Source organism: Xyrauchen texanus, chromosome 36 (assembly GCF_025860055.1).
Source record: "Xyrauchen texanus isolate HMW12.3.18 chromosome 36, RBS_HiC_50CHRs, whole genome shotgun sequence".
NCBI classification, from domain to species: Eukaryota; Metazoa; Chordata; class Actinopteri; order Cypriniformes; family Catostomidae; genus Xyrauchen; species Xyrauchen texanus.
The window spans coordinates 17,998,415-18,120,310 of NC_068311.1; the positions used below are offsets into that span (position 1 = coordinate 17,998,415).

At 37.9% G+C, this 121,896-nt stretch overlaps 2 protein-coding genes across 2 annotated transcripts; one reads left to right on the plus strand and one right to left on the minus strand.

Moving 5' to 3' along the window:
- The first annotated feature begins 7,780 nt into the window (after positions 1 to 7,780).
- LOC127629742 (cell surface glycoprotein MUC18-like) lies at positions 7,781 to 69,509 on the plus strand. Its single transcript, XM_052106958.1, has 16 exons — positions 7,781 to 7,946; positions 50,951 to 51,069; positions 52,502 to 52,751; positions 52,869 to 52,939; positions 53,042 to 53,129; positions 55,480 to 55,659; positions 56,120 to 56,247; positions 56,360 to 56,495; positions 56,579 to 56,697; positions 58,442 to 58,583; positions 60,140 to 60,267; positions 61,807 to 61,963; positions 62,153 to 62,191; positions 65,644 to 65,770; positions 67,960 to 68,075; positions 68,235 to 69,509. The coding sequence occupies exons 1-15, from the start codon at positions 7,889 to 7,891 to the stop codon at positions 68,069 to 68,071; spliced, it is 1,854 nt and encodes a 617-aa protein (XP_051962918.1). The 5' UTR covers positions 7,781 to 7,888; the 3' UTR covers positions 68,072 to 68,075; positions 68,235 to 69,509.
- A 991-nt stretch (positions 69,510 to 70,500) lies between these two features.
- On the minus strand, positions 70,501 to 121,079 carry LOC127629751 (E3 ubiquitin-protein ligase CBL-like). The gene is made up of 16 exons (XM_052106973.1): positions 120,403 to 121,079; positions 110,161 to 110,408; positions 89,150 to 89,296; positions 88,482 to 88,638; positions 83,322 to 83,443; positions 82,414 to 82,551; positions 81,774 to 81,861; positions 81,558 to 81,689; positions 80,883 to 81,107; positions 80,472 to 80,619; positions 79,711 to 80,081; positions 78,106 to 78,197; positions 77,841 to 77,990; positions 77,408 to 77,514; positions 77,120 to 77,317; positions 70,501 to 76,077 (listed from the first exon to the last, which is right to left on the minus strand). Exons 1-16 carry the CDS (start codon positions 120,547 to 120,549, stop codon positions 75,806 to 75,808), a joined length of 2,742 nt encoding a protein of 913 aa, XP_051962933.1. The 5' UTR covers positions 120,550 to 121,079; the 3' UTR covers positions 70,501 to 75,805.
- Positions 121,080 to 121,896: the final 817 nt, after the last annotated feature.

Below are 121,896 nucleotides of genomic sequence, written 5' to 3' on the forward strand. Positions count from 1 at the left end.
GTTGGTACCAGAGTCTCCTCCGGCAAGTCGGGGGCCAGGTTCTCAAGTTCTTGTGTCTCTGGACCCTTTTCCTTCACAGGTTAGGATGGTAGGGGTTGGCGAGGGGGCAATGGTATCTGGGGGCCTTGGGATTCCTGATTTTTTTATCGTGTGTACCATCAGGGCTGGTCATGTATAGATGGCACCCCCTTGCAGAGAACTGGGAGGGCCACCGCGGGCAAGATTAATGACTAATGCCTTTGAAGTATATCCTGGATTAACTGCAGAAGTTCATATAGACGCATTGTCCTTTGTTAGTTGGCTGATGAAGGCTTTTGTTGTCAATTTATGGATAGTCTAAGTATTCCATTTTAAGAATTGTAGTCCATTATTAGACTAAGGTGATCAGTGAGGTGCATTGCAGTTCAACCGGCTGGTAATTTCAGTGTGGTCTATCCTAAGTCCAATGTTCAGGCAGTGGCATATGAAGTATCCCATGTCTTATGGTTGCAGTTGGCATCAGTTCAACCTCTGAGGTCCATCGTAATAGACTGAAGTGATGTCTGGCTGGCACTGGGATAGGAGTTCCTGACATGGAAACTATATAAAATAATATTAGTGTAGATAATATTAGTGGAGATTTGAAATCGGTCCATAATTAGCCAATTCTCCTGGATCAAGTTGTGGCTTCTTAATAAGTGATTTGATAACTGCCATTTTAAAGTTTCTTGGAACATGTCCTTAGAATAGTGAGAAATTAATAATATTAAGAAGAGGGTTCTGAGATTACAGGGAATACCTCTTAAGAACTTAATTGGTATTGGATCTAACATACATGTTGTGGCTTTTGATAAGTTTTATTAGCTCTTCATGACCTATGACAGCGAAGGATTGAAGTTAAACATGAGGAAAATTATAAACTATAAAGTTAAAATTCTGATGTACTGTGACAGATAATTCCAAATTTCATTTCAGATTATTTAAATTTTATCAATAAAGAAATTCATGAAGTCATTGCTACTGTGCTGCGATGGAATATCTGGTTCAGTTGAGGCTTTATTTCTATCCAATTTAGCCACAGTACTGAATAAACACCTAGGATTGTTGTTATTTTCTATGAATCTTTCTAAAATATGCTGACCTGACAGCATTATTGCCTGTCTGTAGCTACAGACAATCTCCTTCCATGCACAGCAAAATACCTCTAATTTTATATTCTTCCACTTACACTCCATTTTCCGAGCTGCTCTCTTGAGAGCATGAGTGTGGTCATTGTACCATGGTGCAGGGCTTTCTTCTTTAATTTTCTTTAATCGAAGGGGGGCGACACTATCAAGAGTGTTGGAGAAGACTTTATTTATATGTTGATTTCTGTTATTTCATCAAGTTCTTCTAGACTTACTGAGTGTATGAGATAGATCTAGAAGATTATTAGTGAAGCTATCTTTAGTCCTCGAAAGAATTGTTGTACCTGAACGATAGCATTGTGTAGATTGATCATAATGATCTGAGATGCCATTGCTTTGCGGTCTTGGGTCTTGCGCTTTCTGTCCATATGACAGAATTAAATCTAGCATATGATTATGGTGATGAGTTGGTCTTGTAACATTTTTTCTGACTCCAAATGAGTTGAGAATATTGGTAAATGCTAATCCTAATGTGTCATTGTCATTATCTATGTGAATGTTGATGTCCCCAACAATTAAACCTCTATTTACAGTAACTACTAGATCTGACAGAAAATTTGCAAATTCACTGAATTCAGACCTCTGATTGAAATCAGAATAAGGCAGAGTGATCTATATATACTGTAGCAAGGGCAAAAGACAACAGAGTTCTTTTATTTATATAAAATCAAATCACTTTATTGTCACATGACCATATGCACAAGTGCAACATTGGGTGAAAGTCTTGTGTGCAGTTCCAAGCAACATAGCAGTCATGACAGTGACGAGACAAACAACATATTTACGCAACACAATTTACACATCTAATGTACACATAATTATGCAACACAATAATAATATACAATGTACAGTAAACAATACACACAATATAGAACACACATACACATAATATAGAATACAAATACAATAAAGAAAAAGTATCTGTTGGTGTCACGTTAAGCATTAATAGTTCAAAAGATTTAAACTTATATCCTGTCCTCTGATTAACACCAAAAACATCACTGTAAATTGTAGCAACACCTCCTCCTCGACCCTTCAGACGAGGCTCATTTTTATAACAATAACCTGGGGGAGTAGATTCATTTATATTCATCCAGTTTAAGCCAGGTTTCAGTCAAACAGAGCACATCCAAACTATGATCTGTAATATACAATTAGTGCTTTGGTTGAAAGAGATCTAATGTTTTGTATCTCTATATTTATATGATATTTATAGATTTTTTTCAATTACATGTTAATTTAATTCCGTTTTCTAAATTATTTAGTGAGGGGTTTGTGTTTGGTAGTTCGGGGAACAGACACTGTCTCTATATGATATCTAGGTGATACAGTCTCTATGTGTTGTAGTTTATGTGTGACGTCTCAAGGCTGCTAGCAGACGTTCAGATTAGCCAGTTTTTCTGCTTCCTGACCTGGGTCACAGTTAGTCAAATACTAGCACTATTAAGACTATGAACCAAATTACTAGAGAGGAGAGCAGCACCTTCCCTGGAGGGATGGAGTCCGTCTCTTTAGCAGGACAGGTCTACCCCAAAACTCTTCTTATTGTCTATAAATCCTATGCTATCCAGCCATTTAGTGACACTAATCTACTATAAACGTTGTCACCACGACCAGCAGAGAGGGGGCCAGAGCATATTACAGTGTCTGACATAGTTTTTGCAAGTTCACACACCTCTTTAACATTCTCTAGTGATCTCTGACTGGAGAAGCCGGACATCGTAAGTGCCGACATGAATAACAATTTTAGAAAATCTATGTTTAGCATTAGCCAGCACTTGTAAATTTGATCTGATGTCAGATGCTCTGGTACCAGAAATGAATTTAACGATTGTGGCTGATGTCTCTATTTCCTCGTTCCTTACAATAGAATCACCTGTGACCAAGGCTCTTTCAACATGATTCTCAGTGGGTGCATCACTGATTGGGGAGAATCGATCGGAAACCCTAACAGCAACGGTAGAGTGATATCGCTTTGCTGAGCGAGTATGCTGCCGTGATGTCACCCAAACGCCCTGCTGCGGGGGCTCTACAGCCGGAAGCAAAGTGTGTGTGTTGCTTGCTGTACTACCCGCATCTGAAACAGTATCTACCAGCTTCTCACTGACCTCCACTAGAGTTCAAAATAAGCAAAGGAATATGTAAACATTATACTTAATAGAGTTTGTGTCATCATGTGTTGTTGCATTGTCATGATAGCTTTACATAGATTAGATTAGTAAGCAATTTTAATACACTAAAATCATGCTGATACGTATAATGTTTACGTCTTGTTTGTATCATTTTGACACAGTTTATATTTTAATGTTTCTGTACTGGCCCCATTCTCTTCCATTCTAATTGCTTTACTGTAACCACAGTTTTTGCTTTTTTGTAAGAAAATGAAGGATGAATCGAAATGGTTCTTTGTGTTAATCAACACTATGCCACAATGTCAACTGAGCTTAATTTATATTGAACCCACAACATTCCTTTAAAATGTCCTATAATTGTAATTGAATATTAATAATTCCTATAATTGTCCCAATGAAGGGACAGTTCAACAAATAGCTATTTTCTATATGCTATGACACATTCTATTCTATTCTATTCTGTTCTATTCTATTGAGGTCATGACCCATGAAAAGGGTCAAACATGTCTTGAAGCAGGCCAGCATCAAAGTTTTACTTTGATAAAAATGGGTGATATAAAATGTGATCATCTGAATTTGCATCTCCTATATTTCAGTCAGTAGAATACTGCCATACTTGTGCTCTCCACCAGGTGAGTAAACATTATCTGAGGCATCGGCACAGCTGTCAACATCACACTCACAAACAACCATTGACCCACCTATGGGTGGTTAGGTGATGTTGCCGTGACTTGATAATACTGAGCCCTGGACCTAAAAATTAGCATCTCATATAAGGGATTTGACTGACTAATCATGTTAAGGAATAATGTCAAACTGATACTAGACTTTAGTCCCTCAGGAAATCTTCAGCCTATTTTGAAATACATATTACAAAATAGATTACAGGCTTTCTGAATCCACTTATGGTAGACAGCTAAAAAAAAGTCCTATTTAGAAAGCCAACTAAAAGCCTCATTATCAAGAACAATAGCATTTATAATGACCATTGATACAAATAGAAGCACTGGTTAGAAGACTTCAGGCTCCAATGCACTTGTGCATTCTCAAAATAAACATCGGGTCACATCACACACACGCTCTTAGATTATCTGTAAGTTAATTTCTGCCACTTCTACTTCTGGAGACATACACAGGCTGAGGCTCACATCACTCAGCTGTTACTAACCATAATAAACAGCAGTTGCTTAATATAATATGCATTATCGTAAGCAAACAGCCAAAATAAAGTTTTCCTTCCTTTGAAATACACTCACTTCACATTTTATTAGGAACACAACGGTCCTAATAAAGTGCACAACATGGTCTTTTGCTGTTGTATCCAATCTGCCTCAAGGTTCGACTTGTGCATTCGGAGATGCTATTCTGCTCACTACAATTGTACAGAGCGGTTATCTGAGTTACCATAGCTTTTCTGTCAGCTGAAAACAGTCTGGCCATTCTCCGTTGACCTCTCTCATTACGGCATTTCCATCCACAGAAGATTTTTCCAAGATCTGAGTTTAAAGTTATTTTGATGGTTTTTCTGGGGCTTAAAGTTAAAAATTATGGTGAAAGTAGTATAACTATACGGAGAGCTGAACTATTTGAAGTTGTTTGGAGTAATCTTATTTCTTAAGAAATAAGCTGTGAAAAGCTTTTGATTTCGAATATTTTTAAATTGTATTAATATTTGAAAAACATTTGTCTACGAAAGTCAGCTGGTGTAACCAACATATATGTAGACATTCTGATGACCCTATAACACAAAGAGGACCCCTTTAGATCCTCATGACTAAAGGCCCTTTCGAACCTACAGTCCTGGTACTTTTCCTTTGGTAAATTTCTAGATGAGAACTCGTACAAGGAACGGAACACCTGCAGAGCCTTTTTCCGTTGCATTCGCATACCCAAAAGTTACCACTGTAGTGACGTCATCTAGAATCGACCACTTTTCTTCTGATATCGTGGGAACGCACGATACAATAACAAAAACAACTAGATCAACATCACCTAAATCAACAACACCGACGGAGGACGTCGGGATCGGAGTTACACTTTTGTTAGGGCTGTTTTACATGAGTTTTGGCTACAACTGAAAATGTAGGCAGCTGACTAATCAGTTAATGGTTTACATGACAGCATTTTTGGATAAATTAAACTCTAAAGGAAACTAGTCTCTGAACAATTTTAAAAGCACCTTATTTCCTCCTTCCATATACAGCCCTGAAAGCAGCGAGAGGAGAGGGGAGGCGGTCAGACTACCACACAGCATGCTCTGAATTTAGTGGACAACATGTTGAAAATACACTATAAACCCATTTATCAACATAATCTTTTTACAGTAAAGGCTTTTATGACTCAACATAAATTATTGAACTGAAACACTCACTCATTGACTTAAAAAATATGTCTTGATGCAAGTTACCACACAGTAACAGGCATGCAATACTTTCCTTATGTAAACTAGATTTCATGATGGTTTAGTGTATAATACATTTCAATTACCCACTCTCGATAAACATCTGATTATTTATATCCATCATCCCAGGAAAAATGTAATGTAGTAATCCAGAAATCACTTTGTTTTCTGTAGTCACACAGTACAAACAGTACAGATGTGATGAAAACTCAAAGCGTGTCTCCCGATGACACACACACACCTCCCACAGTCTGCCACAGTCCCTATATGCCCCCAAAGTACCTACTACAGAGTAGGAGCTACAAATCCCCCTAAAATGGTTCTGAGGAACTATAGTTTCTTAGGTGTTAAAGCGAAGAAAAGTTCTAGTCCCAGGGAAAAGTACCTAAAACAGGCTTTAGTACTGCCAGTGGGAAAGGACCTTAAGTTTTAAGTTTCAAAAATATCAGAGATTGTGAAATTTGTATGAAAAGGCACATTTTGTTCAGATCAAATGGAGTAAAAAATATTTTGATATTAGTGACTAGGGATGGGCGGATCGATCCTAAAGGATCGATACTTCCAATACTGATGTTGTATCAAAAATATCGATCCTTACAAAAATATTGATTGTAAAAAAAAAAAAAAAAAATTAACTAAAGATATTATTATTTGGTTAACATGAACATGAACTATAATAATAAGCTTCAAAGTGAAATAAAAAGGATTAGGCTATATTAGCAAATACTTGTGCAGGATGGGAACTTTTTCTTCTTCCACTCATCTTAACATGAATACTGAAAGACACAAGCAGACAAGCGCTTGCACCGTCACAAGGCTCGTTGAAACAAGAGGGATCAGTACCTCGTTGAGGTAATGATAGAAAATCAGAGGAACAGCTTCTGTAGTAAATTCTCACTAAAATAGCAACATATCTAAAGGTGACATTTCTTATAATTGTGTGGAGTTTTTGATAATAAGTAATTAATAAAAATTGTTAACCATGGGTTTACTACTGAAATGATTTAGTAGTAACCAGGTTAAACTATAGTTCCATAAGGAAGACTTGCAGATTTCGGTAAAGTTTTAGATGACATTTATTTGATGAATATAAAACAGGAATGTAATGTCTCTCTTTGGCTTAAGCCCCGTCTGACAGTCTGAAGATGTTGTACTCGGAACCATCAGATCCTGCCGGAGATAGGAGGCAGGGGTGAGGAGCCTACCCCGTGCTGGACGGGACTCAACAGGTGGTGGTGGTGGGGTGGTGGAGGTTGCCGTGTTAGCACACTGAAACGGCAATGTGACAGATTGTGAGCAGACTTATAAAGCAATGACTTACATGTGATTGGCTAGGAGTTACCAAGCTAATGGTGCGATGATGTACAGCTGCTAGTCTTCCAACTAGAAAAATGCTGCACTTACATTTACTGTAGTGAAACCATGGTACATTTTTGTAAGGATAAACTAAACAGAAATAAAAAAAATGCTCTGTTTAGGCTCACAAATGAAAGTAATAATAATAATAATAATAATGAAGAATTATAAATAAAAATTATATTTAAAATTACCCATTTTATCCAAAAAAAAAAGTAGCCTATCGGTGTTGGTATCTGTATTGATGATATTGGACTTGAAATTATTGGTATCAGATTGAACAGAAAATAAGTGGTAGCCTATCACCCATCCGTATTAGTGACTTTAGTGTAGAGAAAAAAAGAACCCCTTGACAAATATGATTACATTTTTTTTTTTAATTAATGATTAAGTTGTGTACACTCATATGTGTTTTTAAGGTGCAATGAAAAGTATTTTAATACCTTTAACTTGATGGTATCACCACTTGACATTTTTAAAGTCGTCAAATCTTTTTTGTGGTAAATAAAAAAAGCTTTTAGGAAAGTATGTATTATAATACGTTTTAAAGTAGATTTTCAAAAGATTTCTCATTTATACCTCCTCGGACAACTCTATTTGACAATGACCCATATATAAGAAGTTCGTAGCCTATTGCTTTTATATTTCATATGCTTAACTCTTCAAAGTGCGGTATGTAGGGTGCAGCCCACTTGGTCCCTCCTACTAATCTCTTCTCACTTTCCGTGCGGTCTATGCAAACATCTGCCCTCTCTGGCGATCAATAGGAGACTGTGTTGCTTTCCAGCGCTCACTCTCCTCACATCATACGGCAGCTCCGAGCGCAGGGAGACATGGCCCTCCGACATATCGCTCTGCTGATCGCAGGACTTCACGTCCTCATTTGCAAAAGTAAGTCAAAGGTTTCATTGAGCATGAGGGAAAGTTTATGCATCGGTCTTGTAAGAAATAGTTTCACGTGGGTTGTGTCATTGATTCCTGGGTAATTCTACATAAAGTGCAATTCAGGGTTGGATAAGTTTGATTTTTTTTTATAATTTATTTTTACCTTTGTATTGCACTGTATCTGTAATTTATAAATTCACTATAGGTACACTGAAATCTTTTAATTAATTTTCACAAATATCCCTAATTTTAGACAGCATCCCTATTTTTGTCAATACTGAAACATAACAACAACAAAAAATTAAATAAAAAAACTGTTATAAATAGCAAACAACTAAGTATTCTTCATTTTTGTTGATTCAACATAAAATAATACATTTTAGTAAATCTTTTGGTGCCTATACTAATTTTGTATTTTCTATCAGTTCCCTATTATACTTTAATTTATGCAACTACTGTAAAAATCAATCACTTTTTTCTTTGCTAAATATAAAATATTGAAGATACCATGTTGATATTCATAGAATACATGTCCTGGACATCCTGGTAACATTTAAAAAATAAACCATATAACATTGGCTGTGACCTTGATGTTCTGGTAGTGACTTTATTTTCATGGAACACCCTTTACCTATTTGTTTTACACATCAAGTCACTCAATGACACTTTTAGCAAGTATGTTCAGGTTTCAGGTATGTTGTGGTCTGGTGTACGTTCACCTTCAATTGACGTACAAGGTGGAGTTGTTTCTATTCTGAACAACTATTTCTGCTCATTACAATTGTACAGAGACGTTATCTGAGTTACTGTAGCCTTTCTGTCAGCTCGAAACAGTCTGGCCATTCTCTGTTGACCTCTCTCATCAACAAGGTGTCTCCGTCCGCAGAACTGCCGCTCCCTGGATGTTTTTTGTTTTGTTTTTGCACCATTCTGAGTAAACTTGGTCAAACTTGGCCATGGTCAAAATCAATGAGATCACATTTTTTTCCCCATTCTGATTGTTGATATGAACATTAACTGATGCTCCCGACCCATATCTGCATGGTTTTATGCACTGCACTGCTGCCACACGATAGAATGATTAGATAATCATACATACACAAATAAGTAGGTGTACAGGTGTACCTATTAAAGTGCTCGGTGAGTGTATATATTATATGTATAAATTATGCCCCCCCAGTCAACAACTTTGGGGGCGTGTTGAAACGGGTTTCGCCCAGAGCGCCAAACAAGCTAGAAGTGTGTGGTTTAAGAACATGCTTATGCAATTGCACCGAGGACAATCTATGTTGCGTTTGTGTTAACAGTTTAATTATTAAATGATTGTTATATAAATTATTTAGTAAACAAATTATTTAGTTTAAAATCACACCAAAGAAGGATATCTACTAATTGTTCAGTGATTTTAAGCACACAAGATGTTAAGGTTTGTTAATAAGTGTCTTAAAGCCTAATGTTTGTTGAAATCTGGTTGAATCCTTTAAAGATCCAACCAGATTTCAACAAACATTACCAAAATATGCAAGATTAACTAGGCTGAAATAAAAGTAATAAAACAATTCTGCTTGCAAATAGCTGGTTAAGAGACCCAAGCATTGGTATTGATGATAGCCTATATTTTCAAAACAGTTGGAAAACAGTGACAGGTCTGTGTCATCCTCTTTATCGACCACAGGACTGTGGTTAGATGATGTTAGTGCGTTTAAGAATGTTTACAAGATGATCTTCTTTGTAATTATTCACTGGATCATAACTTGCAGAATCATTTTGTTAATTGCTTTGAAATTGCGTAGGAGTACAACTTTAGCACACTTTTTTGTATAGTTGAAAGAGGATGGACTGAGAAGAAACTGCATCCTCACAAATGGCATTTTCTTTGTTTCAAAGCATCTGTTGGCCTTAGTATGAGTTCATTACCCAACATTGTTTCCATTCACCTTTTTATCTCCCCATCTGTGCCGAACTTCCTCACTCTTTCTTCAGTTTTCCTTATTCTTTAGCGTAATCCCCTCTTCCGTTGACCACCATTCATGCTTTTCCTTATTGTACTGACCTCCTGTTTTAACATCCTACTTCCTTTCCTGCACACCTTTGGAATTCTGACCTAATCTCCAGTTTAGCTCACATCCTTCTGACATCTCATTAATGTTGCATATTTATATAGACACAGTTTATTCAGGATTGAGCCAGATAAAAAAAACTTCTGTGGTCATATCTGACTAGAGGCTTTAATTGACCACTTTTCCACTTGATCTTCCTTTACTGGAGAAACAATTGGCAACAATATAGATAAGAAGTTTACTTTGCGGATTTTGTCTGTTTCTGTGAATCAGATTTTTATCTGTGTACCATTATCCAGAACTGTCTCTAACTTGTGGCCAGTTATTCTAAATGCACAGCTCTTACTGCATTTAAACTGTGACTAGGCCATCATAACCTGATATTGATTGCTGTCTAGGAAATCCAGCCCATAGTTCAGACTGATCTCAATTAAATCGGTGACTGGAGGTTGAATATTTTTTCTTTTAATATCTGTCTATGCTTTCTGAATTTTCAAACTGCCCCCTAGTGGCCGAAGCAGGAACTTCTTAGAAAAAAGGATTCAAATATTGATTTGTTTCTTACCCACACCTATCCTATGACTTCTGAAGATATGAATTGAACCACTGGTGTCATATGTATTACTTTTATGCTGCCTTAATGTGCTTTTTGAACCTTTAAAGTTCTAGCCACCATTCACTTTTTTTGGACTTACAGAGCTAAGATATTCTTATAAAAATATTTGTTTGTGTTCTGTAGTAGAAAGAAAGTCACACATCTGGGATGGCATGAGGGTGAGTAAATGATGAGAGAATTAAAATCTTTGGGTGAACTATCCCTTTAAAAAGCCCAGTGTAGGCAATTTTTGGTGCATTAGCTTTCTCCACACGTTGTTGGCTCTTATATGGAATTCGGTACATTGGGTCTGAATTTAAGGATATTTTTTTTTAAACTAGCACTGATTTTCCTGTGTAATCATGTTGCATATTTAGAACCATTTTAGAGTTACTATTCCATGTTGTTTAAATGTATCATTGAGCACATATAATAATGTATGAGAGATATAATGATGATATTTAGTTGTTGTCCAATAGGCAACAATAAAAGTTAATCTGATGAATCTTCTCTGTTCATATTGGAGCTTTTGTGATTGTATTTTGCTCACAGATTGTTAGTTCTTAGTCATAGTCACTACTTGTGTGAACTTTTTCAATAGTAGCCACATGTGGAGTAGAATTTCCTAATGATTTGCTAGTCTTTTGCAGCTGTCTTGTTTGAATGTGTCAAATACTTTGGCCTTGAAAATGGCTTGTGTGAAGTTAACTCAATGAATGAAGCTGCTGTGAGCAGAGCCGCTATTATGTGCATGACACAATATAGGATGCCTCCCTTTTTGAGTCATCAAGAGACTTATAACTCTCGGTTCCCAACATTTTAACTGATAAAGAAACAAAGTGCCTTTCTCGACACCATCTCATTAAGGGTTAAAGGGCGTTCTCTTTCTCTGGAATTGGACTCAAAGATGGTATGTCTTATAGATTGTTTATGCGATTGCGTTTGCATGGAGATCTTACAGAGGCCTGTGGTGCAACAGTAAAAGTCATTGTACCTAATGGTACAAATCAGATATAAGGAGGTGATGTACTCTATGCATGCTAGTGGAAGTGCTAGAAGTGCTGAGGTCTTAAAAAGTATCTGAAAGGAATTGCAAAAGTTCAAAAACTCATTAATTCTAAGTATGCTTTACATTCGAGGAGTATGTAACTGCTAGAATGTTTAAAACGGCGTTTATTCTCTCCATCTTGTTTATGCTAGATCTCAGCTCTCGTAAGATTGATACTGATGTAATTGTTGAAATTTTAGTTATTTAGTAATACTAGTGAGAAATAAATCATATAGTGTTGCACTTATTGTACAAGGTGTGGTGGTGGTGTAGTGGTCTAAGCACATAACTGGTAATCTGGTAATCAGAAGGATGCTGGTTCGAGCCCCACAGCCACCACCATTGTGTCCTTGAGCAAGGCACTTAACTCCAGGTTAAGTGCCTTGTAATAAGGGCTCTGTAAGTTGCTTTGGATAAAAGCGTCTGCCAAATGCATAAATGTAAATGTAAGGTCATTGAATCTTAATCTGATTTTTGTGGACTAAATTCTGAAACTGTCAAATGGTATGAAAGACATTTTTTAAAGCATACATGCCAAGTTCGTAGAAATTTGATATTTGTGTCCAGTTTGGTTTTATATATTTTTTTAAACATTGATAGCATTTTCTTAAAAAAAAAAAAAAAAAGATTTCATGAATTTAAAAATTTTATGTGGTTTAACCACCAAGTAAAATGTATTTAAATACTTTCCTTGTAATTTTAATGCATATGAGGGTACACAACTTAATAAAATAGTTTTCAAACATATTTTCAAGGCACAACAATATTTTTATTTTACATTTTATATTTATTTTTGAGCCAAGACTATAACATTTTCTCAGTATTACTCCATATCAACTGATGAAAATGTGTCTTTTCATAAAGATGTTAAAATATCTGATTATCTATTTTTTATTAAACTTAATTATTTTATTACTTTGATTTGGTATACAAAAGGTATTTTAAAACAAATAGTTTCACTGTTTATTTAGTTAAATACATAATAATACTACTCATGACATTTTTTATTTTAAGCCCCATAAAATATGTTCATGTCATAGAACAACACGTCATTGAACCATGTATATTATATACAATGTAAAAGATATTTTCTTTCTGTTTTAAAAATGATACTCAGTTCCAAAACAAATATTTACAACTTATTCAAATATGATTTATATCTTTGGCGTGGTCCAAACATCATTTTGTAACTCCTTTTCAAGGCATCAAATGTAATTTGCATGTCCCAAACAGAACATTCACTTTGATGGGTGCTTAAACATCACAATTTTTTGAAGCGTACAGTGAAGTCACAAACTTCTGGAAGTCAGACCATGAAACAGCCCAGTACAATAAGAAACACATAGGAATTACAACTTCAGATTTGAACACACTCCCTGTCTTTGAGCTTTTTGTGTATGGATGCCTGGCTTAAAACTCAAGAACTCACTTGCCGGGGGCCTGGGTAGCACAGCGATTAAAGACGCTGACTACCACCCCTGGAGTAGCGAGTTCGAATCCAGGACATGCTGAGTGACTCCAGCCAGGTCTCCTAAGCAACCAAATTGGCCCGGTTGCTAGGGAGGGTAGAGTCACATGGGTTAACCTCCTCGTGGTTGCTATAATGTGGTTTGCTCTTGGTGGGGCGTGTGGTGAGTTTTGCGTGGATGCCACCGCAAAGAATAGCGTGAAGCCTCCACACATGCTACATCTCCGCGGTAATGCGCTCAACAAGCCACGTGATTAGATGTGCTGATTGAGGTCTCAGACACTGAGGCAACTGAGATTCGTCCTCCACTATGAGCACTTAGAGCGCGTTGGGAATTGGGCATTCCTAATTGGGGAGAAAAGGGGAGAAAAAAAAGAACTCACTTGCCATTTTCAGTCGACCCTTGTGCGGTGACCAATAAAAAGGATGTTTCAGAGAGGTTGAAGAAGCAAAGGCATACATTTCATTCTGCTTCTTGTTTGTACAGTGCATGGTACAATACATTGAATCTGCACTGCAGTGTTTGTTGTTGATGAGAGGCACTCTGAGTCTGAGCACAGATTTATTTAGTGATATATAGCAGCTGACCCTCCATTAGAGTGCAATCGCTGTGCACAACCGCGAACCATTTCCTCTTTATACTGCTCTCTGTCTTAGATCTAGAGGTTCTCCAATGTGGCCTCTTGCTACTCCGTTTCCAGGAATAATTTGTATGCTTATTGCTAGAAAATGTATTGCTTTTCCGTTTTATCCATATCCAGCCTCTGAATATCTGTCCCAGAAGAAAAAACCTGCTCCTGCGTATGACATTCAGTGGCTATCAGTGCAGTATAAATATGTGTCTGGATAATGCAATATTGTTAAGATTAGGCGGATACAATCCAGATATCTGCTCTAACGGAAGATGACCTGCACTCTTATTAAATATTTTTGTATAAACTGAATTGTTTTCAGGAAAATGTGTTATCACGTTGACAAAGTTTGTTTCAATTTTGATGTGGAGACACATTGATTAAAAAGATTAATATAAATTTTTCCTATTATATATACAGTATATATATATATCTATATCTATCTATATATATAAATATATATACTGTATATATATATATATATATATATGGAAGACAAAACCTGCAAAAATAATAAATAAATAAATAAATAAAGGAATAAATGTCTTGATAAAACAAATATAATTCATTTTTAATGAAAGTTATTCCTGAATTTATTTTTGTAGATTTTTTTTTCCTTTATTTATTATTTTCTCTTTTTATTTTTATTTTTTAAAACTTTTTTTATTCTTTAATTTTATTATTATTATTATTATTATTATTATTATTATTATTTCTTTATGCATTCATTTATTTTTATAATATATTTATTTATTCCCACCTGTATTTATTTCCATATTTAAATATTCTTATATATATTAATATTTGTATATTTATTCTTACATTTCAGTCTCTTGTATGATAATTATGTGTGCGGGTCCTGCTTACCATTGGTTTATCTTAGATTGAAGCATGTGCTCGATTACTCTTGACTTGTTTTGATGTGACCTTAGGTCATAGACATATCGGGTAAAAATATATGTATATATATATATATATATATATACATACATACATATACAGGGTTGGGGAGTAACAGAATATATATAATGGGAATACGTATGTAAAATACTAAATATAAGTAACTGTATTCCACTACAGTTACAATTTAAATAATTGGAAATTAGAATAGAGTTACATAGAATACAGTCAAAAAGCAGACAGAGAAGTAAGTTTGAAGTAAGTTTGGAGCAGAAGAAATAGAAATAAACCTTGTGTAAATTGTCAGCTTTATGCTAAGCTAAAATGCTATTTGTTGCCATTTTACATGCACATGTTACCAGGCATGATATACATTTTTTTTATCTGAGTAACCGCGCCACCACGAGGACCTACTAAGTAGTGGGAATTCAGCATTCCAAATTGCGTTTGGAAAGAGGATAAAAATTAAAAATTAAAAAAAAAAAAATTCTAGGAAGACTTGTGATATTAGGGCAAAAATCATATTCTTAATAATAATTTTTGTAATGTTTTCCTGTAAGAAAATATCTATAAATCCTTAAAACAAGATCAATTTGATTTATCTTGTTTTAGAAACAACACTGCATAAGATATTTAGGCTTTTTAGAGAATGTATTTTTAACATGTGAATTTTGTCTTACTGTACTGAAAGAGTTTTTATAGTCAAAACAAGTGAAAAAATCAACCAGTGCTGAAGAAGTAATTCAAAGTATGTAGAATATGTTGCTGACCTTGAGAAATCTAATGGAATACATTACAAATTACATTTTACAGCATGTATTCTGTAATCTGTAGTGGAATACATTTAAAAAGTAACCCTCCCAACCCTGTAGCAATCTGCTCACTCTGTACACAATTGTACAGAGTGGTTATCTGAGTTACCATAGCCTTTCTGTCAGTTTGAAGAAGTCTGGCAGTTCTCCATAGACCTCTCTCATCAACAAGGTGTTTCTGTCCACAGAACTGGATGTTTTTTGTTTTTGGCTTCATTCTGAGTATCAGCAGTTACAGAAATACTCAAACCAGCCCATCTGGCACCAACAATCATGCCATGGTTGAAATCACTGGGATCAAATGTTTTCTTTACTCTGATGGTTGATGTGAGCATTAACTGAAACCCCTGACTCTGCATGATTTTATGCAGTGCACTGCTGCCACACAATAGACTGATTAGATAATCACAATAATAAAGTGGTCGGTGAGTGTTTACTATATATACAGGTATATATATATATATATATATATATATATATATATATATATATATATATATATATATATATATAACCACTCTGTACAATTGTGTACAGAGTGAGCAGATTGCTACAGGGTTGGGAGGGTTATATATATATAATCTTTATATTCACTTTTTCTGTATTGGTTTAGTTGGTAGCTGATATGAGCTCTGTGTGGAAGGCTTTACAGAATTGAAAATTATTATTAGCTGTAATTCTAAGCTAGTCAGAACGCCAAGTGAAAGAAGCCACATTAGTTTAGAGAAAAAAGTCTGTATTTGTATCTCAGTTAATTCAGCTGTTAAACTTTTCTAACACATGCAAATATGACAGTCTGTTTGGAAATAACTGCCAGATGTCTGTTTGGAGGTTGGCCCATGCAGGGCTGTGTGTTCTATATTTATATTCAGTTCCCATTCACTGCATAGACTCATGCACAATGATATTTTGCATGTGCTTTTTATGCTTTATAAAGCAATTCATTGTATACCTCTTAGATATTTCATATGCAATCCATTTCATCATTCCATTGACTCTGAATTAGAATTATACAAGGATGCTGTGTTTGTAGACATACTTTTTGTTAGCCCTCTATATTATGTACTCTTTAAATTGCTGCTACATATTGTAGTCCAGCTTCTCTTTAGCTTAAGTTGTTTGATGTCACCAAAATGGACTTGGAATTTCTGGAAATGTTCCCATACTGCTTTCACTCATACTATACTGTTAGTGGGGTCCAGAGAACAGCTGCACACACCTGGTTCTCAAACAATCACAGAAGGCACTCAAGTTCAGGTTTCAGATAGCAAGTAGGCCTACACTCCACCCTCACAACACCTGCTGTGTTAGAGCAATGAGCCATATAAATGCATTAATTCACTGTCTCAGTAAATGAATCAAGCCTATATGTTTGTTTGATTCAGTAATTCTTCTGTCTGATACAAATACAGAGTCTGTCTGTAAATGGTTTTGATACTGGTCTCAGACATCAACAGTTTCCTTTTATGACCAGCATAACATGGCATACTTAGCGAGTTACTTTTGTCTGTTTGAAAAGTCATCGTTTGGGAATGTGGTTGTAAGTTTATGAGGGAAGAATGGTCAACCTCATCATTCTTTACCACACTGTATGAAACCATATCTAAATCATGCTGTGATGGATAGCATGACCTAAGACGTAATAGAGATTGTCAGTCATTGTGCCCGGTTTGCTTAGATAAGGCTCATAGACTCATTTACCTCACAAGTAGGGTGACCATATTCTGGTTTTCCAAAAAGAGGATACCTTTTTTTTCTCAGGGGGGATTGGGGTGGGGTGGAATACTAGGGTTCAAAACAGTGTTACTATGAATGCAAACTTTAATACAGTGAAAAAGACACTCTATTAGCATAACATAAATATATACAAATAAATAAATACACATTTCCAACATTCTTTTGTATGTCCATTGTTTTGTGTCAGTTGCTATTAAATGTGCAAGTGATTTAGAAGCACACATTAGCGCTGCGAAGCATAAAGGGTCAGCAAAAGGTGAAAGTTCATCAGGTAAATTAAAGGACTACTTTTTGCGACCAGGTAACATTGTTATCACATTGCTTCTTTTCCATGGCCAAAATAATAGTAATAGTAAATGAAGATACACATAATGTTAACTAATATAACTTTTGATTTAAAAAAGTATATGTAGAAATTTACATTTACATTAATAAATGTAGTAAATGTAATGTTCATTGTTAGTTCATGTTAACTAGTGTTGTTAACTAATATTAACAAATGGAACCTTATTTTAAAGTGTTTCCTATTTTTTTTATTCTATATTTTCTTTTATAAACATTGTGTCCCTTTTCATCATTTGCAATTCTTTGCAAACATTATAGTGAATGATGTTGAATAATTAATTTATAGATATACTGTCTCAGTTCTGTTCCACACACACAAACTTTAAATTATTGATAATGTGTATGACGACAGGTGGAAGACAGGCACCTTCTATAACTTAACCTATAACCATCTCTGAAACATCACAATAACCCTCAACTTCAGTCAAACACATACACCAACTTGAGAGTGAATGAGAGGAGGCAGCAAGATCTGAAGCCTGAAGTCACTCCAAAATGCAAATTATGTCACAGTTTACTCACCCTCATGTTGTTCCAAACCTGTATTTCTTTCTGTTTTCCGTGAAACACAAGAGGAAATGTATTTATTTGTATTTATTTTTTTCTTCTCCCCTTTTTCTCCACAATTTGGAATTCCCAATGCGCTCTAAGTCCTCATGGTGGCGTAGTGACTCGCCCCAATCTGGGTGGCTGAGGACGAATCTCAGAGAACCACATAATAGTGACCAGAAGGAGGTTAACCCAATGTGACACTACCCACCCTAGCAACTGGCTAATTGGTTGCTTAGGAAGCCTGACATAGCTGAGCTACCCAGGCCCCACAAGAGGAAAAATGTTAAAGAATATACTGCCCACTATTTTCCATATAATGAAAGTAAAAGGGGACCCAAGCCATCAAGCTGCAAAAAGACAAAACAAAGTACTGTACCACAAAAGCAGTTCATGCAACTCATGCGCTAAGTTACACAATAGCTTTGTGTGAAGAACTGACTGTAATTTATGTTATTTTCTGAAAATGTTGCATTTTTATGATTTGTCATGTCAAACACAAACCTATTGTGCCTTCAGAAGACTTGGAATATTTACATTTATGCATTTGGCAGACGCTTTTATCCAAAGCGACTTACAGTGCACTTATTACAGGGACAATCCCCCTGGAGCAACCTGGAGTAAAGTGCCTTGCTCAAGGGCCCAACAGTGGCATCTTGGTGGTGCTGGGGCTTGAACCCCCGACCTTCTCGTCAGTAACCCTGAGTCTCAACCACTGAGCCACCACTGCCCCATATAGCACATTAATATAGCACATTAATTGTATGAACTACTTTTTGCATACAATATGGTGCTTTATTGACATTTTGAGTTTGACAGCAAGAGACCCCATTCACTTTCTTTATATAGAAAAGAATGGCCAGTACATTCTTCAACATTTCGTTTTGTGTTCCATGGAAGAAATAAATAATGTAAGAGGGGTTTTGAAAGATATGATGACAGAATTTCCATTTCTGTCAGAATTCAATCCAACAATCATGGCTATTTGAATTCATCCACCTGAACATTTGCTTCAGTTTGGAGATGCAAGATGCATAGTGGTTAGAGGCAACAGTATTGTGGTCTGAAGCCAGAACTCTTCAATTTACAAAAGTCATTTGGACCCACAGGCTTGCCCGTAGGGAAGTCAGTAGGCCTGAATGCAGCTCTTGTTCTGGAGGTCTGGAGGCTGGATAGAGCCCTCAGAGGAACTGCTCTGTGCTCAGTTCTGGCCCTGTGCCACAGTCTAACTGCTTCTAGCATTCTGCAAACCCCAGCCTGCTTCATTGCAAAAAAAAACTAATCTTGCTGCTAAAGTACATTATAAATGTATACAGATGATGTAGTATGGTCCATAACACATAAAGGACCTGAATGCTTATGTGCTGTGAGACAAATCAGTTCACAAGTGTTTTTGTTAGACTTACTCCAGTGGTATGTTTTTGGGACACAACAAGTCTATTGAATTTGATATGACATGAGGGTGGATGGTAGTAATTTTCAATTGAAATCAATAATCAATCATTAAAAAATCAACATATTTTTTTTTTATTTGAAGTAGCATTTAAAATTCACTTGGTTCAAAAATGATGGGGTGCTTACGGTAGTTTGTATGGGCATGAATAACATGGCACTTTTGAATTCAGCAGGTCACAGTCCATTTGATTCTTCATATTACACAGCAGCTTGTCACGATTTATGGATGTGTTGCTATGTGGTGTTAATGGATCCTTTCACATCAATAATGTTTGCAGTCGTGTGATGGAATCAAACCCTTCACACCCCTTAGTTTGGTGGTTTGACACTTTGGGGTGTCATAGTAATAAAATGCATACAGCCAAGGCACGATACGCCAAATTACAGTTTACAATGAGCTGTCTTGAGTTTGTTCACTTTGACTTAATTCAGAATATTTTATAGGCGATTAATATTTTCAATTACATGTACATTTAAAAAAACAGACATTTCATGCACATGATGCATTAAATCAGTTTGTAAGCGTACTGATTCTTTTATGTTTTAAAGTCTTACTTTCTAGAATTTTGCTAATTTCTCATGCCATTGTTGACTCGCTGGGAGCATGAGCCAGATTTTATCAGCCTTGGTTTAATGCAAACTGCTTAGAGGCAGTTAAGCAAACTGGCATAGTGATTGGCCTTTTTTTTGTGGTCTTCAGAATCTATTTAGCAATTATGTGGTCTTAAAACAGAGCTTTGTGCAGGAGAACTGGATGGAAATTATGATTTGAAAGTTCAATTACAATAAATACAATGCAATGGATCCAACATTATGAGTGTTCTCAAACTGCATGATACTACTGAGCAAAAAAAAACCAAAAACATTGAAATCTAAGAGATAAAAAAACAAAAACATGCGTAATGCCTTTGAACATTACTTTCTTATTATATAGATTTCTGGAATCCTTGATATTGAATACTTTAGATTTTAGATTGGCCAATTGCTGCATTCAGTGGACACATATTTTTGTATAATGACAGTCAAACTGTATAATTGACAATTGTCCCAGGCAACAATTTCTTACTGCAGTTGTCTTTTATTTATTTCATATAACTCAGTGGTCTCTTCTCACAAACCGCTTCCGGGTGATACAAGACCACTCTGTTGTTGAGGTCCTGATAACCTTGTTTGTCTTACAATATAAACTGTCTGGGTACAATATCCCTTAAAGGGATAGTTCACCAAAAAATGAAAATTCTCTCAACGTTTACTCTCTTTCATGACATTTCAGATGTCTCAGATGACAACAAAGATCTTTAGAAAAATATCTCCGCTCTTTAGGTCCATACAATGCAAGTGAAAGGTGGCAGAAATTTGAAGGTCCAAAAAGCATATGGAGGTAACATTATAGTAGTCAATAAGACTCCAGTGGCTTAATCCATATCTTCAGAAGCAATATGATATGTGTGGGTGAGAAACTGGTCAATATTTAAATACTTTTTACTGCAAATCTCCACTTTCACTTCCACATTCACATTATCTGTGCATATCGCCACCTACTGGGTAGGGAGGAGAATTCATATTATAAGCACTTAAATATTTATCTGTTTCTTACCCACACCTATCATATCACTTCTGAAGACATTGATTAAACCACTGTAGTCTTATGGATTACTTTAATTCTGTCTATGTATGCATTTTGGAGCTCCAAAGTTCTGGCCACCATTCACTTGCATTGTTTGGACCTACAGAGCTGAGCTATTTAAAAAATCTTTGTGTTTATTTGAAGAAAGAAAGGCATACACATCTGGGATGTCATGAGGATGAGTAAATGATGAGATAACTATCCCTTTAAATATTTTATAATATATTGTAGGACTTCATATAAAGTATGTAGTAATTGTCTATAAAATGCAGTCAATAAAGGATCTAGTAATTGCATGTAAACATTGCTTTTTCTTACACTGCAGAGCAGCATGCTGTCTGTGAAGACAGAAAGCCCATTATGAGCCAAACTTTTTGAGTTTTCCTCATGTCACATGATGTTTGCTCTTTGAAGCCCATCTAAGTTATGTACTAATGACTATATCTGCTGAAAGAGTACATGCCATGAATATGTGTTACATTTTTTCTCCTCTGTTCCATTCCGTGATCAAAGCAGTTTCTTAATCTAATAAACTATTTACCATTGTCAAAACACTCAAATAAACAGAGTTTGTTTCAGACAATGTTTTTAAAGCACCACAGATCCACAGTTTTTACACTCTTCAGGGAAATGACCATACGAATGGCTCACTTATAGTCGTCTCTGAACAAACTGTGATTAGTATTTTAAAGGGGATGTGTGTTATTTTGAAATACTTTCTCTAATCCCAACAATATATGCAGGACATGAAAGAAAGCTCATAAACTTTAAGAGCATGGCCACAAGCCTCTTCAGCTGATCTGATTTTGGAAACAGGAGCATGGCTGTCTCTGACAGCAGCCATGGATGACAAAATTGTTTCAGTAAACATATATGCGGCCTGTTTTGCAGCAAGGTACAGTTCTACAAATGTCTTGTAGAAACGGCTAGATCTTTTCTATTTATATCTTTTTATATATATATATATATATATATATATATATATATATATATATATATATATATATATATATATATATATAAAAATGCTAAGCATCTTACAGATTCTTCAAGGGGTGTGTAAACTTATGAGCACAACTGTGCTATGTCTTGTTATTATAATGAGCAATACTGTTTTGCCTTTTACTTATATAGTCATTCAGAACACCATCTGTTTTACTGTAGGTGTAGATGGTGTAATTTATTGGTCTAATTGTTCAGTTTATGTAATTGCTTAAGACATCCTGTAGGATAGGTCATCTCTGTTGTCTTAAGCATAGTTTGATTTACGATGTTCCGAACCTCTTAACCTTTGCTGTATAGTTATATAGACCCCTCCGTGTTCTCAGTGTAGAATTCATGACTTGAGAAATAGTTTTGGTATTGTGGATACAAGGCTTCTCCTGCACATATCCTGATCTGGTGAAGGCATGCCTAATCTCTGTCGGATGGTGCCTCCTTTCCCACTTGCAAGTGAAATGGACACTTGTGAGGTTAGTGGCTGATGACAGAGCTTGAATTGTGGAGTATCTGTCTTGCGGGACAGAGGGGGCTCCATAATGGTCATCTTATCCCAGCCATCATGTTGGGCAGAGATGCCAGGCATTCCTTAGAAAACTCTTTCACTGCTTCTCTGCTCCCCCAACCAGACTGTCTTGTGTGTCCTCCACACAGTCTTTCGTTCTGGACCTTTGCCATATGATTAACTCTTCCTCAGTGTTACAAACCATCACAAATCCCTCTAAAGGGTTGTAGCGTTAGACATTTCTGCAGCAGTCTTTCGCGTCTCACAGTTACCAAAATGATTAACTTATTCACGGGAGAAAAATCAGATAGACCACCGTCTCTTTAGTCTGGGAACTCATCACAACAGATTTTGTTTATTTTTGCGCATGCTCATAACATATACAGTGCACGCAGGTACGCACGTTTTTAATAACTTTACTGCGTAGACTATTTAACATGACTTTGCCACTTATACTGTGAATTATGCTTAACACTCCCACTCAAAGACATGTTTATAGCTTTCTATAGTGGCAAAAAAAAAAACCGAAACAAACAAACAAACAAAAAAAATAACCCCCTTTTTTTTAATCTGCCAGTTCACATTATTCTCCAAACAAATACCCCTTGAAGTTCTCAAACTTAGCCTTTGTCACTGGCTTGGTAAGGACATCAGCTAACATGTTTGCAGTAGGGCAGTATTCTATTATTTTACCTTCTGTGTGTGCAGATCGTACAAAGTGATATTTTATATCTACGTGTTTACTTCTCTGTCTGCATACTGGGTTCTTAGACAAAGCTATCGCCCCCTGGTTGTCCTCAAATATCTTGACTGGTACATGCTGGTTATTACTATCAATTCCTTTAAGTAGTTGTACAAGATACATACGCTCTTGAGTAGTGGCAGCTAGTGCCATATACTCGGCTTCACAGGTGGACAATGCCACCGTTGGCTGTTTCCTACTCTTCCACGATATGACTGGACCATTCTCAGTTAAGCTGAAACAATATCCAGTTGTGCTCCTCCTATCATTTTTATCGGCTGCCCAATCAGCATCACTGTATCCCTCAAGCTGTAGGTTTTCCTCACATTCCTGGTAGTGTAGTTCGTGATCTATAGTACCCTTTAAGTACCTCAATAGGTGTTTTGCTGTAGCCCAATGCTGTTGCTTTGGTTCTGCTAGGTGTTGTGATAATTTACTAACAACCCAGCTCAGGTCAGGTCGAGTACATGTCATAATGTATATCAAGCTACCTACTATCTCTCTATATCCTGTTGAGTCAATAACTTCACCCTCACTGTCAAAGTTTAACTTTTGCTCACATGGGGTGGATCTCGGATTGCATTCGGACATTCCAAATTTTGCTAACATCTTCTCTATGTGTCTCTTTTGAGTCATTTTGATCTCTCCCTCACTCTGTATAAAATCAATACCCAGGAAGTGTTTAAGTGGACCCATATCTTTCATCTTAAACCTTCTCTTCAACATTTCTTTTACGTCACTGAGTAAGGTGTTGTTACTCGCTGCTATGATTAAGTCATCTACCCATACTAACAAAATCACTTTCTCGTTCTCAGATTTCCTGCTGTAGACACAATGATCAGCATCATTTTGTACAAAACCATTCTCTGTAAGGTGATCATGCAGTAACATGTTCCAGTTACGTCAGGACTGTTTTAAGCCATATAATGACTTATTGAGTTTACACACTAAGTGTTCTCCTGTTTTTGATTTGATCTCAAAACCTTCCGGTTGCTCCATATATACCTCACAGTCCATCGGAGCATGGAGGTAAGCAGTCTTTACATCCATTTGATGTAGGGTAAGATCCTCCTGTATAGCCACCTGCATTAATGCTCGGACAGAGGTCATGTTGGCTGTCGGTGAAAAGGTCTCTTTATAGTCAATCCCTTCCACTTGACCATATCCCTTTGCAACATATCTGGCTTTACAAGTCTCAGATCCATCTGGGCTCTCTTTCACTGTATATACCCAGCGACCTCCCACTGCTTGTTTGCCTCTTGGCAGTGGCGTCAGAGTGAAAGTCTCATTATCTGTCAAAGAGTTCATCTCCTCCATCATCGCATCAGTCCACATTTTTGACTTTTTAGAGTCCATAGCATCTCTAAATGTTTTAGGTGCATCATAAGCCACTCTGTAGAAATAATCTACATTTTCACTTTCATCATTATTACACTTAGCTTTACACTGGTACTCATTAAGGTATTCTGGAGCTTTTCTCTGTCTTGTAGGATACCTTCTTTCTCCCTGTTCACTCTGAGAACTATCAGTCTGGGCCGGACCTTCCTCAGTACTGGGCTTTTTACTGTCCTTAGGCTGTCCCTGACCTTGGTTGACTATCTTTGGTGATGTATCTCCATAACTCTCAATGTCGTCCCCCATGTCGCAATCTGTCTGAGTCTGGCTATCTGCGCTACATTTGGTGATGAATTTTACCAGCCTATGTTTTAGGATTTTTCCTGTCTCAGGATAATACAAATGATATGCTGGACTATATTTATCATAGCCTACAAAGATCCCCTTTTCACATCTAGAATCTAGCTTCTTCTTATCCTGCTTATATACGTAGCATTCAGAGCCAAATACCTTCATGTTTGATAGGTTAGGTGTTTTTCCTGTGAAAACACGGAAAGGTGTCTGCTCTAGCCGCCTACTGTAACACCGGTTGCGGATTTGAGCTGCTGTCTGTACAGCATATGTCCATAATTGCTTTGGGAGGTTACTCTCCAATAGCATGCATCGTGACATCTCAAATAAGGTTCTCCAACCTCTTTCGGCAGTTCTGTTCTGATGGGGTGAGTAGGGTGCACTGGTCTCGTGCCTTATCCCGTTACTCCTAATTAGGGACTGGAATTCCTGCCCGGTAAATTCTGTACCGTTATCAGATCTTATACACTTTATCTTTCCATATGGAGCTACGTCAGCTATAAATTTTTCTGTAGCTTTTGTCGTGTCACTCTTTACTTTGATAAAGTATGAAAAAATCATCCCACTGTAATCATCAGTAAATGCTATTGCATACCTGTATCCATTTTTATCTGCTGGTTCTATAGGGCCGCATAGGTCTGTGTGTACTAGCTCTAGTACGGTTGTAGCTTTAGCGTCTGCCTGTCTGTTTCTACTTTGTGTAAATTTGACCTGTGTGCATATTTCACAGTTTTGATTGGACTTGTCATGTTTCCATTTTATCGTCATCCCTTTAAATACCTTTTCTAATTTTGCAACATCATCAAAATTACAATGACCAAGTATCTTATGCCACGTTTGAATGTCATGACAACCATACACTTTATCAACATTTTCCTTTTCTACAGTGTTAAGGTAATACAGCCTACCATACACGTCCATTTTGAATTTGGTACCGTTCTCGTGGATCAGCCAGTTATCACCGTCCTTGAAGTGCATCTCGGCTCCGTTAGCTGTAGCTGATTTGACTGAAAAGATGTTTTGTGGAAATGATGGGATGTATAGCGCTTGTTTTAGCCTCGTTTTCACTTGTCGTCCCTTGCTGTCCAGCAAGTAGACTTTGGCGTCTCCCCTCATCTTCGCCATCCCGCTCACCTTGGTTCCGTCGGCAAGCTCGATCATGTGATCCTCGGGCCTGAAGCTCTTGTCAACTGTTTTGAACTTTGTGGCGTCGTTGATCATGTGTGTTGTGGCGCCGCAGTCGACCATGAGACCCTTCCTATTTCCTCTTTGAATAGGACAGTCATTCATTTTGAAGAAACAGAAAGATGTAGGCTCTGCCTCTGTCTCTCCGTCTGCTTTCTTCACGTGGTCACGGCCTCGTCCTTTACCGCGTCCCTTTCCTCGCTGTGGTGTGTCCCATTTTCGATGATCTCTTCTCGCCTGGGATTCGTCGGGACATGTCCTGGCCATATGTCCCTTTTTACCGCAGGTGTAACACTCCACATCAGTCATATCCATTTTCTTTCCTCTCCCTCTTCCGCGTGACCTTGTTGTCCCGCTAGTTTTCATCACGTTGTCTTCTTCTACATTCACGTCACTTTTCCCGTATTTTTCAGTACTCTCGTAACTTCGCAGTTTTGTTTTAAACTCGCCGAACGTTACAATGCCGTTAGTCTGGGTGATGTGCACGACAAATGGCTTGTATGAATCAGGTAGCCCTTTTACTACCATGGCTATCTGCAGTCCATCACTAATATGCTCGTCTGCTCTTCTCAATGACGTAAATATGGTCTCTGCTCGAATAATATAGTCAGTGACCGTTTCATTGCTAGCCTTATGGAGTGAGGAAAGTTCACAATACAAACTCACAACGCGGGGTTTGTCCTTTCCGGCGTAGTGCTCGCGAAGAATCTCCAGTGCTCTTCTTCCATCACGTTTCGCGTCCCTCATTATCAACGACAAACTCTTGTTATCTAGGCATTGTACTAGCTCTGCATATGCCTCTCCATTCTTCGCCTCACCTTCCGCGAGAGTTCCTTCGTCTTCCGCGTCTATCTGCGGGTCCTCCAAAATAACTTCTCTGAGGCCACGCAACTCCATGTGCGCGAGGAATCTCGTTTCCCAGAGTTCGGAATTTTTCTCATCACCGTCGAATAAAAGTCTGAACCACCTTTGACCTAAATGACTGGGCCCATAACCTGTAGCGTTAGACATTTCTGCAGCAGTCTTTCGCGTCTCACAGTCACCAAAATGATTAACTTATTCACGGGAGAAAAATCCGATAGACCACCATCGTCTCTTTAGTCTGGGAACTCATCACAACAGATTTTTTTATTTTTGCGCATGCTCATAACATATACAGTGCACGCAGGCACGCATGTTTTTAATAACGTTACTGCGTAGACTATTTAACATGACTTTGCCACTTATACTGTGAATTATGCTTCTTTCACTGACACCTTCTCACCTTTTCACTCCAAACTTTAAACCATTAACACGTTTGCTGAATTCCACAGTTGTCTTGAAGTCACCATGAAATTGCTTGTCGAGTGTAGTTTTCTCTCTTGTGTGGGTGTGTTCCACTTGAAACAGAAAGTTGGGTTGGGAAGTCCCTGTTTTAAAGTAAAATAGAAATTTAGCAATATCTTGAATATCGAAATTATTGTTATGTAGGGCTGGGTAAAAATATCTGTTTTCTGATGCATCGCGAGCTTCATTTGAACAATCTTGATATCTATTCTTAAATACCAAGATCGACCTTTTACTCTGTGCGAAACCACCTACTACAATGAGAGGAAATCGCTCACATTTGCAACCAAATTTCGCAACGAAAAATTTCTATAATTAGACACCGGCTAATTTTTAGATTTCACTCCCCAGTGATTGTGTAGTAAAGTGGTGCTGAAGTTCAGCACTGAGATCATTTCACTGTGTGTTGAGAGTAAAAGTTTGGTTTAACTCATTCCAATGAATGTCCAAAGACGAGATCTACTAAATCTATTTGTCATTGAATAATGGCTGAAATATTGACATCATCACCCACTTCCAAAAAAAGAGGTTGTTAAATCTACTTATCTTAAGTCCCCACTTGCCCCGCGGACGACGGCCTTTCCCCGCATCCGGGCGGTCGGGCTACTCCGTCCCCCGGCAGATGGCAGCGGCGCTCCCCAGGGTGGACGGCAGTGTCGAGGACTCTGCGACAGGCATCCCTCCTCCTTCCCGGGCTTCGGCACCAATGTAACACAGTTAAAGGATGGGCAAGGAGGAGGCGAGAACCGGCTTGTCAATATAAATCATCATTTAATGAAACTCAAAACCAAAAGCACAACCATAAACACACATATGACGGACATGCCCGTAATTCTCTCTCTCTCGAACCATCGTCACCGGCCACCTTTATCCCTCGCGCGCCTCATCAGGCCGATTGGGGACCGGGCGCGCGATATTCCGACCCAGCCCCGCCCCCCTCCGCTCCACACCATATTAATCAATATTGAATCAAATTAAGAACTTGTAAATCAGAATCGGATCAGTTCGGGAAATCTGTATCAAAATCCAGTCATATTATAATGCGTTAAGTTTCCTCAAGTTGTTAGATTAGTTTTGTGATCTCTCATGTGCTGCGATGAGTTTTAATGTTATATAGAGATGTTTTCATTGCAAAATAAAGTGTTACATCTGAGTTGCAGTGTCTGTTAAACATATTACATGTTAAAATAATAACTACAGAATAACAATGTGAATATATATATATATATATGCAGCATCACTTCATTTTGAAAGATCTTCTAATCATGAATATCAGATGGCAGTGCTAATGTTTAAACCTTGGTGTGTCAACACAATATGTATTTTATCTGTTCTTCCGTAACTCAAACATTACATTCAAGTCTGGTTTTGATTGTAGAATTCCTTCCTTGATGTTAGCTTAAGAAGAATTGCTTTTTTTTACAGCCTTGCAGGGGATCCATTTGAATCGTTAAAGCAACTCAGGTAGTAAACAGCCACTATAGCTCAAGCTTTGAACCTATAGCTTTTAGCTGGTGGATGGGGATAGATGTTCCTCAGGGAGTTGATGTTGATAAGCAGAAGTAGTGGCTTCTTCTGTCCCTTCATTTAAGCAGCTTAATAATTGATGGCCAATTGCTGCTGATCCCAAACATGTGTGACTGTGTGATCCACTGTGGTCCAACCCATATGGCTGTCTCCTCCTCTGACAGACACAGCAGCTCAAAGGTCTGAGCAAGCCAATGGTGAACAGGAATGTCTGTGGTGTTTGAATCAATGAACAGCTACAGCTTTATCTTGGCATAAAGGCTCCAATGAAGACAAACTTTAAATGTAATCATTGTCTGGTTCAGAGAATGATATCATTCACTCTAAAAGGAATAGTTCACTCAAAAATGAAAATTAATTCATTATTTACTCACCCTCATTTTTGTTCAGACCTGTATGATATTCTTCCTTCTGCAGAACATAAAAGGATTCATTTTGAACAATGTACTGGTCGCTGTTTTACATACATTTACAATAAATGAGGACTGCTGCTTTCAAGCTTCAATAAGAACAATAGCTTTGGTCTGTTTCAAAGGGGAATAGTTAAATAAAAGTAGCGACACCAATAACTTAACTAACTTTTTTAGTAACGTGACAGTAGCTCTGATATTTTCACTTTACGTGTAGTCCTTTTTATGCCCTTTTATGTGCTATCAGAGGTTTTTCTCTGATGTTTTCATTTCGAGATATTTATAAAGGTCTACTCACAATATAATGTGATCTAGAATGGCCTTCCATTGATTTATAATTTTCGAACATTATTCTTTTCTTCTGAGAAAAGCTGGGCAAGAGCTCATATCTCTTCTGATATTGCACCGTCAATTAATCCTTTAGTTTCCAGTAGTAAACTAAAGTATCTGTTCTAACACAAGGGTGGCCTACAGATAGATCATGCTGAGGACATACTTGGAAGCAAAAGATATTGCTGAAACAGTTTTATATTTATAGCAAAGTCCCTTTGTTTGTACAGTTTCCCAAGGGTCATAACAGGGATCATAGTTCCAAGTAGGCTGATTCTGATATGTTTTATAATGATAAGAATCTAATATGAAGAACTGGGGAGAACATTTCTGTGAGTTGTCTCTCGGGTAAACCAGTCCTGTTTATGATCTTCAGTTTAGATTTTTCTGGCCTTCACAACATGAGGCTTCCACGTTTTCTGTCATCACAACATTCCATTTCTAGATATATTTAACATACAAACGTTTTTCCCCTGTTTAATTGAGTGTCTTTGAAAGCTCTCCCACATAGTCACGTGTGTCACAGGGTGAATGAAAGTCCTTTGGCACCTTTAGAGGCTTGTGATGCAGTACCTTATATCATGCTTGCTTCTAGTGCACCAAAAAAGGAATGAGCCGCATTCTGGAGCTCCATCATGTTGTTGGCAGCAATTGCTTCCAGAGTTACTGGCTATCTTTAGAACTAAGATCTGCTCAACCAATGAGAGGTCTCCATCACTTGTCCCATGCTTTTCAGGGCAAGTCATGGAACTCTGTGACATCACAATCAATGCAATGTCCTGCTAGTTGTTCCCATACTCCAGAAATTGGCTGCTATTTTTGCTTTCCCCAAGCATTACGTGAGCCCATAGAGAAGATTTATTTCAGACGTGGGAAAAGAATGGAGGGGAAGTTGAGGATCATGTGAGGAGGCATGGGGGAACAGTCCACAGAGATCATTTTTGCAGAACACTACAGAGACGTAGGCCATTTGTTATTTGTAAGAGCACATTCCACATAAAGTCAAAAGCTTTTTAGTAAACCAATAATATATTCAACCAGTAAGACTGGCTCCTGGGTCTGTGACGCTCTTGTAAGTGCACTTCTTTACCCTAATAAATGTTGGAGGTTGTTTGGTGGAGGGAAACAGGCTGGCTGTTGGGCTTTAAGTCACTCTGGGAGTGTGTGAAAGGGTTTTACAGCTTCATCTGTCTGCATTATCTCTCCACTTGAGAAAAATAATAAAACACTATGTTAACCCAAACTCTCAACTGCTTGTGGTGGGATAAAAGTTACATTATGGGCCTTCAACGTCACAGACCCAGCGAAGTCATTGAAAGATTTCACGTTTATAAATAGTGATTATGCTCTCATTACTTTAACATTGATTATGTAACAGCTTAAGTGTGTATTTTCACCAAACGGAATTGTAAAAATATACGATGTTTTCAAACTGCTACCCTGAATCCTGTATTCATATGCCATTGTCAAAGAAGTGCTCATTTTGTGAAAGAGATACATATTTTGTCCAGGTAAGTAATTGTCTGGATTAAGAAATGTGTGTCGTCGACAAAATTATTTTTGTACTTTGGCAAATTTAGCAAATATTTTTGCTCCTCCTAAGTACCTACTTTCATCCATGAAAGGGGTTGTTTGGAACACAGCACTTTTTTGTAAATTCCCTTTCATGGACAAAAGGCATTTCGTGACATGCTGAATCATGTATTGGGATGAACAAAAATAATTTTGTGGACGACATGCATTTTGTGATCTAGACAACTCCTGTAGTGGACAAAATGCATTTTGTGATCCCTCAAATTCCTTTCATAGTCAGAATGCATTTTGTGACATGATGAATCACTAAATAAAATGTACAAAAATAATTTTGTGGACGATATGCATTTTATGATCCAGACAATTCCTTTTATGGACAAAATACATATTTGATTTACAGGTTAAGCATTTTGTTGCCGAATACATTGTATGACATACATTTAGTCCACGAAAGGTGTTTTCTGTCATTGTTAGAAATAACAACAACATTTAAACCTTATGTCCTTGAAATGGAAGGAACTAGTTTTTTGCACGAATTGAAGTTCTGACTTTACATTTTCGTAGACTAAATGCAAATGGCTTTTGTATTTCTGTGCACAAATGCATTTAGATGTAGTTGCATTTCATCATGAAATACTGCATTTCATGTCATGTAATTAATTTAGTCCACAAAATTAGTCATTTTTCACTTGGTGCCCCGTACAACTTCTGAGCAAATTCTGAGACACAGGTTTTGGGCCTGTGAAAACCAGAAAACAATCGCGTTTACATACTCAATGGTAAGCATGATTCAGTGTAGGATATATATGTACATATTGCGATATGTTAGGGCTTGTGATAACGGAATTATTGTAATACAATAACATTCAAAGCGATGCAGATAGCAGAGAATAGAGTAGGCACGTGATCGTCACTTGGTGTGTGTGCATACACTGTGCATAGGAGCCGATCCCTTGAGTGCTGCTCTGGGGCTCGAGATATTCCCCATTTATATTCTCCATTGTCATTTCAACCTTAACAGACTGGCCGATTACATGAGAGAACATTTCAGTAAGGTATACTGTATCTTTCATCATACCCTCAGTTGTTCATTCATTTTTACTTTGTTTTTTGTGCTATAACTTGTAGAAAGAGAGAGCGTTGTGAACTCCATTTGCATGGCCAGCTACCGCAATCTCTCACACACTCCATTAAAGAGCATGAATACAACATTTATTGTTTGAATTTCGAGATAAAAGTGACATAATTTGAAAGCTGAGACTAAATCATGTTTCTCCAAAAATCTATATCTGACTCAAATGATAGAGTCTCACAATTTGTGAATATGTAGCTGTAACCAGCATTGTCTTTTGCTTTCACTCTGGGTGCTTCTCTGTCGGAAGGCTGCAGCCTAGTTTGTGCTTTGTGTCTTCTAATTTGTTGTATTGTCAAAACTACTTGCCCTTTTTGTATTTCTACATATTATCATTGCAACAAATGCAAATAAAAACTTGAAGAGAGAAAAACAAAATTTAGTGCACATGGCTAGGCCATAAAGGTTTCTGCCTCCGTGGTCAAGCAACTCCTTTTCCACATTTAAAAAATAATAATTTGGGACATGTGTAAAGGATTGTGGGTGATTGAAGGCCATGATGGATCACCCATGTATCCTCCAAAATATGACAAACGAAGGCTGCAAAACAATGCTCCGCGGTACGGTCCCCCTTTCGGCGGACCCTCGTCTCCCTTGGGCAGAGCTCCCTCTGCCTCCCGGTCGCTGTGTTTGTAGAGCTCCTTCCCATCGAGGCAGGACCTACCACCGCACCATTTCCATGCATGGCTGGTAAACCCATGTGACATATTTGCCACATGTTAACCTCTCATGTTGGGCAAGATGTGATCTTCGAGGGGTCTAGGATTGGATTGGAAAAGAACACCTTCCCCGATGCATGTTATAGTGTTAGATACCCCCAGCCGCATCTAATGCTCCCAGGCTTGTTACGTCGCTTCCCTCCCTCACGGATGTGGGGAACTATATGAAGTCTCTTTGGGCATTGGGGAAGGTTACGTGCAGTCTGATGCACCTTCTATTTTTGCACGCAACAGCTTGCTTGCATCTGCGTCAGCAGTCCATGTAACATGTTCAGTGTTGTGCCGTTTTTAGATAGGGACCCCTAGTGTCACTACATCAACACAACGTCGAGTGAGTGACAGAAGGGGAACGTCTTGGTTACTGTCGTAACCTCCGTTCCCTGATGGAGGGAACGAGACGTTGTTTCCCTCTTGCCACAACACAGTACTAAGCCTCTGAATTGGCCAGAAACTTACTCTCGGCTCCTCAGCTCAAAACCGGTCTGAACAGAGGCACGCTTCCCTCATTATATACCCGTATGTCCGGGGGAGGGGCATGCAAATTCTGTTTGCCAATTCTCATTGGCCTTTTCCTCAAAGATAAGAGGTAACCAAGGCTCTCAACAATAACATTGACACAACGTCTTGTTCACTCCATCAGGGAACGGAGGTTACGACAGTAACCAAGACGTTATGAATTCAACAGAAAATGGAGGTCTGAACTTCTTAGATTTTACTAATTTTAATTATACATTTAAAATAAACTGGATCAACCAAAAAGGGAACATTATACCCCATTTAATCTTTTCTCAGGTTGGGGGTCTTCAGTTTCTGCTCTGCAACTACAGCATCACCAACTTCCATTGAAATTATCTAGCTTTCATAAACACATGCTTCTCTCGTGGTCTTTCATTTATAAACACAACATTTCCCCACATAGATGTTATATTTGGAATAATAAACATATTTTGTTTAAATCTAAGTCTCTTTTCATTTATAAATGGATCTTTAATAATATATTTTTAGTAAGTCAACTTTTGATCCATGAAGGGCTTTTATTGAATTATTCTGAATACTTATCAAAATGTAAAATTCCAATTACTCCAAAAGTATTTGCTGTAGATATGGATGCTATCCCTTCTGGGATTAAAATGCTTCTTAGAAATCATGTCATTTTTTCCACTTTCTTTACAGTCATTAGATCCTCTTCTTGCTTTAATAAGAGTAATAATAGATGTATTAGGGCCCTTTTTCAGAAAGAAATTGTTTCTAGTCCAGCTGTGTTAACCTTTTGGAATAGTCGAGTTGTTGGTCTTATTTGGAAGAAAATTTTGAATTTACCCCATAAGTATCTAATTACATGCTAAATGATTTATAAATATTATCCCTGTTACTATTATATAGAAAGTTAATTTAATTGTGATATTCTTGTGCATATGGGGACTGCATCCAGAAACAATTTTTCATTTATTTTGGAGTTGTCCTTACTTCGAGTTTTTTGTCCAACATCTGCTCATTTGTTAAAGAACATATTATGTCTAATTTCTAACTTTGTTTTGAAAACGTTTCGTTTGGTTTCTTTAATTATGATATGTCTCATGGAAAAGGATATAATTTGATTAATCTGTTATAAACCACTGTTTATAATCTTTAAAAAAGAAGTCCGACAATACCGGCTGTGAAATGTGTAGCATCTTTAATGTCTTTTCTTAATATATCCCCTGGCTGTATTACTTTTGGTTTTCTTAATTTTTTTTGGTTTTGTCTGTAAATGTTTTAGTTCTGTCATGTAGTTATTGGTTATATAGTAATAAATAAAAAAAATTAAATAAATAAATAGAGGCTGCAGTCTTCTAATTGAGAAGCACCCTCCTAAAGATCTGATGAGACTGCAGCCTGTATACAAACAAATGGCAAGCGCTTCTAGACTTCATTTTTCAAAATATAAATCCAAAAATAATTAAGAAATTAATACGAACATGAATTACAGTAAAAAAAAAAAAGAAAATATTTTATATCTGCTACAAAGCTAATGGTAAAACTATACATATTATATGCAGTCCAATAAACTACTGTTTATTTGGGTGGTAGGGGTTCTGATTTTCCATGCTCTCCGCTGACGTCATCATAGAATAATCGTATCACATATTGTATTTTCCAACATCTTATCGCATATAAAATTTTTCCTCCTCGTGAAGCCATAATTCAGTTGTTGCAATTTTGCTCTAAAATACAAATTTTACTCCACTGACTGTTAGGTTTGGGTAAGGAAGTAGGGTTAATAAAATATAGATTCCTGTTGATTATATTAAACCATTTACATCTAAAAATAAATGTAATCTCAGCAACACTATCAGCTTCAGCCACTGGAGGCAGTGGTTCAAATTTCGGTAAGCACAAATACATTTTAGCAGCAGAAATTTCAACCTCCTGTTGCCAAATTCACAGTGTGATCAGTGTCAACTCAGACCATCAGATGAGTTAATGTTGCTGTGTTTCTCTGGTTGTGATACTTACTAATACAGAGCAAAGTGCCACAGAGCCACAGTGTTTAAACTTTTCAAGGAAATAAACCTTCAAATGGTTTACTTATAGTTGTGTTCTGCGTGTTAAGATTTTTTAACACTGAAAAAATGACACACATAAGCTTTAAAGATCTTGCTCCTTTTCTTTCTTTTTTTTCTCCCCAATTTGGAATGCCCAATTCCCAATGCGCTCTAAGTCCTCATGGTGGCGTAGTGACTTGGCTCAATCTGGGTGGAGGAGGACGAATCTCAGTAGCCTCTGCATCTGAGACGGTCAATCCTTTCACGTGGCTTGTTGAGCTCGTTACCGTGGAGACGTAGCACATGTGGAGACCCGTGCTATTCTCCGTGGCATCCACGCACATCTCACCATGCGACCCACCGAGAGCGAGATCCACATTATAACGACCACTAGGACTTTACCCCATGTGACTCGACCCTCTCTATCAACCAGGCCAATTTGGTTGCTTAGGAGACCTGGCTGGAGTCACTCAGCACGCCCTGGATTCAAACTCTCGACTCCAAGGGTGGTAGTCAGCGTCAATACTCACTGAGCTACCCAAGCCCCCGATCTTGATCCTTTTCTGAGATAATATAAAAAGCTGAAGGCTTTCAGAATTGGCACATAGCTCAAACTATTCTTATTAAGGCTTTCCAACTGTCTGTCCATGTCATTCACTAGTCTAGGCTAAAGTACAAGAACTCACACAACACAAACCCATTAAAGCCTTTTAAAGAGAAACTATGAACCGCAGGTCAAGGCAATAATTAGTTGAATGCATAGAAGTGCCGGGCACTAGTGCTTTAATGGGGAGTCATACTCATCATCTAAGCACACCTGCTGTCTTTGCTCTGGTGTTTGACTTCTGTCCAGTGAACTGACAGCATGCTGATATGTTTAGATGAGTGTGTGTGTTACTGGAGGGGCTGTGTAGTGTAGATATGCCAACAGCCTGACTTTGATGTTCATTAAAAAAGAATGCTAGAATGCTTTCAAGGCTTGTCCTAAAGTAAAGCTCAGCATAGCTAGGCTAGCCCAAACGATGGACTCATGAGTATGTGTTATCTATGGCTGTCTCCAAGATTAGTGCATCCCAAATACTGTATTTAAAACAGTATGTATGTTTAGGTATGCCAAACTTTCTTGGATGGTATACAATTTCCATTGTTTCTCTTTTGCATTTACATGTATTTATTTAGCTAAATTGTTTTAATTTTTTTATCTTAAGCAACTTACACTATGGTTTATGTTTGGTTAGTGATAGATATATACAGCATCCAGGCCAAATAATCAGGTGATAATTGGCCACTTTAAGAATTTCAGCTGATAACTGTGATTTATTTTCTGATTAAAATGTGTAATTCTGCCAATAGTGCAAAATAAAAAACATAGACAAAAAAATATTTTCTGTTTTTGTGAGTTAATATTGCACCTAATGATTTTTGACCTCGGACCTCACCTTTATTTTCTATAATTTAATATGTTATTCGCAATTGCATTAGCTTTCGTTAGACTGGTCTTTTTTTAGTATTGCATGTAAACTTCTTTGGGCCATTGCATGTAACCTCACTGGCATTGTAACGCCAAACACACCTGATACAGTGCTGTTATTGTTAGATGTGATAAAGGATGACGTGTCAACAAACACTTGTATTGGATATTTGCCTACATGAAGTGCTCTACATGGAAACAGTCTCTTCTAAGGAAGCTTGCTGTAATATTTCTTCTATCTGTTGTTCCAAAACACAAACCATCTCCCTTGGCAGCAGAATCTTGAGTACAAGATACATATTATGTTGATCTGTGGGGCCAAATAAACATAGCTAATAAACAAAACATTTGCAGCATTAGGAATTAAACAAACATCTGTGTGATTTTGAAGATGGGGTCCAAAATTCATCAGAGGACGTGTTAGCTTATACTGCAGAGCTGCTGTAGGCCTCCACTGTTTGTTTATACTGTAATTCTGTGGAACATAGTACAAATAAAGCATATGACAGTGTCTGTACAGCTGTGGGAGTTTTTATATGCAATTCAGCTCTGAAGATAGAAAGCAAATGCATATGGAATACAAGTCATTCATAATGTTCCATTCAACATGAAACAATTGAAAATTAGATGCATCATCCATTGACAAAAGGTATTTGTAGGCCTCTATACTGGTACGATGAAACTAACCCTAACCCTAAGAATTGTATATTTTGGAAGAGAGCAACCCATTATTCCTCAAAGCTCTTGTGGCCCATGTGTGCTTAGCTGGTCTCACAAGGGATTTTTGTTTATTTTTTATTTTATTTTTATAAAATGCATTTGCAATGCCCACTACTTAGTAGGTCCTCGTGGTGGCGCAGTTACTCACCTCAATCTGGGTGGCAGAGGACAAGTCTCAGTTGCCTCCGCTTCTGAGACAGTCAATCCCTGCATCTTATCACGTGACTCGTTGTGCATGACACCGCGGAGACTCACAGCATGTGGAGGCTCATGCTACTCTCCGCAATCCACACACAATTTTCCACTTGCTCTACTGAGAGTGAGAACCAATAAGTACGACCACGAGGAGGTTACCCCATGTGACTCTACCCTCTCTAGCAACCGGGCCAATTTGGTTGCTTAGGAGACCTGGATGGAGTCACTTATCACACCCTGGATTTGTATTCGTGACTCCAGGTGAGGTAGTCGGCGTCAATACTCGCTGAGCCACCCAGGCCCCCCTAGCTGTTAGGGATTTTTATAAGACCATAGCCTAATGCTCAGGATGATCTATGGCATGCTGCTGTGTGCAAGTGTGCTTGTCATACCACACTGAGCTGTTGAAGGAGTTCATAGATTCCAATGGAGTGTTCTGGCACATTGACGCACAAGTAGATGTGTTACATTAAGACCATGCAAAGCTTGCTCCAGATGATTGAGTGTAAGTTTTTGAATTGGTAGGTAATATTAATTTAATGAAAACTATAACTATACCTCAAATTAATTATATTACTTAAACACTACAACTGTCATTTCCACCCAATTTATTGAAGAGATTTCAGAAAGCAGAAAAAAATAAATAAATAAATAAAAAATTTCAAGCAAAAAACGACTTATTAATTATACCAAGTTGTATGCAGCCTGCAAGGATGGGGGACTTGGTATCATTACTCTTTACCCTTGGCTTAATTATCTAAAACAACGCTGCTCCTAGACCAGTGGTTCTCAACCTTTTTTTGATGAGCACCCTCCTACTACATTCCCTTACATGTTTCTTGAATTCAAGCAGATGTTGGGCTATATCTGGGGCCTATAAAATGAAAATGCAAAGACAGAAATGAAAAATTTGCCTTAATAAATTTTTTTTATTTATTAATTTATTATAATTTTTTTATAGTTTTACCAGCAGCTGAAGCAGCTGGGATGAGGATTAGCACCTCTAAATCTGAGGCCATGGTTCTAGGGGTATTGGAGGTATTGCCCCAAGTGAAGGAGTTCAAGTACCTCGGGGTCTTGTTCACGAGTGAGGGGACAATGGAGCTGGAGGTTGGCCGGAGAATCGGGGCAGCGGGGGCGGTATTGCACTCGCTCTATCGCACCGTTGTCACGAAAAGAGAGCTGAGCCGAAAGGCAAAGCTCTCGATCTACCGGTCAATTTTTGTTCCTACCCTCACCTATGGTCATGAAGGCTGTGTCATGACCGAAAGAACTAGGTCGCGAGTACAAGCGGCCGAAATGGGCTTCAGAAGGGTGGCGGGCTTCTCCCTTAGAGATCTATCGTGCATCCGTGAGGAGCTCGGAGTAGAGCCACTGCTCCTTTGCGTCGAAAGGAGTCAGTTGAGGTGGATTGGGCATCTGATAAGGATGACCCCTGGCTGCCTCCCTAGGGAGGTGTTTCAGGCACATCCAGCTGGGAGGAGGCCTCGGGGAAGACCCAGGATTAGGTGGAGATATTACATCTCCCCACTTGCCTGGGAACGCCTCAGGGTCCCCCAGTCAGAGCTGGTTAATGTGGCTCGGGATAGGGAAGTTCGGTCGTGACCAGGACGCGTCGGGACACCTGCTGCAAGGTTACTCCTGCCCGCAGAAAGCAGAGGTCTGTCCAGGGTTTGAGTGTCTGGCGGCAGGTGGTGGTGATCATCACACGGTGCGTGCCGCGGCGCCATGCTCGTTTCGGGACTCGAGTCTGAAGCCAGTGCTGAAGTGGTCTCATATGCATCAACCCCAGCGGCGTAACCGCCACGGAGGATGCCATATACCCCAGGAGCCTTTGGAAAAGTTTTAAAGGGACCATAGTGCCTGGCTTGAAGGAAGCGAGACAATGTCAGCACGCTCGTTGGTGAGACATGCTGACATTGAGACTGAGTCTAACTCCATGCTGAGAAAAGAGATGCTCTGAACCGGGGCGAGCTTGCTCTTTTCCCAGTTGACCTGAACCCCAAACGGCTGAGGTGCCTGAGCACCTGGTCTCTGTGCGCGCATAGTAACTCTCGCGAGGGGGCCAGGATGAGCCAGTCATCGAGGTAGTTGAGTATGCAGATGCCGGCTTCTCGGAGCGGGGCAAGAGCTGCCTCTGCGACTTTCGTGAAGATGCGAGGGGACAGACCGAAGGAGGACTTTGTACTGATACGCCTGGCCGTCGAACGCAAACCGTAGGAAGGGTCGATGTCACTGCAGAATCGAGACATGAAAGTACGCGTCCTTCAGGTCTACCGCTGCGAACCAATCTAGATGCCGGACGCAAGTCAGAATCTGTTTCTGCGTGAGCATTTTGAACGGGAGTTTGAGCAGAGCCCGGTTGAAATCTCGCAGGTCCAAGATCGGTCGTAAGCCGCCGCCTTTCTTGGGTACAATGAAGTAAGGGCTGTAGAAACCCTTCTTCATTTCGGTTGGAGGGACAGGCTCTATCGCATCTTTGAGTAAAAGAGTGGCAATTTCCGTGCACAGGGAATTGGCATGTTTGCCGTGTACTGCGGAAAAACGGATGCCCGCGAAGGGGGGCGGGGGCCTGGCAAACTGAATTACATAACCGAGTCGAATGGTCCGGTGCAGCCAGCATGATGGGTTGGGCAGTGAAAGCCAATGCCTCTAAACTCCGTGCTAGGGGCACCAAAGGGATGAGTATTTTGGACGTACCCAGCGGGGCTTCGCAGCAGGGCGGAGCAGGTAGTGTGGCGTCGGGATGCAAGGGTGCGTCCCGAGGCTTTGGTGCTGAGAACAAATTCAAAGCACTTACCTTGCTCCGCACGCCCGGCAGGGGGCTGGTTCGTGACTGAGGAGGAGATCTGATGTTGGCGTCCTCTAGACTCGTCTGAACCAGCAGGCCGGGGAACAGTCGTGGGGCTGAGGGCGGAGGTACCGCGGGACTGTTGAGATCTGGAAGCAAAGTGCCGTGAGAATGGCATTTGCGGGCCAGGTGACCCAGAGACAAAGGAAACTTTTATTGAGAACGTGGGTACCACAACCACCGCAGCCCTATTTGTGCGGCAAATGAAAAAACACAAGATTCTCCTCCCAGCTCTCCACCGGGGAAGGAGCGGTCTTACCACCTCCGGAGCTAACGTCTTGGACTCTGGGTCGGATGTCTCAGGAGCACCTGGGAGCCTTCCGGGTCCTCGAGGGGGTCCATGAGACAGGGGGCGTGCGCCTCCTGTGGAGTGCTCGACGCTGGGGCTGAGAGCTGGGCCCGGGTTGAGGCAGAGCAGGGTGTTTCTTAGCTGCAGGGGGACTCCCTCGGCGAGCAGATGGGGCATGGCCCAGGGGCGGCAGGTTTGCGGTGGGGCATGATATGAGAAATGGCCTCCGTCTGCTTATTCACCACGGAGTACTGCTGGGCGATGTCCTCGATGGTGCGCCGAAGAGGCCGAACTGGGTGACAGGAACGTTCAGGAAGCGAGTCTTTTCGGTTTCACGCATCTTGACCAAGTTCAAACACAGATGACGTTCCTGGACCACGAGCGTGGCCATCGCCTGCCCGAGTGACTGCGCTGTGACCTTCATAGCTCTTAGGGCGAGGTGCTCTCCACGATGACGTCAGCTCATCGTGCACTTCCGGGAAAAACTGGACCGGGGGGGCTGTGAGCGGCGCCCGGACCCCAGGAACCAGTCATTCTGCCATGATGGCTGTGGGGAGGATGGAGGGTCGCTGCCCAGACACACGAGACAACGCCTGTGGCCGTCTGAAGCGGAGAGCACTCTACCGCATCCAGGAACAACACAGGGGCAGAAAGGCATCTTGAAAAAGATGCATCCTGAAAAGGACGCTCAACGCCGCTGTGTTTTGCTCTTTTAGAGGAATTTACTCTTTTGAATAAAATCACTCTTTTAAATAGAACTCTTTCGAGTTGTCTGCACAGTCGAAGCGCCCAGGGGCAACAATGCACAGCCATGCAAGGAAGGAGAAAGCCGCTGTTATGCGGCGTCAATCCAACAGCATGCAGAGCGTCAGAGGAATAACAGGAACTGGTGTGTGACTCGCAGCAGACTGCATGCACGACCATCGGCTCCGAAGAAATGTTCTGAATGAACTCCCATATTTGCCCGCTTAAATACCCGTATGTCCGGGGGCAGGGTATGCAAATACTGTCTGCCAACTTCTCATTGGCCTTTTTTCATAAGTCAGAGGCATATTTCGGCACTCAAGAGAGACCCCTAGTGTCGCTTCCCTGCCGAAGAGGCCGAACTGGGAGTCAGGAACGTTCAGGAAGCGAGTCTTGTCGGTTTTACGCATCTCGACCAAGTTCAACCACAGATGACGTTCCTGGACCACGAGCGTGGCCATCGCCTGCCCGAGTGACTGCGCTGTGACCTTCGTAGCTCTTAGGGCGAGGTGCTTTCCACGATGACGTCAGCTCACCGTGCACTTCCGGGAAAAACTGGACCGGGGGGCTGTGAGCGGCGCCCGGACCCCAGGAACCAGTCATCCTGCCATGATGGCTGTGGGGAGGATGGAGGGTCGCTGCCCAGACACACGAGACAACGCCTGTGGCCGCCTGAAGCGGAGAGCACTCTACCGCATCCAGGAACTACACAGGGGCAGAAAGGCATCTTGAAAAAGATGCATCCTGAAAAGGACGTTCAACGCCGCTGTGTTTTGCTCTTTTAGAGGACTTTACTCTTTTGAATAAAATCACTCTTTTCAATAGAACTCTTTCGAGTTGTCTGCACAGTCGAAGCGCCCAGGGGCAACAATGCACAGCCATGCAAGGAAGGAGAAAGCCGCTGTTATGCGGCGTCAATCTAACAGCATGCAGAGCGTCAGAGGAATAACAGGAACTGGTGTGTGACTCGCAGCAGACTGCATGCACGACCATCGGCTCCGAAGAAATGTTCTGAATGAACTCCCATATTTGCCCGCTTAAATACCCGTATGTCCGGGGGCGGGGTATGCAAATACTGTCTGCCAACTCCTCATTGGCCTTTTTTCATAAGTCAGAGGCATATTTTGGTGCTCAAGAGAGATCCCTAGTGTCGCTTCCCTGACACAACATTGAGAGAGTGACAGAAGGAGAACTATAAATACAAAATATAAATATTTATATAAGTTGTAACAAAAATGTATTATATTTCCTCACTCCCCTAATGTAGCCTATGACAAATTTAATAGAGCTGAAATAGTGATATGACATTTATTATCAATTTATTTCTGCCTTTACAATTAGTGTTACTATAGTAAATTGAAGGGTGGTGATGTAGAATTCTGTGCTGAATTCAAATGAATTCACTTCTCGCATCTTGCTTCTCACAGATTCTCGCAAAGCTGCAAGTTGAAGAGCTCAAGCTTTAAGAGCTCAAGCTTGCGCTGCTCTGTCCGTTGAGCCGTATCCATCTTCAGAGCCATACAGGTGCATTAGCCGAGATTGTGCCTCCGCCTGTGTATTTATCGCTATTTATCTCAACCCATATAATTGAGAACAAACTGATATACTCTATAGATAAATGTTTTAATGCAAAGAAGAACTTGACGATAGATTTGATTATTGACTGATGCCTCTCTACTAATTTGCTCTCAACACCACCCGGCATCCTTTGAACGCCCCCATTCAAAGGATGTCGGGGGAAAAAATGACATGCATAAGCTTTAAAGATCTAGCTCCTTTTCTTTTTTTTATTCTCCCCAATTTGGAATGCCCAATTCCTCATGGTGGCATAGTGACTCGCCTCAATCCGGGTGGTGGAGGATTAATCTCAGTTGCCTCTGCATCTGAAACGTCAATCTGTGCATCTTTTCATGTGGCATGTTGAGTACATTACCACGGAGACATAGCACATGTTGAGGTTTCACGCTACTCTCCACGGCATCCACGCACAACTGACCTCGCGCCCAACCGAGAGAGAACCCCATTATAGTGACCACAAGGTGGTTACCCCATGTGACTCTACCGTCCCTAGCAACCGGGCCAATTTGGAGACCTGGCTGGAGTCACTCAGCACGCCCTGGATTTGAACTCATGACTCCAGGCGTGGTTGTCAGCATCTTTACTTGCTGAGCTACCCAGGCCCCCAAAATTAGCTAGTTTTAAACCAACACGAACACACAGGAAATCAACTTGTTGCTTCTGAATGTTAATGTACCCTGAAATCGACCCCACTCTGCAAAATTACTGATAAGCACCATCCTCCTTTCCCTCAGACATTTTCTGCATCAATTTATACAGTGAATTTTCACCTTTCTCTCTGGCACTACAGACACAAGTTCTGGTCCCATTGAAACCAGAAAGTAATCATGTTCAAATGTACTGTACTGTACTACATCATTTACAACAAAACTTTTGCTCTTCTCTTGGAGATTTTATCCATAAACTGGAGCTCACATGTGCCCATATGTTCAGCAATATTTCTAGCTTCACCCAATGGGGCAGTGGTTTGATTTTTGGTAAGCACAGACCGATTTCAGCAACAGAACTACCGACCTACTGTTGCCGAATTTACAGTATGATCATTCTATTTTAAAAAATAAAATATCTGCTTGATGATCAACTTTGAGGTATTTCTTTACTATATCCAACAATTTAAATCATACAACAATGTCATAATTATGAAACATTGCATGAATTACGTCATATTTATTGCTAGAAAATAACAAAATCACACAAATCAGCTTTTTAAAACTGGATTTAAACATGAACCAATTGTTGGTAATAGAGTTGCAAAAATGGAAAACCTCATATAATATTAATAGCTAATAAAACAGCTCATGTCAAATTTGTTTGATTAGCTTTACGATCATTTTACACTCATTTCAAGGACCATTTTTTGAATGAAAAAAAGGACTTAATTTCAGACCTTAAGAGTGTGGAAATTGCCACCTATATTATAAATGGATAGAAAAAAATCCATCTGGAACAGTTATCTCGTCTTTTCAGTCTCCACACAATTTGTCAACAGTTTCTTACGAACACATTTTCCTTTTTTGGCCATTCAGTTTTATCTGAGAGCTTTTTCCACACGAAAAGTTATACAGCCTAACTTCTTGGAGTGTGTTCAAGTCTCTTAACTATAATAAAAGCTTGTTATGATGTTCAGCATGGTTACTGCTTTGGCATCTTGGCAGACCTTCACTTGTCTGTAGATCTTTTTTAGTGGTCAAGATATTTGAATACACTATTATTTTTGTCATTGTAAAGGGATCAATGGAAAGGAGGAGGCGAGAAACGGCTTGACAATATAAATAATAGTTTTAATGATAAACTTAAAAGACAAACACACACATGACGGACATGTCCGTAAACTATCTCTCTCTAGCACCACCGTCTGCCATCGGCCTTTATCCCTCTCGGAGGCTTAATTTGCCTGACAAGGGACCGGGTGTGTATGATCACGACCCGGCCCCGCCCCGCCCCGCCCCGCCCCGCCCTGCCCTGCCCTGCCACAGTCTTTTATCTGTTTCAGATCATCTTTGTAATCAGAAGAAATTTGCCAGGGTTTCATCAATGGTAATAACATCATGACGCCTAATTCTGGATGTTTATGCTTAGACTATTTTGTATTATTTCATAAATGACTCATAGCTTTTGAAAGGCAGACCTTAATAAATTGTGGAACTGTTATATGCAAGCCTCAGTTCAGCATTACCAGTCATGTTCCCCATATCTGACCTTAGTCATTAGATGCATATTTAATTCAGTTAGCCTGAAAAGGAGGGCATCATTTTGCTTCATCACCACACGAGTCCTCAGAATCTTTAGAATCAAGGTGTTACATTGTTTGTAGATAGCGAGATTTCTCCTTTTTGTCATCAATGAATAATTCGGAGGTCTGATGGCCACAACAAAGAACGTTAGTCTTGAGCTAATGTCGCTAATGCACAGCAAATGCCTTTGTTTGAGGAAACTAATCAGATTTGTGTAAAGTGAAAGCATCACTCATACTCAGTTATCCCCTAGAAGTCCCTGCAGGACCACTTAGAGGGCAGGAAGGCTGTTTGCAATAGATGTTAAGGGTTCTGAGGAGCATTGGCACAAAATCAATCGGAAATATGAGTCCAGATAATACTGTACACCTTTGCTGTAAAGTGTTAGCCAACAATTGTCCTCACAAAACAAACAGCATGACTAGCAGATTATACAGGCTGTATTTTGTTGCTTTTTATGATCCATGTCAGTGTGTGATGGACATTTTGGTTAAAATGCTATTACATTTTTATCATGGACATAATAAAACAGTACCCATATTCACAGAGTGAATCTTACCACTAGGAGTTCTCCAAAGAGTTCCTAGCTAGGAGATTTTGCTAATAACCTATTCACAAAACTGCTAAGAGCAAGGAAATCTTAAGATAAGAGTAAATTGGAGATTACCTTGTTGCTATGGATGACATCACGTTTTATTAAAGTACTCTTTTAAATCGCCCACAGTGATTGGTAGACAGGGAACTGCTATTTTCTCAGTGAAGACAGACAACTATATATACATAAATAAATAAATAAATACAAACATACAGACAGACAGATATACAGACAGATATATATTTTTTTGGTCCTCATCCTGTGATGTAATGAAATGAGCTTGCGTACCGTCAACAACATCAATACACCCGGTAGCCCCTTGATTGCTGTGATACCCCGTGAATGCCCCCATTTTTGTTCTCTGCAGCTCATATGATTTTTTGTGAATACGGGCCCTGACTTTTTCAACAATCTTACCAGAACGAATGTGTGATCAGTTCACACATCCACTCTGGTAATATTATTGAAAATGTCAGTTTTATTATGTGTCCGTCCAGTGTGTTATTTAATGAAGTCTCTTAAAAGCAGAAGATTTTTGGGTAGTTTTACTCACAATTTCTTTGAAATTATCGCCTGTGGTAAATTGTTGTTTTGCTTTGCTAGTCCAAATGCTAATGTGAGGTCTAGAGGTAGACTTATAAATCGCTTTTACAGATTAATCAGTGCCATTAGTTACTTTTTTGAAATATTGGTTATCGGCAAAAATCTAATAATCTAATCTAATAATTGTCAGTAGTTTTTTCATAATTTCAAAATAAGAGTCCCCAGTGTGTTTTTGGCTTGTTCATACTTAAAAAGTCCCACATAATGCACCAAATCTTCCTTTTTTCTGGGTATTATTGGGATTTTGGTTGAACAATAAACTGCATCTGGGATTTTATTCATTTTGGACTTATGTCTTTGCCTGATATAGTAAAGAAAGAACAAGATTTTGTTTTTACATTCTTATACATTTATATAAAAACACTATCAGCCGATTTAATGGTTATCAGCCTTTTCCACCACCTTAGGCATCGTATCGGTAAAATCCACTATTGGTTGACTTTTCATGTTACACTTTCTCTTAGCTGACGAAACCAGACATCAGCTTAACATGACCCGTTCTTGCCTCCATTGCTTTATTTGCAAACTGCCCCTTTTCAACAGAAAACATGCCATCTATTTTTACTCTCCTCTTGCATAACTTGTTATTATGGTCCCTTGCTGTTGTTGATTGTTGTTGATTAACCTTGTCTGACCACACCTTATCTACTATATAAACACATCATCTTACACAAAAACAGGAAACTCCTTCTCCCATGACAGATTAAAAGTGTGTTTTGCTGCCATTTTATTTGAAATTTCACAACTAGCTGGCTAGATCATCTCACTGGTCTCGCTTGATTGGAGCTTGACCTCTGAACCCTTAAGTGGCTTCCACATGACTCGCATCAGGGCATCAACGATGTGCTCAACGCCAGCGTCAAGCACTGGTTTGACCTTTACATGTCAAGTGTCACAGGAAGCGCCAAAAAGGTGCGATTTTACAAGTTTGCCTGTCAAGAAAGCAAGAGGTGTGCACACTAAACATTGGTTTACTAAACATTGAAAACATGTACTTGGACATGAAACAGAAAACTTCTGGCAATTGCTTTGCATATCAAGCTTGTATAGGAAGTATTTTAACACATAAAAAGTTACATACTCAGCTTTAAGATCTTAACATAATGAGTCCTCTTATTACTTTCTTCAATTAATGTATCATAGACAACTATATTTAAGCCATTCATAGGTTAATTTTCTCGAAAACTGTAAGCACTGTTTCTTAGGCACAATGAAAATTTTGTTTTGAGCAACCAACTTAGACCCACCCTGGGACTATATCTTTGTTTGACCAACGCAGATGGGGGGCGTATTTAGAAAGCTATCCTGTTTGCTGGCACTAGTGAAAACTATAGTAGAGGTCTTTTGAAAAAAGAAAAAATTTAATAAAAAAATCCAATAACCATTCTCAAAGTGGACATTTTTTCAAATATTTCTTGTTGCTTTGTACTCTAAAAGAAATCAACAGTGAGGTAAAAACATGTGAAAATCACAAATGTCAGACCCGGCTTTGCAAAGACAGACTTTGCATATATGCACATTTCCCGGTACTCATTGGCAGCCGCTTCGAAAGGTCAGCAGCAACAAAAGTCAAAGAGTCAAAGCTGAAGTTGTTTAAACATTGAGGGATGATTTACAACACTTTACTAGAGCACAAAGCGACTCTGGGGACAACATTGGCACTGCACTCAAAAAAATTATTGAACTTGATTCAATCGAGGTTTGTGGACAGTGGTTCCATGTGTTTGAAATTAGTTTTCTTAACTTAAAATTATTATGTAATCTCAACACAAACTCTGTGTATAAAGAAACCATTTGAATTGGGTAAACTGAACCAAATTAAATGTGTTAATATATCTCAAATATATTTTATTTTGATATACTAACTATTGAAAGTGAATGTTAGTAATGTATGCAGAATACATGCCAGTTGGAAGCACTATAAAGTGCAGTTTAGTAATTATGATATGGTTAGCACAAAATTGTCCAATAAAGGATTCAATCAATTTCATGTGCAATGTCTACAGTACGTGTACTTATTGTTAGCTAATGCTCCACTCTTCACAGTAATGGTAACCCTCAAAATTCTAACATAACAGAAACTCTTCTAAATCTCAACATAACAAAACATTAAACACTAATTAGTATCCCCGTTTTATATTGATCTTGCACAAAAACACATCAAATAACACTCAATTTTAAAATGTACTCTCCCTATCGAAAGCATGCTGGGAAATGGAAATCACCTGCCCAGTTTCATCAATGCTACAATAACACCACAAAAAGTATTCATGTAGTCCCAACTCAAATGGATAAAATAAAACTCTTTTAACAAATTTAAATGGATAGAACGCAATGAAATCAATTTGTGACAAAAGGTTCTAGAATTGTTTTACTTTTGTTCAATTAAATAAATTGAACAAGCAGCAAAAAACTTTTTGGAGTGTGACCCTTTCCTCCATAGAGTTCAATGTATATGTAAACTTCCACAGGTCATGTGGACACCTCTTTAGAATCTACACAGTATTGCACAACCTTAAAATTATCTCGCCGTCTACATTAAATGTAACTATTCAGATAGACTGCACTTCATCAGGCATTATAATTAGACATTTATATAATTTTTACTATATATATATATATATTCTCTCAATCCTAATAAGTTTTGCTACAGACATGTTTGTCCGTATAGGGCACATACATTCAGAGAGCTTTAAGATGCTTTAAGTGACAGAACAGCTCATTTCAGGCTGACTTTGCAAACAGTAGGTCACTATTCTTGAGATAAATTGAGTCTTTCTTCCTTGTGAGGCGTGACACGCAGGAATGTAACACATTAATCTGGACATGGGTGGGCTCACTGAATTCCACTCATAATATCTTCTGCCTCTAGTGCTCCCTTCAACTGTGCTCCCACTAGATCAGGCATCTGACAAGGGTCCAATCAGATGTGGTCATCCCCATGCCCTATTTCCTGTAAATAGCTCCTTTGCATTATTATAAACTCCTTCAAAGGATAAAAGGGAATATGGATCACAAAGTGGTTTGGTTTGGAACTCACTCACGGATAACCTAAACAACAACAGAAGAAGGGATGCTGTTTGTTTGCCATTTACTAGTAAAACCATTTGACTCTGATTATTTTAAGGCCTTTTTTTCCTAATAGCCAACCAACTTTTATTTGACAGTTTACATTTATACATTTTTTCGTTCATTCAATTACTTGGCAGATGCTTTTATCCAAAGCAACTTATAGTGAAGTGCATTTGGTATACAGTACATTTGATCAGTTTGGCCTTGGAATTGAACCCATGACTTTTACATGTTTTAAATCCTCATGCTCTCTTACAAAGCTTTGCATGGTTTGGCTCTTGATGTATTTGTCTGAGCTTTTAACCCTTTACAGCCCATAACGTAATCTCCGCTCCTCCCAATCTGGTCTCGTGGTTGTCCCTCAGACTCATCTATGTTCTATGGGTGACAGGGCGTTCACTTCTTATGCTCTTAAATTGTGAAACTCACTTCCAGCTGATATTAGAGAAGCACAGACTTTTTTTTATATGTCCTTAAAACATATTTCTTTGGGATAGCTTTTGCTTGAATATTAATTCTTTATTTTTTTTATTCTGATTAATCATTATTTATGTCTTGATATGTGTTTTTATACTGTATACTATATTTGTTTTTAAGCTTTATATATTTATATGCTTGTATTTTTACTGTGTAAAGTGCCTTGAGAAACTACTTTTAAAGGTGCTATATAAAAATAATGTTTATTATTATCATTATTATTATTATTATGACCTTGGCATTTTTAGCACCAACATGCTCTGCCAGCTGATTTTCAGGAATAGTTGGACAATTTTTATGAGATAACTTCTATATCTGTTAAATGTGTTTTCAGCAAGGGCCGAGGTGGAGGTAAGCATGGAAGACAGGTTGGAGGTATCCTTAAATAGCAATGCCAAGATCTCCTGTATGTACATATCAAGAGAGCCGGCCATGGTGATAATGTGGTCCACGGTGAGAAATGGTCACTTTTACTTTTACAATACATGCATTGGATTTACTCGCTCCAAACATTAGCTCCAATGGGTCTTAATGATGAGCTTCCTTTTCATGTTATGCTGTGATGATGAAATTGAGATGTGTTTTGTACACAAAATTATTTGCAAATTTATACTATGCAGTGGAAATGTAATTTTGATATGTTTTATTAGCAAATGTGTTTGAATTTTGTTTTATGTGCAATCTTGATGATGAATTATTGGATTAAGGGGATTATGCTGTATAACCAACCGTCTTTATTATTTTTTAACTTTGGATAGTTATTGTTTTCATGAATTTGTTGTTTCATGATGTCGATTTGATATAGTATCTTCAGAGGTAATATCGGTTTGGAATGTCCAACAGGAGGAGTATTCCTCTCTTTTATCTTAAAGGGAGAGGTTGGCCATGTTAAGAGTGGTGTACACAAACTGCCATACTACTCTTACTATTTCTGCCATAGACAGACATGGCGAGGGTGGTGTGGTTAGTGTGCCATTCCAAACTATTGTCACTCTTTTACTGATTGTCATCGTTTTTTGTAATTGATCTTGATTAGCTACTCCATATTTTAAATAGGCATGTGATACAAACTTTTTCAAATACCTGATGAAGGTTGCATGACCGAAACGTTGAATTAATTCATTAAATTGTTTATTAGCAAGCAACAGCAGTGTGCAGTATTTTGTTTCTTGTTTACTGATCTCAATTATTTTACCTACGCACCTGCTGATAATTTATCAGGGGTGTGGTGGCTTTTTCTTCTTTTTTACAATACATAGTAATATTGTATTTTAAAAAAAAAAATGGATGAAGAATAATCTGAAGAAAAAAATATCCAGGAAGTAATTCTCCCTGAAATACTACTAATAATTATTATTTATACTGAGTTTAATTCATGCTAATATTAATTTTAAAAAAAATCAGTGTCCCAGACAGGCTATATCTATATATTTAAGTAATGAAAATCTGCCTGTCTGGGACACTGATTTGTTTTAAAATTAATATTAGCATGAATTAACTCAGTATACAATATACAGTAACAAATGCTACCTTGATGTACACGTGCAATTGTGCTTAACAAATATACTTTAAAAATGTTATAATATATCCATTTTTTTCTTATTACAGTAATAATCATGAAGTAGGCTACAGTGGGGAGGGTTGCATTTATCTAATGATAATGTCAAAATAATGTCACAATGCAAAAAACTACTTTCAAAATAGAAATTTCTTCGTACAAATATAATTTCATATAGCTACCTTTTGATTTTTGGTTGAAATAGACATTCCATTTTTGTGACATTTCTTTTCATGAAATTCACATCAATATTTAGATGAACCTCAATAGAATCAACAAACGAAACAATTGTTGGCAAAATGTTAACATGAAAATGACTTTGTACAGAAATTGCCCGGCAGGGACCAGGCCAGGAGAAAAATCTACTACTTTGATAATCAGAATGAGACTATCGATGAGGGCAGTGATTACACCGGACGGATCAGTGTCAGTCACTCTCATAACAAGAGCACTGAGAAGGGATACATCATTCTGAGCATTGACAAGGTGCGACTGAGTGATGAGAGGGAGTTTATCTGCACGGTGTACAATGTGTCCAAAGATCACGGTGAAGGACGCACTCGACTCCATGTCTTCAGTAAGATCAAACAGGCTGTAGAAAAGCCTGGCACCTCAACAGTTCCTCTCTAATACAAACATATGCTGCTTGCCCTGTTGTTCCTTCTTCCTAACACCAAACCTCTCTGTTCTTTAGATTCGCCATCTTTTCCTTTGATTGAAGTTACATACTCTGGAATTTCTGTTGATGCCGAGGGGCCGTCAAAGGTAGAGGCACACAAAACATGTTGTTGTTGTTGTTGTTTTTTTTTGTTAAGCAAATGCAGTTTGGTTTATTAAACTTTGCATAATTATTGTATTTCTACTCAGATTGCAGACTGTAAAGTGGAGAATGGGTACCCTAGACCCAACATCACATGGTACAAGGACGTGTTCCCTCTTCAGAACTCAGATGGTGGTAAATACTGGACTATTCTCAAATACATTACAGGCAATGCCTATAACATGCCAAAATTATCTTCAGCAAAAATGTGGCTTTATTTTACATGGCTGTCATAGTTAAAAAAGTGTTAATGTTAATAAAAATGTTTGTTTTTTTTGTTTTTTTCTTAATTTTATTTATATTTTTAATTCTCAATTCAGTTAGCATAAAAGAGCATTTTTTTAAGTTTCTGAAATAAAATAGCTGACTCCTTTTAATTGCTAAGGATAATTTCATAGATACAATTGTATGTATCCAAAATACACACAATTAGCTATTTATTTATTAGCACACGCTTTTATTTTCAGCAAACTTAACATGTGTAAATATTTATATGGACATAAAAAGATTCAACAACTAAGACATAAACTGAACAAGTTTCACAGACATGTGACTAACAGTAATGGAATAATGTGTCCCTGAACAAAGGGGGGTCAAAATCAAAAGTAACAGTCAGCATCTGGTGTGGCCACCGGCTGCATTAAGTACTGCTGTGAATCTCCTCCTCATGGACAGCACCAGATTTGCCAGTTCTTGCAGTGAGATGTCACCCCACTCTTTCACCAAGGCACTTGCAAGTTCCCGGACATTTCAGGGGTGAATGTCTCACAGTACGGACATTGAAATGTATTGCCCTGGCCACATCTGCAGTCCTCATGCCTCCATGCAGCATGCCTAAGGCACGGATCACGCAGTGGCGCAAAGACCCTGGGCATCTTTCTTTTAGTCAGTAGAAAGGTCTCTTCAGTGTCCTGAGTTTTTATAACTGTGATCTTAATTGCGTACCGTCTGTAAACTGTTAGTGTCTTAACAACCGTTCTCACAGGTGCATGTTTATTAATTGTTTATGGTTCATTGAACAAGCATGCAAAATATTATTTAAACCCTATACAGTAAAGATGTGTAAGGTTATTTGGGTTTTTACAAAATTGTCTTTAAAATACAGTGTCTTGAAAAAGGGATGTTTCTTTCTTTGATGAGTTTATATATACCTGTGGCCAAATGTTAGGGATTATGTGCAGATCTTGCTGTTTCGGAAGGAAATTGGTACTTAAATTCACCAAAGCGGCATTCAACTGATCACAAAGTATAGTCAGGACATTACTGATGTAACAAACAGCACCATCACTATTTGAAAAAAGTAATTTTTGATCAAATCTAGACAGGCCCCATTTCCAGCAGCCATCACTCCAACACCTTATCCATGAGTAATCATGCTAAATTGGTTCTAGAAAATCACTTGTCATTATATCAAACACAACTGAATGCTATTTAGTTCATTAAATGAAGCTTAACATTGTCTTTGTGTTTGTTTTTGAGTTGCCACAGTATGCAATAGACTGGCATGTCTTAAGGTCAATATTAGGTCAAAAATGGCAAAAAAGAAACAGCTTTCTCTAGAAACTCATCAGTCAATTATTGTTTTGAGGAATGAAGGATATACAATGCTTGAAATTGCCCAAAACTGAAGATTTCATACAAAGGTGTACACTACAGTCTTCACAGACAAAGGAAAACTGACTCTAACAAGGACAGAAAGAGATGTGGAAGACCAGATGTACAACTAAACAAGAGGATAAGTACATCTGAGTCTCTAGTTTGAGAAATAGACGCCTCACATGTCCTCAGCTGACAGCTTCAGTGAATTTTACCTGCTCAACACCAGTTTCATGTAAAACAGTCAAAAGAAGATTCAGTGGTGCAGGCCTTATGGGAAGAATTGCAAAGAAAAAGACACTTTTAAAACAAAAACAAAATGAACAGGTTAGAGTGGGCAAAGAAACACAGACATTGGACAACAGATAATTGGAAAAGAGTGTTATGAGTATTATGGATCTTAACCCTATTGAGCTTTTGTGGGATCAGATAGACTGTAAGGTGCGTGAGAAGTTGCCGACAAGACAGACACATCTATGGCAAGTGCTACAGGAAGTGTGGGGTGAAATGTCACCTGAGTATCTGGACAAACTGACAGCTAGAATGCAGATGATCTGCAAAGCTGTCATTGCTGCACGTGGAGGAATAAAAGTACCAATTTATTTCCATAAGAGCAAAATCTTTACATTATTTCCAAACTTTTGTATATATATACTGTAGATATTACATATTTTAGTTTAAATAAAAAATTAACCCCTGGGACATGGAAGTGCTTAAAGTTGAGGAAATGATTAATGATTTACACACACATTTGTTCTGTTTGGTTTTGATTATTTATTTATTTTTTGTGCTTTCTAGTTTCAGTTTATTTGAGTTTTTCGGAATATTTAGTTTTTATAATGACACTGATTTTACAATGATTAAAAATAATCTTCCGTGTCTCTTTTAGTGGTAAAGATCATGGATTCAGTAACAAAAAATCCCAGCGGTTTGTTCACAGTAGAGAGTGAACTGTCCATTAAGGTTGTGAGGGAAGATGAGGATGCACATTTCTACTGTGAAGTCAATTTCTTCGTCCCTGAAGGCGTGAAAATGACTGAGTCCAGTCGTGTCAACATCACAGTTCACTGTGAGTATGAACACTTTCAGCCTAAGTCCGCTATAAAGTGTATGTAAAAAAGTTTAGTAATTTTCAGCAGTTGGGCCTTGTGCTATAGGATGCCATCTGCTGGCTCTACAATGTTCAATGTCGTTCTTAGTGAAAATAAGGGCCTTTAAAATCAACCATACTTACTTTTTTAATACATATGGTATTTTATATATATATATACATATATATACTGTATATAGTGCATGATTCATCAGTGCATGGTATTCTAAAGAAGTTTTTTGTTACCTGGGTCAGTGGGGAAAATAATAATTTATGCATTATGCTATTTATCCTTATAAGCTAGTGTTGTCAATAATGCAGGCTTTCAAAAGTGTTTTTCTCATTCACTTGGAAATACGTCACATTACATAAGTAAAATGCTCTTTCATATTGACTTTAGTGTTTTATGTGTCTTACTATTACATTTATACTATTGCAGACCCCACGACAGAAGTAACCCTTTCTATAAATCCAGATAATCCATTCTTAAAAGAAGGCGACACTGTGAAAATCAGATGTAAGGGAAATGGAAACCCTCCCCCCCTTATTAGTTTCAGACATAAGGAGGTAATATATAATGTTAGCTGTTCCAATTGTTTTTTAAATGGATTCATTGCACCACCTAAAGTTCTGGAGGACATTACAGTTTGAATTGTTAACAATGTTTTTTTAATTCCAGATGTTGTTGGAATCAGAGAATGACCTACTTAATCTGGAAAATCTCACGCGATCGCACAGCGGTACATATGAGTGCCAGTCACATGACGTAAACACGTTTACTGAGGCCAATGGCTCCATCAGTATTCAAGTACATTGTAAGAGACTTACTCCTCAGCAGTTCCATGGATATAGCTGTTGTTGCAATAGATGATGTTGGCCAACATTTTTTCCTTCTCAGATCTGGATCCTATTGTGGTGACCGGGACACTGGAGGATATGGTAGTGGACCAGGGGGGAGATCTCAACTTAACCTGCAATGCCTTGTCTTCTTTATCCATATTAGCAGCATGGTATAAGGTAAGAGCAGCCCCTCAACAATCCAGAGCCAGATCCCCTAAGACCCAGACCTATTGGTCCATGTAATTCTTGTGATTTATGTAATTAATGTTGATGTTACCATGCTAAAATGTAGTAATAATTACCTTTAGTAAATTGGAAATAAACTTCATATATATATATAAGGTTGGGACTTGGCTTATTGTATAAATAAATTTGATTTAACATGTTAATTATATAAAATGTAACTTTTTCAAAAAATTACTACAATTAATAATGTATGGCCTTATGCATATTCTGTAATATTAAAAAAATCCTACCAAAGGAGCAATTCAAGCTTGAAGTACCACTTTTATGTTATTTGCGAGTCACAGAAGTATTGTGCAGTAAGTGCAACTCCAGCTGTACAGGCAATAAGCCACACTTACCGAGAACAGGCAGCACAAAAATTTGTAATGGAATCCCCACAAAGCAGGACTTGTGTTACAAGACAGATACAGGGGTCTAGAGATGTGTCAAAGTGAAAATAGAGCGCACACACAATTCTCACTACTGTACAAAAAGTGTACATAGAGCAACAAAAAAGCCCAGGCAGACAAAGGAAAACTTCCTGTGAAAACTTCCTGTGAAAACAGCCCAGTCTACCTCGGACAGACTGGCAAACTCTGGATAGGCTTATGTTCAATGATATGGAGATAAAGCAAACAATATATCGACTTCTGAAACCACTTTTTGTATTGTCTAAACACTGGCCTTTCACCATAATGTAATGTATTTTAACGATCTAAATGATTATATTTATTATTATATTATATATTATACATATTATTATATTTATAATAATTTTATTCATTATATAGTGAATTATCTTTTTTTAGGGGTGTCAGATGGGAGCTTTTGGAGTGTCTCACTTTGGATGCGTTGAGTAATAAACAGCTTTTATAGGTCTCTGTGACAAGTTAAATGTAGTTTGAAACTCAGTAAAACATATAACGAGATCCCTGCATTTGGAATTGTGCTCCATTCAGCTAGTGGCATGCACAGACGGGGGCAGCAGGGGCTTTTGTGCCCAAATTTAAAGGTGCACTTCTGGTCGTCCAGAAAAAGGTTGAAAATCTACAAATAAAACAGACCGATTTATACATAAGCCAGTGATCAAGGGCTTAGGGTGTTCCAGTTTAACCCATTGCATGAGTTCCACCGGTAGTGGAACATCCGAGTCCATGAGACGGAGGGAAGTCAGTGAGGGAATGGGATACAATTTTGAAGAGGAATGCAGCCAAGGTCACAAGTATCAAGCAAGCCTGAGTTTGGTTTTTCTCTGTACAGCTGCGTGTTGCCTATACAGCTGGAGTTTTGCTTACTGCCCTCTGCTGAAAACAGTTGGTACTTCAAGCTTGAATTGCTCTGATAGTAGGAATATTCATTATTACGGTCAAGGGACATGATTAAGTACATTTTATTTTTATGCATTATTTTTTATACAATTAATCACACCGAATTAATGGTTTAAATCAACAGCCCTGATTATGTGATTAATTCGATTAATTATTTGACATCTAATGTTCTTCATTTTGATTACAAATTTTAATCGATTGACAGCTATAATATATCCAGGATTAATATTTTGGATCTGCTTGATATACAGTGCTCTTGAAATGTTCTTGTAATGGAGGAAATGACTATATTTCAATGTTATAAATGTCCTTTTGCTGAGTTGCTTGTGTACCTACAGTAGTCCATTGTTATGTGTGTTTATGTTTAGGATGGTATGCGTGTTGGGGACAAGCATGTTTTACACTTACACAATGCCTCCTATGACACAGCTGGGAACTATAAGTGTGTATTGACCGTCATTTCCATACCTGAGCTACAAAGACAGAAGTCTGTACAAATCTATGTGCGAGGTGGGTCAATGCTAGTGTTAAAGCAATATGTTTTTTTTTATTAGCCATGCTGATATTTAATGAGCAGGTTGGCCGGTAGGCCAGTTTGATGTTGATTTATATGTATAATTTAATATGATAGTAAATGGCATGTATATAACATTGCTAAAAAAAAAAAAAATATTTAGCAAAATATTTACTCAATTTCACATAAAAAAATTTACTTTGTAAAAATGATAATAATATTTTGGTGCTTTTTGATTGTAGATATTAGCTTCTCCTGTTTTTCATTTAGTTACCCCATTTTAGCAATTTGTTCAAAAAATTGTTAAAACAAGAAAGAAGTTAAAAACAACACCACACACCAGTAACCATAAACGGTATGTGTGCATTGTTAATTGCATTTTTTCAAAAAAAGACAGAATTAAATTAATTGCATACAGTGCACATTGAATATGACATTAAACATGGTGAATTGTGTATTGCACTTAAAGGGTTAGTTCACCCAAAAATGAAAATCCTCTAATGATTTGGTTAAATTTAAGCATTCCCAGATGTGGATGACTTTCCTTCTTCAGCAAAACTGAAATGAAGATTTTAATAAGCACCTCTCAGCCTTTTGTCCATACAATGCAAGTAAACACCTGTGCCATCAGGTTGCTGGTTATTTGATGGTCCAAAAGGCATATTTAGGCAGCATGAAACTTATCCACAGAACTCCAGTCGATCAATGAATGTCTCCTGAAGCAAATCGATCGGTTTGTTTAAAAATTTTAAAAGACAATTAAAACTTTAAAAAATCGCTTTCTGCCAGCAGTCGACAAATCAGTGACGTAAGCTCAATGGCATGTTCACGTTAAAAATCCGAAGCGTGCTTTATAAACAACAGCAGAACGAATGTCACGCGAGAGTTAGGTCATTTCAAATAGCATCCCATTGCTGGCCGGAAGTAACGATTTAAGTAAAAATTAATTGATTTTTTTTCTTTCACAAATCTATCGATTTGCTTCAGAAGACATTCATTGATTGACTGGAGTCGTGTGGATTACTTTTATGCTGCCTAAATATGTCTTTTGACTGTCAAATAGCCAGCAAATTTATGGCACCTGCCTACTTGCATTGTATGGACAAAAAGAGCTGAAATGTGCTTATAAAAATCTTCACTTCGGTTCTGCTGAAGAACGAAAGTCATATACCTCTGGGATGGCTTAAAGGTAAGTAAATCATGAGAGAATTTTCATTTTTGGGTGAACTAACCCTTCACTTCAAAGTATGAATTCAAAGTTGCTCTCTCTGTGGCACGTTACAATGAAAACTGTGATTGGTCATTTACATGTCTCAGATGGTTCTTTCACAAGCAAACAAGTGATTCTATGCACCATCACAGCTCTCAAAAATGTAATGGCCAAACAAGAAGTTTTATCAGACTATGCCAATATTTTAAGAACACCAAATATTGGCCTATATGTCAGCATTTGTGATATATCAGTCCACCACTACTCAGTGTAGCAGTGCTTGATTGTGTCGATGTGCTGTTATGGCAAATAACCTCTAAATAAACTCTGTGCCTGCATTAGGAAAGCCTGATATCACAGAGGGGATTGCAGTGGGCCCAGTGAATAAGGTTGACCGCTCTGTTATCTTGAGATGCCATGCACAAGGATATCCCACCCCCAACATAAGTTGGGACCTCTCTGACCAACGGGTATCCTTTCATCACACAGCTTTTAACCAATCAGGAACAATCACAGGCCCTCAAAGTTGGACATGATTCACTCAAGTAGGTCATGTTCCTGGAATAACAGTCAAATCAACCAATCAGATTTTAGGGTTAGAACTGGTGTTAGGGGTTTCAGCAAACGTTCTATCAACCTGTAGTTTAACTGGTTATGGGTTAAATTTAGAGACAAGGTCTGCTATGCCCTATGTTTAGTTCATAGGAAGGTTGGCCCAGTACCATGTCCTACTTGGGTTAGTATTGTGCCTTTAGGAAGCTTAAAGTGAAAGAAGTATTAATAGAAAATTAAGTAGATAACAACTAGATAGTAATTTTGCACCACCAGTTACAGGTTTACAGGGTCAATCTCACAAAACATGTAAAGAATTGTTTTAGCTATACTACACCCCAAATTCAAAAGAAAATAAAAAAAAGATAATTTAGTACCATTACGATATTTTGCAACATGACATTATTTTCATGGCAACCACATCTTTAAGTATGTTTGACTAATGTACTTTTTTGTTTTGTAACTCTCATTATCACTGATGGTCCTCATTAGATTATCATTACTGTAATACAATGATTTTAAACATGTAAATCACTATATATTTTAAAGAAGTATGACAGATAATACACAAAACACATATTTTTAAAGCAGCTTTACAGCAGCAATGTCTTCAAGAGAGAGTTCACCACAATATTTTATTTATTTTTTATTTTATCACCTTCTCTCCCAATTTGTAATGCCCAATTCCCACTACTTAGTAGGTCCTAGTGGTGGTACGTTTACTCACCTCAATCCAGATGGCGGAGGACAAGTCTCAGTTGCCTCCGCTTCTGAGACGTCAATCTGCGCATCTTATCATGTGGCTCGCTGTGCATGACATCCACGCACGCCCCATTAAGACCCCTAATCACGACCACAAGGAGGTTACCCCATGTGACTCTACCCTCCCAAGCAACTGGGCCAATTTGTTTGCTTAGGAGACCTGGCTGGAGTCACTCAGCACACCCTGGATTCGAACTCGCGACTCCAGGGGTGGTAGTCAGCGTCACTACTCGCTGAGCTACCCAGGCCCCCTATGAGTTCACCCCAATATTAAAATTCTCTCATCATTTACTCACCCTCATGCCATTCCAGATGTGTATGATTTTCTTACTTCAGCAGAACACAACTTAGGATTTTTAGAAGAATATTTCAGCTCTGTAGATCCATACAATGCAAGTGAATTGTGACCAGACCTTTCAAGCTCCAAAATATCATATATAAGCAGCATAAGAGTAATTTATACGACTCCAGTGGTTTAATATATGTTATCTGAAGCGATACAGTCACTTTGGAAAAAAGATTCAAATTTCAACCCTTTTATACTATAAATCTCCACTTTCATGTGAAGAAAGTCACAGAAAAGAAAAACACGGTGCGCAGGTGCATTTTGGAGTGCATATGACATAGTCATGTATTGACCAGTTTTATAGCTTACTGTTTGAGCCTGATATTATCCTTGACAATATATTATATAGACAGGCCAGTCTGTCCCTATACCTATTGCGGAGGACCATGAGACCAAGACTGGTGTCCTCAGTATGATCTCTGTCAAGGTCACTTCAGAACTCATAGCCAACTGCAGCGCCTCAAATGAGTTTGGGACAATCTCTGTTTCTCGCAACATTGAAGCCTGTGAGTTTTGATTGTCAGGCTATATGATTTCATCTTCTCTCATTTCCGAGATACAGATTTCGAAGCTATATAGATGTGTTTAAAAATCTCTAGTCACCTTCTGTCTCTCTTTCCATATTCTTGAAATATATTTTGTTTATGATTAATGTTACCTGCTCCGTTTCTGTTACCAATTTTTCTTGTGTGTAGTTGCACGAAGAACTACAACCAAAGCTCCCAGTACAAAAGGTAGGTTTCTGAACTACTGTGTTTATACTTGTGCAATGAGTGATATATAATTTTTTACCAGCAGATTTCTTCAGTTAAATTGTACCAGAATACTCAAGATGTTTAGAACTGAAATTGGTATCTGAGTGTCATTTAAACATGGTCATTTGAGAAGGCGGCTACAGTGGCGGTTGATGTTGCGCTGTATATTTATTCTAGTGGGTTCTATTCAGAATAACAGCAAAAGGCATCAGTCACTCTGTGTCAGTTTGAACACAAAGCAATTTTACAGTAACGGAAGAAGGCGGTTGATGTTGTATGTGCTGTAATGCAGTCTCTGGACTCTCATTAGGACACAGGCAGGGTTCATGTCAGGCCTGGCAGACTCTTCCTGTGACTTCATGGGATCAAAGAGCTTGGCATCAGAGCAGATGAGCTTAAACAGCCACTCTCACTTGGGGATATCAGATATTCTTCTCCTTTTTTTAGCTATTCTCAGACCTGTTATCTCTCACATTGTTTATGCTGGTAGGTTGGAAAATAACCAGAGGTAAAGGGATACTTCACCCTTTTACTCCCCCCTCATGTCGTTCTTCCATGGAGCACAAAAGGAGACATTTGGCAGAGTGTTGGCATCGGTCACCGTTCATTGGGCCCTCTCTTGTCGCAATTACAAGATGGAATGTCTAATTAAGACTTTACATGGTTATTTTGAGAAATTAATTCACAATTTCCGCATTTATTTTTTCTCTTCAATTTATTTATTTCATATTGTTTCCATAGCAGTGGCTTGTTTACATTGTGTCGGGCCACTCTCCTCAGTTTGAGGACTAAGAAAACTAATCGTAAATTTGGCATATGCAGTCTAAACGTGAAATGTAATTTCTCATAGAAAGTACTCATTACCTGTATATAAAACCATTTGTATGTATAATCATAAACCCTGCAGATAAAGTCCAGACATCTGAACTTTTTCAAGTTTTGTTTTTTTCAGTTTAGATTGTGAAATTAACATATGTTACGGACCATCCAAAACTCTTTGAAACTGCAGACTTTGACCTCTGAAACATTGGTATGATATCCAGTCTACAATAGATTAAATTAAGTCTAAAATTACGAAATGGCCTTCCAAGAATACTAAACCTCAGAAGGCTGCGTTTTATATAGTGGGTGTTCCATTCAGAAGTGATCATTCCCTGTGCTCTATTACCGTCAAACACTTTAACATCCTCTGTGAGAGCTTTGAAGTGCTGAAAGGTGTGGAGCTCAAAATAAAAGCTAATTTGAAATTCAATTTATAAGTCATTTTCATTGGAACTTATTTTTAAAGCAATCTTACAGCATGACTATCATGATTGTTCTCAATTCAAAGTGCCCTTCAGAGGCTGATTTTTCTCATTTGGAGCAGGTCTGCCTTCACTGCATCAGTCAGCGGTGCGTGAGTGAGCGGCACCCTCTAGCGTCTGTGTGTGGCACACGCATATATCACAATCAATCAGTTTGTCAAAACCCCTTCCTAAATGTTTCTATAGTAAGCTTGAAAACACATCACATATTAAAGCAATTGTCAGCGATCTATCAGAATCATCATGGTAAAAGAATGGTGGAGGTTTGTAATTCTCCCATTGATAGAATCTATATGATTTGATATAAAGCATCCATAACACATCCATAACACCTTATTATGGGAATTGTAAGTAAAGAAGGGAGAACATTTGTTCATCATGGTTACCATGTGCACAACACCAAGGCCAGTTATGGTATGATTAAGGTGTAAACGGTGCTGGACGAAGTTGAGCTACAGTCAAAATATCAAGCTCTGTTAGTCTAACTAAAGTAAAGCAAAAATCAAACTAAAGCATTTAAATTACATTTTAATAAGGTGAATTATTATTTTAGTATGGACTGAAATCAAATTTTTAGAGTGCATGTAAAAGTTCACTGGCCCTGTTGGCCAGTATTATCTAACAAGAAAATAAATTTAAGGAAATGTATGAATCTAACTACTGTGTGTGGTAACCCAAATCCTTGTCATCTCTGCGATAGGAATTACCGTTCCACCAAAAAAACAACAGAAAGTTTTGTATTGCTGCTTTGCCATGTGCCAATGCCTGAAGCCGGTTGCACACTGTGCATTTTTTCTTGTCCTTTATGATTGTTGCTTGTCAGGCAATATGACCCCTAAAAGATTTTGTGTAAAAGGCAGAGTGTATGACATCAACAGAATTTGTGTTAGACTATCTGATATACAGGACTTTAGGACATGGGTCTCAATTGACAAATAAATTAGATTTGTTCATTAAAAAGTTGAAATGTAGTCTTTTGCTGTTTCTGAAATTTGTCTCTGCAAAATCATGGCCAAAAATCGTACAGTGTGCACCGAGCTTTAGGCCAACATCAGCCAGACTGCAATACCTCCATCACTGCTGGCCTCACTCACATGAACGCCCATCCACAGGCTACACATTGCAGCTTTGCTGTGTAAACGCCATCATTTTCATGTTAACCTTCATATTAGGACTGAAAGATTTGGACAAAAATCGAATTGTGATTCAAATAATATTGTGATTTAAGATGATTATTACCATAAATTAATGTTAATAAATGTAAATAAACATAATTATAATTATTAACATACAATAGTTCTCTGCCAACTTTTCATCATTATTTTTTTGCAACCCAATAATAAGTTATTAAGTTAAGAAATGATTATGGAAATATAGTTTTGTAAAATATTAACAAGCTATGCAAGCTTTTATATTGGCAGAAGCTTTTATTTTTGCAGTACAGGAAGACATTTCTGTTTGTAGTAAAGTTGACAAATAATACTGAGAAATGCTCTCATCTACTCTTCTTTCCACAAAGGCCCAGCGTAATGGCCAAGCTTATTTGAAATGACACAAATGTGCAAGTAGTGCATCTAAAGCAATGCAAATATAACACACTCAAGCATTAGCCTCGTGCATGATTTCAGCAACTGTAATACACTACAGAAAACAGAACTGAGCACATATAGTAACCGTAGTGAGTAGCGCGTGCAGACTAATTATTTAGTAAATTAAATCACTTTGCAGTTTTATAATGGCACTACATCATATCACGATTTCGATTAATCGTTCAGCCATACTTCAAATGTTCCATAATTAAATTGGGTTTTATTGAATCTAAATATGTTGTAGGTTGTTTTTTTTATGAATAAAATGGTGGCATTAATCCCTTGTTTGCCATTATAGAATGAATTATCCCAGAATGCTTTGCTCTCATGATCTTTACCCTCCACACCGTATATCATTTTTGGGTGAACTATCCCTTTAAAGTGTTATAGCAAAAGCCCTGCAAAGCTACGCATATTTATGTCAACAGTAAAGGTAATGTTCACCCAAAGTAAGTTGCTTTTTTCTTTCTTTCTACCTTTCAACCTTTCAAAGGCTGCGTTAGATTAACTTCAACCTTTTCCTTTTTTGCTCCACCAGGTGGTAGTGGAGTCGCCATAGCCGTCATCATCATCTGTCTCCTCCTGATAGCTATTCTCTGCAGTGTGCTCTACTTCCTCTACAAGAAAGGAAGGCTTCCGTGTGGGCGCTCGGGAAAGCAGGATTTGTATGTGTTTTTGTATATGGAAAAAATTGATTCAATTCAAGGTTAGGAAATTATTAAATAGAAAAAGCCCATTATACTGTAACTAGCACAGCTTTCTTTTTCTGTGTTGAAACAGGAAGTGTTGGTGTGGCATTTAAAAAAGAATAGCCAATGTGCTTGTGTTCTGTCACAGCCAATAGCTTGGTATAAGGATGAGGGACATTCTAAGTCTACGGAGCCTTTGATCAGACAAAAATCTTTGTAGTACTAGATGAGTCATCAATATTTTTGGTGTTTTTCAGGAAGAGAAAGACTATAACATTTAAGTACATCTGTTAAAGTTTAATTTTGTCAAACACTAGAGTACACTAGCATATGGCTCCTATGCTAAAAATCTAACACACATGGACTGCCCACTATCGGCATTAGCTCAGTTTAATGAGGCCTACAATAATAAAAAATAAAAAGGTCCTTTTTCAAGATTATTTATTTATTTATTTTTTTCAAAAAGAGGTACAAAACGTCTTAATTCCTATTACTAGTCATAATTACAAGATATTACGGTGACAAAAAGATATAATGCAATACCTTGTATGCATAATAAGAGATTTATTAACAAAAATGAATAGGTTGGTCATTTTTGACCGGTAACACAACGAACACACACAAGGATTAAGTTGATTGCACTAGAGTGCACATAAAAATGGAAGTTAAGTTTTTTAATAAATGAATAACCATTTGCTACACAAATTAGGTAACATTCCAAATCTTAATATCTGATCTTCACAATGCATATAGCTGATTCTTAAATTCTGCTTTTATAGGCCTGCTTTTAAATTAGCTGTTCTGTTTTCATTATTAACACATTTTTATTCATTTTCAGAATTGGTAAAGTAATTAAAAACATGACTTGTTATATATCATTGGAAAGGTCTCAGTTAGTAGAATGTAATTATACATATTTGTTTGAATCAATTACTAAACTACAGTGAGTATTAAGTGAGTGAAATCCACATAGATACACATGTAAACAAGAATAAACAGATTGAGCCTTTTTATCATCTTTTGGCTTATTACTTAATGAAAAATAAACATAATTTGGAAAATGTAATATCTTACAGCAAGTGATTATGATTCAAACAAGTCCAAACACAGCATTATGTGATGTGCAGATCTTGAAATATTCCTTAAAGAGTCATGACACGCTAATGTGGCCATCTGAAACATGATAGGTCACGTCCGAGGACTTTGTTTCTGCTAGCATACATGCGCACATGGGCTCATCTAATGTTTGGACATGCTCCTGAACACTAAATTGTTTGATGTTTTGGAATATATGGATAGATATACAGGTCATTGAAGTGACGCTATTTTTACCGAGTCTAATAAATTATTCAGAAAAAGTAACAAAACAGTTGTGACGTAAAAGAAATTCAAAGTCTCATTAAAAGCTGAAGTTCTTGAAAAAAGAACAGGAATGAGTCGTTGGCATGAATTGTGCTGAATAATCTTTTACAATTGTTTATTTATAAAAATGCAGTGAAACAATTTTATTTTAAAATTCGATTCATATTTGAAAAACGTTTGTCCACCAAATCAAAGTCATGAGGTGCAGCTAACATATTTTGTAGGTAGAAATTATGTTGTCATGTGACACAATTCATAAACAGAGAAGATCTCTTTTGACCCACAAGACTGTGTAAGAAGATTTAAAAACAAAGAATTATTTTGTCATATCATTAAATATCAATATGTTGACATTTTAATAAAAATGCACATTTGGTTCAGGTCATTTGGTGCAACCACGAGAAAACTTCTTGATATTCATGATATTTGTACAAAATATTTTTCACCTTAAAACGTATGTTTGAAAACTTTTTTGAAATGAACAACAAAGTTGTGTACACTCGTGCATTCAAGGTGCAAGGTAACTCTTTTAATACCTTTTATTTGAGGGTTGCACCACATTACATTTTTAAAGTCATTAAATAAAAATAAAACTAATTTGTACAAAATGCTATAAATGTTTTTCAAACAATTTGTAAAAACAACATGAACTCAAAGATTACATGTCTATGAACTTGAGACTTGCTTTAAACCAAATATTTCACATTTGTATCACCTCGGACAACCTTATTTGTCAATGACACATACATTATACAAGTATCTGTGAACAAAAAAGCTTTAATGCATGTTTCCTTTTATTCCAGCACGAAGGAAACAGCCAGTAAGGATGACATTGTGATGGAAATGAAGAGTGGCAAATCTGAAGAGGCAGTGCTTTTACAGGGAGTCAATGGGGACAAAAAAAACACCCATTGAATAGGTTATTTCTCCCATGTTTTTGAAATGTAGTAGATTAGCATTACTGTGTAGCTCTTTTAAGAGTAGACTCATATTTAACCTCTAGCAATATAAGAAATAGAAGACCCAAGGCTAACACTCACTGTGCAGTGAAAAACTGATACTGTTTTTTCCTGGTTAGTGAGATGAAGACTGAAAACCACATGGGCATGCGGATAGGACAGTGGCCTGTGTCCTACAGCACTCAGTCTCAGGGTGAAATCCCCCATACCAGAGTGCTTAAAGACTTCACCTTACAAGATGTCACCTGAATTCTAGCTATGTTTTGTATTTGACTTGCTATAATGTGATTCTATAAAACACCAAGCTCAATAGACAACCTCTTTCCAGTATTTACAGCGTGTATATATGAATTACTGTATATACAGTATTTAGCTATTTAATATGTCTGAGACAACACGTGAAAGGTTGTTTTTTTAGAACTTTGTTGAGGGGCATTTGACAAGTGCCTAAATCAGTATGTGCTATTTGCTGTTGCATGTCTGTTCAGAACCTGCTCTCACCTCTTCCATATAGTCCCATGCACTGAACCACTAAGAACTGTCTTTACCGCTGCAGCACCACTGTAAACATTTCCTCTGTCCTCTATGTCCAATGATAGTCATCTTGAGGGCATTTTACTGTACAAATAAGTCAGGGAAATCTCTGGCGTGGACGACCTTTTTTCCAAAAATGTAAAAAAATGTAGGCCTCTTTATTTTTTATATTTTTATTAGCAATATCAAATGAAGTTCTATCCGAAAGCCACTGAATGTCCGCCATTCATGCTAAAGCTTAAACTAAATGTCCCAACTGCCTGAGAGAAATGGAAGCATCCTGTAGAGGAGGGACTAAAACTCAGCTGATTTCAATGCTGATGGCTATTGCCTTTATTTTTTTATTGCCATGACCTGCTGTCCTCATCTTGCACTGAATGTAAATAATGAACAATTGTATGACCATCCTCTCGATTTTTAAGCTTTTAGAGTTCAATTTGAATTGCAGGTACATGGGTTTGTTCATGTATTCTAAATCCAGGATATTACATACAGGTTCTTCTCACTTTTTTGCATGTTTGTCTGGCTTATAGGAGAGAAAGTAGAACAGCAAAAATGTCATGGTCACCGTTCATACACCATTTAGTTTTCTCAAGAAAGAGTATAGCAACTGCTTTATTATGCATTTAATTTGAGCAGACCCACAGGGTCTTTACAGCAAACTCTGTCCTCAGTCCATGGTTGGACTTTTTATTTTTATTTCCACAAGCATGTTATACTCTTGTTTTGTGTCAGTGGCATTTTTGTAAATGCTTGTTTTAGAACTGTCCTGTATTTCTATTAAAAAGGTCTGGTTTACTCAAGCCATAATTGTGTGATGTTTTGAGCTTTTTATAAATCAATAAAAATGATATACAATGGTTATAAAAAATAGTTGGAAATATTCCCTTTCAAAGTATAATCCAGATCAACGAAAACAGCTATTGCCCTTTCCGCTTATGCTTAATATTGTCTTGCTGTAATTATGGGTTTTATAAATACAAAAATATTTACCAATAAATGACTAAATAATAATTACAGCTCAAGGCATTCATAGGCTGCAAACTGGTAATTGACCCAAATTTGAATTTCTTTGTAAAATAATAAAAAGTGTTTGTGTGTATATATATATATATATATATATATATATATATATATATATATATATATATATATATATATATACATACATATACAGGGTTGGGTAGTAACAGAATACATGTAACGGGATTACGTATTTAAAATACAAAATATTAGTAACTGTATTCTAAATACCAATGATTTAAATTGTATCTCTAGTGGAAAACAGTTACATTCAAAAATTATTTTTATTACTGAAGAGATTACTTTGCATTTTATTGTCATTTGTTTCATTTAATATTTAGTCCTTTCAGATGAAAAACATTTATACATATAAATGATGTGATCCAAAGTGCATTTGAACAGCAGTGAAACACTTTCTTATAATGTGTTACATTCATATGAGCTGACAGAGAAGTGAGTTTGAAGCAAGTTTGAGCATAACAAATAGAAATAAACCTTGTGTAAATTATCAGCTTTACGCTAAGCTAAAATGCTATTTCTAGCCATTTCATACACGTTACCAGACATTATCATATTTTTTTTTTTATCAAGAAAATTCACGTTGGATCATAATTTCTTTTTTTCTAGTAAGACCTTTGATATTAGGGCAAAAATCATATTCTTGATAATAATTTTTGTATTGTTTTCCTGTAAAAATATCTAAAATTCTTTAAAATAAGATCAATTTGATTGATCTTGTTTTAGAAACAACACTGCATCAGATATTTAGGTTTTTCAGAGAATGTATTTTTAACGTGTATTTTGTAGGTTTTTATAGTCAAAATCTACCAGTAATCCAAAAAAATCACTAAGTAATTAAAAAGTATTTAGAATACGTTACTGATCTTGAGTAATCTAACGGAAAACGTTATAAATGACATTTAACAGCATGTATTCTGTAATCAGAATGCATGTGGACAACCTGCAGTGGAATACATTTCAAAAGTAACCCTCCCAACCCTGTCTATATATATTACACTTTGTAAATAAAACATAATTTAGATTGTCTCATGCATGGATTAGTAAGAGACAATTCACACAAAAATTTAAATGTTCTTATCATTTACTCATCATCATCAATATTTCAGCTCTGTGAATGCAAGTGAATGGTGACCAGACCTTTGAAGGTTCCAAAAAATGAAAACATATAAAAGGTATCATAAAAGTAATCCATCAGACACCAGTGGTTTAATTCATGTCCAATCGGTTTTGTATGAGGACAAACTAAAATATAACTCCTGTTTCACCGTACATCATGCCATTGAAGTCTCCATTGGTACAATCATGATTTCAAGCTCGATTACACTTCCTAGTGATTGACGCATGCGCAGAGCCAGAGCTCATCTAATGGGGGAGCCTACAAGGTTAGCAGAGAACAGCATAACGTGACATGTGAAATAGAGTTTGCATAGCAAGATTCATCTGCGTTCACGTACTTACGCGGAGTTTGGACCTTTACACTAAACCATCCTTTTTTGAAGTGAAATATGTGTGGAGTTTACTATGATAAAATCACAGTTTTATAAGAAAAGTCACGGTCAGTTTATGGCTTTCCCAATTCATTTGTATGGTATCCACAGCCTGCGACTTGCTGTCGTAACACGCTAGTTGACCATTACGCTCTCTGAAATGTTAAAATCACAAAAGGTTGTTATCTCAGCATAGAAGATCTCTGGCAGAGCACTAGCTGGCATAATCAAGCTTGAAATAATTATCGCCAGGGAGACTGCTGTTGTCAAGATTTATTGTGAAAAAAGGTGTTATTTTGGTCTGTTCTCACCCAAAACCGATTGGATTGCTTCAGAAGACATTTATTAAACTACTGTTATTGAAGTCACGTGGTTAACATTTATGTGCTTTCACTTTCATGGTATGGACCTACAGAGCTGATTTAGATTTGTAGTTTGTGTCCAGTAGAAGAAAGTCCATACACATCTGGGATGGCATGAGGGCGAGTAAATTAGATCATTTAAAAATTTTTCCCCCTTTAACATAGAAGCGCGAGAAAGATGGACAAGAGAGGGAGAACCAGTCAAACCCTCCAATTCGGCTAAAGGCTCGAAATTGGTCAAACAATCATAATTTCTATTCAGCTGGAGGCGGGGCATGTATTTATTTGAATTGATTGAATGACGTCACTTTTTCACAAGCGAAAACACTGAATCGCTAAAACATTACTTGTTTTCATCTCGACCTTCAGGCAACTTCAAACATCCTCGTTATCAAGAGGGTATACACCAATTCTGTACTTTGTTTTTAAAAAATACATCTTCCAACAACGTTTTAAACATTAGCAGCACTTGGTCACATCTCTAGTGCACCAACACCTATTTCCCCCTCACTGTGTATAGAAGACAGAAAGTAACACACACAAATCAGCACTGAGAACAATGAGTTGTTCTATTAATTTAATTAACAGTATAGCGCTGTGCATACTTCCAAAGTGATATGAGAGAATTAGCACAAAAGAAAGATCCTGAAATACTCTGGTAAGTTATGGCAAAATGAGAAGAGAGCTCCCTCTTGCGGTCTGACTTGACATTCCAGTAATGGACAGATATTCATTATGACGTCTCTGACCAAGCCAAAGAGCGACCATGGACATTTTCCAAATGTTGTGAGGGAACTTACGCCGGGATATCATTCACTCTTTAAACTAAGGCCTTTTTTTCTGGGCAGCAGAAGAAAATTATCGACATTTCCAAACATATGGCACTGCTCACAGTAATATTCGCATCAGTAAACAAAAATAAAATTCTGACATGTACAGGAATGCAAAATGAAATAAAACATTGCCATTTCGACGTATTCTATGTATAAGTAACTTCTCACGCTTGATTTTAAAGTGACAGTATCATAGCACAAATCGTTACACTGTGCGAAACATTGTACACTTTTAAACACAAACATCCATTAGACTTACAATAATATCACAAAATAGTAGTATAGTAATTAAAAATGAAATTATTCAAAAACCATGGTCTGAAATCAGTTCACACATATCATATTACAAAAACTTCATATGGTGCAGTTAAAAATAAAATATATCAGTATTAAACCAGTCATTTGCTTCAAGACTGGAACAGAAACAACAAAACAACAGTAACAGTCTACAACTTGAACAATTCACTCACTGCTCCCCTGCTGGGAAAGTGGCTGACGGTAAGATGCCAATGTTATGTATGTACCTACAAGATAGAGATGTGGAAGTACCTGCAATCCCAGTGCTACACTGTTGGGGCAAGTAGGACCTAAAATTATTCTGTGAAGTTCTAATTTCAGCACAAGTCCTGTAACCCAGAAGCAATTCCACACAGCAGGGTTTGATAAACTCACTTAAAAGAATTACTAGTGCATTTATTTTTATATAATTTTTAAAGGGGGAACTGTCCTCCTAGATTTTCCTTGTGCTACCCCAATTTGAATGGCGGAACAACCAAGGGTCACTAGTACACCATAGCTCGGAGGATTTGTTTAAGAGAAAATTAAGTAGTTTTGCAGCATCGGGCAGAATGGTTCTTAGCACGGTGAGCAACATTTGCTTTTGCATTTCCACTTGAGCATGGTTTGGTACAGTTAAGTCTAGCACTGATTTCACTCTGAATCTGAGCAAGTCTTGCACTGACTAACAGGTAAATTTCCACTCACGAGTATAGAGTCATTAATGTAGATTCTGTTTAAATGTACGGTTTTCCTGAGTACAAGAGGAGACTGGGAGGAACCAAAAATAGGAACTTCTCCCCTCTCCTAACAGCAGGCGGACTATGGGCACTGCGATCATGGCTTTAACAGGGCTGCCGCTGAAAGGTTGATCCAATCCGTGATTGTGTTGAAGGGATAGTTTAACCTAAAAGGAAAATTCTGTCATCATTTACTAAGCCTAATGTTGTTCCAAACCCGTATGACTGTCTATTATGAAAAACGTATTCAATGAACTTGAATGGTTAATGAGGCTAACATTATAATATCTCCTAATATCTTTTTTTAACATGGAGGATAGAAGAAAAACAAAGTTAATGGGTTTGGATCAACATGAGAGTGAATAAATGATGACAGAATTTTGTTTTTGGGTAAACTATCCTTTTAACACAAAGCCTTGTATTTATTTTCTTTCCTTGTCCTACAAGACCTTCTGCGATGAGCCCAATGCACAGTTTACCTCAGTTCACATCGATAAACGTATGTATTTCAAGCAATATGCAACGTAAAGTGTACCTGGATGAAAATAGACTTCCCATGTCTGGCCTTTTATAGCCACACATGTTCGCGTGCATGCACATCGTGCGCGCGCACACACACACACACACACACACACACACACACACACACACACACACACACACACACACACACACACACACACACACACACACACACACACACACTACAGACAGAGAAAAAATATCAGCTCAGTCAAACTGGGCTCATACCTGCGCAAGATGCTTCTGATTTCAAGTATGCTACATTAACAAATTACACAGAACAGATACTGTCACTTTAAAATGGGTTAAACACATTATTCACAAATGTACATTTAAGGCTTAAATGTTTAGCACTAACAATAATAGCAGCAGTAAAGCAATTCTGTTTTAATAACAATAAATCAAAAAATAAAATAACATTAATATCAACAACAATATATTAAGGTGATCAAATGACATGGTTTCGAAGATGAACAGCTTCATACACAAGTCAGACCTCCCCATGAGTGATTTCAGTCCCCACCGAAGACAGAAACTTTGCCATGCCTTGGACCTTTATAAGCAAATACTTTCTTTCCACGTTACCCTTAATATGTTAGAGAACACTTTCTTTAGTAAACACACTACTTCACAAAAGTCTGCCAGAGACCACCATATTAATGACACATTCAGAAGATTAGAGCAATCCGCTCTCATCCTGCTTCAGACATGGGGAGTAAAGTGAGGTGCTGGGACCCTGCTTCTAAAATCTGATTTGTCTTAAGAGGCATCTACCCTTCATCAGCATGTTCCACCCACTGGGAATTGAAAGGACTGGTTGTCCTAAAAGTGATAGTTTAGCAAAAAATGAAAACTCGGTCATCATATACTCATTTGACTCATTTCAGTATCTTGGGTCTCAGAAACCAATAATGAAAGTGAATGATGACTGAGCCTGTCATTCTGCCTAAAATCTCCATTTGTGTTCCAAGGAAGAAAGTCATATGGGTTTAAAATGACATGAGGGTGAGTAAATTATGACAGAATTTTGGGTGAACTATCACTTTAAATAATACATTTCATCTGCTCAATTTTCGGAGTGAAATTTATGGTACAGTACAGTTACAGTAATGCTACTCAGACGTAACAAAGCTGACGGAGAGCCCATTTCCGATGCCAGCCGCCACAACGCACAGAAATCCTACAGCCCTGTACAAACAGTGACCTGGATGTTATGGTCATAGCAGAAAACAGGCTGCTTTGGGCTGAGCGTTATCCCAAAACATCACCTCATCTGGCAGATTCTCTTAAACAGATGACTGCGTTACGGGGGCGACACATACGCCATGCTACTTGCCAGACGAAAACAATGAAAATCACACACATACACAAACACACACACACACACACACAAATGTACAGAAGCAATACAAGTAAAAGGCCATTTTTTTCACACCAGAAAATGCTCAGCTGCAGTTCGCTGTGTTTAACTAAACTCCCTTTAGCTATCCAAACGAAGGCTTAATACTTCACATCTCTGCAGCTAACCCTGACCCTCTCCAACATACATGTGTATATATTAACTATACTCAATATTCTGATTTATACATTAAATCATTATATAAACACATACATGTTTTTGACAATTTTTTTTTTTTGTTTTGTCCTTAAGTTTCACAGAAACCCTCGAGGGTCATGCGACACCTTGACACACCAAAACTGCTTATGCTTCAGGCTGAAGAGCTGCTTGCAACAGAGCGCGTTCTTCCACACAAAAAGGAGGACAGAGAATCCAAGAAGTATTATGGAGAAAGGAGCTCTCGCCGTCACTAGAGCTAGAAGTAGTTTCCCCATCTTCTGGAGTCTGAGACGAATGCATGGCAGGGCCGTGACGGGTACTCTGAGAAGGTACGCTATGTTAGGATATGTGCAGTAGAAGGGATGGACACAAACTCCCTCAGGATGTTCTTGGCCATCTCAATATTGTTCTGTGCAATCAAAAGAGCTTTTTGGATATCCTGGTGGGAGTAGCCCTGGCTCAAGAGGTCCTCGATCTCGCTGGTGATCTGCTGGCTGGGCCCGGGACCTGCTCCGAGGGGAACAGGACTAGGCCTTCGTTCTGAGTTGATGCGACGAGGAAGAGGCTTTGGAGGCCGCTCAGGGGCTTCAGATGGGTCTGTGACTGCTGAAAACACAATTCAGATTTAAAGTTGTATGTGTATATACAAAGAAATGAAAGCTCTAATTGTTATTAAATAAAGGGTCCATGACATTCTCATGGCAGTAAATTATGATCTAAAATAAATACAGGCTATGATAGAGTAGTGGTCAACCGATATGTCACAGTGGATGATAAATCTGCCAATATCTCACAAGCTCTTGATTCGATAATGACTAGATTTAATATCGATTCCCTTTTACTTGCATATGAATGAAATTCTCTCCCAGCTAATGCTGTTAATTAAAAAGACACAAACACACACGGAGGTCGGGCAGCTGCCCAAAAATCTCTCTCTCTGTCGCACCGCCGTCTCCAATCGGCCCTTATCCCAGCCCCACCCTCCGCCAACATGCTAAACCGGTACTGTCTCTTTAAGAAAACCAGCATTTCTGTAAAGAGTGACTGTAAATGAGCGCATGTTAACGAGAGAGACTTGAATGGTTTTAGCTCATCTGTGCCATTCATGATCAGAATTAAATGTTTATTTTTTGGTCAACAACTGACTGTATAGAACAGAAAAGGTATTTAAAGAGACATTATTCAATGACAAATGTATGGCATGGATCTCGTCTTTGGACACACATTACAGGGAACAACTTTTACTCTCAACATGCAGTGAAAGGATCTCGCTGCTGAATACTGCACTATACTACACAATTACTGGTGAGTGAAATCTAAAAATTTACCAGCCAGTTTTCAAATATACACACAGACACACACACACAGACACACACACAGACACACTTTAGTCGCATAGCGCAGAATTTGTTTGCAAATGCGAGTGATTTCCTCTCATTGCAGTAATGGCTTGCGCAGAGAGTAAAAGATTGATCTTGGGATTTAAGAATCAATATCAAGCATGAGCTTTCAGATCCAAAGGTTTGATCATGATAAATTCAGACAAGTGTGTCGAAGTATTTGACTGGTAGTGTATATGCAGATTATGTGGTCAATGTTGAAGCGCCTGAAAGAGTGTTGTAGATAGTGTCAGTTTGGTGTGACTTACTTGCTGTTGCTCCAAGCTCGTTGTCTTTGAAGAGATGGCTGAAGGCAGAGGGGTTAATGTCAGAGAGTGTGCGCCGGGCTTGGGCAAAAGCTAGAGGTTTGGGGTAGTCATAGCAGTTCTCCTCCTCCTCCTCCTCTTCCTCACCAACCGGATCCATCTGCCCGTTCGAGCAGGGCAAAGGAGGCAATTCGGAGTAATCTGAACAAGGACACAAATATAGTATTACACAACAATTCAAAATACACTGGCAGACTATAATTTTGCATCTTATGAGTACATCATAAGTACCTGAGTCTCCGGCCTGTGATCCAGAGGCAGTGAGGGCCTGGGCTTGGATGTTGAACATGGCTTCATACATCTGTGGGCTTTCTGACTCCATTTCATTGAGCATGCTCCTACAGCACAAAGCGAAACAGACAGCGAGACAATTGAGCTGGGTTCTCACACACTGAGGAGAATAGTGAGTGTCAGTACAACAGTGACAGCCTTTTGAAGTGTTTGTGCATGTTTTCCCAGAGTCAATCTAACAGATTAGGCCAGCGCCACACTAGCTGATTTTTCCAGCGATTTTCAGGTGTAAGCTTCCTTTACATTATCTCTGGCCAGTAGGTGCGAGACGGAGCGTGCATTAGCATCTGCCAGCTGAAAACTAGCAGGCTATAATTTTCTCCAATCAAGTAGGCTTTTTACTAGTAAATAAATTGGGGTGAAGAATATATACCTGGGACTAAGAGAAGGTGGAGGAGGTCTGGGCACTGCCTCCTCTGCAGCAGAAGGAAGGGCTGGCAGAGAGGATGGAATCATGTACTCCGACTCCTCATCGTTCTCACAGGTGTCCTCCCCCATCTGCGGCTTCACTGCTAGGAGAGGCCTGTCATCACAAGAGGATGAATCAACACACACACATATGTGACTTCTGACTTAACTAACAGCTTTATGGAGCAGGAAGTGAGGGGGTGTTTTTATGTTGACTCTGTGGCTCCTACTTGATGGCCAGGGAATAGATGGCATTAGCTGAGGCAGACGGCTTCACTTTTGGGCTGTCATACTCTGACCCAGCAATGGATGATCCAAAACTCTACAGGTATAAAATGGATCAAAGCACATGCAGGTTAGATAAAAAAAATTCAAATTAGGCATTGGTTCTAGAACAACCCTAATGTTGGTCTAAATCCATCTGCGCTATTTAATTGTTGGCCTATGTACTTGTGTGTCTGACAAACAATTTGGAGCATATCACTTTTTTTGCATCCTATCTCACTCCTTTTCTGCATCTCTTGTCAATAGCGCTGTGCTATTAGAATGCTGTGTCAAGTTAAACGTAGTTTGAAATTTTAAAAACGTGTATTGAGAGCCCTTCATTCTGTTATTCTTGGCCTAGTTGTCTAGCATAAAATCACATCATCTGTGGAAGGCTGTGCTGCCTAGGCCTGTTGTGTGATTGCAGTTACCGTATATGACCTGACCACGGTTATTTGAGATAACCTTGATTATTGTGCACTTTAAATTTGCATCACATTTTAATGCCCAAATAAGAGAATTTTAAGCAAATGCATAAAATTCCATGAACGTTTGTGTCATTCAGTTGAACTCTGAGCTTCACAGGGCCGTATTTTGAAGTGATTCTCAAGTGCTGTGATGCATGTGATGTCAGAAGAGGCTTGCACCAAACTCCCAGAAAAATGTAAACAAACCAATATAAACTTTGATGTTGAACTCAAATCGAGCCGGCTATACTTTAAACGATCATGAAATGGCAAATGTTCCTGGTCATAGTGGGCTCATACACGCAGTGTTCATGACACGCGGTGACACAGATAAGGAGACACACGTTTATTCTACTTCTGTGGAGTGATAAATTATGAAACAAATCTAAACTAATTGAAAGGTTTTGCTTAATAAGAAATAATGGCTCATGTGTTTAATCAAAGACCATTAAAATAATTTGTGAAATTGAAGAAATTAGCACACAAATATTTTACTATTGCATAGTATATTATAAATATAATAAAATATATGTTATATTATACATTTTTTTATCAAATTAAAATATTCCATATTTTAGAGTTCCAAAATCTGTGTAAATATAAAATTGACCAAAACTAAAGATGAGCAAAAAGAGACATATTTTAAGTGTTATTTTAAAATTTAAAACATTATTTTTCAAGTCATTCAAGTTTTTAACTTAAAAAGGAAATCATATATGCTCATTTTATAATCTGATTTATATATTTGAAGCTAAATATGTAGAATATGACAATTTATATGACAATTAATCGTGAAAGAAACAATTATTTGTTAAGCCCTAAAACAGATTATCATAGTCACAATTATTTGTTTGACAATTTATTTTCAGCTAAATTTCGGAATCGTGACAGCATCAAGGCTTGAAATGCTCCAATGGTAGGAACTTATTACGAAATTATGTACGGGTCGAGGACATGATTAATTGCGTACATCTATTAAATTAAATCGCACTAAATTAACGCATTAAATCAGCAGACCTAGCAAATAGTCTAACTTTTAAAAGCGTGCATTCTATTTTATTGTGCAACATCTAGTTGTTTATCGGCTATCAAATCTGATCTCACCAGTTGGTGGTCGAGGCTGGGGAGACCACCATTGTTTCTTGTGCCTTCTGCTCTGCCATCAAGTGCAGAGGGTAGTTGCAGGGGCAGGGAGTGTCGGTTGGAGAGTTCTCGTTTTCCACGGGGATCTACGGTTGCTGGTGGCTGGGATGGCGCTTTGGGTACCGGCCGCGAGTTCCAGTCTGACATGTTGCGGTTGGGAGGGGTAGGTGGCAATTTGTCCCGAGAAGGGTCTCCGGGTGTACTGGGCAGAGGGCGTCTTGGAAGCCGGCTGTCCGACCCGGTTGGATGTGGCCGGTCTGGGGGAGGAGGAGGGGGCAGGTCTCTTAAAGTTGGGGGCAAGGGTAATGGCTTGTCCTTGTGATGTGAGGGGCCTGGGGATGGGATTGTGAAATGCAAATCAAATCACCGCAGTTACATAACCCTTCTCAAATTCATGCTGCTTTCTTCTATTCTTAAAGGAGCAGTCCATCCAAAAATATACATTCTTCTATCATTTACTCACCCTTATATCGTTCCAAACCCATATGGCTTTCTTGCGTGGAACACAAAATAAGATGTTGGCTGAATGTTAGGAACTGAAAGCCTTCCATACAATAAAAGTTCCTAACATTCTGTCTAGCATCTCCTTTTGTAATCCATGTGTGTTTGGAATGATATGAGAGCTAGTTAATGATGAATGAATTTCAATTTTTTTGGTGAACTAACCCCAAGTCCTGAGGTACTGTGGGCAAAAAAAATATGTGCACTTTGCAAATAGTTACATGCTAGTGCATTTACCTTGGATGTGGCCCCTGGACTTGAGGCTCCGGGAGGGTTAGTGGGTCTAAGAGGAAGCAGATCCAGGCGTGGTGGTACTGGGGGAACGATGGGCTGAGGGGAGACTGACATCGGTGAGGGCGGCCTCTCCACCTAAAAAAACCCCCAAGCATTTAGTAAAAACCTGTGCTGATGCTAGAAACTCACCACATTTTAGTGCATCTACTGTTGATCAGGGAAATACTGAAGTTTTTAAAACATTAAGAAAAACTAAATTTATAGAGGAAGGGGACAGCTAAATCAATGCTGGTTGTTTAAAAACAGTTTGACGCTTTTGGGTATGTTCTCTCTGAAGTTGTATACCTTTTTAACCTGGTACCGAAAAGAGATGAATGGAAAACAAAAGTTATTCTCACTTTAGAACCGACCAGCTTGCTAATCATGAAAGCAGAGTCTTCCAATCGATCATCGTCGTCATCGTCGTAGCTGGGCGATGGCGCACCCTCCGCTCCAAATGTGCCTCGGCAGCCTCCGTAGGAACCTCCACTGTTGGGGTCCTTGGGGTCGAAGGGATCAACAACGATGGGCTCGGTGCCCTTAATTTCACAGCGACAGAAGGGGCAGCCCTGGCCTTCTGACTCCTAAAACAGAGACAGAAAAGATATGGAAAGTGAGTTTTGTGGCTTTTAGTCCATGTGCGTTAGCTTTGAGGTAATCTATATGCTAGAGTACTCCTAAACATGGACAAAATTCACTGATATACGCATTTAAAATATACAGTCTTTCTCTTCAAGGAAAACACCAAAAATAATGACGACAGCCTGAACTGCACAGATTTTTGTACAATAAAATGCTCTCTAGAATGACAATACCACTCCCCCTAACATCCAGCAAGTAGCAAATGTAACCTGTGACGTAAACAAAGCCTAATAGTAATTTAAAAAAGGGGACAAGGCTTTCAACCTCACTTCCTGTTTTAATAGAACACAGGAAGAAAACTATGCTGGTCAAGAGTCTTTAACACTTGTTCATATCCACTCAGATAATCTAAACAGATGGATAGTTGCCATCTAAAAGCTCTTCTCATTTACCTGCCAGGCTGTAAGGCAGGAAGTGCACATGAGGTGGCCGCACGGCTCAATCTTCACATCCTTGTCGTTCTCTGCGCAGATCTTGCACAGCTGGAAGGTGGAGCCCATCTCACAGTACAGCTCATATTGCTCCTGTAGGAGATAAAGTGTGTTACAGAGAGCACACATTATCTAAGGCACAAGGTGGATGTAAGTGGCTGGCAGGGAAAAACAGACCTGAGTGACTTTGATATGGTCTTGAGGAGAGGGCTCACACAGCCCTGTGAGGTCTGGGTTCTGAGTGCGGCCATCAGGAAAAAGGTAGCTAAAAAGGGAGAAAGCAGTTTGTGAGACACTTTTGCAGACATTGTATTAATGTGCTGCAGTGTGCCATGCTGTATAAGCATTTTGCTTTTGTAATTATTCCACATGCTGCTTGTATGACCTCATACTAATTAATTGAGACTTCATGGAATATTTGTACTTTAAAAATGTATTTGCCACAATGCAAGACCATTTAAATGAGCTTGTGAAGACAAAAAAGGTGATTAAAAATGGGGAAAAAACTGTAAAGAAATGGTGAACAGATAGCAAAAAAAAGTTAAGCTAACAAAAATAGTTCATGGACATTTAGTCAACTATTCATGCTTTATTTTTTAAACTAAATCTGATAAAAAAAAGCCATTTGAGAATTACATAAAGGCCAAACAATAATAATAAAAAAAATGATCACCATGACAAAATTCATTAATCCTTAGCATATTCCTTTTAACTATGGAAACTGTGATTGATTTGTTAGTGATATTGAATTTAAACATTCAATGTTTAAATTGAAGTCCTGTGGGTGGTTTTAGACTGAGCTACTCTTTTGACTCACAATCCTTCCCTGAAGCCATCGATGAGGGCCTGGAAGAGGGGTTTGTTGTGAGGAATGGTCTGCAAGATGTTCCCATCAGCCGTGACGTAACCGATAGCCCACTGGCCGAGCCGCGTACAGCTCAGTCTAAAAATATAGCTGTAACCAAGAGCAAAGCTTCATTACAAAACACACATATGACATTTAAATGTGAAAATCTAACAGTAAATTCACCATTGAAAAATGTGTCTCAGTTCACTGGGGGGTAGTCATATGATTGCTTTTCTTTACAAGGAGACTGCTTGTGACATCATGGTGCTTTTACAATACATCTATTGATGGGAGGTACCAGGCTGTCCCACAGGCCACTGGGAGGGTGGGCTTAAGCGACTAGCAGTGAATTGTCCCATGCACCTCCTGTCACTGTTTGCATAAGAGTCTCAGATAATGCTGGTGTGACACGGCTGACGTTTGAATGGAAGCAGAAAGCTTGTGTTCATATATAGTTGGTCTTAAAAATTAAGACGTAAAGATCCTCAAGCACTATGATCAAAGGGACAGTTCACCCAAAATGAACTTTCTGTCATCATTTACTCATGCATATATATTTCCAGACCTTTGAAGAATATTCATTTAATGAAGGTGAAAGCGGACTGAGGCTGTCAAGCTCCAAAATGACAAAAAAACACAGTGAAGTATCATAAAAGAAGTTCATACAACTTGTGCTATTTATTTCATGTCTTCTGAAACCATTTGATAGCTTTATCAAAAGTACTTTTTCACTAAAACGTGATTTCTGTCAAATTCAATAAGGTGCAGTTAGGCGCATCACATCAGCTTTGACATCCACTCATAAGGAACACATTTATGATTCTTTTATGGATATTTTTTAGGGGCATTTGGAACAACATGAGTACATATTGTCTTACCTGCCGGGCTTGTGGATGAATTTTTGCAGACGAGCTTTGACTTCATCATAGGTGAGAAAGGCCATGTATCCCGGATGAGTCACCGCCAGGCTGTTCCAGTTTCTCAGCAGTGATGACCATGGCTACATGACAAAAGAGATTTTTCTTATAAACAGAATCTGCATTGTGAATATATTGGCAAGACAAGACCTGTATTACAATACAAATTAAATCTGACAGTTATGATACTCACAGTCCCTTATGAGCTGACTTCTAACACCCATTTAAGAGATGATGAGAACATGGTGACAGAAAGAGTGTGTTGGGGATAGAGTGCCACCAATCAGTAACACAAGCTTGCCAAATTAACAAATTTACATATTTAATAATTAAATTACATTCGACTGTATCCTCCTGAGACCAGAGCATGACTGCTGTGTGCATTTTCCATTTCCCTTTTTGATTTGTAACTAGTGAGAGCAAATAGTTTACCTAAAAACGTAAGGCAACATATGTGGGCAACAGGAGTAAGTTGTGACATTTTATATAATACCAAGCTACAGTAAAAGGAATGACTTAACCTCCAGTGTGCTGTCTGTCTGCACTTGACTCTACTGAAATACACCTTATTTTCATCCTAGCTCCATATAAAGCCTCTGAAAGAAACAATTCAGATTTTGGATGAACCCATTGATTCTCAATTTGATGAGAATAATGCACAGTAAATTATAGGATTTCTAAGGAAAAGATGCACTGAAGTACACATTAGTGTACATTGTGTTTAGCAGCTTGGTGTTTCACAATAAATTGCTCACATTTTTAAAATGGCATATCAGATTAAACTAGAGACTCTAATATCTGGACTCAAACAGGTTTCAATGTAAAAACCTAATTTGGTCGACACAATGTTGTTTGGTCACATGACTCAGTAAGTCAAAGTTTTAACCCTTTACTGACAGCACATAATCTCCTGAAATGAGATAAGTCAGTTTACATTAATTTAAATTATGTGTTGCATATAGCAAAGCCAAAATATTTTTAATAACTGTTAACATGCTGATGAGAAGCCTCACTTCACAACTGAGATAAACAAGTGTAGTGACATAGACTGCCAAATATCAGACATGCCAACCTTATTTCCTTTACTGAAGCCTCATCCATAACCACAAGAGCGTTGCAATCGAAGTCACAGTTTATCAACAGAGACAATGGGCCAATGCATATTCCACTGTGCAGTTGACCATTATTTTAGAGTTTGGTGAGACAGAAATATTTCTTAGAACCACATTTAAAGCATTGACTAGCCTAGAGGCTACACAAAATGAGAAGACAGGGACTTCTATTGCACAAAAACCCACCCATGTGTTCATGGCGCTGTCCTAAGCAAGACAATTTTTGGCACTTCCTCATTGACTTGCAAACATTTCTGAGAATTTGGCTTGTTCCCCCTTTTTTATTGTTTGACTATGAGTGCTTTAACAGACACTGACCGATACTGTCTGCACCGTATGCCCGAAAAGTCCTCTGCCGAAAGATGTCAGAGCGAAAACTTGATTCCCGACCCATATAAATGGGATTCATGTTCCTTTTTCCACTTTAAAAGGACAGTTTAGCCAAAGATGAAAATTCTATCTTTATTTACTCACCTTCATGTTGCACCAAAACAATTTGACTTGCTTTATGCCCATGGAACACCAAAGGAGAATTTGTTAAGATTATCCTGGCCACTCTTTTCCATATAAGTTATCTGAAAATCTTGACATCAAACCTTGGTGCATTCATTGGAGTTTAAGAGAGAAGTAGCGATGTCAAATTCGTTAGAGCTTTTCAATGTATCATTTAATCCAGTTCACAAAACCTGGCTGAACGATTCATTTATGATTCAAATGGATTAGGTTTTCAATGATTCAGCCACACTGGTTAAAAAAAGCCCACTAGTGGAGAAGATTATCAGTGAATAACCTCTTTTTCATTCTGTTCATAACACAAATAAATCATATGATTTCAGAAGATATGGAATATAGTATATTTCATGTCATATGGACAACTTTTATACTACTTTTTATGGTGCGTTTTTGTAATTTAGGAGTCTGAAGTCATAATTCACTTTTATTATATGGAAAAGAGGATTTTCTTCAAGAATTCACCTTTTGTGTCCATACAGGTTTGACATGTGGGCAAGTCAATTATGACAGAGCCATCCCTTTAAGGGCCTTTTATCAACTATTGACTTACATTTAGCATGTTCCAGCTGCACAGAAAAGAGCATCTCTGCATCACTGCTTTAGGTTTCGAAGATCTGTAACACCTTAGAGCGACCTCGGGTTGCATTCACACATTTAGAAAATACATTCTGCTTCACTGTGCATCAGCTGAAAAGTCCCCAGAGACTTACATCAAACAAATAGTAGCAAAGCATACCAGCCACATGGGCTCTGACAACATTTCCCCTCTCATATGACTTATGATCATTAATAAATCTCTTCAATAATTACCACTATGACCCATGTTACATAAATATGCCTATGTACACTGAGCAAACACAAAAAAACAAAACCGGTTTTCATGCAATCTGCATAATATGGAACCCATTAAGCACAGTCTCACAAAGGTCTGCTCAGAGTCAAAGGGCTGTGCAATCAAAAGACACGCTGATGGAATAAAAACGGCATGACTGGCTCTCCAGTGTGGCAAATCCATTCAGATGCTGATGAGAAGCGTGACCTTGCTGTGTAGAGCTTCGTCAAAGAGCTTTGCGGACTCTCTGTAAACAGCCTGTCGATTTACGGCTGCTGGGTGGATGAATGAAGCAGAGGTATAGTGCAACAAGTGCTGTGTACTGCAACAGAGCGGCACTGCATGCTGATGGGCATGTGGCCAGATGCGCCACGAAGGTTTAGGCACTCTAACAGACTATTTGTAAAAAAAAAAAAAAAAAAGAAAAATGCCCGTTTGCTTTTCATGGTACAACGAAAGTCATATGGGTTTTGAATAACATGAGGGTGAGTAAATGTTGACAAATTTTCTTTTTGGGGTGAGCTATCTCTTTAAAATCACAGCATACGGTCAAATCTAGCTTAATAATTACTTGTGTTTATCAAAAAGCCCACATTAGATCGGCCATAAAAATAATCTTGACCTCTCTTTCCTAAATTAGCTCTGATATGATGCAAGAGAGGGAAAAGGAGGCTAATTAAAGGACAGGTGTGATTATGGCTTGTTGAGGAGAGAGAGAAGAGTAAGCAGTGGACCTCTGTGATGTCTGTACAAGAGCACTCAGAAGAATTAGCTCATTACATAGACAGCACGGTGCTGCCAAACTCCCATTAGAAAAAGATTTTACACTCACCAGCTGCTATATTCATCTTACAATAACAATACTCACTCAGCTTTATCATGGAAAATCAGCATACACGTGGGGAAACTTTTAAGCAAAATTTCTGGCCTGCATATTCAAGTTGATAACTAGATTTTTTAATTTCCTGAAAAAATGTGAGCTGCATCGATGCTAGGGTATTGGGGGTGGTTGCCAAGCCAATGCTACGCGGTGTTCAGAGTGGCTCTTAGTGCGTTGTTATGCTGTTGGTAGGATGTTCTAGGTAGTTACTAGGAGGTTTCTTAGAGCGAAACAGTGCATTATTTCAACATGTTTAAAAACTGTTTAATAGCGTAATTCCTGTTAAAGAACAACACTACCCATGATCCAAAGGGGAAATGATCCAGCAATCAGAGAATCGCTGCAAACAAAATGCACCAAAAGAGTTGTGAAGCGACCGCCAGCTAGGGTATCCAAACGTCCTGATAAAAAACATGGACAGTCCCAATTTTACAAGTCATGCCCCACATCCTGACGTAGTTACAGTGTTTCAATAATAAGTCTTAGCATTTTTTTTTTTATTAATTTAACAAGCGTTTTAAATTGACACGGCTGCACTTTGTGCTTTTTCTGTCATGAGAAAACAGCAGAGAGAAACGAAAATGATTGCTAATATATGCAATATGATTTCAATGGGGTTATTTTCTCCATGTAGCTCCCAGTGCTAAACTACGTCTATATTTCTATAAATCTGAATATTTTACAATAATCTTAAAAAATATAGATTCCATACTTCTAATCAGCAACTTAAATTAATAGTTTTCTATATTTTCATAATTTAATTAATTCATAATTAATTAAATTAAATCATTTGCAATGCTTCATGGGAATATACAGTAGTTCAACCCATTAAAAACATTACTCAAATCAAAGTTTGTAATCATACGATTTACCTTGGAGGTTTTTTGTTTTCATGTTATTGAACTCCTTTATGAAGGATTTTAAGAAGTCCCTATGGAAAACATTTATTGGAAAAATACTTCTGAAACCAATATGGCTGAAAAAGTAGCAGACACCGTTGCACTCATTTATCCAGTCAAAAATGCCCACCCCAAAGCTATGATATTCTGGGATCGCTTCACATGGCTCGTGTCCCTCCTTCAAAGTCAACACATTGTTTTTGCCAAAGTAGCAGCAATTGTCTGATAATTGTCTGATAAATTGAAAACATAATTCTCCTCAACAAACAGTACACTTTGAAAAATGTATGTCTGTCATATTAAAGGTGTGGTATGAGTTACATAATGAAGTTTAATAATTATGGTTAGGGGTTTGTTCAAATCGCTATAAAAAGCAATAGCAAAAGTGTTGATTAGCTTGGCAAGCACAGCTAATTATGTGGCAGGGATTTCAAAAGTGTCTGTACACACACTTCTATGTACATAAAAATGAAGTAGAAGAAAAGAAAAACACTTCTGCGCTGTATCATTGCTCTCAAGGGGAATATAATTAGAACAAATATTCTATTGAGGTAAGCAGCAGTTACCATTAAAATAGGTCAAACACAACTCTGTTCTAAAGCTCAAGTACATATAAATCTTCACTCGTCCCCTACCCACAGGAAACTGTATGCTCACAGGAGTGCAGACAAGCCTGTTTGAGCTACAAAAGGTGATAAGAGGCCTCCATTAAAGCTGGATTACAGCCATGAGAACTGAATCATTAGCACACACAAACAGCACCTCCATACCCACAGCACACGTCCAACACAATAGTCATTGTCAGACCTTCCCCTCCACCGATCACAGAGACAATGGAGCTAGTCTGTGCTTTGAGGAAATAGGGACAGGGATTGGACACCACACCTGGAAAAGCCTGGTGAAGATGTCAAACTCAAAGACGGAGATGTAGTCGTTGCAGGTGAGGTCAATGGTAGATTTAAGGGCCATGGCCTCCAGGCCCGAGCTGATGGGGTGGAATTCGTGCAGGGCTTGCCGAAACACCTTCCAAGGCACAATAGTCCTGAAATCAAGGCAAAATGTAAGAAATTCAGGTTATGTTATCAAAATAAAAAGATAATCTCACATTTTTGCTTTCTGCACTTGAACCAAAGTCCTAACCAAGTCCACATGAAATCGCTTGATGAGCGCAGTTTTCTTTCCTGTGCCGACATATTACGTACTGAAACGGAGTTGAAAAAAAAAAATACCCAAGACTTCCGTTTACGTCATGGCAATGAAAATAACTTGCAACTTCTATTTTCCATTCACAAGTAGGTGGTATTAGGGGAAGGAACATTCTCGTTTTTGAGAGAATTTTATTAGACAATATAAGTGAGTGCAGGATGTCATCAAAAATTTTCATCCGGTTTCCCGGTAGAGAGACTGTCAATATAAAATGTGTATCTCTGCTAAAAGTTGTCAATGTTTAGGCTTGCCAAAGCCCATCTCATTTTGTGAGATGAGCTTGAGCTTTTTCTATGAGAACATGTGTTAGTCTGTTACAAGAACAAAGAGCATATTAAATTTCTCACTTGTCCCCGAACGATCTTCTCCAGAACTCTGCAGCATCTGCTTTGGTGATTCTGAAGTTGTCCCCTTGAAACAGGCCATTGGGAAAGATGGCTTTGAGCTCAGCTAGCATGTGACTGAATATCAGTGACAATTTTGTCAGGTTCCGTCTGAGAGGAAACAGAAGAGTTTTACTTTCACACAGAGATTTCATAATGATTAAGCAGAAGTCAGGTTATTCCATCAAACATGAAGCAAACAAACAACAACGAAAAAATTTAAAAAACATTAACCAGGGGTAAACAATGAAGTGAGAATGTTTTGAGCCAGTTGAAGGAACTGTCAGTTCCCCTATCGGGCCAGTGTGGTGTTATCACTACAGGTTGCAAACATACAGTTAGTTTTCTGTTTGTACTGAGTTCGATTTTTAGAAGAATATTTCTGCTGGTCTATTGGTCTATACAATGTAAGTAAATGGTGATTTGAAACTCCAAAAAGGAGATAAAGTCAAAATAAAAATAATCCATTAGACTCCAGTGGTTTAATCCATGCCTTCTGAAGTAATTCGGTTGTGGATGAGAACAGACCAAAATACCTTTTTCACTGTACATCTTGACAGCAGTCTCCATGGTGATCATGATTTCAAGCTCGATAACACTTCCAATAGAGCTACCTAGCGCTCTGTGGATGCGCAAGGTAGTGTAATCAACTACAAAATGTAATCAAGCTTGAAAGAATCTCGTCTAGAGACTACAATGGCAAGAAATGCAGTAAACAAATTAGTTTTATTTTGATCTGTTCTCACCAAACCAACTGGATTGCTTCGGAAGACATTGATTTAACCACTGGAGTCATATGGATCATTTTTATGCTGACTTCATCTCCTTTTTGGAGCTTGAAATGTCTGGTCACCATTCACTTGCATTGTATGGACCAACAGAGCAGAGATTAAAAAAAAAATAATAATAAAACAAACAATGGTTTCTGTTCAGCAGAAGAAAGTCATTCACCTCTTAGATGGCATGAGGGTGAGTAAATGATGAGAGAATTGTCATTGTATCCCTTTAAATATCAATGTCAAGGTGTTATTTAGCTGGCTAACATAAATTAGTTTTTGTCAAAATTGCGGCTTGTGATAGTCTTGTGATAGGAAGCAAGTAAAATTGGTTGAAATTATAAAAAAAAAAAAGTCACAAAAGTAGGTTTATGAATTCATAGCTTTCATGGAGTGGTATTACAACTGTAAGTGTAATTTTGTTTTGTTGTGCAAATTCGCAACAAAACAAAAAAAAATTATGAACAAAAAACTTCTACACAAATAAAAATATGTTATTTTTTGGTGGGGCCAGTGTAAATATTTGCAGGGAAACTACAAAGATTAACAAGCTGAAGCTTTTCAAAAGTGATGGTAACTAAAGAAAAGAACTGAGAAAACTATCAACATGTAGCAATGTATAACAATGCTATTGGGTGATGGGATATTCCTGTGACGAAGGGCACGGTGAGGGAGTGTGCTAGGCCAGTATTAGCAAGGACTGAGGTGGACACTCTGAATGCTGTTGCATTTGCACATGAGCCCAAGGCAGGCAGGCGAAGGAAGTGCAAAGAAAGCCATGATTTTCAGGGCAGCACAGTGGGGGATTGTACAAGTGCTCCAGACTAGGGAATTGACATGCACAAGAGAGAGTCCGAGTGTGGCAGCACCACAGCTGCCTGCAAAAACTAATCCTTACTCTGACTAAGAGACATATAACACAAACCACATACATTTTGTGATCCTTCTTTAACTCATGACACACAAGTGCATGGCCACATGCACAAAAGTTTTTCATAAAGACCAGGCTTCATCGCTCATTATTTTCACATTAATGCCATTTCATCATATTGTCTTTTGCAAACAGGCTGCATTTCCCCATTAATAAAATGTTTATCTAGTTATTAAACCATTGCTTATTTGTTATAAGCCATAGAGTAGGTTATAACTGGAAAATGTTTCATGCTATTCAGAGAACATTTCAGAAGTGAAAACAAAAAACCTGGGGTTTCCAAATCAGTGGGCAGATTCACAATGAGATGGGCGTTTTCAACCGTCTAACCAAAATAGGGAATCCATAAAAACAATTTTGCTACTATTAAATACATTTGGCAACTTCCCAGCTCCATGGTTTTGTCATTTCCTGATTATGTTGATCATCGTCTGCAGGGATGCACAATATATCGACAACCGTTAAATTTAAATATTAAAATTGCGCCGATAATGGAATTACAGCCGATATTTTTGCCGATAATGGTTACAATTTATTTGCTTGAGGCTGAGAATCTCTGACTGCCTGTGGCTTCTTTACTTAAGGGAGGGACTCGGGCAGTCTCAAAGACAGTGTCTGTGTGAGTGAAAGACAAGGTCGTGTTGTTCTGTGAGGATTATTTCAACATCTTATTTCAACGTTTTGTAACGTTGTTTTAGCCATCTGCTGTAAGTAACGACATGGCATTTCCCATATTCTGTCTTTTTGTTTCATGAGGCAATAAAAAAAGTGTCAAAAAATGCATCTATGTTAATAGCACATTGTTACTTACTCACATAATACCTAAAATGGTACATTTAGTGACTTAAGAAGCCATAAAACAAAATGTGCTTGTTGCATTTTTAAGAGTTAAGACTTTTCTAATGTTATGACCCATGACTGTTCAATCTGTGTGATGTTATCTATTCCCATTAATAGATAATAGATACTGCACTTCAAGTCTGGATGCAATCATAAATATTACACCATGTATACAGAGTAGTGTTGTCAAAAATACTGGTACCCCGGAACCAAGTCAGTACTCAAACAAAAAATTATTTACGATAACACAATTTCTGAAGGTACCGGGGTACCGAGTCTAACCGGTACCCACACAGAGGCGGGAACTTTCGAACGCTCACAACAAGCAAAAGATTGCGGCAAGCAAAAGATTACGGCAAGCAAAGCTGCTGCGGAGTCTCAACTGAATCTTGTCGAAATGAAAAGTGGAAAAAGCCAGGTAATTTGAGGCTGATGAAAAGGGAAACATCACACATCAGCAAAAACCTATTTGTAAATGCTGCTTTCGCAATTTTCGGACTAAAGGAGGAAACACATCAAACTTAATAAAGCACATTAAAGACAGACACCCGGATATATTTAAGCAAATAAAGCAGGTGAGATTAAACTTTCACAGTTTATATTACGTAGATCCCAACATTCTTGATATCAACAATTGATTTTGAATGGCAGCTTATGGTGACATTTCACTAGTGAAAATACAATTACAGATATCAAGAATGATAGTTTTTACTAGTTGAAATACAATTGTTGATATCAAGAATTAGCATTGTTACTAGTGGAAATGTAATTTCTGATATCAAAAATTGCCATTGTTACTAGTAGATATCGAATTCCTGATATCAATAACTATCATTTTTAACTAGTGAAAATTGAATTGTTGATATCAAGAATCTTGATAGGAAATCTTTCGTGTCGAAGCACCTGACGCACACACATTCTCCTCACACTTCACATCTGACACAATAGTATTAATTCATGTTTCACCACTGTTTTACCTGTAATAGTCATATTTGAGAGTGAATCTTGTATTATTAAGATTTATTCTTAATATATATAAATCAAATTTGAACAGCATAACGGTAAGTGCTCAGATGTAATGCAAATGTGCAAAGGCGATGCTCTGAAACGACGCTTAAATTAGTGAGACAATTTAACCAATGCATTTCACTTGGATTCCTCCATTCTCATTTCATTTTCTTGCATCTTTTGATCATATCCTAAGAAGGAGCTGACAGGGTGCAAAGGAAAAGGGACAGTTTTAGAGAAGCGATAGACAAGAGTCACTGCAACTTTCTTTGCCGGTTCTGCGCTACATGTGATTGATATTAATATTTTTTTTTGTTGTTGTTGTTTTATCAACAACTGACACTAAAGAACATACGATACATTTAAACAGACATCTTAAAGCAAGTTTGTGCATTACTAAAAGCCAAACATTGTGGCCATTTTACAAAATGTTAAAGCCATGTTCTGTATTAACAAATTCTGTGGAGCAAATAAAGCAACAAATACAGTTGGTTTTGTACCATACACTGCAACAGTTCGGATACCTTAACCGTGGTTTGGAAGCGCGATTAGAGCTTAGAGCTCGGCCTTCAGAGTAAACAAAGTGTGAGATCTTTAGATGCGCGTGTTCCACGAGACTGCACGCCTCCGTATCAGCGCATCATATATGCCCATATACGGCTTTTCTGTCATCTGTACTTAATAATATAATAAAGAGTGCTTTTTCAAATGCGTGTCTACAGGCAAATTATGCGTAATATTAATTTGATGATAATAATAATAATCTAATAATAATAATAGATTAATGGGAAAACGAGCCAAATATTGTCATGACATGGTCAAAAGCATCAGCTATTGGGGATCACTCAGACCATCATTGATCCAGAGATCATCGTCTGTTTGCTCCCGAATGTGCATTTCTCTCTATAAATTAACAAAATGTTCAGACAGTCTCTTGGTGGTTGGTGTCGCTGCGGCTCGCTTCATGCGTGCGCTTGTAAAAATTCTATTTTAAAGGCTCATATTACGGTTTAGTATTTCTCTGTAATCTAGAACTGTGTTAGCAATGTTACTGATAACATTCTTTCTCAGTCATGGAACTCATTTTATGTTTTTCCTTGATGCCACAGCCAATCACCAGCACTTGGATTTGGCCCTGTATGAACCCCTTAGGTGTCGAAATTTGGTACCAAATGAGAAGACATTTTCGATACTTGATTGTTTAGAGGCAATTTGGTCAGTGCCTAAAATGATTCAAACTCTATACCCAGCCCTACATGCGACAGTTTGCAGATTTTTTCTCCATGTCAGCTTTTGTGGACCTACACTACAGATGTCACAAATGTTTTAATAACAAGATCCTCTTCAACGTACAATTGTGGTGAGAAGTATATAATCTCAGAATTCTGAGATTATATTCTTCTCACCACAATTGTACAGAGCAGTTATCGGAGATACAGTAGACTCAGTTCGAACCTGTCTCTCATCAACAAGGCATTTCCATCTGCAGAACTGCCACTCACTGGATGTTTTTGGTACCATTCTCAAACCAGCCAATCTGGCACCAACAAACATGCCACAGTCCAAATCACTGAGATCACATTTTTTCCTTATTCTGATGGTTGATGTGAAAATGGTTAACTGAAGCTTCTGACTTGTATCTGCATTATTTTATGCACTGCAGCCAACGCTATTCTGAGATGCGGGGTTGTCGCTGTTTTGGCGGCATGAGGGGAACCTACACATTATTAGGCAGATGGTTTTAATGTTGTGGCTGATCGGTGTATATGATATAGTAAAATCTCTATCGATTGACATTTTATTACATCATCACGATATAAATCATCATATCGCCCAGCCCTAGGTCAAAAAATATATAATCATATAATCGTACATAGGAATAAGATAGACAAATAAAAAGTTGATATCAAACAAACTCATCGGTCACTTGGCTAATCAAATTAGGTAGTTTTCAACATTGACAACTTGTGTCACATACTCATCCTCGGAAACAATTGTGTCTTGACAGGGTGCTTCATTACAGTTGTTTTATGACTGTCATAAAACAATTCAACGACCCCTTCTTCCACTCCTTGCCTCCCATCCCTAGGCTGGTCGGCCTCTCCTTGCTGTAGGTTATGGGCCAAACCCTTCCTAGATACTGTGCATTTGTCAGTTTCCCTCCTCTTTTGGCCTGACCTTTGACCTGCAGCTTGGCTGCTCCCTTCCGGTTTCCTGTTTTCCGTGATAAAACAGCCAAGCCAACTAGAGAAAGCGAGAGAGCAGTTCGCTCATGCAAACAACTGATTATCAAAGAGTCTATAGTCCAGTGGCTTCACACCTAGAGTTCCTACAGTGCCTGCCTCAATTTATCAACTTCACAACAAAAACAAAAGCCAGTTCTCACTAGTTTACTTGACATTGCACTAGTTGAGCAATTTGGTGTTTCAACAGATGGTTCTAACTTCCCTATAACATTTCTAAGGATGTGACTTTCTCTGTGTGCCACTGGTCACTATTTTCATCTGAACACAGAATTAATAAGGTGATGCAAACATATCATGAATTCAGGGTTTCCTCTTCAATGCAGCCACCACTTTACAAATGTAACTCTCCGGAACTGGCTTCACACCAGATCTATGCCAGGAAACAGTGGTGACAGCAACCATAAACCCATGCAAACACACACACACCCCCGCACAAAAACACAAACATGGTGCCCAGCAAGCATCAACACATTCACACACAACTTACACTGTAACGCCCATTTTCGTGTTATGTCCAAGATAACTTCCAGAGCGGGGGTTCTAAACTGGTGGGTTGCTTCTTAAGAAAAAACATAACGTGCTTACGACGCATTTTAAGAAGTCTGTAAGAAGGTATTTAACAAAATATCTATATTTTTTACAAAAGTTAGAAAATAAAAATAAAATGGCAGTAAAGAATGGCAGTCTTTTCCAAAAGGGTCTGGCAAGCAGGGAAAAAACGAATGTGAATGCAAATAATAAAATGCAACCAACCATATAATCATACATACTTGGGAATAAGTAGGCCAGTCGTGATAATTACGCTATCGACTTATCGCACGATATATGGACATGACCTCGATCATTTTTGCTGACCTCGATATTGCCCATTGAGTTTACGTGTGTGTTTGTTTACATAAGAATGAATGTCCCAAACATTTTAGCCAGTCGCGCTGCTGCTGTCCTCTCGTCTGCGGCGGGGCTCAGGCAGCTCTTACACACACACAATGTTACTCAAGACCAATAGGTGTTGTAATAGCCATTTTCCCCAATGATAGCATAATTCCAGCCATAAAGTTTGGAAGATTAACTTGGTTTCAAAGCCGCATTCCACAGCTCTGGTGTGGGAAAATGTTTGGCTTTAAGCTAAATGAGGGAGGAGAGTCCAGTACCACGAACAAGCCGGTATGTTGACTTTGTTTAAAAACAGTGGCAACGAAAGGTGGCAATACAAAAGGACTGTACATTGAATACCCAAGATATCATTGCGGAGATTTTGCTGAAGATATAAAATTCAACAATATCTTGTATATAGCAATGATTTTAAAGAGCCTTTTTTTGCCATTAAGTTTCATAGAATGTATCAGTAGACTAATTTCACAATTCTTCAGGGCTGTATAATTAATCATCAAAATGGAGATTTGATTAATTTAACTGCCAAAGTTAAAAGACAGATAAACATGGTCTGGGTGCGCTTTAGAATGAACCGATGATGCACTGATCTGTGGGCATGTGAGGGGGCAGCAGGGCTCATGGGCTTGTGTTTTTAGGGCAGTTCACCTGAATTGAAGTATATTGAAGTACTGCATCAGTAACCGCTATAAAGTTATTGTACAAATCTTCAAATGCAGAACAGTAAGGAGAGTTTGACAGCGGTTCACAAGGTGCTAAATTTATAACCGTCAAACAAACATTTCACTTCCTTGTTTCATAAATAAAGCTCCTGGTGAAGGTGAAATAAACACGACTGCACTTGCAGTGTCAAAATAAAAACCCAGTTAAGGGTGAATAGGACAGAAATACATAGATTTATTTGTAAAAATCTTACCCTGAATATAATAATATAAATAAATGAAAATGATTACAATTTATTCTCCCTTGAAAAACTGTGGGAAACTTTTTTTTAATAGATTTTTATTCAATAACTTTGAAATATGAATTATATTTGGCTGCAATGGCTGTTTAGACGAAATGATAGTTCCTCTGATTGAAAAAACCCAAACACTTATGCTATTTCAGAGCAAAAACATAACTATTGAGATATATATATATATATATATATATATATATAGACAATTTGCTGAAATATATAGAGATATCATTTCTGAAAACATATTGCCCAGCCTTACAACTATTTCCTAATTCTATGAAATTATTAAATTAGTCTACGTTTGAAAAAAATGCCAGCAAAATCCCCTCTATTAAATTAATTACCAAACGCAAAAAGCATTTAATTAAAAAAATGAATTACCAAACGAAAATGTTTTTTTAGACCTATACATGTGTGGCAGGGCGGAGTCTCAATAATCTCCCCATTTTACCAAAACTTCGGAGGAAAACAATTATGGACATCTGGGAGGCGAATTAGCGTTAAACACATTTCTGAATGGAAACGGCTTCAGGGCAGATTTCTTTTGAGCTAAACAAAAATTTATGCAACGACAGGTTTTTTTTTTTTAGGCATGACGTCATCACGCACACGATAAAAGGACATTTTAATGGAAATGGGCAGAAGGCGGCAAATGTCGCAATTGTATTTTTTGCATTTTCACTTTGTCGGTAACAAAATAGCGCATAAGGTGGATGTAAACTAGGTTATAGACAACTTGCGTGACAAAGACTCATCCTCGGAAACAATGGATAAAACTAAGCAAGTTTTAAAAATACGACCCAGACAACATTAAATAAGGGTTCACTTACACAGAGGATAAACTTGGTTTGTGCAGACCACAATTTGTTTTGTTTGATGTATTATGGGCTTGCGAGAACATGAAACCATAAAAATTCAACAGACATTTAGAAACCAACTTTGTCAATTTTCATTTGTCTTGATAATAAGTTTGCATATTGTTGAGCTTATGTGGTTCATGTAGGGCTGCCCCCTTATAGTCGACCAAAGGTTAGTCGATGAGAAGAGCCTTGGTTGACCAAGTTTTTATTTATTGAAAAAAAAAAAATAAACACCGGTATTAGTGCTGGTTGGACGCTAGGTGGTACGATGGGGTAATTTTCATTTAGCATGGTTAGGGTTAAGCCAACACAATAAAGTTACCTTGATTTCAAACATAGAACTTTTTTTTAATTTATATTAACTAAAAATTAGAATGACACTGGAATAAAAATACGTGCAATTAAAACTTTTTGAAAGATGGTTTTACAACAGTTGTCAACATCTCCATGAGATATCTCATGGAGGAAATAAAATGAATTTATTCAATTACATCGGCAACCCCTGGATTGAGGAGTCGGTGAACATTCTTTATTGATTTTGCATTGAAAATGTATTACATTTATTTAAAAAAGAAACACTTAAATAAAATACATTTCTAAATTCAAATTGCACTCCAAACGTTTCGTATATATATATATCACACACACACACACACACACACACACACACACACACACACACACACACACACACACACACACACACACACACACACACACACACACACACACACCCACACCTTTCCATTTACCGTCAGGCATGAATCCGTCTTAACAACATATAGGAAAATTACTTGCACAAATGAAGACATTAAAGCTATTATAAATGTAAAAATAATATAATTATAATGATAATAATCGCTGAAATATAAATCCTGGTTCGAGGTGAATGTGTTTTTTTGTATTATTTATTATAGTTTGTATTATTTTACAGGCTGCAGAGTTGTGGTCAAACTGCTCTGTGGAAATAAAGTTAACTAAACTCAAAACACCTCCTGAGCTGAGATGTCTGAGGTCATTTGCAGCACTCATAGATGATACTGATCTTGCAAAAAAACATTTTTTTAATCTGAAGACAGACACAAAGAGTGAGAACCTTTTAGATGCTCTCTTTGAGTGTGCGCTTGTAAAATGTATATTTTAAAGGCTCATTATTACGGTTTAGTAATGTAGAACAGTGTTAGCAATGTTCCTTACATTCTTTCTCAGCCCTGGAACTCGAACAGTTTTCTGATACCCCCCCAAAAATATATTAAAGTAATTACATTTTTATCATAAACGTGCGACTAGTCAACTAATGGCTTAAATTAACTCCTACTAGTCGACTAGGAAAATCTTTGGTCGGGGGCAGCCCTAGGTTCATGGTAACATAAAAAAATTATTATGTGTGATTTTGAGTAGGGATGCACCGATACCACGCTCATGTACTGGTATTCGTAAAAATGGTACGAATTTAAAAATGAAACTATCTGATGTACCAATGTCATTACATAAACATTCAGCGCATAGATTAAATTCACGTCATGTCCTAGTGAGATAATTTAACAGCAAAAGCTGCGATTTAATGAGATAAATAGATTGTTTGCACGTGCAGCATTTTAAATGTGAGTGCTTGTGAATGTATGCAGCTGATGTTGTGTAGGCATAGAGACACAATCTGCTCATAACTTTAGAGATCCTTGGCTCATACATGGAAAACATTTATGAGCATTGCATGCTCTGTTTGTAACAGATGACAGAAAGTAGAGTGATAATTAACTTTTTAGCACGAGTCATATACAGACTTCATATTTATGTATTTATATAGTAGCCTTTTGTGGTTTAATAATCACTGTGATTCATTGCAGTCAAGCAGTGACCGGCTTTTCCGAATTGTGAATCTGCCGTGATTACGTCAGACCTCCTTGGTCCAACAACACAGAAATAATTCAAAATAAAAGCTCTGCCAAAATAAAAGCTCAATTTAAATGAAAAAAGTATGACAGAAATAGATCACTATTGCATAGTTTTGGAATATTCACAGTTATACTAATAATAATAAATCCATAGTAACTGTTATATATAAGCAATTTCTCACATCTGTGATGCTCTATTATGCAGCACTGTATTTGACAAAAATAACTCCAATATTGTATGTATGTGCTGTGAGGTTCTGTATAAAATCACTTCATTTGATAAAATTACACTTTCATGTTGAAAATTAATTGCTATACTTTCATTTAATAAAATTTGTAATAAATTAATTTAAACACAATTTTGATGATACAATTTAAATAAATTGCTGAAATTGAGTTCAGGAAAAAAAAATAAATAAATAAAATAAAACAGGTATCGGTGAGTACCCCAAAAAAAAGAAAAAAAAAGAGAGAGTGAGAGAGAAATGTATCGGTACCCGTACTCGCAAAAAATGGTATCGGGACATCCCTAATTTTGAGGATTGTTTTTTCCCCTGATAAACAATTTTGGTACTGTGTGGGGTCATAAAAACTGGATCCTAAAGCAAAACCATTTCAGAAAAATTATTCTAGAGGAAGATCTAAAGAGACTGAAGGCCAACTCAACCTAACCTTCGTCAAGGAAACAGGAGAAATGTGACTTCGAAAAAGATAGTGATAGCAGAGCATGTCTGTTTTGTGCCATCTTTTACGAGTACAAAGAAATGGAGAAGAGCACTGAAGCTTTGAATAAGCATTGTATGAGTATGCGAGAGCTGCATTATCACTTGAAGTTTTCTGCGAGTGTGCTCAATAGGCCGTAAATAAATATGAGCTCCCACTGCCAGCGAGCGGCTCTCTCGCTGAACTCGGCTCTGCAGAGTGAAATGTGGGTTGTAGTAACTCGAGCTGCAACATAATCCTCGGACGTGTTAACAGTGTTTCCATCCCAAGCACTCCCTGTGTGTGCTTACTCATGAAAAAAGGACAAAATTATCCCTTTTGATGGAAGTTCAAATGTGATTACTGCTTTGTTCCTGACACTGAATCATTGGTTACTCAGCTCCATTGATTATAGGCTTGCTTGTTTTCCTGCAATCCCTTGAGAACAATATAACTTGCTAAACAATGAATGATTAATACAAAGAAAGCTTAAAGCACGCTCTTGGGTCCTGCAAATATGAGCCTTGGAATTTCAACACTTCCTGCATTACATGTAGAACTTTGAAAACAACTGACTACAGTCCACAGGCCCTTGGGTAAAAATGTAATAAACACAAAGGGTGTAGAAATGTAACAAATTGTGCAGCTTTGTTTGGCCACACAAAATACCATTACAAGCAATGAATCAGCAAATGAGAAGTCTGCATGTTTCAAGTGAGACTGGAGTGCGCCATTCTGAATTGGCAAGAGTTTAATACCTCGGACTGAAGAATGTGATATCTCCACAAAAAAGTTGGTGTGACACCCTCAGCCAAAATAGAGTTTGTAGTCTGCTAGTGTGACACCAGATTAGAAGAGCAGTAATTGAAATTATTTAAAAAATATTTTTTATTTTAGTTATCCCTTTTTCTCCTAAATTTGGCAAGCCAAATTTCCAATGTGCTCTTATTCCCAGTAGTGGTGCAGTGACTCGCCTCAATCCGGGTGGCAGAGGACGAATCTCAGTTGCCTCTGCTTCCGAGACAGTCTTGATAAGCACGTTACCCTGGAGACTTGGCGCATGTGGAGGCTCACTCTATTCACAGCAGCATCCACGTACAACTCGCCACGCGCCCCATCGGCAGCGAGAGCCACCTTACCATGAGGAAGGTAACCCACATGACTCTTCCTACCCTAGCAATTGGTTACTTTTGGAGTAGGGGTGGGTAAAAATATAGATTTTCATATGCATCGCCACCTTCATTTCAACAATCTCGATACCGATTCTTAAATCCCAAGTTCGATCTTTTACTCCAATATATATATATATGACAACTGGCTGGTAAATATTTAGATTTCACTTACCAGTGAATTAATTGTGTAGTATAGTGGTGGAGAATTCAACAGCAAGATCCTTTGACTGTATGTTGAGAGTGAAAGTTGTTCCAGTTTAACATGTGTCCAAAGATGAAATACACACGTCCCATTGGTCACTGAATAAAGTCTCTTTTAATTCCCCTTCTGTTCTTTACAGTCAGATGTTGATACAATTTTTTTTTTAATTATAAATAGGCATAGCACAGATTGGTATCGCCAGCCACCTCACGAGTCACGATATATCACGATACATGTCATGATTCGATATGATACATCATTATTCGATTAGATTATGATTGACAAACTTTCAGTTCAAATTAATTTAGGTATATTTCAGTTATAATGCCCATTTAATTTACATACAGTATGAAATAATTTTTCTTTCAGCTAATGCAGTTATTAATTATAGAGGGAAAATGGATTGCATGGAATCTTTTCTTTGGACACATGTAATGAGTCAAACCAAACTTTCTCAACATGCAGTGAAAAGATCTGTGCTGAACTTCTTCACTAGTACTGTACATTACTGAAACACTGGTTAGTGAAATCTGAAAGATTACCAGCCAGTGGCTAATCACAGACATTTTTACTCGCATATGTGAGTGATTTAGTGAGGGTTGCGTAAAGAATAAAAGAGCAATCATAAGATTTTAAGAATCAAAGCATAACAAGGATGGATTTAACTTGCTAAAGTGATTGCCTTGAAATGTATTGTTGATGTGGCGCTTTGAAGACTGTAACAGCAGCGGTGTATAAAAGGACTAAACCTAAAGCATTAAAGAGACAAAACACCTTGCAGAGTGTTTTACTGTGCTGACTGTTATTTACTGTTAAGCACAGCAAGCTATCATCACGCAAAAACGCTCTCCAAGAATTTGCATCCCTCAATTCATTTGAGAATTGAGACTCCCATTAAAAAATAGATTAAATTAGTTGATAAATGCTAGTCGATTAGTTTGAATACACAAATAGTTTAATATAAGTATCAATGCAATATCATGAGAAAAGGTATTTGACTAAATCGTCACAGCCGTTTCCACACTTAATATAACAAAATATCCAGATCTGTAATTTGTTTGCGAGCATCGAGTAAAATAAGCTCTAAATAGACTGCAGAGGAACAAGCAACTCAATGTCTATAAGATAAGAGACACTTGTAGAATCACAAATTGGAACATGTAGGTCTGGAGTTAAAATTATTTTGCAGATTTGCTTACAGGTAAAACAAGCTGATTCAGTATGATGGGATTGTTTTACCTATAGTAAACCAAGACCCCAGAATATTACACATTCCTGCCAATCTGAGCCTGAATTGAAGGCTACCATCAGCAGGGAAAACTTGTCATTGTCGGAGCGCAGCGTTCAGCTGAGTTTCAATTAAACAAAGTGATAGTGACATTTACTTTAACTTTTGTATTATTTACTTGTTTTATTTGTAATAAAATTGACAAGGTAAAATCTGCTGCAGGTATGCACAAATTTAGAGCTTAATAAATTTACTGAAATTTGACATTTCAGATCGAAATAGAAAGAAATGGGCATTTGTTTTCCCCCACGGTCGGGCAGTGTCTTCCTTGCCAACTGTATCTACAGCTTTGTCCAAAAGATAAAAGTGCAGCTTTTTATAGGCAGTATGTGGAGATAAAATGCCAACAAGGTGCATTTAAATCCAATGTTTGCATCACCTCCTGTCTTTATGATTTCTTCTGGTTAGTTTTTGATGGCAGCACAGATTTATTCTTTGAGATACCTGAAAATCCTTTGTATGTGGTTTCTGATAGGTGTAAAGGATAAAAATAGCATCTGAAGGAGTGGTTGAAAGAAGTAAAATTATCATAATATACTGCAAGTAAAATTATTATATAAATAATTCGTACACAAAACGCTGCCGGTTTAGTCACTGACTGACAGGGCAGTGAGACAGCTGGTCTTCGGACATGGCCAAAGTAATCTGAAATGCTGCCTGTCCTAGTACCACTGATTATTTTTTCCTTTTCAAGGTCAAAACAATTCATAGAACTCAATACGTCAAAGGATGTCAAAACTTTAAATACAGAACAAGTGATGCGCTTTTACCACAACAAACACCAGCTCATCTTGCGAGTAAGCTGAGACTTGAACTAAAGAAACCATACCCAGTTCACCAAGCAGCCAAAATTCAGTTACACCGCACAACTGTTAAATGTCTTAATCTAAAACTAAACAGATGCAGGTGACATTACCTTTATCTGCAGTGTATTTCCCTATTGCTATAAATGCACCTTTCATGCAGACCTATAAAACTCAGATAAGATGAAATGATAACAAAACCAACTGGAGAGGGGAACACAGGCATGTAAAGACATACAGAAGTTAGAGCATTTTGGTCCAAATTTATTGAACAGAACAATGGCATGTGGACCTATTATCCCCGAATATATGGCCCAATGAAATGTAATTTTTATTTTCCAGATTCCATGTTGTAATGTTTAATTAAATTTGATCAAGAAAAAACATCTAATTAAAATTAATGGAATTTTAATCAAATTAAAAACAAAACAATTATTTTTCAACATATTACATTATTTTTATCACATGAAGTGCGTCTAAACAGATCCTCACAGCACAATCCAAAACACAATTTACAAATACAAATATGCCAAAGAAAGTGCTGCAGAGCATGATGAAAACTTTTATTCAGTACAATTCTTTTATCCAATTTTATTCTTGAAATATTGCTTAAATATAATTTTATTTTTAATAATTTAATACTACATTGCTTATTTCATTTTACCATACAGTAGTTGTATATTTCTGTCACAATTTCACACGTGTATTTAAATAGCGGTTTTATTTTGGCAGAAAGACGAATTTGTGCATCTACGTTTTTGACGTCAGCTTCCAGATAAGCAGTTCACTATATTGCTTAAATGTGCTTCTAATACGCAAAAGCCTGAGATTTAATATGCAAATATATAGTCTGCACGTGAGGCGCTTCAAGCTTAACGCGCACTCTTCTGTCTGTAATCTATTACAAACACAGCGCATGTGATGCTTTCGAGCGGCAGAATTCACACATCCACTTTAAAGTGCACAGCACATCCAGACTATGTATTTAATTGACTAAATCTCAGCCTTTTCACACTAGGACATAAATCACAATTATAATTTGATTAAGCAGTAATACCTACATTTTATCCCAAATATGTCTTATTCCCTGACATTCCGTTTAATAGTTAATTCTGTATTTTCTGAATGGATTCCGTGATCCTGTTCATGTTTTGTGCACTCCGGACAATGACAGGGCCCCAAGGACACCACAATCAGATCACACTACAGATTCCACGGTTCAACATCAGAACATCGGGCATAAGGTCCATCCTAAGACTCTGGCTGTATGGCTAACACATTTAACCCTGGTTACCTAAAATGGTAGTACATAAGAATAATATGTGGTGGCCCGCCAAAAATATTTGGACACTTAAGCCACACTAAATGTATGACTGCATTGTTAAATATTTTTACATAACAAAATATCAAACCAAAATCCTTTATTTGAGAAATAAATACAGAAATAAATGTGCGCACACACTGCGTATCTGAAAGCCTGGCTAGTGTTGCAAGTCAAGCTCATGTCGCTCAGTGCGGATCTTTTCAACATTTCTGCACCTTGTTACGTTGTTTAGAGGCTGGTTTTAAGGGATAATCTGCTGTAACAACATGCAATTTCCCATATTGTTTGTTTATAAACAAGAATGCATGTTACTTGAGGCAATATTTTTAGCATTTTGTGCCGTAAAACATAAACAGGATACGGAAAATAGCACATTGTTACGTAAAGCAAAAGATTGTGATTAAAACAAACCCATACACAACATAACACTGTGCATAGACCTTGAAATAATCCTCAAAGAGCTACGTGAGATGGCTAATGACACTAGTTTGTGAGTGAAATTAGAGCATGTGCTGTATTTCATTGTTTGAAACTAATCGATCTTTATGATTCCATTATGATTAATTTGATCACGTTTCAAAAGTTATACAATGGATCTGTCACAGATGAACACTGTAATAAGAAAGCGTCTGCACACACATACACACCACTGTGGCACTTGCAATCATTTTGGTTTAATGAATTACATTTGTTAGAATTTTATTTTTCTCTCTCTAAACCAGGGGTCGGCAACCTATGTCTTAATCACTAACATGCAATGGAACAGCGAGAGGGAGTATGTATTTTTATTTATATGAGGTTCCTCCCATCTGCATTTGAAAACGGGAAGCTCAACACTATTAAATTGTGATAAAACTTCGCTAGTCAACAACAGAGTAGCGCAGCGCGAACAAACCATTCATGAGTCGAATAGGTAAACGTGTCTGCTTTGTGGCATCACAGAGCGTATGAAACCCTATATTTTCCTGTGTTATTAGCTCCTTTTTGCAACACATGATGCAAATAAGGAAAAACAGTTATCAATGCTCCGCTCCTTAAACCACAATGACGGTGACTTTCAAACTACAAAATTATGAGAAAAGGGCAAACAAACATAGAGGGGTTCAAAAGTTTGAGTCTGATTCAAAATCTCAATTAAACCAGCAAATAAACTCAGCTTAGATCTTGCTTCCAGCACACAAGATGATTGTTGAATAACAACAAATCATGCTGAATAACATGATCATCTGTTTGGGGGTTGTTTGGCACAGTGTATAACAAGGAAAATTAAAAATGGCACTTCATGTAAAGTGTTCGACCCCCGCACAAACCCTTTCATCAAGATTACTGTCAAACCATAAACAGCAGCAGTTAAGAGTTTCCAAGCTTTTAAAATGACATCAATATGTAGCTTTTAATTTATTTGCAGTTCCAGGTTAAAAGTTTACAACTTAAAAAGAAAAGAAAATTAAAACAATTATCGGTTTTGGCCACAATGAACTGTGAATTATCAGTTATTGGCATCAGCTCAGAAATTCCATATCAGTGCATCCCAAGTCACAAATCATTCACTGCAAATATCTCACTGAAATCCGCAGAATTTAATAACATCTGCATAATACATCAATAGAAATGTTACAGCGGGATCTTTGGGGCAACCACCTCTAACACACAGTTGGAGCTTTTTGAGTAAGCTTTGTGAGCAACCAGAAGCATTGACGTAAAGGCAAGAAATGAAGCAAGATGACTCGAAAAGCAGGCAGGAATTTTAAGTTAGCACAATACTACTCTTTAAAAGCCAAAACACAGTAACTACACATTTTGTCAAAATTTACTTGTGACCGAAATTGGTTCTCTTAGACTATGATCTGTCTTGTGGCAAACAGGTTTGGCTCAACTGTGCGCAGGTCATAAAAAGTTGAGTATGAAAATCTGGCATACCACACTTCGGTAATTTTTTGGTAAAAGTTCACCATTGTAGGGCAGGGAATATCTCATGAACATGGTTGAGGGAATGCATAGTGTGTAATCTAGGCAAAAGATGGCTACTTAGAAGACACAAAAATACAAGTTAGCTTTTATTTATTTTACATTTTAGGGTCACAACATTCATTTGTGTTGTTTCATAGTTTTGATGATTTTTCGTATTGAACAATGTGGAAAAAGCAATAATAAAGAATAAGTACAAGAGTCCAAACTTTTGACTGGTAGCATCCATATGCTGAAACATTCTATAATGCTTGTATTCTCATAGACAGTCAGTGTAAGAAGTGGCAGGTTTTAGCTATCCTCAGCACTGCATGCTGGGGGGCTTGTGAGAAACAGGAAGGGGAAGAGAGTGTGTTAACAGGAAGAGTTGTGTCTGTGTGGTGCAATGTGTGTGACTGGTGAGTCAGAGTTAATCATTCCATTCTTCTCACTCAATATGAACACTTTGCCCCCTCAGCAACACTAAGCACAGCTTTAGCGTCTAACAACATGGTAAACCTCCAGCTTAGACTCTTAAGAATTTGCACCAAAGCGGATCAAAAAGAGGCCCATGTCATTCATTTCGGAATTCGTTTGAATACTTTTTATGGTTTCCAACCTCTAATTGTTTAACTTGGTGAATCTTTATGAGTTTTACATGAGTGAAATAGTATGAAAAATAAGGAATGACAGTTAGGCCAGGCATCCGGTATGAGAAGCCACTGCACTAGCGAAACTTTTTTAAGAATGATGATAATATTAAGTATGGACATGTTTCCTTTAGGCTGACTGACCCAAAACAACCCAGGGCCCCTGAAGCAAAATGAACAATGGGACTTTAGATTTCTTAAAGAGGCATCCATTTTTAGATGGTAATACTGTAATGCTATTCTAGGTCAGAAAGTAAGCAAAAAGTTTATCAAATTGAGTTCAAAGGTTTACCAGGCCTTCTCAACTTCATTTTCATATACGAAAATAAATGGCTCTTTTGTTTTATCATGTATGCCTGAGGCAGCACTATGAAAATGTAAAGAGGCAAAAAACATGCAGTGCTAAACTATTCTCATACACACAGAAGCTCAGCTCTAAACTAGACCGGGGCTAGAATGATATAAAGATGAAAAACAAAAGATATGTGGTCAGTGACAGCTATATCTGGATCCTAGCTAGGCCTCAGTCAAGCTCTTCCTCTTGTGAATGGTCCTATTTGCATTACACATTCCTCTTCTGTACGCTCACACAAGCCCAGTGTTTTCATGAGAAGAGCCACAGACCTGATACGATCTCAGTCCACTGCGTGATCCATAAGTGCTCCCATATTCATTTGCAACTTTGATATACAGTATGACTTCAGCTTAACTCAAAATAACCCCAACTTCTTTCAAGAGATTGGTTTCACGTGATTCAAGGCCTGAAAAACCATGTTTCACTGCTTCTGCTTTTGCCGCCTCCGTCGAGTTTAGATATGTCGCAGGGCATTCCAAAAAACACTAACTATAGCTCAAGATCTGTCTGCAGATATAGGCAAACAGCTACTCTGCTCTCACACCTATCTGGCCACCTTCCTCACATGAAACATGTTGACACCTTATGTGGTCAAAAAAGAGAGATGTGACAATTATGTATACTATTTTTAGCTACTGAAACTTTTAAATTTAGAAACTTACTGTTGCATTAGGACAATGAACACAATGAAAAATTAAATTATTTCTATTTGATCAAAATGCAAACTCAAAACATGCTAAAAGTTTGAGTATTTAACTACATTTGTAAGAATGTATGTACAGATCCTCTTACAAGCTAGACTGTCATTGTTTTCATGCAATGATAAACACTCTGGATCCAAGGTACACTACTCCCTCACATTTGTTTTCGTTTACTAACAATGACGTGCCTTCTGATTCCCACCTCTATAAGAAAGTCAAACAGACTGTAAATGAAGCAACTAATGTAGTCTTCTACATAGGGTTGCGCTAATTTACCGGTACTAACGAAGTATCGCAATAATAAAAAATTGTTTTTAGAAATACCTAATTTCGGTACCATATTACAGTATGCTGTCATTCGAAAAATGATATGAGAAGTGACAGTTTTGTGATGAAATCAATGACAAATAAAAATAAAAAAAAACTCTGGATATGGCCAAGTGTGATCATTAAACAGCAGAAGGATGTAATTTGATTAAATATTATACAGTATCATGTGCTGCACGCTACAGAATGAACAAGAGGTGCTGCTCTGTCCTGTCATCTGCTTCACACACACACACACGCACGCACACTCACACAAACGCAACACACACTACTGGTGCTTCATTTTCATGCAGTGTGTTTAGAGTATAAACACTTAAATGAACTCCTCCGGTGCAGCTCGGAGATTTCAGCTCAAGAGTCGTGATGCTATTATCGCAGCATTAATGGAAAACCTGATATAACCAAGCCGTCACAAACAGGAAGAACTCAAAAGGTCTATCAGAATAAAAGTCCCGCTTAAATTAAAGCTCTGGATGTGTGAAATTGAAGACAGAAAAATATATAACTACTGTATAAAAATGTCATATTCAAAAAGTACTCATAACAATTCTATAATATTAAATGATTGTTTTATTATTATCTGTAAGAAATATCGCAAATGCAAGTGTTTATCAGCATGTTGTGATTCAGCCGTAGCAGCCTTGTGCAACAGGTAATCAAATTTTTTTCATTAATGTTTTCATTAATTGTGTGAAGCTAGCTCTGTTGTGCAGCATTTTAATTTACCAAAAATAAAATGTAAATCTTTTTTGTAAAAAAAATAATAATATTGGTATTTTATTAAAGCTGTATGTATAAATTTGATTAAACACCATTTGATCATCATTTCATTAAAACATTTAACTTGGAATCCAGAAAGAAAAATTCTAACTGAAAATGCATAATTTGTATCTGTGAGACTTTATGCAGTTATATTAATCTAGTCATTTTCTGTGTAATTTCATAAAAATCGTACCGAAGCCAAAATTTTGGTATTGGAGCAAACCTACTTCTGCATCACTTTATGACTTGAAAAATTATTATTGGAGAACCAAATCATGTTAGATGATGTTAATGTGAGCTTGATACTGAAACTGCCTGTTTATCTTTCATCTCTAACCTGGGCTGAGAGTTCTCTTCGAACATTCGCTCTTTGCCATCCTTGAACAGACTAATGGTCTGCTTCGTCTTCTTGGTCAAATTCTCCATGAAAACACGAAAGTACTCGTTGTCACCCAGCGTTTCCATCTTGCCTTCGTAACGAGACAGGATAGTGCGCAGATGCTGGTAGGTGTCTGGCAACAAGTCCAGTATGTATGGAGGACTGTTCTTCAAGGCCAACTTGGGATTCTGGCATAACCGCACCACCTAAAACAAAGAGAAGACAATTAATACTAGGCTATATTTTTGTGAACTGATAAAACTATGATGCATTTCTAAAACACTAAGCAGCAAATGACAACTTAAGACACGAGTGATAATGAAGGCTGCCAAAAACGCCATTTTCAGTTTCCTAACATCATCGTTTCAAAGTACGCGATCATGGTGAGTCCTTTCAAAGAAGGAAAGACATTTCAGCATGGATGAGGCATACTTGTAGCAAAATTCACAAGTTTTCTAACAAAAACACATTAGCATGGACATGGCTCAAGTCTCCAAGGCAAGAGGACAAAGTCTTAGTTTACATGGAGACCAGAAAGCCGTTTATTGCGAGAAAGTTTCTTAAGACTTCAAATCAGTTTATGCATTTACATGAAATGTGTTATCGTCTTTCTCTTTATTTCCATACACATGTGGCTCAGTCAGTAAGCAGCTTTCTCTATTGGGGCTGGGCGAAATGACGACACATATCATGGCGAAGATATAAAGTGGCAGCAACAACTAACCGATAATTATAATGGAAATTATCGACAACAAATTTTATTATTTATTAGCTGGATAGATGTCACTTCACAGCCAAGTGAAAAATGTGATTCATTATGAAACTTGTGTGAAAAACAATGGAGAGAAGTTGAAGTGGAAAAAATAGGACCCAAGATGTCCAGCGACGAGAGCACTTTAGAAACACTTCAAAGATCATAAGCATACAGCTTAAAATGGAGCAGTTGCTGCTTCAGTTGCGCTGACAGAGTGCTCTGTTTGATGTGTGGGATTTGTTTCTCTCCAGCGCCTCACTTAAATTTTACTGCTATTTTCTGTTTAATAATGTAAACATGTTATGAATGCATATTTCACAAAACTGTTTGTTCTTACCAGAAGCGAGTCTCAGTTAAACTCTAATGAGCGAGTGAGTGCATACGCATCAATCAAACCGATCGCAATGGAGAAAGGGAGTGCAATCATTTTGATTAAACTGTCCAACGTCATACATAAGTTTCAATGTAATAAATTGTGCAGCTTTCATTGATATCAAACTGAAGTCTCAGCAGTTAATTTTTTTTTATTTACATGGATAATGCTTGTCTTGCTCCAAATAATGTGCAAGTAGTTTAAATTTATATTAACTTCACTGACTGCAGTTCATAATGTTTGAGTTGGAGTTGACTGTCATGCATTACAATATGGTTATTTAATATATTAACCAGTTTTATTTGATTTTCCAGAAAGCTTTGACTATATTGTAAGATAGATATATAGATATATATATATCATTATCGTGATATTAAATTATTCATATTATGATATAAGATTTTTGTCATATCGGCCACTCCTATAGCAATGTAATTTCACCGTGACATGACACAAAGATCAAGTTTGTAGTCCATTCCGAGGTCGACATAGTCCACAAACACAGGGGAAGGTGGGGCCTTTGATATTTAAAAATTATCCAACATTGGGGCCTGGACAGCTCAGAGTGTATTGACGCTGACTACCACCCCTGGAGTCGCAAGTTCGAATCCAGGGTGTGCTGAGTGACTACAGCCATGTCTCCAAAGCAACCAAACTGGCCCGGTTGCTAGGGTGGGTCAGGTCACATGGGGTAACCTCCTTGTGGTCACTATAACGTGTGGTCCTCGATCTCTGTGGAGTACGTGGTGAGTTGTGTTTGGATGCCGCAGAGAACAGCGTGAAGCCGCCACACACGCTACGTCTCACGGTCACGCGTTCAACAAGCCACATGCTAAGATGCGCAAACTGAAGGTCTCCGACGCGGAGGCAATTGAGATTCGTCTTCCGCCACCCGGATTGAGGCGAGTCACTATTCCACGATTTGGACTGCGGATTGGGAACTCCAAATTGTGGAGAAAAGGGGATGGAAAAAAATAATTAGCCGACTTTTAAATTAGAAGCCCAATTCGCATGCTTTCCAATTCACTAAGTTTGCCTCTGTTTAACAGTCTGGCATAAAGCATTGGAAGATCACAATTTTGACATTTATCTCTCTCACTCACACACACACAGGACAAGCTGATGCAGCGCAGGAGATAGCAGTCCAAAATATCAAACGTTTTTGTACTTCTTCAAAAATTAAAGGTTAACTAAACACCTGCTCAGAGTCTGACTCCACCCACTAGAAATATTTGAAAATGCTGGAAAAGTGGGCAGACCCCGGCGGGGATAGAGGGAACGAACCGAGTGCCGGGCTGAGCGGGGGGTTGGTGCACCTGAGACCCGTAGTGACGGATTAATTGACAGCTGCTGTCAGACTCTATGTTGTTATTATTATTCCTCACACGGTCGCAAGACGACATGTTCATGAATCTGGCGTGGTGAGCTGGAACCTGCTTACGTCAGCTGTCACCGCTTACGTCACGAAGTACCGCAACAGCCAATAGGAAAATTCAACTGCAGTAGCCACCGTTCAACCTGAAGAGGGCAGCACTCAGACGTTTTTACACCATATATTGTAGAATTAAAACACTTTATACACAAATGTCAAAAAAATTACTTGAATCAATGACCAGTACTAATAAAGCCCCATGCTTACAGATCATTAACTAAAAAAAGTTGGTTTAGGGTTTAGTTACCCTTTAACAAAGTGACATTCATGAATAGGTTAGTTTATGAAACTGTTGAAGCTGCGCAAACTGAACTGGCAAATGATTATTTCTCGGTATGTAGCCTTGAACAGGTTTTTCATTCAAGCTGTCAAACCACAGAACGACATACTTGTAACTTTAAATATATTGTGTAGGCTCTATGAAAGATACATGTTCACAATAGATCATCCAGTGATGGCTAGAGTAAGAAGTCTTTGTCCTTTGATAATGATTTGTGTCGAAATTTTATGGAAAATAATGCGAGTTGAGCTCCGTGGCACTCCGTTGACGCTGAGCATTGCCAGTGTGTTCATACCTTTGCAGAAAATAATAAGTGTTTTGAATTTTAGAACGTGCCATGTCCTCCGCCAGACATTTAATTAGCCTACCCTGTCGCTCACACTTTGAGTTGAGAGATATGTCTGAAAAGACAAATTATTCTGAAATTAGCAGCCGATCCCAAGCCTACTGATTAGACGGTTTAATTTTTTATGAGAGCATTCACGAGAGTGTAAAACTTGCTTTGGAGGTGTATCCAACATAAAGAATATGGCATAAATGACAAATGCAAATGGCCGTTTTAATTCCCATTGTGCAAACACTGAGGCCAAATGTGATCTAACAATGATCTCACATGAACAAGATCACCATTGAAGAGCGAATGATATGAACTCGCACCACAGTGCTTACTAAATACTTAATATTATTTACAGTACGTGGAGCAATAAAGACACATATTGTATGTCTGATGATCATTTGTACAGAACATATATTAGACAGGAGGAAAACTTTGTCCATTATTTGTCAATAAGTCTTGGAGGTCCAGCCCTTATATTTACAGTGCAATCCCATTTAAGAACAGGCAAGACGATGGATGGCTCTTCACTTCTGTGGTAAAGTCAATTTAGATAGTCTTGCTACAATATAAATTATTGAAATAAAAAATTTCACATAACACATTACAAAATAGAAAATTCTATGTTGATTTCACAATGTTGTATACTTGTATACATTACTTGTATATTCAATGTAAACATTAAATGTAATGAAGTAGTTATGTTATATATTAATTCAATGCAATTATGTAATAAACCAACTTCGTGCATGTGGAATACCATATCCATCAGTTACCAGCGAAGACCATTTTTCACCCATTAAAAGCCCAGTACACAAAGATAGATCTCTTAAACTCATATTTTATTTTAAGACCTTGCACAGAGAAAACTCAAACTGATGTCTATATTAGTCTTAACACAGCAGCCAACAAAGTGCACAAATATTTTAATTAAAATATTCTGCACTATTCTCTAAAAAGGCGCATTCATTTGACTATCGATCAAGAAAATGGAATTGCAAACGAACACCACGTTCTCTGTGGGCCAACATTTTGCACAAATTATTTTACAGTAGGATAAGTGTGAGGGGGGGAATAAAAACGTTTAACCCGTCCTTAAATACAAACATTTTCAGGCCAAACAACAAGAGCACTCAAGACTCCCGAGAACAAACTTGTAGGCCAAAGTATTTTTGTGAGATACATATCCTGACAATTGTGTGATGATGTACGCAATCTACAACATGATGCTGTCATATCAATTTCAACAACATTTACTACTTGTGACTGGGAATAATATTTGTGTACTTTGCAGATTATAGAGTTTTTTAATTGACAATAAGAATTGTTGAAGTCTTCCAAGAAACAGCATCCATTCCAGACAATATATCATCATGATTAAGGGCATGCACTAATACCACTTTACAAGCCAAACTACATAATGGCTAGGGTGATGCAACAATATCAGTGTTTCCCCTATTCATTAAGCAGCAGCGCTGTGCTGTGAGCGCCACTATTAACTTTCACAAGGTTCATTTAATATTCTTGACACAACATAATGCTTGCCAGCCCCAGTCAGCTGTGCACTTTTTACACTGAGAAAGAGACCACACCACATACACAAACACATACATTGATGTTGCTGCATGACACATGTGTCAAACTCATTTCATTTCATGTGGCCCGCAAGCTAATTTCTGAAATGTAGGATGTGAGGGGATCGCAACATTTAACTGACCAATCAGTTAGCGCTTTCCTCGTGAATGAGCCATACCTTGTCATCTTATATGTTTTGGAGCCCATGCGTGAAATCACAGCACCATCCGGACCATTTATCAACACGGCTCAATGGATAGAGTGGAGCAAGCGTAGAGCAGTTGCCGTAATTCGCGGACATGTCTCAAATTGAATATTTTAAATGCACTTGTGAACCAGTGAGATATGCAGCAGTGATTGCGAAACCCGTTTGAATGCATTACAGAAGTATCTGTTGCAAAAATCTAAATGTCTCTTTAATGTGATTAAACTAGTTTAAAACAAACAGTCACCACATTCTAAAAGGCGCTGACAAAGAAAACAGGAGAAAACAAATGAAAAGGCTTTTCCATTCTCAGAGCACAACACTTACAAAACTGTACCATAGATTTACTGTAGTAACACTAACTGTACTATATTAACTATGGTAGTTGTGGCAGAAAAAGTTTCTAAATGTATTTAGACTACTGTTTATAATTACAAAAAATAGGGGTACAGCAATCGATCGGCCAAGATCTAAATCGGCCGATCTTTGTCTTAAATCTGTGATGCATATTTTTTGCAGCACACAGAGAAATACACACACTGCTATAATGAACGAGCACTTTCTCAGCCCTTGATGCATGACAGCGTGGCCTCTGGAGGGTGAATTTGGGCAGTTCTAAGTATTCATTAATTGAACCTTTCAGACATGCTGTTATTCAGATGAATATGCAGGTTTGTTTTTTAAAAAAAAAAAAAAAGAATTCCAAGTGTACTTGTAACAAATATTTGAAACTAATATTTGCTCAAACTTGAAACTGTTTGAGCAATCATGAGCACTTTCAGCTTTACTTTTAGTGTCAAACAACCATGCGCGCTCTCCAGGTGATCTAAAGATCTCATCAGTCACTCATCTCAGCGCTATTCTGTGAGGATCCCACTTTATGCTGCCTTCATGTGCTATCGGAATTTTCCTACTTCTGAAGTGGTAATTATGAGTATGTCATGTTCACGTGCTTTGTTGTCAGAAAGAACAGAAAACATGGATGATGCCAGGTTCATTCATTCATATTTCTTGAGGAACTTTTTGTGACATATCACTCTGTTAGCTTGCTGACGATAATGGAATTTCGGTCAAATACAAGCTATTTTCATGGTGTAAAAATGTACAACATGCATAGAATGGTTGCTGAATCAACCATAGTGGTTCTGTGCTTTCTGAATCAAAGAAACGCATCATTACCTTTTTAAATATTGATTAAGACGAGGGTGGGAAATTTGAGAAAATGGAAATCGACTCAAATGTCACCACCCCAGCAGTTTGAATCGTGTTCCTTGAACCGTGTTCCAGCAATAAGTGTCCGGCACTGCGTGCAGCTGCTCGGAGGTCTTGTGGACACTCTTACCTATTTTGTCTTTAGCACAGGACCAGCTGTGATTGGTGGGTGGGGGGCAAACTGATGACATCACAGTGGGGTCAACAGACACTCTGACTTGTTTTCCAAAGCTTTTGGCTCTAATGCAACCCCAGCATCAATAACCATACTACTGACAGTCAAGAGATAAGACTGTGGTGGCAGGACAGCCTGAGAGTTATCAGTGAGTATGCATGCATCTACGTGTCCACGTACAGACGCGCAGTCATTATGGCTTCCAGCGATAGTCTGTCTGAATTAAGAAACGTGCAGCACTTTGTTCACCCAATTTACACAACTAGAGCCATATCCCTATACTCCCTGTTAGGTTTGGGAACCAAGAACCAGTTCTTGTTAAGAACAGATTCCATTCTTTAAAAAACAAATGAATCGTATGATCATCGTGACTTTTGGTTCCGTTATCAGTTCTCCATCATGCAATTTTCCGCCGATGTGGCTGGTACACCATCCTCACATACTCGTTTCCAGCAGCGCAACTCTGCAGCAGCGCGGCCCTCTACTAACTTTGGAATAGTTAAGAGGAATCAGAATCTGAACCGGAATCCCAACCATACTCCCTACTGCATCATGACCCCCTCTGCTAGGTCCCAAACATGAAAAATGATGCATGGAAAGCCAATTAAAACAGAAATCATTGAATTTGCATTGCTGCAATTATGCACTTATTAATGCAACATTTACATGTACGCCATTAAATTTGCATTCAATGTACAACCAACCATCTCCCAGCATGCAAATATTTAACCTATCAACCAATATTATTCATCGGCCTGTGATTAATGATTACTTATCCCTTTGTGGACATCAAAGTGCCAAGATAATAATTTGTGTTTGTATATAAGGCAGGGAACATAAAAGATACACAGAGCGAATGCCAAAGCAATCCAATATAGGGGAAACCCATGGTGGCATAAAGGATTTTATTAGCAATGTTGATTCTTATTTGACTGAAGTTTTTGCATATTTAAAGAGGCTCTATTATGCTTTTTGGGATTTTACCTTTCCTTTAGTGGGTAACATAGCTCTTTGTGCATGTAAAAGGTCTGCAAATTTACAAAGTTCATGCAAAAGGGATTTATTATCTCCCACAGACAACACTGCTCAAGAACTACAAGAAATGGCCTGTTTGTAGTCCAGCCATTTCTTCCATAAAGTTTCTACGTCACTATGCAACACATTTGCATAGTGCTCGCCTAAGGGCTACATTGGCCTGCCCTCAAACAATCGTAATTATAGCCGAGGCCAGGATGAATTGGGTTAGTGTTGTCGCCATAAAGAGAAGTTGCTGTTTTCTTCACATCACACCTTCTTCACCTCTTTGTTTGGACTTCCAAAGGCAGACAAATTTAAGTATCAGTGGTTAAAAAATATTTTTACCACTATTCCTCAGCAGTACAACCACAAACAATGCCAGATTTTCAAGACGGTTACTCCTGAAAGATGGTGTAGTTCCCACTTTGTTGGGACAATCTGGCACTTCAGGATCACAACCTGTAAGTATGCTTGATTATTTGTGGATTTATCAGCTAACGAGAGTTCAAATGTAGGCCTCTGCTAACCTACTAGCTAATGTTAGTGTTGAAATAGTTTTGCTAATCAGCTTCAGGCCCACTTTCACCTACAATTGTGTAGAATTATGCACTTTGTTTGTCATTTAACTAGTCAAGTGGTTTTTATTGATCATGAATAGTGATCAAGTGTGGAGATGGATTTATTTTTACAAACTGTAATTTTACACCTGCCATCCACAGTAGTGCTTGGCTAACTTGCTATGTAACACTTTTGTTTTGGTAAGGGTGTACTCTTCAGCTGTGGGCTGGCTTTTCATTAAAACTGTGTAACAAAATGGTCAATCTTAAGAGTCTTAAATAATTATATAATTACAAGCTGTAATGTTACATCAGCAATCCACGGCTAACTTGCTCACTAAGTCACTTGCAAAGAAAATAAATTAACAGTATGAGAAAACGAATGTGTTTTTTACATTAAAGTGTGTAAACCTACTCTAGCAGACCCCCAAAATAAAATAATGAACCTGTGGCTCTTTAAATATAAAACAGGAAAGAACAAGACTAGTAAGATGATATATCTAATAAAGAGGTTGTTGAATATTTACAGGGGATTCATGGAATAGCTGCTAAACTAAACATTGGATAAAGAATAGCCAAAGCTTAATGAGTGCATGAGACCTCAAGCTGATTTACAAAGTAAGTTCTATGTTGAAAATAAATATCCTATTTAATTGTTGATCCAGACTTTGGTTCAAGGTCTTTACCAACTTTGAGTAACACTTAAAATTTCCATCTGATGTTAGGCTGTTGCAAAAAGTGGGAAGATTCACTTATGAAAACAGTGTGATATGTCACATGTGTGCTAACCAAACTATCCAGTGTGAAACTAAGCAAATAGGAAGTTGCAAATATCTCAATCAGGAAGCATGAAATGTTTTCATTTCTCAGTAATAATTAAATTGTCCTTTTCTGTTCAGCATACCCTACAAAATTAATTGAATGCTATAGCCTCTCAACGTATTAACAGAATGAGTTTTAAATGACTTTCATGTCTCCTCTTTGACAGATGCAGCATTTTGCTTATGTATCAGTGTGAACATCACAGGAAGTGTGAGGTCAGTAACCACAAGTATTTCCATGAACTGCAGCTTTAACTTTTGAATTGTGAGGCAGCAAAAAGCAAATTAAACAATAACCACACTTATAAACAGGTGTTCCAATAACGGTTTTACATTAGTTCTGTGTTTTAGACTAGCTGTCTTCTGTCAGTTTTTTAACTAGGCTAAATCTGTCTATTAACAATAAACCTGTTTGTGCTGTACAGGAGGACAGTTTGACCAAAAATGACAATTCTATCATCATTTACCCCTCCTTTTAGCGGTTCCAAACATTTTCAACTTTCTTTTCTCCGTTGAACACTGAAGGAGTTACCATTCACTTTCATTGTATGAAAGAAACATGCAATGAAAGTGAGTGGTGACTGAGATGAAACATTCAGCCTAACATCTCCTTTAGTGTTCAACAGAGAAAATAATGCCATACAGGTTTGGAACAACATGAGGATGAGCAAAGGACATCTTTTTTATTATTTTGGGTGGACTGTCCCTTTAACTCTGTTGCTATCTATTAAAGTTTGAGTGGCAGACTTTACAAACGATAGGCATAAAATGGAAAATAATATTTTGGACAGATTTCAAGCACTTAAAGTAAGACACTTTCTGGTGTGTATCCACAACTGCATAGAACATTGAATTAAACTAAAGCAAATAGTAGAAACTAGAGGTTGAGATGGCAGTTCAATCTAACAATTGTCCATTATCCACGTCTACACTAGTAAATGCAAATTAACCAACTGGCTGACCAGCGAAAGGCTCAGTAGAGTCAGATACAGGTTGCTTCCCAAAAATGTTTTGGGATGTCTACCGTATAATTTTATGGGCAACCTGAAACAGATAAGAGTACAATAGGACAGAGATGTCCAGCCCATTCCTATTCATCTCACAATACATTTCTTACTAGCAAAAAAAGGAGCCAAGCTATTCAGCTAACATAACTAGCACAAGACACTGGTGTAATCCTGTACAATTTGCACAGTTCCTGTTAGGCAAGTTGGGCTGTAATGGTTCTACAACAGACCTCCGCTCCAAACCTGGATATCTGAAGACTATTTGTCTGCTTGAATATGGTTAATTAGCCTGCTAACCATTCAGCTAAATGCCTTAGCTCAGCTGTCCGTCCATATTGCATTAGGGATCCTGCGTGCAGGCCGTCCGGCTAAGCTAACAAGAGACCGAGTCTGCTAGCTACAGCGAAGCACTCTAGTATCCTTCACCTCTTGTATCTTTGCTTGATAAAGTCACTCACCTTGTCCATGAATTTCCAGCATTTCTCCACCGTCTTTTTGTCAACGGCCCCGGGCTGGTGATTGGAGTGGTGGAGGTGATGGTGAGGCTGAAAAGCGTCCTTCATCATGCCAATAAGCCCCCCACCTTTCTTCAGATTTCCTGCCATATTCGGACTCCACAGTTTGCTTTTCGTAGTCAAAATTAGAAATTGGATCGGACACCCCCCCGGTGAGGACAGCGCCCGAATCCGGTTCGAGCGAGGGTCCGTCAGGGGGTGGGGGGTGCGCTTTATTGATGCAAGACTCCCATTAAATCCCCGTGCAGGAAACCACCGTTTCACACTAAAGCAAGATCGATAAAAAGCGTATCCTTCACAAATAAAGGTAGTTTTTACGCGCGACGATGAGTGTCTGGACGTGGAGGGACAACTGCAACTATACGAGTCCCGTGCGTTATGTTCCCTTTTCCTGCAGCTCGCTCTCTCTCTCTTTCGTCTATGCACTTCTGCAACGGGAAGTTCAGGCTGAGCAAGACAAGAACCCTTGCTAGCAAAGTCTATGATCGCTCGTGCTTATTATAAACATAACTCGGATCGTCTTTCTCCACATGAAAATGCAAATATCTCTTAGATCGAGCAGCAGGGGGAAATAAGATAAATAAATATAGAAGGAAAATAAACACCGCCTTCTATCTCCCCCTCCCGAGCTCGTGTGATTGCTCGCTTCCTGTTCGTCCCCTTCCGCTTTTTCAGACCACGCCCACACTTATTTCTCCTCCTTCATACGGATCGAGTAGTGACAATCAACTGCCCTCGTGCGAATGTACTAGTCTACTAAGATCAAGGCTTGACTTGTGAATCTCAATAACGTTACGTAACTGGACTCTAAGCATGATAATATTAATATGAATGAACTAAGCATCAGAAGTAGTAGGATTTGTACTTTCTCTGTCTATTTGGTTAAAGGGATAGTTCACCCAAAAATGAAAATCCTCTCATAAGTTACTCACTTTCATGCCATCCCAGATATGTGTGACTTCCTATCTACTTCTGAACACAAATTAAGATTTTTAGAAGAACATTTCAGCTCTGTAGGTCCTCACAATGCAAGTGAATGGTGATCAGGCCATTCAAGCTCCAAAAATCACATTAAGGCAGCATAAAACGAATCCATACGACTCCAGTGGTTTAAATACATTTCTTCTGAAACAATGCTTTTACCTTATGTGAGAATCAGATCAATATTTAAATCCTTTTTAACTATAAATATCCACTTTTACTGTGAAAGTGGAGATTTATAGTAAAAAAAGGGACTTTAATATAGATCTGATTCACACACACACTTATCATATCTCTTCTGAAGACATGGATTTAACCACTCAAGTTGTATGGATTACTTTTATGCTGCCTTTATGTGATTTTTGGAGCTTGAAAGGTCTGGTCACCATTCACTTGCATTGTATGGATCTACAGAGCTGAGATATTCATCAAAAATCTTTGTGTTCAGCAGAAGAA

Bases quoted from the DNA above. Each gene is read 5' to 3' on its own strand.
- LOC127629742 (XM_052106958.1), top strand. From the start codon at position 7,889: ATGGCCCTCCGACATATCGCTCTGCTGATCGCAGGACTTCACGTCCTC. The intron at 51,070-52,501 runs GTGAGAAATGGT...GACTTTGTACAG, and splicing joins TGGTGATAATGTGGTCCACG to AAATTGCCCGGCAGGGACCA. The intron at 60,268-61,806 runs GTATCCTTTCAT...TATATTATATAG, and splicing joins GGGACCTCTCTGACCAACGG to ACAGGCCAGTCTGTCCCTAT.
- LOC127629751 (XM_052106973.1), bottom strand. From the start codon at position 120,549: ATGGCAGGAAATCTGAAGAAAGGTGGGGGGCTTATTGGCATGATGAAG. The intron at 82,552-83,321 runs GTAAGACAATAT...TCTTGGTTACAG, and splicing joins TTCATCCACAAGCCCGGCAG to CTATATTTTTAGACTGAGCT. The intron at 81,690-81,773 runs GTCTGTTTTTCC...TATCTCCTACAG, and splicing joins ACCATATCAAAGTCACTCAG to GAGCAATATGAGCTGTACTG.